The 144,179-nt window shown below is 40.5% G+C and overlaps 4 protein-coding genes and 2 pseudogenes across 4 annotated transcripts in view; 1 reads left to right on the top strand and 5 right to left on the bottom strand.

Moving 5' to 3' along the window:
- Positions 1-1,666: 1,666 nt before the first annotated feature.
- Positions 1,667-26,633, top strand: LOC133367989 (vomeronasal type-2 receptor 26-like). Its single transcript, XM_061592075.1, has 6 exons — positions 1,667-1,812; positions 4,192-4,483; positions 10,059-10,916; positions 19,621-19,848; positions 24,024-24,150; positions 25,729-26,633. Exons 1-6 carry the CDS (start codon positions 1,667-1,669, stop codon positions 26,631-26,633), a joined length of 2,556 nt encoding a protein of 851 aa, XP_061448059.1.
- Positions 26,634-40,618: 13,985 nt separating this feature from the next.
- Positions 40,619-61,494, bottom strand: LOC133367990 (vomeronasal type-2 receptor 26-like). Its single transcript, XM_061592076.1, has 6 exons — positions 60,887-61,494; positions 53,423-53,714; positions 48,853-49,710; positions 44,095-44,322; positions 43,340-43,466; positions 40,619-41,523 (listed from the first exon to the last, which is right to left on the bottom strand). The coding sequence occupies exons 1-6, from the start codon at positions 61,492-61,494 to the stop codon at positions 40,619-40,621; spliced, it is 3,018 nt and encodes a 1,005-aa protein (XP_061448060.1).
- An 8,062-nt stretch (positions 61,495-69,556) lies between these two features.
- Positions 69,557-87,808, bottom strand: LOC133367991 (vomeronasal type-2 receptor 26-like; the record flags this gene model as incomplete). Its single annotated transcript, XM_061592077.1, has 7 exons — positions 69,557-70,461; positions 71,600-71,726; positions 73,311-73,538; positions 76,778-77,629; positions 83,779-84,070; positions 85,548-85,662; positions 87,784-87,808. Coding segments are annotated over 7 exons (2,544 nt in total), but the record flags the coding sequence as incomplete, so codon positions are not given.
- Positions 87,809-96,987: 9,179 nt separating this feature from the next.
- On the bottom strand, positions 96,988-98,906 carry LOC133367992 (olfactory receptor 10A2-like; annotated as a pseudogene).
- Positions 98,907-117,078: 18,172 nt separating this feature from the next.
- LOC133368163 (5S ribosomal RNA) lies at positions 117,079-117,197 on the bottom strand (annotated as a pseudogene).
- An 18,734-nt stretch (positions 117,198-135,931) lies between these two features.
- Positions 135,932-144,179, bottom strand: part of LOC133367994 (vomeronasal type-2 receptor 26-like) — an 8,781-nt gene continuing 533 nt past the window's right edge. Inside the window, exons 2-5 of the mRNA XM_061592078.1 lie at positions 142,059-142,350; positions 139,798-140,637; positions 139,112-139,324; positions 135,932-136,018 (exon numbers count right to left, since the gene is read on the bottom strand). Coding sequence (XP_061448062.1) covers positions 135,932-136,018; positions 139,112-139,324; positions 139,798-140,637; positions 142,059-142,350 — 1,432 coding nt within the window. The remainder of the gene's footprint in view (positions 136,019-139,111; positions 139,325-139,797; positions 140,638-142,058; positions 142,351-144,179) is intronic.

A 144,179-nucleotide genomic window follows, 5' to 3' on the forward strand; every position in this document is an offset into this window, starting at 1 on the left:
TTTTAAAAAGGAGATAAGTGTACTTGTTAAGAGGTTTGTTTAAAAAACCTTGTTCTTCAGAAAGACATGGTTCCTCTTTGTGATCACAGCATCTACCCTTCCAATTCTCACAGACTACTTAATTATATATTCTAGAATTTTTCTAGATATCAATATCAGGCTAACCTGCCATAAGTTGCCTGGATCCTGCACCCCGTTTTGAAGCTGTTAACATTTGCTCACCTCCCACATATGCTGCACTTCATTTGTTCTCATTTTTTTAAAAAAAATATGCAGACTCTGTGATTTAAAGTGGCTAGATGGTCCCATATCACCTCATAACATAAAATGGAAATGGACTGCCCTCAAGTCCCAACTTATGGCAATCCTATGCATAGGGTTTTCATGGTAAGCGGTATTCAGAGGGGGTTTACTATTGCCTCCCTCTGAGGCTGAGAGGCAATGACTGGCCCATGGTTACCCAGTGAGCTTCATGGCTGTGTGAGGATTCGAACCCTGGTCTCCCAGGTCCTAGTCCAGCACCTTAACCACTACACCATATTGCACTGAAAACCTTTTCCTTTACCATTTCCACCATTTTTGCCAGGTTGAGGACCACTTTCCAATCTTTAGTACAATTCTGTAGCCAGGGTGGGGCAAATGGGTGCACTGTCCCCTGAGCTGTATCCACCCAGGAGTTATTCTGAAAATTGTCTGTTTAATTTGTGGCATGACAGACAATGCCAGCCTCCATTTAAAGAATGACAGCTTATTTTAAGAACAAGAACAATTTAAGAATAGGATCCTCTGAAAAATTTGGTGAAGGAGAGGAGTGCATAACAAAAATCACATTTAGAAGAGCCCCCAAAAGTCTGCTAATTCAAGACTTTTCCTGACAGAGGGTAGATTATTCTTTATCACAATCACCCCATAGTTACTTAAAAGATCATGAAAAAAATAGCCTGCATTGTAACATGACCCTTAAAGAGTTAAATATTAGAACTTTGTATTATGGGCTACAGTTAGACTCCACCCCTTGGACTTTCCTTTGCTCTGCTTTTCAGTTTCAGTTGTGGTGTCTATCCAGCTAGCAATAAAGAAGCATGTTTGCCTGCAGTAAGAAGTGAATGTTTGTTTATTGTGCAATTATTATAATGAGTAAAGCAGGATTGGGTGCTTATTGCTAAAAGTGTGAAATAAAGAGATAAAGAGATCCAGAAAAATGGCTACCATTTACTCTTTTAAAACACTCACTATACCCACAATCATAGCGGCTAATTTTTTATTCTTTTTTCTTGATTACTAGATGGCAAAGGATGAAAACAGCTCTGGAGGAATACAATCATCGCTGTGTATGCTACAGTTAGCTAGCTGGCTGGCTGGATACCTAAGCTATAATTCAGGCCTAATTTCTTAGGCAGCTCAGCATGAGACCTTTTCATGGTTTCTGGACAGAAAAATCAACGCGGCAACCAGTAAAAAAAAACATTCTAATTACATTCCACAATTAGTTTCCAATTGCTTAGTTTGTCCTTTTTATAGCAGCCAGTAAAATGTTTCCCTTAATTGTCAAAAAGGAAGGAAAATCAAAAAGCCTGGAACATGAGTAGAAAGAGGGGCTCTCAAGGAGGAGATAATAAAAGCACCCTAGAGTATTTATTTTCTCTCTGCCCTTCCCTAAACATATATGGACACATTTGTTTTTCAGGTGCAATCTAAAACTGACATACCTAATGCAGTTCAAAGTCAAGCTCAGGAGCTCACTGTCTTTACCAAAGTAGTTCAGCTCATGAAGAATCAGATTCAGGGACAGAACACAGGTGAAAGGGGACCGTAGCTATAGATACAATCGAGCTTTTGAGTCTGGTAATCCTAGGGATCTCTCAAAAAAGGGTGAGACAATTCAACAGATTAAATTTCATTCATGTAAGTTTACACACTTTCTGGATGGGGAAGGTCACTGCCTTTACTTTCCCCTGCCTTGCCCTGACATCCTTTCTACTAGTGCAGGGGCTGGGGCTGGCTGGCACTATGCACCTCCTCCTGCTCTCATGCCCCACTGATAAATGTGTCTGCCCCACCTAACAAGGAAGGCTGGCTACCAGGCTGCATCCAACTCATGGGGAGATAATAATTCCCTTCAGACATGACAAGATGCATTCTTCAAGAACTGCTCAGAGAATATAAAAGTATGAGTAGAGTGCCTTGCAATTACAAGGAGGACTGTAATTAATTCTGCTGCTTGCAAAATTCTCCCAGGAATTCCAATAAGAAAAGAAATAACACTTTGTGAAGGATGGTATAAATATACCCTCATACTTCCAGTACCAGGACTAGGGACTAGGGAGCAACAAGGCTGTGTCAGACTGATTTCTGTTAATTCACGTTTTCTATTGTTGGCTTTGAGGCCATCTGCAAATTGAATGGTCATTCAAGTCAGGCAGTTGCAGTCATGGAGATCCTAAACACAGAGCAGTAGATACAAATAGGGGAAATATGCGTTCCAAGCATAGATTTGTACTCAGAATAGTGACATTACTAATATTGTTGTTGCTGCTGCTGCCCCACCTAGCATGCCAGACTCAGATTGTTCAGTATGGGATGTGGCATTCCAGGCCTACTCATCCCAGGTATTATCAGTCAGGGGATTTTATCTATGGAGCCATTATTTACCAGACGGGTATTAATTTGGTTCCATTTACCTTCAACAGACATCCTGACTGGCAAGAAGAACTGCCTAAAATGTGTGTATAAGCGATCATTTCCCCCTTACTACTGTTTAGATCGTATTCTGTAGCAGAAAAGAAAGATTTTGATCTGTGGATCTTTGCAACCCTGATTCTAGCTCTGTAAAATAATTGCAGATGGAACACGCTGAATTAGGAAGAGAGGGTGGAAACTGCACAGCAATATTGTGCACTGTACGTGAACAGAAGGATGAGAAGGATTGCAGCTTATGAGGTTGTGATATAGGAAACACTAATTAATTAAAAATAATTCAAAGAAGAATGTCTCCCCTTGTACAAAAAGCCACTTAATATGTATTGGGGCTTTGAAATATCATCTGACATCCATGGTGTTGTCTTGTTGACTTCTTTGCATTTCCATCCTCTTCCCATTTTTAGCTCTCTCCCACCCATCCTCCTCAACATTGTTTTTTCCAATACTGAATTCTCTCATACTTTTAAATAGAGATGGGTCAAATTTCCACCTGTAGGTCAGATATTTAATTGGACTCCACAAACCAAGCTATTCCCTCACTAAAAATATTGGTATGAACAACTCACTTTATTTCATATCATTTTTACAAATCAAATGCCAGCCCCCTTTGTTTAGCCAGGAGCTCAGGAGTCCCATCCTCAGGTCTCCAAACTTTAATATATCTCGGTGTGCATGTATGTAACAATGCACAATATACATTGGGAATGGAATGCATTTTAGCAAAATTAGAAGACCTTTCATTTGTGTTTGTTTATGTTAATCTTATTGTCAACATGTATCATATTTCAATAGTAGAGCATGTTTCACATTATGTAGATTGATATAGATGTATGCCCTGGTATGGTCTGTTTGCCTTATTCTTGCTCATCTAACCCATTTAGGAAGAAATATTTTTATATTTATATTTTATTTCACAAAATTTATATGCTGCTTGATGGCAATAGAACAAGAAATATTAAATTATCAATAAAAGCAGTTTAAAACCAGCAATTAAAAACATTTCAAAGAAAGTAAACGGAGAGATGAAAACACATCAGCATCTATGCATATGGATAGGCTTTCCTAAGCAAAAATGTTTTAAGCAGGTGTCAAAAAACTAAAGCAAAGGTGGCTCCCTGACGTTAATAGGCAAGAGCATTCAAAAATGTAGGTGCTGCTGTTGCAACACTATAAGACTGATTTCTTACAAGTGCAGAATGAGTGTTATGTTGCAGCTTTAACAGTGCCAGTTCTGCAAACTGGAGCAGTCAAGTGGCTGCATTTCTGGTGAAGTGATCTTGCACGTAAGCTGAACTCAAGCTGTTAAGGGCTTTATACACCAATAGTAACACCTTGAACTTGGCCAAGAATCAAATTGACAACCAGAACTCTGATCGCCTCCTGAAGCACACTATACATAGCAAAATAATAATAATTTAAAAGACTGTGAATACAATGACAATTTTAGAGTGCAAAACATGCTTGTGACACAAAATGCACATCTCTTTTTAGCATAGTGACTGAGAACTACCAACACATCCTGGCTTTGGCATTTGCTGTAAATGAGATCAATAAAAATCCCCAGATTTTACCCAATATCACACTGGGATTCAATATATATAACAACTATTTGCATCCAAGGTGGACCTATCCTGCTGCAATGCAGTTTCTTTCTCCAAAAAACAGACTTCTTCCCAATTTCATGTGTGGCATCCAGGAACATTTACTGGCCATCACTGAGGATATTACCACTGACACCTTCCACCACATAACAAACGTTTTTGGTATCTACAAGATCCCTCAGGTAGGAGTACATGTGTGTGAATGTACAGAACAAATATTTACTGTTTGGTTGTCCTTTTCCATTCCAGATGTGGCTTTGTGGTAAGCATATAGTGACTAGTACAAATCAAGCTAACTGTGAGATATTTGCTTTAGTTTTAACACATTTGTTTATCCAAGATGAACACAAGGAAAAAAATCTAACCCATTGAATAATTAAAATGACCAAAATATCAGCATAATGAAATACTATCATAAAAATAATATGATCAACAGCAGCACTAAAAACATATCAAAAGTTCCACCAGAATAACACAGCTTTATGACTCCATTGAAGATCAGAGAAAGACAGTGCTATTGATGGACCTCTCTTGGGAGCATCTTCCATGGGAACAATGAGTATTCTGTTTCAGAAACATGGTTGGGCTGCCACAGAAAGCTGAGCCACTGCTTGAAGTAGTGTTAGGTCCAAAAACTAGAAAGAAAACACTCAACCACCTAATATAAAGAAGACCTGTCCCAAAAACGTCTTAGAATTTCCTCCCACTCCCAAAAGTCTGTAAATGATTATGTGAAAGTGGAGGAAGGGAAGATTGACCCCAGCTTTAGAAATAATTATGTTTGCCATTTGACAGTAGAGGCTGCTCAAACACACACATGTATACACATATAACTATCAGTTGCAGAGATTATGGATATTTCCACTATTAGCATTTCTTGCATAAACCATAAACAAAGCATTAAGGCTCAGCACAAGCAATATATTTTCATATACTTCAAGGAGTATCATTGGGGCCTATTGAGCGGCAGCACCAATACTGTAGAACAATTTGCCTAATAAAGAACAGATGACTCCCCCTCTGCCTCTAGCTGTTTATTCAGGCTGGTAAGAACTTTTTTGTTATCATTCAGGAAGGTTTCTGCCTGCTAAGATCATTTTAACTTGTGATCTATGCTGTTGTTCCTTTTAAATATGCACTTTTATGGCTGTATTTTGTATTTTAATATATTTTTATTGTGTGAAGTGCAAGAATCCTAGAAGTGTGAGATATATTTTTTTATAGAAATAAAATATGTATGCGTGTGTGTATATATATATAAATGCTGTTACCAAGGTGGCAGTTATCGAGCTTTGAGGATGGAATGCTTAGAGGGGCTTCATTGGCAGAAGCTAAGTGGTGGTGGTACTGTCCTCCAGGTTCAGGCCATGTGGTGCCAATGTGTCCAGAGAGTAAATCCAAAAGTTATCCCGTTTGGTCAATGCTGCTGGATCTGCTGGCATCTCTATCGCTGTCATGGAAAAGTCCAACAGGCTGTGACCCTCGATGTTAAAATGCTTTGCAACTGGTTGCTCCACTTTTTTTGTCAAAATTGCCAACTTGTGGTTCCTGAAGCTCGTGCGTAGGTCAGTTGTGGTCTTTCCTACATATTGGATATGACATCCTGGTCTTTTGCAAACCATTGATCTATGTTTATAGGTTTGGTTTTCTCCCCATGCAACACAAGAACAGTGCCTTCTTCATTACGTTGGAGCATTTACAGGATAGCATTGGTGAATGGTAGCTAACAGCACAATGGTAGTAAAGAAGAAGTTCCTTCTGTTGCTCTAAAGAAATGTCAAAGATTAAATTAAATTGCTACTGCAATTTGAACAGCAGTGTCAAAGTGTTTAATTGTAGTTCTACACAGAGCTTGAAAGTAACTCGTTACCAATGAGTTACTTGTAATTTATTACTTTTTTGAGTTACGAGTGGGTAACTTTGTTACATTTTGCTGGTAATAGAACGAGTGGTCATTTCCTTACTTTTGAGCTGCAACTGTAACGTTTCCAGCATTACTTTTGAGCGTTACTTGGGGGGGGAGCAGGGGAAGTCTTCTGCTCCTCTGATTGGTGGATGAAAGACATGTGTCTCACACTGGGCTTCTGCACAGCGTTGCTCTTCCCTCATGCTCTGTGTTAGGAGGCCATGAGGGAGGAGGTGGAGAGCCAGATGGTCATGGAGAGGAGAGAGGGGAAAAGAAATTTCTTCAAAAATGGATGGTGATGGAGAAGAAAGGAGTGGGGGGAGAAAGCTGGAGGGCAAAGATGAAGGAGGAGAAGAAGGCAGCAGCAGAATGGAGGTGAAGAGCTGTGGAGGTGAGTGATGATGATGATGATGTGTGTGTGTGTTTGTGTGAATTAGGGTTACCCTTTCCGACATTCAGGGTAATTTCCGGACTCACTCTGGATGGTGGATCTCTGCTCACCTGCCCTCTCCCCCACCCACCCGCCTGCCCTCTCGCTTACTCACTCACCCTACTGCCCCACCCCCTGCTGTCTTGCCCCACCTGCCTGCTCCCTGCTTACTCCCTCCCTCCCTCCCCCTACTGCCTGCCACCCCTGCTCTCTTGCTCCCTGCCTACTTGCTCACCCCCACCTGCTCGCTTGCCCCTGCCTGACCCTGCTCACACACTTGCTGTACCACCCCCTATCTCCCGCTCTCTCACCCCCACCGGCCCCACCACTCCCTCACTCCCTCACTCGCCCTACTGCTCCCACCCTGCTCTCTCACTCCCTGCTTGCTCACTCCCTCACTCGCCTTACCACCCCACCCCCACTCTGTCACCCCTGCCTGCTCGCTCACCCCTGCCTGCCTCCTCTTGCTCACTCACCCTATCACCCCCAGCCCCCGCTTGCTTGCCCCCACCCACCCCCACTCACTCACTCCATCATTCACCCTATCACCCCACCCCCACTCTCTCACCCCCTGTTCACTCCCTCCCTCCCTCACCCTACCACCCCCACTCTCTCACCCCCTCACTTGCTCACTTGTCCCTGCCTGTCCCCCCGCTTGCTCACTTGCCCTACTGCCCCCCTCACCCACCCCCACTCACTCACTCACTTGCCCTACGCACCCCCACCCCCCACTCTCTCGCCCCCACCTGCTCGCCTATGAAAGCTTATACCGTTATAACAGGAAAATGGTTGTGACCTACCTTCTGAAGCAGGGATTCTCAATCTGTGCTGTGTGGACCACCAGTGGTTCATGAGCTTAATTCTGGTGGTGCACGGCATGTCTGTAAAAATACAATTTAAAACCATGCAACATCTAGCACAGTGCATTACGATTGCTACAACAGACAGAAAAATCATGAAGTGGTCTGCTAAGACCATCAGCGATTTTCAAGTGATCCATGAGGAAAAGGTTTGTGAACCACTTCCTAGAGATGACGTGAGGGTGATGGAAAGGTCATAAAAAGTGCTCTGTAATTCTGATAAATTCTCTTTACATAAATGTTAATACTGTTGAGTTAAAAATGAAACATTAGTTGAAATAAAATTGATTTCGGTTTATTTGCCCCTCACCTAACTTTCCCAGGTAGTTTTGCAAGAGGAATGTGATTCAATCTACAAGCAGAATCCACACCTCCATGTTTATTGAGCCTTAACAGAGATATGTCAAAGGATGAAAGCCTTTGCCCCCAAAGAATGTACTCTGTACGAGCTTGAGATATTTGCCTTTTGTCTATTTGTTTTGATGTTCCCTGTTAGTTGTTTTTAAGCATCCTGGCACCAGCCCCCATATCTCAAGGCTGTATAATATGCACGGGTGATCTCCAAAGGGGGCAACCTGCCCCTGGCAAATCTGTCACCTCCCCCTCCTTACTCCTTCCCCTCCTTTGCACTCTGTACTGACATGTAGTTTTTTCTTTATGTTTTATGATGTTTTACTCCCTTTCCTGCAACCTCTCTGAGGGTATATATTCTGACCCCTTTCAATAAACAGGGTTCCCATCTCTGGAAAGCATCTTGCTGGATGGATTGGGTCCTCTTTGCAAAGGTATTTGTTGTCGTGTTTTCCTGGCCTCTGGTAGTGGGGGAAAAGTCACTCAACTCTGCACTCTTGCCGGGGTGAATGAGAGGTGAGTAAGGTTGTGGACAGCTAATAGTTGTGTTTCGACCTAACAACTTGGGGGCTCGTCCAGGATCTCCTGTGCGGCCCTCTTGCTGCCAGCAGCTCCTCTCTGATTCAGGCAACAGGCGCCACAAGAGATTTCTCTCGGTTGCTCTGGATAGAGATCTTTTGCTGACAGCTTGCAGGATAAGCAGTAGTTGAGAAACCTCTGCCAGACGCCATGGGACTAAAAGGGAGCATTCCTGTTGAGGGTAGCCCTTTAGGGATCATGTGTAAGTTGTGGGATGATGAGAAATTGCCGGTTCAGAAAGGCATGAAGAAGAAAAGGATGATTGAGCTCTACGCGGAACGGTAGACGCGCTTAACTGCAGTTTCAGCCCCGGGTGAAAGGTGGCTGAGAGGTGGTTCCTTTGAAGCTGCCACCTTGAGAGGAGTAAGGAGGCAGATTGAGGTTAACCACCCAGGACAAATGCATGGCTGATTTTTAATTAATTTAAGAAATTTAACATCGAAGTCTATTATAGCATCGGGCATGCTCAGTAATAATCAGCTGTCAGTGTTCTAAAAGCCAAACTCACCGCTGTTTGGCTTGATTAATCACGTGGCCACACCCACATTAGACTTTTTTTCCACTTTAAACAGCCATGGCTTCCTCCAAAGAATCCTGCAAAGTGTAGTTTGTAAAGGGTGAGAGTTGCTAGGAGCTCCTAACAAAGGCATATGTTACCAAATTTTTCCAAGGTACGCAGGAAGTGGATTGGACTGTGAAAGACCAGCCCAAACTGTGTCTGCATTTTTACAAATATGTGGGGCAGTACAATGTCTCAGAGAGGAGATGAGGTCTCCTGATCCCCTGGTGCATTCATTATAGCTGACCAATTTCCCTGCTCTTAAAATTTGATAGAAATATCTGTTGGCTGTAGGTATGCTCTTAAACCGCAAGGTTTTTTGCCAATTAATGAATTACTACTACTACCACTAATACTAACACTTAATTGTCGATGTGGATTCAAAACAGTTTATATTTTATATTATGTCAATGGTACAGTAGGGCCCCTCTTTATGGTGCTTCGCTTTACAGAGATTCACTAATACAGCAGTCTCAATTAGATGCAATTAGACTAAAGCCCCACTCATATGGCGCTTGTTCCGCTCTTATGGTGGTTTTTGGGCATCGCGCGCCATTCTATTCAATGAGTTCTGCTTTACAGCAGTTTTCGCTTTACAGTGGGGGTCTGGAACGTAACCTGCCATATGAGTGGGGCCCTACTGTATAAAATAAGAACTACTGGATAACACTAGTCACTTAACATTGGCCAATTTGATGTAACATTTTAGGATTAAGGATGGAATCAAAATGAAAGATCCATTGAAATGAGGAAGTTACGATCTGGTGAATCTCCAGCTAAGCCAGCTCGCCTCTGGCTCACCTGGGCTATGCCAGAGTAAGTTGCTCATCCCAGGTCAGCCGGAGATACAACATCTTAACTTGCTCAACCCAGCTGAGCTGGGGCTCAGCCAGTTGAGCTGAGACTAGTGTAACTTATGTGGGCATAGGCCCTACAAACTGGGCGACATATGATTAAAAAATACACCATTATTCCAATGTGTGTGTATGTATGTGTGTGTGTGCGTGCATTCTCTCTCTCTCTCTGTCTCTCTGAAATAAACTTCTTTTCTATACCCACCATATATCTTTAGCTCATATATGATCCTGCTTCAGTGATAACAGATAACACAGAAGTCCCTTTCTTTTACCACATGGTTCCAAATAGATTCCATCAGTTCATAGGGATTCTCAAATTACTTGAACATTTCCAGTGGAGATGGATTGGATATTTTGCTGCAAATGGGATGAGTTTATCATGGTTCATACAGAACATGGTTCCATTCTTTTCAAAGAGTGACATTTGCTTTGCTTTCTTGGAATCTTTCACCAGTTTTGAATATGATATTGGCAAACGAAACTTTGTCAAAAGTGCAATATATTTGTCTGGTAAGATCATGAAGAGCACAGCCAATGTCTTGGTCTTCCATGGAGATGCTCTGACTCTGATCTTTTTGAGAATTTTTCTAAGTAAAGGAATCATGCCCACAGTACAAAATCCAAATGCTAAAGTCTGGATTCTAACAGTTGGACTGGAGTTAAAAACCTACCTCAGCCAACGTGACTGGGATATAAAAGATTTCTCTGGTGCTTTATCATTTACACTTCATTCCAATGAACTTCATGGATTCCAACAATTTGTTCAGAGGCGAAACCCTTCTAATGCCAAAGGAGACACTTTTATCACAGACTTCTGGTCTGAAGATTTTGGCTGTACATTCTATGATTCCCTTCTGGGCAATGTGAGTGGGGATATCTGCACTGGAAAGGAGAATCTGGAGAGCCTTCCTGAGCATATCTTCCTGATGAGTGTAAAAGGTCAGAGCTATAGCATCTACAATAGTGTATATCTTGTGGCCTATGCTTTATATGCTATGCACTCATCCACTTCCAAAAGCAAGGCAATGATGAAGGGAGAAAGAAGGAAGCTTCATAATCAGCAGCCGTGGCAGGTAACCAACTCCATATTTTAATCTGGGACTGCTTCATGTATTTCCTGCTTCTCACCTCCAGGAAGTGGGTTTATGACCCTTTTGTAGATGGTTTAGTTTTACGTTACTATTTTTCCCAATAACATTTTGCAGTGCATCTTGTTACCGGCTAGAATCTTTTTAGTGGAGGCACAAAAATGAGAGTTTTACACATTCTTTCCAGGCTCATATCTCTCCAGAGCCTTATATGTCAAACTTCAATATCAGCTAAGTGAGTCCTGTTATTGAGAGCTGACAACTGGCCAGGTAAACATAGAAAACGAAATCCTACCCAAGATCCTTCTCGGGGCTAAGGATTTAGTAGGAAATATAGTGTTCTACAGCAGAAAATACAAATGTATTTCTATTTCTATATTAAGGTGTAGAACTACAAGTAGATGGCCTCAGCCATTACAGAAACTGTGTACACATAAGTATGGAACTGGTTTGGCCCTAGCCTGTAGTTAAATAGTTAAATATAATAATAAATATTTAAGCAGCCACAATTCACGGGCCGTAGTAGGGATATACAATGCTAACAAGCATATAGCTAGCATTATAATGATTAAAGCAGCCCATGGCTGGTTTTAACATGTTGATAACAATTCAATAATTAACACTTATGAGTGTGAGGCAACTACTCACCTTCATGTGGCTGGCAAGTAACAATTTCATGTGCCTGGTAAATAATATTGTATGCAATAACATACAATCAGCTTTACAAACAGTTTTATACAAAGTCTTATATATTTCTTATTTGTACAAACAGCTCCTTCTTAGTTGTACAGACAATATTTGACCTTAGTCACAAGGTTTTAAACTTCATATAACACTCTTTTTATTTCAGAAAAAGAATCTGACAAGTTTACTTAATGTTCCCTCTTTAGTCTCAAATGAAGGGTTTGAAAAAAATTTAATACCTGGCAAAGTACACTACAATACAAACGTTTCACTTCAGGATAAGAACACTCTCTCCCTTGTGTGGAGAGCTATAACATGGTGAAGGATGCTGAGCTTCAGCATTGGGCTCCATCTTTTCCTTTAATCTCAAGGACAGGCTTCAAACTAGTATCTTTAGTTGTCATTGGTAGGCTTGCTTCTGTAGCCTTCACTTCATTAATTTTCTTCAGCAGCTTCTGTGGCTTTGCAATCTTACCTTTTTACTTTTAACCCAGCTGGCTTGTAACTTGTCCTGTTTTCTGGGAATAAATGCCATGACCATATCCCCCACTTCATATGTATGCTCTCTTGCTGTTCTGTCATACCAGTAACTCTGTTTTTATTGAGCTTGGCTCATATTTTCTTGTACCATCATCATGGATTCTAATTTGTTACAGAAGTCCATCACATAATCTACCATAGATGTTTTATATTCCACCAAGGACCCTTCCCGAGAATTCTGTATTAATTCTAAAGGATCCCTAGCTTTCCTAGCATACATTAGTTCAAAAGGTGAAAACCTGGTCAATTCTTGTGGCACCTCCCAGTAGTCAAACAAGAAACACCCCAAGTGTTCATCCCAATCCTGTGGGTGATCCTGTATATAGCTTTTTATCATCCCTTTCAGTACCCCATCAAATCTTTCAGTCAAACCATTAGTAGCTGGATGATAAGTGGCTGTTTTCAGATGGTTCAACCCACAGCGCTTCCACATGCACTGTATAACTTCCCCCATAAATACACTGCCTTGATCTGTCAATACTTCATGGGGAAAACCGAGTCTCATAAAAATCTTCAGTAAAACTTCTGCCACCACAGAAGCTTCTACTGATCTCAATGCCTCAGCATCTGGGTACCTTGTGGCATAGTCCACCACCACTAAGATGTACCTCCAGCCATGCCTTGAGGGTTTAGAAAAAGGACCCACTATGTCAATTCCCACTCTGTAAGCTTGCCCTATTATAGGAAAGGGTTTCAGTGGAGCCTTTGTTTTTACCCCACTTTTACACACTCTCAGGAACACTAGGGGGGATAAATAGAATTGGTTGACATCTTTGGCAATGTTTGGCCGATAGTAATGTGCCTATAGTCTCTTTTCTGGGGGGTTTACTCCTAGGTGACCTGTGCAAGGTATATCATGTGCCATCTCTAGCAACCTAGTTCTATACCTGCTGGGCACTATTAACTGTCTGGCAGGTTCACAGTTAATCTCTCTTTTGGCATCCACATGCTATACAGCTCCCCATTTTCTCACACTGGGCAGCTATAGTGAATGCACCAGGGGAGCAGGAGACCTGATCACCTCTCTGAGATATTGTACTGCCCTACAAATTTGTAAAAATGCAAACACAATTTGGGTTGGTCTTTTGCTGTCCAGTCCACTTCCTGTGTAGCTTGGAAGAATTTGGTAACGTGCTTCTGAGCAAATAGTGAGTGGTGGCAATACCTGCAATCAGGACTACATCTCCAAAGATGGAGAATTACATTTTGTGTGTGTTTTGTTGGTATTTTTCTTACTTTGCTCTTTTCCTGTGTTACTACTGCTTCTAAAGAGAAACTAAGCTATAGATTCTATAATATAAAATTATATTTCTCTCATTATACATCCTGGAAATCTGTGTCAAATTTAATCCTCTCACAGAGTTATAATTCCCAGAAAAGGGGCTGACTGTTAAACGGCTCTGGCCACTGGAGCTCTGTCAGAGGAATGGAAGTTGCCTATCAATTTTCAGCACCCTTCACAAACTACACTTCACAGGTTTTGTTGGGAGAAGCCATGACTGTCTAAAGTGAAATAAATGACTGGCATGGGTATGCCCTCCTGATTAGCCAAGTCCAACAACCAAGTCTGATTTTTAGAACACTAACAGTTGGTTCTTACTGAGCATGCCCATGCTTATCATTGACTCCAATGTTAATTTTTTTAAATTAATTAAAAATCAGCCATGCATTTTTTTTTAGAAAAGAAACATTTAAACTGCAGAAGATGAAGGTCGGAGTATTGGGCAAGGTCTATAATAGGATTACAGGTACTCTGTGAACATGGCTGATTTTTCATTAATTATCAACCAATTATTAGGCCACTGACAAAAAGAAAGTCCAAGAGGGATCTGGAATTTTTTTCTCTTGTTTTACACTTTGAACTCTCGATTCTGTCTGAGTGTTTTGTGTATCGCCATGAAAACACAGAGGGTTGTTAATAAAGCATTTCTGAGTTCAGGACTATAAGTTTTGTAAGGTTTTGTTTTGAAATGTGCTTATGGGAAGCAACAGAATGGCATGGAGGGTTATTTTCAATTTAACATTGCTGAATGAGAAAATCCAGGCTGATTATGGTATATAGCTCCTCTTGTGGCTTTATAATGTAATCTGCCTCAGAACCTGCATTCTGGGTGAGAGGCAGATTACAAAAAATAAATTTATTATTATTATTATTATTATTATTATTATTATTATTATTATTATTATTATTATTTGTAAAGTGTCAGAGACAATGTGGTTGATCCAGGGTTGTGTGAGCATCAATCTGCTTGCACATTGGGGCTTTCCCTTCCTCTTTTATCTACTGTAGCCATCTGTACTCTGAAATCATCAGAAAACATCATGGGATGTGGTACAGATGACTGTAATAGGGCGTGGAAATTAGTGACAATCAAGCAGAGAAGTGTTTTTGTTGGTGCAAGGAAATGCAGTTTGCAGAAGAGGTGCTTTAGATTTGTGCTCATGCAGCTGTAGATTCAGCTTAGTGGATTGATAAAATGAATACAAACCCTTCCACAGTTGTCCCTAAATGTAATTTATAGTCTAGAATAAAAGAAAAACCTGCAGTTGAAGAAAAAAACATTAAGTGTGCTTTACTCATTTATCAAAACACAAGGGGAATTGGCATGTTTTATTACAAGAGTTCCATTTTTCCTTAAAGAATTTTCAAATGAAAATCAGAAAAATAACCATACAGTGTCAAAATATAGAAGCCAGAAATATTCAAATTAACTCAGCATGAAACAAAAATAAGAATGAAGAAATAGGTTTTCTGTGTTAAATATATATCTATATCTATCTATCTATCTATCTATATATATGTATGTATGTATGTATATATGTATGTGTGAATATATATATATATATATTGTCCCAGAAGAACATCCTAGATGACATCAGGTAAGCCTTTTTGCCAAGGACAATCTATAATCACCTTACCACAAGTGAAAAATTCCTATCCCCGGTTATCATCCCTTTCAACTCAGATAAACACCTCTAGCGAGGACTTCAAGACTGATTTGTATAAGTTTCTATGAGAGAAGGTAGTCAGGAATCAGGATCCCATATCCTTCAGACCTTTAAAACCAAGAATCGCAACTTTGATTTGTATTTGAAATAGATCAGTAACCATTGTAATTGTTTCGGAAGAGTGAGATCTGTTCTCATCATCCTGTTCCTGTTAATCATTTGGCCACAGGATTCTGCACTGTCATGTTCATAGGGCTTTGTCTCTGGCCAAAATGGAACAAAGAGCCTTATTGTTAGGCTGGGGATGCTGGGATTCATAGTCCCAGTGTCCTCCTGATGAGAATAAATGCTATGTAGAGGATCTAGAATATGTACTTTCAGTATATTCCCCTTCTCCTGCCCCATGAAAGTATTGTGGATCCTGTAGGTGGGGGTAGGAGAAGCAGGAGGCACCAAGTAGATTAAGATGAATTCAATATCAACAACTTAAGTGTGCCACTTTGGATAGGTTCACTTTCTATTCCATTTGAGCCTAAGTGGGAAGTTTCCTGAGATCCTGGTGTGACCTCCAAAGCACGTTTAACATAATGAGAGTCACTTTGGTGTAATGGTTAAAGTGTTAGACTAGGACCTGGGAGGCCAGAGTTGAATTCCTTACTCAGGCATACTGTTTAGTGGGTGACCTTGGGCCAGTAGCTATCTCTTAGCTTAACCTATCTCACAGGGTTGTTGTGAGGATAAAATGAGGAGGGAGAGAATCATGTACACAAACTTGGGATCCTTGGAGGAAATCTGAATATAAATATAATAAATACATTGGGGGTGATCTGGAAATTCAGAAAAAGACATTAAAACTCCAAATCACAGAAATCCTACACTAAATCTCATTCGGCCCATAAGGTGAGTATTTTCTTTCTGTGAAATGATGGCATATTTTATATATGTTATGTTTATTTTTAATAGGCTTCTAATTGTGCTTGTTCTAGATAAAATAAATATGTGGTGGGAAACAGAGCATAATGTTTTTAGGCTAAAGATCCAGAAAATTACTATCCTACAAGTCTTTTAGAAGTTACTTCCCAATTTTATTGCCAACATTTTTGAACCAATTGAAGAATGGGAGGGAGCTAATCATATCATATTTCCTGAACATGTGGGTTTCAGAAAAGGCCAAAGTACAAGTCCAGCCTGCTAGCAGGGGATGGGTGGGGTGTGGGGCGTAGCTTTGCACCCAATCCTGCACCTTAGCAAGTGATTGGGAAGCGTTCTCATGCATATCGTTTGTGCATAGCATAGGAAGTGTCCCCCCCCCCTTTGTACTGCATCTGGGAAGTTGACTGAGAAAACTGGCTCAGATGGTGTCAGCTAAATAAGCTTGGTCATGATGGTGAGTGGGAGAGTGCAAAGAAAGGTAGTACACTGAGGTACCTTTATGATGACAGGGGATTCCTCAAACTGGCTCCTTAGGGATAAGGGGTCCGAGGGTGGGGGAAAAGATCCCATTTATCTTTTATAGGCTCATATACCTAAAGCTCTGAGTGGTTAGTGAATTGGGTGGGACTCTGTCAGACCACCTCTCCTGGTCTGGTCCTGGCATGGATCTCTCTCGATCCCACTACTAGGCATTATTGCCCGACACAATGTAAAGCAATGTTGCCCTGAGACTTAGCCTTAGTCTCCTTCTTTAACAGCTTGCTATTAAGTGTCTAAGTTGATTCAGGCCACAATCTCTCTATATCTTTCTGACTTCAAAGACTACAACCCTGGGTTGCCTTTGGATACCTGCTGCTGATACACTATCCATTCACCGCTGCCACCATAGATACTGTTTCCAGCTTTGGTTTCTGCTCTGCCCATCCTTCCCTTCTGTATGTATCCAGCCAAGGATCAGGCGTGTTGTTAAACCAAAGGAATTTATTAGTTAACCCAGGGAATAAACAAGATTACTTTAGGTTCAGTAGATATGCACATGGTTGTATTTAAATGGCTTTCAACATGTCATAGTTTATCTTACATAAATCCCTTAGTCCTAAAACCTGCCTCACTACCCGCCTAAATACACATCCACCCCTCACCCTCTTCAACTCAAACCCCAGAACTGTACTCCTCCCATACCAACAGTCATTCTCACATATATACCTTCAACCATGGAGACGCTCAACCGATCACAACACAGCATTCCTCAACATTCCATCACATGTACTCTCCCTCCCAACTCTCTGTACTTACCATATTTACACTACAAAACCCGCACTTACCATTAATACTGTACAAATATAACAGGGGCCTCACAGACTCCCTCCTCATCTAATGGTGTGGCCTGTGAGAAGCAGGCATGTGACACTGTTTAGAACAGTAGTGCATGGCATGGTGGGGCACATGGTGTGCTGGAGAGGTAGAGGGAGAGGGGTGAGGCAATGGCAAGGTCTGTACACTGCAAACATATTGGCAGAGCAGATTCAGTGCTCCTGCTTCCCGGTATACAGTAGCATCAATGTAACTGAATGACCACCACATGGCAGGTGAGCACCACTCCCCCACCACACTGTTCACTACTGGTTGGTTCACACAGACTGAAAATAATTAGAGGGCGAGGGTGGCAACTATCTCTTATCTCAGCTATAGTTTCCACATAGTTAATTATTCCAGATCTCTTTTGTTACATGTTAAATATCCAGCTACCGTGTCTTGCCTATTTCTTCCATGTGTGGTCACAATTGAGCATTGTGTGTTCTCTACTGTCTTCCCCATCAATGTATAAAGGACCTTATTATCTTCATGTGGCTTTTGTGGATATTATTTTGTGGATATTATTGATAAATGCCTTCAATGAGTTAAACAAGAGTATATTTTAGATCATCTTCTCTTCCACCTTTTTTGCCTCAATGACACCATTCCAAAGTTGTCCAGAACAGAATTATCCACCCCCTTCAACTGGTTCTCATAAAACATTTGTACTTTTATATCCAGGTGATACGATTCCTCTGTCTCTTACACATGCAGGTCTAAAAAGACCATTGTGTAGACTTGGTGAATAATGTAAAGAGGAAATGTAAACATTAATTGTTCAAAAAACAAGGTTATGGTGTTTGGGAAGAAACATCAGGGACTGCAATAGTTAATAAATGAGGGTACTCAAATTTAAACATACACTTTAAATATACACTTTCTAGGAAGAATCATGTAGATGAGCCTTTCCCAACCTTCGGGTCCCCAGATATTGCTGGACTGCAGCTCCCATCATTCCTGGCCATTGCTGGCTGGCACTGATGGGAGTTTTAATCCAGCAACATCTGGAGACCGAAAGGTTGGGAAAGGCTGATGTAGATATTTTTTAAAAAAGCTTTCAGTCTTTAACATCCCAAGAGATATGTTTAAACGTTATTGAACAAAAGATGGATTTCTTATTGAAACTTCTTTAAAACTGTTGCACAGATTTTATATGTAGGTAGTTACATATTTTTTGTATGGGCCAGGGGTATGGGGTTGGAATGATTCTTAAATGGTGAAAGTGGATACTATACAGACAAGTATTTTTTTTTAAAAAAAGTTCTGTATTCAATTACCTCTTATTAGTGTGGCACTTGCTTCGATTGTGGCCTGAGTCTATAACGCTTAATTAACCAAGGACTGGATTGTCAGATATCATAACATACTAAGATTTATTCTGTCTCTACATGCTTTCTGGTTCCTTCCCCCCCCCATTCACCCCAAAACAGGTGTTAAATTTGAAAAACAGGATTTAAAATAACACGAAGGGTATTATCTGACAAAGTAATTTTTTAAGTTGCAAAATTACCAGGTGGTTTTCACTGTATAAAAATGACCACTTTAGAGCTTCCTATTTGGTTCATCTTATGTTTCTGAAGCTCAGGCAAGTATTATGGCTATCCATTTTCAGACTATGGCATTGACCATGATTAACAACTAATGTCATCAGACTCCTTTGGCTTTGTGAAACTGCTGAAATGGAAATTCTTCCACATCACATCTTATTTTGTCTTTTGTACTTGGAGACCTGTTTTAAGTTTCTGAATACTATTTTATAAGAATTAAATTAAAAAACCACATACAGAGAAGATATGTGTTATCTATTGTCAATGACATTGTTGTGATTCATACAGTGCTGCCTGCTATATGGATCTATACAGAAGTGTTTTGGTACAGAAAAAGTGATGAATTGCCATGATGATAATAGTTTTATGTGCTTTTCTACTTTGTTTAATCTTAGCTTTATGGCTTTTTTTCTTATCCCTTCTGTTGTTTTTAAATCACTGATTCTAGCTTTTATTTCTATATATAGCTTTTTTAGTATTTGTGTTTGAAAATGTCATTTATGTTATACCTTTTAGCAAAACCTTTTGCCCATAAGTAATAAAAGTTGGACCTAGATCTAGATAAAATAAACAATACCTCCACCAAGGGGGCATTTTCTATTTCTTTGGATATTGGAGTTTGGGTTGTCCAGTTGCAAATTTTTTGTATTAAACACCCTTCTTTCCCTTTTTTAATCTAGCTCTATCACTTTCTGAAATCTGTATCATTTAATAACAGTGCTGGGGAGAAGGTTTTCTTTGACCAGAATGGGGAGCTCGTTCAAGGATTTGACATTTTAAATTTGGTGACGTTTCCAAATAAATCCTTCATTAAAGTGAAAATTGGAAGGATGGATCCTCGGGCTCCTCCTGATCAAGCACTGAGCATCAATGAGAGTGCCATAGTATGGCACAACTGGTTTAATCAGGTAGGACTTGAATGCAGACATTTTGAGAAGTGTCCAAGCTGTTAATGAGGGTAAGTGTTGGGAGAAGCCTAGGTCTCAGCATCATATTGTGTGCTCCCTCACCTCATGCTCAGTTTCCAACCGTTATTTAAGCAGATTGCATGCATAGTCCCCAATCAGATGGTGTTCTACTGTCATTGAAGTAATATGTATAGAAGTCCCCAGGAGACCTTCACCACACAGCATGTGGAAGGCTGGGAACTGAGTGAGCACATACAATGCATCAAGAATGTTGGAGAGGGCATTGGTATGTGCTCCTACCCCCTGCACAGTTTTGTGTCAATGTGTTGAGGTCACCTCATAGAAACCCCTCAATCCCTAATGTATATTAGTCACTGGATTTAGTGTGAAGGCAATTGTCCAACACAGATACATTTAGGTAAATGTCTCAGTTACACTTTTTATCAGTCTTCACATTAACATTAAATTCAGTCTTCTTTAAACTGCTTACACACTAGAAATAACCCTATCCTTTTTCTGTGAGGAGAGGAAGACTATGAACACACCTGTTACTCTTGAAATGGCAAAGGGTGAATTGTCTTTACTTTAAACTCCACTCAAGAGCCACCACACACATTACGTTATTAATATCTGTAGCATATACACATTTAATCCTCCATTTTTTCTGGAGATGTGGTGTCTGTGTGGGAGTTCAGATCACCCTCCTTGTAACTTAAATGAACATGTGAAGAAACTGTGGGACTATGAAGAAGGCAATGCCTTGTGCCACCAATTCATATACACTTGTGTGAGAGAAGGGGTCCTATTTGTGTACTAATGTAGGTATCCTGCATGAACTATGTGTATTTATGTGAAAGGCATATGCAACTGATGGGGAAGGTTACTGGCCAAGAAGTTTTTCTTTGCTATCCCCCTCCCACATTGCGATGTGTGAGCTGCATGTTCCACAACAATACATGAACTGAAACACAGCTGACCTGTGCAATGAATTTACAATGCACTTCTCTAGCCACGTAATGCTGACATATATGCACATATAACAAGAAAGTGTAACATATACAGTATTTGTTACAAGAAAGTGAAATTACATATCTTAGTGAAAATAACACACACAGTGTTTTATATAAGGGAAGATTGATTTGCAAAACTTTGTATTTTATGCAAAATTGTATACAAACATGTGCATGGCCCCATCTGCACTATGCATTTAAAGCAGTATCATACCACTTTGAACAGTCATGGCTTCCCCCAAAGAATCTTTGAAACTAGAGAGAGGTACAGTTCTCAGAGTAGTTTACCAATCAATCCCTCTCCCAAGACTCTGAAAATTATAGCCCTGTGAAGGGAATAGGTGTCTCCCAACAATTCTCAGCAACCTAAAGTTTCCTGGATTCTTTGCGGAAGCCATTACTGTTTTTTTTTTCAATTAATTTTTATTCAAATTTTCAAAATCAAGACAATACAAAAAGAAAAACACAAATTAAAACTAATACAACAAAAAGAAAAAAAAAGAAAAAAAACTATTGACTTCCGATTTGTCGTAGTTCAGTTATAGGTCTATAATATATAACAAACCTGTCTCTTGATAAGTTATAAAATCACCTTCCTCCAGCAGTTATCTTAGTTGGTATCAAATCTCATTAACATCATATCATTTTATTCTTCTACAAAAAGTCAAAGAGAAGTTTCCAATCCTTGAGATATATGTCCATCAGTTTTTTTTCTAGATAAACATGTCAATTAATCCAACTCTTCAAGTCTATTAAATCCAGTAATTTCAAATCGCTCTTCTTCCTTTATCTGTGTTGATTCCATCTTCCATCTTTACGCACCCGATAATCTTGCTGTCATAGTCATATAATAAGAGTCTGATAGGGATTTCTTTCATCACAAATATTTTCTTGCCATCATTTCCGAACGTATCACTGAAGTATTGTTGCAGAACCGCATCTCTGTTCCTCTTTTTTACAGAATGCACTAGCACATCTCTTGAAGGGTTTTTCATTGTCACAAAAGAGGAATTAATTCTGTAAACTTTCTCCATTTCAAGTTCCATCAAATCCTTCCAGTCCATGAATTTGTTTGAACCGATGATATCTTTATCTCCAATCTCTTCACCAATTCCTTCAGGGACAGCGCTGAATTCCAAACAGTAATATTTGTCTCCAGGATCCATCACAGCCAGGAAATCCAAATCTTTTTCCAAGACCATATTTAATCCAATCTCCAGGGCTTGAACCTTCCCTTTAATTTTTCTTTCATCCTTTTTTAATTTTCCAAATTTATCTTTGTTCTCCTTTCTCATAGAATCCTGAATTTCTTTCAGCTCCTGTCTCATTTCGCCAAATTCACTTATCATCACTTGTCTGTTATGTCTGAGTTCTTGATTTGTTAGCTTAATCTCATTCATTATTTTCTGAAACATATCTAAAGAGAAAGTCCCTTCTTGTACATCCCTGATGTCAACCACCTTCTTGATTGTCATTCTTAAAACCAAAAAAACACACAATCCCTTCAATTTCCAATGTCCCAAGCAAAGAACAGTTTATTTCTTTATCCAATTACAAAGGAGTTAATCTTTCAAGCCAGCTGACGTCACCCTCTAGACAAGACGAACTGCCTTATCTCTTGTATGTCCAAAAGTGCCAAAACAACTTTAATTCACAGCATCCAAATAATTAGTAGCAGGAAGAATGAGCAGATTCGTCAAAAAAAAAAAAGTAAACCGTAAAAATAGTCCCAGACATATATTACTCAAAAGTCTTATAAATAAATAAATAAAAATTCTCTTTAAATTAGAAACCCCTCAGCCTTTTGCAATCTTTATAATGCTGAATTCCATGCCAGCTTTTTGCAATAAAAATAAAGATAAACTATTTATATTTTCTTCCCCTTAGCTCCGTGAATAAAAGAGAAAGCTATGACTCACCCAGGGTTTCTTAATTGCTGGTTCTTTGACAAATCTCTTTAGCTGTATTGATAACAAAATAATGAGAAAAGACAGGAGAATGCTTGCCTGTTAATCCGTTTTTCTTTGAAGAAAAAAAAAACGGCTCACTTAATCAGTTGAGCTGGTTGGAAATCCTAGCTCCGTCCGAGCTGCTGGAAGACCTTCTTTCACAGAATTCCAGCCTCCAACAAACACAACAAAGCTCTGTGGAAAATCTCTACATTTCTTCCTTATCCGGAAGAAATTTTCCCCAGTCAAAAAGCCCTTCTGACTGTTTTTAAAACTGAAAAAATTCCCACCAAGACGGGAGCCCGTCCCAGAGGCAGCACAGGCGGAGCGATCCTCCTGGGAAGTCTGCAGAAGCCATTACTGTTGAAAATGGTATGATACTGCTTTGAATGTAAAGTGCCGATGGGACCTATATTCAGAGATATGCATACTAAAAGACTGATGAAATTTTCCTGAGGATTTAAAAAAATCGCAGACTGATATGCAAATGTGGAGAACATAATTCAAGACTGAAAAAATGAGAAACCTAAATTGAAAAAATTGCTCATTGTTAAGGTATACTAAAGAACTGTGGTGTAGAAAAACAGAGGTAGGGAAGCTGCAGTTTCTGATTTATAACCAGCAGAGAAAGTAGAGGAAAGGACACAGAAGGAGGAAGGAATGAAGAGAGGAAGGTTCTATGGAAGGAACAAGAGCAGAAAGACTATTTGGTGTGATATATATCAGAGGGAGTGGCTGTCCTCAGACCTACCCTATGATGAATTTGGGATCATAGGTGCAAGAGTAGAAACCCAAAGCAGGTCTGAGTCCTATCCACTGATGAAAGAAAGGTCTGAACCAGAGCTTGGAAAAGTTACTTTTTTGAACTACAACTCCCATCAGCCCCAGCCAGCATGGCCACTGGATTGGGCTGATGGGCGTTATAGTTCAAAAAAGTAACTTTTCCAAGCTCTGGGTCTGACAACGCTCTAAGGGCCTGTGATCTTGAGAAGAATACCACCTCCCTCCATGTGTAATGGTGTCCTACTCACTAGATTAAATCTCAAGAGATTTGTCACATTTTCCTTCCATATTTATCACACAGATAAAAGGCTCAAAATGTTGCTCGCTATGCTCAGGAAACTAGAAAACTACATAACATGTATTCACCTGAAATGTAATGATTTCAAGACCATTCTTCTGAAAATTCACATTCTCCTCTTTCCTTGGTTGATAGACACAGCCCCTTGCTTTGTGCAATGCCAAGTGCCAACCTGGTTATAGGAAGAAAGGGAAGGAGGGGAAGCCCTTCTGCTGCTATGATTGCATTGCATGTCCAAAAGGGTGGATATCTAGCCATGAGGGTGAGTGTTGTAGTGTACTGATATATTAAAAAATTGGCTACAATTCACAAGGTCGTGTACACAAGATAAATGTGTGCATTGAAGGTATGCACCCAATATGATCTATGTGAGGAATGGAATTTGATGCATCCATGTTCTCCAATGTTACGTGTCTTCCATATGTCGTGGAAAACCACCATAGAATTTTTGGAGGTCAGGTCAAGCAAGTAACTTTATTGAAGAATAACAGGCTCATGCATGCAAGGAGAGAACGGAAGTGACTGATAAAAATCAAACTTTCACCACCAGAAGCATTGCCTGCTCAAGGAGAGAGCACACATTATTTGATTCTATAGAAGCAAGCATATTCCCATTGTAGTAGGCACTGGAAAATTGCAAAAACATGTTTTTTCAGAACTTTGTGGTTATAGCAGTTAAATGTCACAATATAGGTCACAGAACATTTGAGGCTTTTTTAACTTTTTGCTTTTGCACATTGGCACCTGCTTTATGTAGGTCACAGCACCTACATGTCAGAGCACAGCAAGAATGGAAATTCTGCAGCATGGGGTCAGGTCAATGCATAGGTCAGTGAAAATTAATTCTACACATATTTGAAATGAGATTTGAGACTGTGTAAAAATTGGTGTGCCTGTGCACTTGTAGATTTGTGCATGAATTGGGTGTGTGTGTTAGTGCACCTGTTTGCACAATACCTGAATTTCAAAGACATTTCTCCAGGATAGAGTTAAGTGTCTTACTGCTGGACCTCACAGCTTTATCGATAGTTCCCAAATTAGTTTCACTGGGATTTCTTTCCAGATGTTAAACTTCCACCATGACTATCTGCAGTGGGCCTGGCATGTTATGGACTCTTTTCTGTCTCATATTTATTTCCAATTTTTGAACACAGGAAGCTTACCACCTCCATTAATGCCTTTGCAGTTCTATAGAGAGGCTTCAATTCCAGATGTGTGTATTGTTTTTATTCTACAAACCCCTTAAAATCTTGAGGGTTTTATTTAAAACAATAATAAACAACCTTTTGCTTCACACAATGCAATATTACTAATAAAAATTAATTTTGCTCCCCCTCCAGCCCCACATTAACCATCTATAATGTTTAGTACAACTGCTTGTTAGCCTGACATAATTTTAATGTGAAATTCATGCAATGTGGATTTAATTTCATTATTGAATGCTGCTGGACAGGACATGAAAATGCAGTAATACCAAGACAAAAAAAGTATACAAGACACTGTAGAGAGAAAGATAATGTTGATAAAATTTCCATTTTCAGTAGAATCCCCTTGTTCTTTTTATGGTATTTTCAATCCTGGGTGTTTTAGATATGGTGCTTCTTACCGTACCCTCTTTCACAGAACATCACATTTCACATAATCAACACAGAACAAGATACCTGAGCAACAATAACATTTACAATATGTTTGTCAGATTTATTAATTACAGTATTGTAGGATAGATGACTGGAGGTAAGTTTTATAGCAAGTTTCTTTTATTTATTCATTATTAAGCAAATTTTAAAAAAAATTCTGAAGTGGCACTTGAGTGTTTTGACAAAAGTAATTTCTTTTTCAGATATGCCTATCTGTTCCAAATGCCCAGATGATCAATATGCAAACATGGACCATAATTCATGCATTCCCAAAACTTTAAATTTCTTATCTTATGAAGAACCTTTGGGTGCCAGCTTAGCCATGGGTGCTCTTTCATTTTCTTTCATCACCACTCTGGTACTACGAACATTTATGAAGCATCACAACACTCCCATAGTCAAAGCCAATAACCGGGACCTTACCTACACTCTTCTTATCTCCCTTCTGTTCTGCTTCCTTTCTGCACTGCTCTTCATTGGGCAACCTGAGAAAGTGACATGTTTCCTCCGCCAAACTGCCGTTGGTATTGTCTTCACAATGGCTGTGTCTTCTGTGTTGGCAAAAACCATCACTGTGGTTGTAGCTTTCATGGCCACCCAACCAGGATCCAGGATCAGAAAGTGGGTTGGAAAAAGTCTGGCTAGCTCCATTGTTCTTTCTTGCTCCATTCTTCAAGCTGGCATTTGCCTTGTGTGGCTGGCAACCTTTCCCCCATTCCCAGATGCTGACACACATTCAATGACTGAAGAAATTGTCCTGCAGTGTAATGAGTCATTCCCCATAATGTTATACTGTGTCCTGGGCTACATGGGCTTGCTGGCCTTTCTCAGCTTTGCTGTGGCTTTTGTTGCCCGCAAGTTGCCGGACAGTTTCAATGAAGCCAAATCTATCACTTTCAGCATGTTGGTGTTTTGTAGTGTGTGGTTGTCTTTTGTTCCAACCTACTTGAGCACCAAAGGAAAATACATGGTAGCTGTGGAGATCTTCTCCATCTTAGCATCCAGTGCTGGGTTGCTGAGTTGTATCTTTTCCCCCAAATGCTATATTATCTTGTTGAGGCCTGAGCTGAATAACAGGGAACATTTAGTTAGGAGGGGGAAACACTGAAGAGCACTGTTCCTCACAACAACTGCCTTCCAAAGCTCATTCAAATCTTTTTCAATTTAAATATACAGTGGGAGTGATATGCACAAAGAATAATTGAAAATGATATAATGAATGTTCATATTCAGTTTTCTTTTCATTGTTAATATTTATATCTGCTCCTTTCATCCAAGCAAACCAAAGCAGCATTTATTGTTCTTCTCTCTATATTATCCTCACAGCAACAATTTCAGGTAGGCTAGGCTGAGTGGTAGCAAAGGATTGTCTCAGCTGAGGGTAAAATTTAAGGTGGGTCTCTTTGGGCCAGGTACAACACTCTAAACATTGTACCACACTGACTCTCAAGAGGTTTTGGAATCAAACAAAACAAAGGGAAACATTCTTTTAGAACGCATAGTAATTTAGAACACAAAAAATTGTTCTTTCCATAAAGCTTCCATGAGTGAGGCTCACAGATAAATAGCAATGAATGTGTGATGTCCCCCCTTGATTTATGATACTACATGGCAGTGTTACTCTCATTGGGTAATTTATGTATGATATATGGTTGTTTGTGTGTAGCTCTTGTTGTGGAATTTACGATGGGTTCTGTTTTGTGGGAGACTCAATCAGAAGCCAAAAACTTGTTTTAAAGTTGTTTATTCAGTGGAGTATGTGATGTTCCTGTATGTGAATGTAATGTAAATATGATAAGTGCAGGTTTAATATAGGAAATATGGTACGTGGAGTGAGTGAGAAGGGGGAGTACATGGGCTGTAGAATGCTGGATGATGATTGGCTGTGTGTTTGAATGGCTGAAGGTATAAATGAGAGGATGACAGTTGAGTCAGAGTGGGTGTTGGACAGGGTGGTTGTGGACAGGGAGGTTGATGTGGAGAGTAAGAGGTGGCTGTTGAGAGATTGGATTGGGAGTTCTGAGGCAAATATTAGGAATTAGGAACATAAGAGAAACATATATGAAACCATATGCTTGTCAATGAAATCTATAAGTAATCTTGTTATTCTTAGTGTTATCAATAAATATTTTCTTGGTTTACTTAAAGCCTGATTCCTCAGCTGGGGTACACAGACCAGGGGGGAGGCAGAGTAACCAAGGCTGAAGAAGAAATAGTATCGAATGGTGGCAGCGGTGAAGGAAGAGATATTGTATCAACATCCAATACCACAGAGCTACTCAGAGCTGTGAGCTTCATAGGCAAGAGGCTTCAGGGGGGTTGGGAATTACCTATACACACAGACACAAGGTATCAAAATAACCAGGAAGAGATTAAGGCACAGTCTAGAGGTTATATTGGATACACAGAGTGTTGGGTAGTGTGGCCTAGCAGGGGGATCTTTTGAAATCTGTGCTAGAGTGGAGAGAGGTAAAAATAAACACGACGATCCTGACTGCTGGTAGCCACAAGTGAGAGTGACACAGGTGGTGCCAGGGAAGGATGTCACAGAGTACTTCACTGGAGTAGAGATCACACCCTAACTGCCACCCAGCTGTTAGGTCAAGCCTTTTATTGTCCTTCATATGACATAGCCCTAGCAACAGCAGGAGAGCCAATCAGATACAGCCAACCCCTCAGACCATATAAGTGAATACATCAGCTCTTTCCGGTAAACAACCTAAACTGCAACTTTTTACATATTCTCTGTCCTTCAGAACGGCCACTGCCAGAGATTACAGCAGCATAGGTTGAATGTGTGCCTCAGCTTTGCTCTAATGGTAGCTTAGGCCACATCACTCTTTATTAAGTGGAGGTATAATGTCAATGCACTCCCCTTCAGAGAGTTCCGGATTGGGCCATGCAAATTATCATTTTCTATGGATCAATTTTACTATAAATGAATAAAAATTCTCACTTTAAAAGCAGGCTGAAAATTATCAGAAAAAAACTGGTTTTTTGGGAGGTCCTCCTTGGAGATTTATTAACTACCCTTTGGAAAATTCCCCAGCAAAAGCTACTCCCCTGAAATTCTCTGCCTTTGAGCAATGTGGAGATTTGAGGGAGAATGTTGATTCAAATCAATGCATTTCAATATTGTTGAGAGAAGCATAGCTTTAGTCCCTTCTCCTTCTAGTCTTCCTCTCTTAGCTCAACAGAATGGAACAACAAAATATGTTCATGCTGTACTAGAGATTGCTGAGCAGCACATTTCTCCTGTGGTTTTTTATCATCATTCTCCATCAATTTATGAGAAAAGAAATTGCATTTGAAAATTATCATAGGAGATAGAAAATGTTGGAATTCCCAAGGGTGGGGTGCAGGATTTATGTTGTGCTTACCTTAATTTCAAGGTGCCCAAGTGGTGTTTGCAAGTGTCCTTTTTTCATTCTATAAATCATCTCTGCAATGCTCTGCACTCTGTAGCCTTCCTGAAAACCCCAGGATGTCCTGAGCTGGGCTTTTCTGTAGGGATGGGAATGTGGTGAGGATGCCTTATATGTGCCTGACATCTGTTCATTGGTCTTCTTTTAAAATTGAGTTTTATTTATTTTTTAAAAAATCAATGTGAATTTTGTTTTTTAAAAAATACATAAATAGTTAGGTCTCATTAAGACCTAGGGGAGTGGTGGTTTTTAATCTTAGATTCCACCTAGTTTCATTCTCCAACAGTACACTGTTTCTTGGTTCTCAGCTTTTTCCTGTAGCCCAAATGGAGAGATTCGTTGCTGTGTGGGATTTTTCTTTCCAACATTGCATCAATGGTGCCCCCATGTTATGATGGTTAATATTATTTATATAGTCTATTCTAATTTTAAGTTGTATTGATGTTTTGCACAGGACAAAGTAATGCATATACCACAAACTTACTAATGGATACCATCCCCACAATCCCAAATCTGGGAAAAATAGATTGTTGGTCAGAAGAGACCACCTGTAGTGCCAATCTCTGCAGGAACCTCAATCTACAAGAATGCTTAGGATGGCATGTGCATGACCCTGTCCCATAATTCATGCCTGATACCTCAGAGTGTAGTAAATACAGAGTCAGGATAGATAAACAAAAGTAGAACCCAGCAACCTTGGTGCTGGAAAGATAATGGTCTCATAGGTATAAGGTGTCCCCTCCCAGAGGGTCTTTTGGGTATAAGTAAAGGACCCCTAGATCAAGGAGATTAAGGCTCAGCACCATCTTGCAAGTGTGTGCAGCTTGGTGTAAAACTGAGCCAGAAGGGATCACCTTCACCTGTTGCAGATAATGAGGTTTCCAGCAGGGAGAAAAGGAGGCAAATGTAAGATCAAAGCTGTCATCATCAGCTGCTGAGTGTAAGAGATTAGGGCCTGCTTGTTAGTCACAGCTTGTTAGACTATACAGCTTGCTTCAATAAAATCACTACATTTTCCTTCCTCATCAGTGTGTTTCATGGTCATTCAGATCTCAGACTTCCTTGCCTTAGGGAAGGGAAAAACCTTGGCAATATATCACTCTCATACCAAGGGCATTATCAAGACATCAGTTATGCTCTTGAATCTTTAAGGTCTCTATTTTATTAACTACTACTACTACAACTACTACTACTACTACTAGACATTATGGTTATTAAAACACCACATAGGTTACCCTCTCTGTAAAAATCCCACTGTTTGCCAAAATTAAAAGAAGAAGAAAACTTTGTTACATGAACTTTGTTACATGAGGCATGCAGGCAAACTCATATAGTCACAGACCCTCTCACTCCCTTCCTTGACATCCCATTTTTTCCCTCTATAAAAGCCAACTTGCCTCCTGTATTTTAATAACCATCTAGTCTTTCATTATTTCTCTGCTGGAATACAAACCTTTGTTACAGTTAAGTTTCTGTTCTCAGATTCATCACTCTTAGCAGGCCATACCAATGTGTGTTCGATGAATCTGGCTGAATCTTGCCATGAAAGTGTGTGATGATGAAAGTGAATACACTGTCTGTGGACTATCACAGCATTTCCCCCACTTCCACTGGAGCAAAACAGATTTTTAACAGCTGTATTCAGTGAGGAGCACAACAAAAATGGCCCTAGTTTAACGAACCTTATGGTGGTTCCCCTCTTTATTACTGACCCCAGCCTTCAGTTCAAATCCTTGAGTGATTCCATTTGTTATGTTCTTTCCTCCATTGTAGGAATTTTTCACTGTACAATCATGCTTAGGATAGGTGAAACTGAAATGAGGGAGGAGCAGAGAAATGGGAGGAGTGGGAAGGAGGGGAGAGCGGAGGGGAAAGGAAGGAGAGGAGGGGAGGGGCGATGAAAAGCAGGTCTGATCATCTGCATGCTTATTGGGATTTACTGCTGTGCAATCATGCTCAAGATAGGTAAAACTGACCATGCAGGAGAGGGAGAAGGGGAGAAAGGGAAGGGAAGGGAGAAGGGAGGGGAAGGGAGAAGGGAGGGGAACTGACTGAGGGGGAAAACCCAACAGGAGCTGAGGAAGGTCCTGTCGGAATAAACATCCCCCCTGGGATAAAAACCAAAGAAATGATGAAATTTTAAAAGGAGTAGGCCTAGAAGTAGGCATTGTGAGAGCAGGGGCACAGGATATCAATTCAGAACAGCAAAATTACCACAGGCCAAACCAAAAGTGCCAAAGACACTTGAAGAGAGACACTGCTTACAAGTGCCTGTACGCTAATGCTAGGAGACTCCGAACCAAGATGGGAGAACTGGAGTGCTTGGTCTTAGAGGAGAGCATTGATATAGTGAGTATAACTGAGACCTGGTGGAATGGAGAAAACCAGTGGGATACGGTTATCCCTGGATATAAACAATATTGGAAGGACAGGGAAGGACGTATTGGTGGCAGTGTTGCTCTATACATGAAAGAAGGCATTGAATCCAGCAAGCTTAAAATCCCAAAAGATGCGGACTCCTCCACAGAATTATTGTGGGTGGTGATACCATGCCCCAGGAGGTATTTAATACTGGGAACGATCTATCGTCCCCCTGATCAAAATGCTCAGGGAGACCTTGAGATGAGATATGAAATTGAGGAAGCATCCAAACTAGGAAATGTGGTAGTAATGGGTGACTTCAACTACCCAGACATAGACTGGCTGCATATGTATTCCAGTCATGACAAAGAAGCAAAATTTCTAGATATTCTAAATGACTATGCCCTAGACCAGTTGGTCATGGAACCAACCAGAGGGACGGCAACCCTGGGCTTAATCCTCAGTGGGGACCGGGACCTGGTGCGAGATGTAAGTGTTGTTGAACCGATTGGGAGCAGTGACCATAGTGCTATTAAACTAAACATACATGTAAATGGCCAATTGCCAAGAAAATCCAACACGGTCACATTTGACTTCAAAAAAGGAAACTTCACAAAAATGAGGGGATTGGTAAAAAGAAAGCTGAAAAACAAAGTCCAGAGGGTCACATCATTCGAAAATGCTTGGAAGTTGTTTAAAAACACTATATTAGAAGTTCAACTGGAGTGCATACCGCAGATCAGAAAAGGTACCGCCAGGGCCAAGAAGATGCCAGCATGGTTAACGAGCAAAGTCAAGGAAGCTCTTAGAGGCAAAAAGTCTTCCTTCAGAAAATGGAAGTATTGTCCAAATGCAGAAAATAAAAAAACACAAACTCTGGCAAAAGAAATGCAAGAAGACAATAAGGGATGCTAAAAAAGAATTTGAGGAGCACATTGCTAAGGACATAAAAACCAACAACAAAAAATTCTATAAATACATTCAAAGCAGGAGACCATGTAGGGAAGTGATTGGACCCTTGGATGATAAGGGAGTCAAAGGTGTACTAAAGAACGATATGGAGATTGCAGAGAAGCTAAATGAATTCTTTGCATCTGTCTTCACAGTGGAAGATATAGGGCAGATCCCTGAACCTGAACTAACATTTGCAGGAAGGGATCCTGAGGAACTGAGACAAATAGTGGTAACGAGAGAGGAAGTTCTAGGCTTAATGGACAATATAAAAACTGACAAATCACCAGGCCCAGATGGCATCCACCCGAGAGTTCTCAAAGAACTCAAATGTGAAATTGCTGATCTGCTAACTAAAATATGTAACTTGTCCCTCGGGTCCTCCTCCATGCGTAAGGACTGGAAAGTGGCAAATGTGATGCCAATCTTCAAAAAGGGATCCAGGGGTGAGCCCGGAAATTACAGGCCAGTTAGCTTAACTTCCGTCCCTGGAAAACTGGTAGAAAGTATTATTAACTAAGCACATAGAAGAACAAGCCTTGCTGAAGCAGAGCCAGCATGGCTTCTGCAAGGGAAAGTCCTGTCTCAGTAACCTATTAGAATTCTTTGAGAGTGTCAACAAGCATATAGATAGAGGTGATCCAGTGGACATAGTGTACTTAGACTTTCAAAAAGCGTTTGACAAGGTACCTCACCAAAGGCTTCTGAGGAAGCTTAGCAGTCATGGAATAAGAGGAGAGGTCCTCTTGTGGATAAGGAATTGGTTAAGAAGCAGAAAGCAGAGAGTAGGAATAAATTGACAGTTCTGTAGAAATGGAGTCCCTCAAGGATCGGTATTGGGCAGTGGAGGACTGGCCAGGGTGTCAGCTTGCCCGATGGCAAGTGGGCCCTGTGGGCCCCTGATGAAGTGGGCCCCCTTAAACATTAGACAATATGTTAAAAATGTTAATGACCTTTTAGTAGCTTGAAAATATAATAGAAGTTCCAATATTATTACTGTATGCAACTAAAATTTACATTGTATTACTATTTTAATAATTTTTTTTTAATAAAATCATTTTTCGAGGATACTTTATATTTAAGAATATAATAAATAACTCTGAAAAAATAATTCTGATTCGGGTTATGTGAGGCCGACACATACATTATATAGGCTCGGATCTTTACTATTGCGACTGCGCAATGAAGCTTAGCTGGGAATCCCAGCCTGGGATCGTGACGTGCAGCCGGAGTCAACTTTGTGTTGAGCTATTGCATACATTGCAAAGACAGCAAATATTTTCATTGCGTTGGCCTCAGTTTGAGTGTGCTTCGTCAGCTCTTCACCTCGTGCTTGCTGTGTTTTATGTGTTTTATAAAAGGTACGTATTTAATTAATATTTTTATATACTGTGGCCCTATGCCCTTTAACTTAAATATAATGTATTTTATTTCATTGTATAAAATTAGTATAAAAATACTAAGTAGTAAATATATTTAAGCTGCAGTCTCAAATAATAATATATACGCATAATGCAAGTTCAATAAATAATAATACCTTTTATGTACTCTACAGTTAAAATTACTTATATTGTTCATACTGCTTGGACTTGGAGTCTCCCAACACTTGTAATCCATCACCCTTTGTACGTGGCTTTAGTGACTACAGGCGTATTAGCCAGAGCTTGGCTTTACATGAATCGACAACAACACATGTCAGAAATGTTCAGCAATTTATCAGTGTGATTAATGATAGCACCTTATATAATTTTTTTTGCATCTTCACTAATTAAAAAGAAAGAAGAAGAGGAGTATTGTCATGAGGTTTACAGACATCATAAAGATGTTAGGCAAGCAAGCACTTCCTTTTCGAGGTCACAGAAATGAATCGGCCTACACTCTGGATAATGAGGTTCTGAATCATGGCAATTTTTTAGCTACAGTGCAGTTGATGGCAAAATATGACCCCATTATGGCAGCTCACGTTTCTGCAGTACAAAACAAGTCTACACAAAGAATCAAATGATTAGAACATCAAGGAAAGGCTCAAAGTAAAGGCCGTGGTGGACTTGTTACATACCTGAGTAAAACAACTATTAACATGTTAATCCAAATTATGAAGAATATGATACAAGAAAGAATTAGTCATGAAGTTTCTCAAGCAAAATATTATTCTATTCAAGTTGATTCAACACAAGATAATTCATCCATCAATCAGTTTAGCATTATTATTTGGTATGTGCTTAAAGGTGTTATCTGTGAGCGACTACTTTCAGTTGTGCCAAGTAATGATGGTACAGGACAGGGACTTTTTGATCTATTGACTGAAACATTACAGCATCTTAAAATTTATCCCAAAAAATGTTTATCTGATAGTACAGATGGAGCTGCAAGCTACCATGGCCAGTATAATGGTTTACAAAGTAAAATTACTGATGTGGCTGATCAACATGTTCATATATGGTGCTATGCCCATGTCTTGAATTTGGTGATAACTGAAACAACAAAATGTTGCGTGTCTGCAGTTTCTTTTTTCAATTTGCTCCAGAATTTAGCAACGTTTGTGAAAACATTATACAAGAGAATGGCTGTATGGATAGAAGTTGTTGGAAAACATCTAGGACAAGAAAAAATGAAACAATTAAAGCTAATTGGTGAGACAAGATGGTCAGGAAAATCCAATGCAGCAACAACTATATTTGGACGTTTTGATGATGCCGCTGTCGGTACTTTTGTAAATCTATTGACATGCTTATCAATGATACAAGATTCAGACAAGTTTGATGCAAAAACAAAACAAGAAGCAAATGTTTTACTTCAAAGTCTTCTAAAGTTTGAAACAATATTGACAGCATTTACTTGCTTGTATATATTTGAAACTACAGCCCCTTTATCAAGTTATTTACAGACAAGTGGTTTAGATATGTTTACTGCATGGAATTTAGTAGCTTCAGCTACAACAAAGTTGAAGGAACAGACAAGAACATTTGATAACGTTCACAGCAAGGCATTGGAATTTGTAAATAAATGTAATGACAAGATTTCACAGTTGAATATGGATGAAAATCAAACATTGGAAATTGACTTTTTGGAAACAGCATTGCCAGTTAAGCGGCAGAGGAAGAAGAAAAGAATGGCAGATGAGCTTATAGATGATGAAGGAAATTCCTCAGATTCTCTAGCTGATTTTCGAGTAAATGTTTTTAACCTAATAATGGACTGCAGTGTCCAGTCACAAGATTCGCGCTTTGTACAACACAAAAAGTTGTATAAAGATTTATCCTGCTTGGACCTAGCAAAGTTTAAAACTATTGCAGAGAAGGGCCTTGAAGACGAAGCATTGGAAGGTATTATTAAGCTGTCTCCACAAATCAGCAAAGATCAAGTAATATTGGAATTGTTTTCTTTTGCTTCGAACTTTGATGTATTAAAGCTATTGCTTAATGATGGTGAGATATGGATTCCAGTTGCAACAAGTGTAAAATTTGTAGCATTTGCCCATCGTGTGTACTAAAAATTCTGGCATCCAACAGACTTCATGACAAGGCGTATGATAACCTTTATGAACTTTATAAAGTCATCTGCACACTATCAGTTACTCAAGTCCAATGTGAAAGGACATTTTCAAAGCTAAAGATCATAAAGAGAAGGCTAAGAAATTCACTGTCTGAGGAGAACTTGGAATCATACATGTTGCTATCCAGCGAAAAGGAATTATTAGATGAATTGGATGCAGAAGCAATTATTGACAGATTCGCACAATCATCTAGTGAATTCAAATGTTTGCTCTTAATATAGTGGAGTGCATGAAATATGCTTTTGAACTACCTGTTAATGTGTAAAATGTTCAGTACAAGCAAACTATTTAAAAATATCCACCATTTATTTAAAATTAAAAAAAAATTCAATTATAACAATCTGTATTTACATTTAGTATCTACTGTATACTGCCAGTAATATGTACAATATATGTACACTGTAATTACTAAAAATATACATTTATTTCACAAAAAAAATTAATTGTACCTTTTTTCCACTTATGTATTTTTTGAAAAAATTATTTATTTCTTATAAAAATTAAATGATAGCCTTATAGTTGTTGATGGGCCCCCTTTATCTCCTGGCAACCAATATTTTTAGACCCAGTCCGCCACTGGTATTGGGACCTGTACTTTTCAACTTGTTCATTAATGACCTAGGATTAGGAGTAAGCAGTGAAGTGGCCACGTTTGCTGACGATACTAAATTGTTCAGGGTTGTTAAAACAAAAAGGGATTGCGAAGAGCTCCAAAAGGACCTCTCCAAACTGAGTGAATGGGCAGAAAAATGGCAAATGCAATTCAATATAAACAAGTGTAAAATCATGCATATTGGAGCAAAAAATCTTCATTTCACATATACGCTCATGGGGTCTGAACTGGCGGTGACCGACCAGGAGAGAGACCTCGGGGTTGTAGTGGACAGCAAGATGAAAATGTCGACCCAGTGTGCGGCAGCTGTGAAAAAGGCAAATTCCATGCTAGGGATAATTAGGAAAGGTAATTGAAAATAAAACAGCCGATATCATAATGCCGTTGTATAAATCTATGGTGTGACTGCATTTGGAATACTGTGTGCAGTTCTGGTCCCCTCATCGCAAAAAGGATATTATAGAGTTGGAAAAGGTTCAGAAGAGGGCAACCAGAATGATCAAGGGGATGGAGCGACTCCCTTACGAGGAAAGGTTGCAGCATTTGGGGCTTTTTAGTTTAGAGAAAAGGCGGGTCAGAGGAGACATGATAGAAGTGTATAAAATTACGGATAGCATTGAGAAAGTGGATAGAGAAAAGTTTTTTTCTCTCTCTCATAATACTAGAACTCGTGGACATTCAAAGAAGCTGAATGTTGGAAGATTCAGGACAGACAAAAGGAAGTACTTCTTTACTCAGCGCATAGTTAAACTATGGAATTTGCTCCCACAAGATGCAGTAATGACCACCAGCTTGGATGGCTTTAAAAGAAGATTAGACAAATTCATGGAGGACAGGGCTATCAATGGCTACTAGCCATGATGGCTGTGCTGTGCCATCCTAGTCAGAGGCAGCATGCTTCTGAAAACCAGTTGCCAGAAGCCTCAGGAGGGGAGAGTGTTCTTGCACTTGGGTCCTGCTTGCGGGCTTCCCCCAGGCACCTGGTTGGCCACTGTGAGAACAGGATGCTGGACTAGATGGGCCACTGGCATGATCCAGCAGGCTCTTCTTATGTTCTTATGTTCTTATGTTAAACTCCTCTGGCCACTGGAGCTCTGTCAGGGGAATAATCTCAGCATCCTTCAGAAACTACACTTCCCAGGATTCTTTAGGTGACGCCATGACTGTTTAAAGTGGAATAAAGGTCTGGTGAGGGTTTGGCCCCCTGATTAGCCAAGCCAAACAACTGTGAGTCTGACTTTTAGAACGCTGACAGTTGGTTCTTACTGAGTATGCCAACCCTTATCATAGGCTGCCAGCCAAAATTTCTTAAATTAATTAAAAATCAGCCAGGTATTTTTTTTTTAACTTTTAAACTGCAGAAGATGAAGGTCAGGGTATGGGGCAAGGTCAGTAACATGATTACAGGTACTCTGTGAACATGGCTAATTTTTAATGGATTTCAACAGATTATGAGAACTCTGACAGAAAAAAGTCCAAAAGGGCTCTGGGGTGTTTTTCTCTCTTTTTACACTTTGAACTCTCTATTCTCTCTGACTGTTTCGTGTATCACCATGAAAATTGAGAGGGTTGTTAAGCAAGCGTTTCTGAGTTCAGGACTATAAGTTTTGTAAGGTTTTGTTTTGAAATGAGCTTATGGGAAGCATCAGAATGGGAAGGGGGTATTTTCAATTTATCATTGCGGAATGTTAAAAATCCATGCTGGCTGTAGTATACAGCCATTCTCATGGCTGTATAATGAATGTGAGCATGCAAAGCCTAGGTTAAGAGAAGTAATGCTATAAAAACTAGCCAGCCGTAGAGATTGGTGTCAGTTGTCTCTGACGCTGACTGAAGACAGACAAAAACATCTGCTCTAGGTGCTGAGATCCACACACACCATAGGTGAGGATACTCCTTTACTGAAGTGAAGTGATGTATGCTATACCATGAAATGTAACATATCCCCAATATCTGTGCTGCGGATTCTTATATATGGTTGTTCTCTTATAGCTGCAAATATGTAAGTTGTATGTTTATAATAAATAGAAATCAATATGAGTTTCCATTGTTGATCTTTCCGTTTATTACCTGAGAAATCCCTAGACTTGAGAAGGCTCTCAGGTGCGATCTCTGCCTACTTGGTATGCCTATTCAGACCTAACTGCTGGCAAAAACCATGGGAGCTTAGGTGACCACAACATTTGTCATGCAAATTCTCTGAGTAGATATAGACCAAGGGGAGACAAAAGAATCCTCAATCTAGTGCACAGCTTCACAAATAGAGATTTGTTGAGGCCATGGAAATGTTCTACATCCAATGTTAGAGGTAGTGTGCCTCTGAAAACAAGTCGCTACAAATCACATTTTGCACTCAGGTCCCACTAGTAGGTTTCCTATAGACATCAGGCTGGCTACTGTGAGAATGTGATACTGGATGAGATAGAACTTTGGCCTGATCCAGCAAGTCTCTTCTTATATTCTTAGACAGTATCAGTTCCCACCCCCAGCATTACATTTCCATCCACCTTTTTTTCTTTTTCGTCATGTGCCCCGATACTCCTCCAATACTTTTTGTTCCATTCCAGGATTTTCTCATGTTGTTGAATATTGAAGCTGAATATTGAATACTGAAGCCCAGATGTATATTTGAGTACAAAAACAAAGTCATTTCCTCCCCACATCACACACTCATTTATATTGCCAGGTGTTCAGTGGGATTCCCCTAAATTGTCACAGCTTTAATATATATTCACTAATAGGCAAAACCCTTGCTGTCTAAGAAAGTTGGAAGAATTTGGTAACATGTGCCTCTGAGCATACTGTGAGTGGTAAATTAGTGAATTCATTTGCTTTTTAATCTGGGAGGTAAGAAACGGAATCCTGTGCAAGTTTACTGAGAATGAATTGATCATGTGCATGCTTATTGAGTTCAATAGGTTTACTTCCCTAGAATCATACATAGGATAGGTGAAACTGACCATGGGGAGAGGGAGGGGAGGATGAGGGATGGCAGGAGTAGGGAAGGAGGAAGGGCAGAGGGGAGGAGTGGGAGGGGAGAAGGTGGGAGGGGGAGGAGAGGAGGAGGGCAGATTTGATCATTTGCCTGTTTATTGAGTTCAGTGGGATTTACTCCCATGCAATCATACTTAGGATAGGTGAAATTGACCATGGGGAAGGAGGAGGAGAGGGAAGGAGAGAGGAGTGGAATGGGCAGGGGAGGAGGAAGAAAGAATAAGGGGAGAGGAGAGGGGAAGGTGGGGAGGGAGGAAGGGAGGGAGGGAGGAGGGGAGAGGGAAGTGGAAGGAGGGGAGGGGAAGGAGAGAGGAGGAGGGGAGATGAAAAGCAGGTCTGATCATTTGCATGATTATTGGGATTTACTGCTGTGCAATCATGCTTAAGATAGGTGAAACTGACCATGGGGAATAAGGAGAAGTGGGAATGGGAGAGGAAAGGGAAGGGGAAGGGAGGGGAGAGGGGAGGGGAAGAAGGGGGAGGGGAAAGGGGTGAGAGAGGGGCAAGAGGGAGGGGATAGGAGGGAGGAGGAGGGAGAGCAGGTTTGATCATTTGTATGTTTTTTGAGGTCAGTGGGATTTATTCCTGTACAATGATGCTTAGGATAGGTGAAACTGAAATGGGGGAGGGGAAAGGAAGGGGGAGGAGTGGGAACGGGGATAGAAGGGGAGGAAGAGTAGGTGTAGGGAGGAATGTGGAGGGGTGAGAGAAGGGAGGAGGTTGGGTGGGAGGCACCAGGAAGAGGGAAAGCCCTTTTCCTTTCCAAAAGGAAAACATTGTGAACAGCATCATTGCTTATCAGGGTTTCCCCACCAATTTATTCTACAGCAGGCACATGTAATCTCTCACCCACATTTAAACCAAAGATGTCCCTGGCCACATCCACACCAGACCTTTATTTCATGTCATGACATCCCCCAGAGAATCCTGGGAAGTGTAGTTTGTGACGGGTGCTGAGAGTTGCTAGGTGATGCTCACTTCCCCTCACAGAGCTACAATCCCAGAAGAGGGGCTGACTGTTAAACACATCTGGCCATTGCAGCTCTGTCAGGAGAATACTCTCAGCACCATTCACAAACTATTCTTCCCAGGATTCTTTGGGAGAAGCCATGACTCCCACTCCCACTGTATATTTTAATTGAAAAAGATTTGAATGAGCTTTGGAAGGCAGTTGTTGTGAGGAACAGTGCTCTTCAGTGTTTTCCCCTCCTAATTAAATGTTCCCTGTTATTCAGCTCAGGCCTCAACAAGATAATATAGCATTTGGGGAAAAAGATACAACTCAGCAACCCAGCACTGGATGCCAAGATGGAGAAGATCTCCACAGCTACCATGTATTTTCCTTTGGTGCTCAAGTAGGTTGGAACAAAAGACAACCACACATCACAAAACACCAACATGCTGAATGCAATAAATTTGGCTTCATTAAAACTGTCCGGCAACTTGCGGGCAACAAAAGCCACAGCAAAGCTGAGAAAGGCCAGCAAGCCCATGTAGCCCAGGACACAGTAAAACATTATAGGGGATGACTCATTACACTGCAGGACAATTTCTTCAGTCATTGAATGTGTGTCAGCATCTGGGAATGGGGGAGAGGTTGCCAGCCACACAAGGCAAATGCCAGCTTGAAGAATGGAGCAAGAAAGAACAATGGAGCTAGCCAGACTTTTTCCAACCCACTTTCTGATCCTGGATCCTGGTTGGGTGGCCATGAAAGCTACAACCACAGTGATGGTTTTTGCCAACACAGAAGACACAGCCATTGTGAAGACAATACCAAAGGCAGTTTGGCGGAGGAAACATGTCACTTTCTCAGGTTGCCCAATGAAGAGCAGTGCAGAAAGGAAGCAGAACAGAAGGGAGATAAGAAGAGTGTAGGTAAGGTCCCGGTTATTGGCTTTGACTATGGGAGTGTTGTGATGCTTCATAAATGTTCGTAGTACCAGAGTGGTGATGAAAGAAAATGAAAGAGCACCCATGGCTAAGCTGGCACCCAAAGGTTCTTCATAGGACAAGAAGGTGACAGTCTTGGGAATGCATGAATTCTGGTCCATGCTTGCATATTGTTCATCTGGGCATTTGGAACACATAGGCATATCTGAAAAAGAAAAGTTCTGTTGTCAAAACACACAAGTGCCACTTCAGAATTATTTTTTAAAATTTGCTTAATAATGAATAAATAAGACAAACTTGCTATAACTGTTACCCTCAGGCATCTACACTGCAATAATTAATGAATCTGACAAACATACTGTATCATCATTCTCTCTGCGGATTCTTGTACAATGTATTTTTTTCTTGATATTACTGCATTCTCATGCCCTGTCCAGCAGCATTTAATAATGAAATTAAATTCACATTGCACACATTTCACATTATGTCAGGTTAACATGCTGTTGCCTAGACATTATGGATGGTTAATGTGGAGCGGGTGGAGGGGAATTCATTTTTATTACTAATATGAATCAAATGATTGTTTATTGTTTTAAATAAAACCCTCAAGATTGTAAGAAGAAAACCCTCAGGATTAAATAAAACCCTCAAGATGACAGAAGAAAAATAGTAAATGCATCTGTAATTGAAGCAACTGTAGAGAACTGCAAAAGCATTAATGCAGGTAGTAAAAGTCCTATGTTCAAAAATTGGAAATAAATATAAGACAGAGAAGAGTTCATAATACGAAAGTCCCACTGCAGATAATCATTCAATGTGGAAGTCTAATATCTGGAAAGAAATTCCAATGACACTAATTTGGGAACTATCGATAAATAATAATAATAATAAACTTTAATTTATAAGCCGCCTATCTGGCCGATGGCCACTCTAGGCGGCGAACAATAAAACACGATAAAATACAATAATAAATATAGTCAGTACAGTACAATACAAAGTTTACAGTATGATAGATTTATCAACATTTTAGTTCAAGGCTGATTCACCTTAGAGGTCTCAAAGGTTGCAAAGGCCTGATTAAAAAGCCAAGTCTTCAGGCCCCGGCGAAATATATCCAGGGAAGGGGCATGATGAAGATCTATTGGGAGGGAGTTCCAGATCGAGGGGGCTGCCACAGAAAGAGCTCTCTCTCGAGTCCTCACCAACCTAGCCACTTTAGTTGGTGGGACTGAGAGAAGGTCCTGCGTGGCAGATCTTGTAGGGCGGCTCAATTTGTGACGGTGGAGGCGCTCCATCAGATATACTGGGCCGACACCGTACAGGGCTTTAAAGGTTAATACCAACACCTTGAATTGAGCCCGGAAAGCAACTGGAAGCCAGTGTAGATTGTAGAGCACTGGAGTAATATGATCATAACGGCGGCTATTTGTAAGTAAACGAGCCGCCGTATTTTGTACCAGCTGTAATTTCCGGACTGTTTTCAAGGGTAACCCCACGTAGAGCGCATTGCAGTAATCTAAACAAGAGGTGACCAGAGCGTGTACTACGAGTGGGAGCTGATGTACAGGAAGGTAGGGTTGCAGCCTTCGTATGAGATGCAATTGACCCCAAGCTGCTCGGCACACCGATGAAACCTGGGCCTCCATAGTCAGCACGGAGTCAAGGATCACCCCAAGACTGCGGACCTGGTCCTTTAGGGGTAATCTTACCCCATTAAGTATCAGGTCGATGTCCAACAGTAAGACGCTTAACTCTATCCTGTCATCCAAATTCAGGTATTGTGCACTAAAGCCCCTCCCCATCCATGCACACACCTACAAGTGCACAACACACCAATTTGTACACAGTCCGAAATCTCTTTTCAAATAAGGAAGCCATGTAACATTGGAGAACATGGATGCATCAAAGACCATTCCTCACATAGATCATGTTGGGTGCATGCCTTCATTGCATGCACTTATCTTGCATACATGACCTTGTGTAGCCAATCTTTTAATATATCAGTACACTACAACACTCACCTTCATGGCCAGATATCCACCCTTTTGGACATGGAATGCAATCATAGCAGCAGAAGGGATTCCCCTCCCTCCCTTTCTTCCTGTAACCAGGTTGGCACTTGGCATTGCACAAAGCAACAGGTTGTGTCTATCAACCAAGGAAAGAGGAGAATATGAATTTTCAGAAGAATGGTCTTGAAATCATTACATTTCAGGTGAATACATTTTAGACAGTTTTCTAGTTTCTTGAGCACAGTGAGCAGAATTTTGAGCCTTTCATCTATGTGATAAATACAACTCTCTTGACATTTAATCTAGTGAGTAGCACACTGAATATGAACTCTTATTACACATGGAGGGAGGTGGCATTCTCTGCAAGAGCACAGGCCCTTAGAGTGTTGTCAGACCTCTGTTTCATCAGACGACAGGACTCAGACCTACTCTTGCACCTATGATCCCAAATTCATCATAGGGTAGATCTGAAGAAAGCCACTCCCTCTGATATATATCACACGAAATAGCCTTTCTGCTTCTTTTCCACCCATAGAATTTCCTCTCTTCAGTCCTTCCTCCTGCATCCTCTCCTCCACTTTCTCTGCTGGTTATAAATCAGAAACTGCAGCTTCCCTACCTCTGTTTTTCCACACCACGGTTCTTTAGTATACCTTAACAATGACCAATTTTTTCCATTTTGGTTTCTCATTTTTCCAGTCTTAAATTCTGTTCCCTCATTAACAACTTGGACAATTTCCAAAATGTTTGCATTTAACTCCTACCTGATTAAACCAGTTGTGCCATACTATGGCACTCTCATTGATGCTCAGTGCTTCATTAGGAGGAGCCCGAGGATCCATCCTTCCAACTTTCACTTTAATGAAGGATTTATTTGGAAATGTCACCAAATTTAAAATGTCAAATCCTTGAACAAGCTCCCCATTCTGGTCAAAGAAAACCTTCTCCCCAGCACTGTTGTTAAATGATACAGATTTCAGAAAGTGGTAGAACTAGATTAAAAAGGGAAAAGAAGGGTGTTTAATACAAAAAAGATGCAACTGGACAACCCAAACTCCAATATCCAAAGAAACAGAAAATGCCCCCTTGGTGGAGGTATTGTTTATTTTATCTAGATCTAGGTCCAACTTTTATTATTTATGGGCAAAAGGCTTTGCTTGAAGGTATAACATAAATGACATTTTTAAATACAAATACTAAAAATGCTATGTATAGAAATAAAAGCTAGAATCAATTATTTTAAAAACAACAACCCAGAAGGGATAAGAAAAAACCCCAAGCAATTAAGCAAAGATTAAACAAAGTAAAAAGCATATAATAAAACTATCCTTCAAGCAGGGTATTATCTTGGTAATTCATCACTTTTTCTGTAACAAAACACTTTTGTATAGATCTGTGTAGCAGCCAGCACAAAAGGAGACACTGTATAAATCACAACAATGTCAGTGAAAATAGAGAACACATATTTCTGGTGGTTTTTTTTTAATGTGATTCTTATAAAATAGTATGCAGAAACTTAAAACAGGTCCCAAAGTACAAAGGACAAAACAAGATGTGATGTGGAAGAATTTCCGTTTCCGTGGTTCCACAAAGACATCTATGTTGAGCCAAAAGAGTCTGATGATATCAGTCATTAATCATGGTCAATGCCATCCTCTGAAAATGGATAATTATAATACTTGCATGAGCTTCAGAAACATAAGATTAACCAAACAGAAACTCTAAAGTGGGCATTTTTATACAGTGAAAACCACCTGGGAATTTTTCAACTTAAAATAATTAACTCTGTCAAATAATGCACTTGGTGTTTTTTTAAATCCTGTTTTCCAAGTTTATCACCTTTTGGGGAGTGAATGGGGGGGGGAACCAGAAAATGTGTAGAGACAGAATAAAATCTTAGTATATTATGATATCTGACAACCCAGTCCTTGGTTAGTTAAGCATTATACTATAGACTCAGGCCACAACTGAAGGGAGTTCTACACTAATAAGAGCTAACTGAATACAGAACTAACAATGTTTTTTTCTGTATAGTATCCACTTTCACTTTCACCATTTGAGAATCATCCCAGCCCCATACTTCTGGCCCATACAAAAGATATGCAACTACCCATGTATAAAATCTGTGCAATAGTTTAAAGCAGGTTCAATTACAAATCTATCTTTTGTTCAATAACATTTAAATACAGCTCATGGGATTTTAAAGACGGAAAGCTTTTTAAAAAATATCTACATCAGCCTTTCCCAACCTTTGGGTCTCCAGATGTTGTTGGATTACAACTCCCATTAGCCCCAGCCAGCATGGCCAATGGTTAGGAATGACAGGGACTACTGTCTAGCAATATATGGGGACCCAAAGGTTGAGAAAGTCTGATCTACATGATTCTTCCTAAAAAGTGTATATGAATTTCTAGATATTTCTAGATATTTAAAATTGAGTAACCTCATTTATTAACTGTTGTAGTCCCTGATGTTTCTTCCCAAACACCATAACCTTGGTTTTTGAACAATTAATGTTTACATTTTCCTCTTTACATTATTCACCAAGCCTAGACAATGGTCTTTTTAGACCTACATGTGTAAGAGACAGAGGAATTGTATCACCTGGATATAAAAGACCAGAAGTTTTATGGGAACCAGTTGAAGGGGGAGGGGAGAATTCTGGGCTGGACAACTTTGGAATGGTGTCTTTGAGGCAAAAAAGGTGGAAGAGATCTAAAATACACCCTTGTTTAACGCATTGAAAGAATTTATCAATAGCAATGTTAGTTAGCTTGCACCATAAACAGTTTCTATCAACTGAATCAAATGTCACAGCTAAGTCCACAAAAGCCACATAAAGATGTTTAGTAAGGTCGTTTATACATTGATGGGCAAGACAGTAAAGAATCACACAATGGTCAATTGCGACCACACATGGAAGAAACAGGCAAGACCTGGTAGCTGGATAAAGTAGGACCACAACTAGATTTAACACGTAACAAAAGAGATCTGCAATAATCTAAGTGTGTGGAAACTACAGCAGAGGCAGAACTATAGCAGAAGCCTGTGTGAATCAACCCATTTTCAACCAGCAGAGAACAGTGTGGTGGGGGAGTGGTGCTCACCTGCCCTGTGCTGGTCATTCAGCTATATTGCTGCTGCATACTGGAAAGTGGGAGCACTGGATCTGCTCTGCCAATGTGTTTGCACTATACAGACCTTGCCGTTGCCTCATCCCTTCACCTCTATCTCCCGGTAAACAGCAACAATGTGGCAGCCCAAGCAGAGGTCAAGTGAATACCAGCACCCCACCACACCATCAACTACTGTTTTAAATAGTGTCGACTGGCCACTCTTTTCAATGTGGAGGAAGTCCCACCAAACTCACTAACCACTCACTAACCGCTGCATAGCTTAGTGAATGTCTACTAACTTTCTTTGTGCTCTCCCACTGACCATCATGACCCAGCCTATTTAGCTGACACCATCTGAGCCAGTTTTCTCAGTTAACCTCCAAGATGCAGTAAAAAGTATGGGGGGAAAACCACTTCTCAAAAAAAAAAGTTCCACTCAGTACCCTAAGTGAATCCAGATATTGAGAGAAAAAAAGGCTGTTTTGGCCTGAAGTGATGGGAGGGTTGGACCTGTGCTTTAAGGATGAGAGCGCTCTTATCCTGAAGTGAAAAGTTTGTATTGTAGAGCCTTTTAGAAGGTATTATAAAAGTTTTGAAACTCTTTCTTTCAGACTAAACAGGGAATATTAAGTAACATTTTCAGACTCTTTCTAAAATAAAAAGAGTGTAATTGTATGAAATTTAAAACCTTTTGGCTAAGGTCAAATATTGCTTGTACAACTAAGAAGGGGCTGTTTGTACAAATATGAAATATATAAGATGGTATGCATAAAGCTGTTTGTATGTTATTAGATAAAATATCATTTTCCACCAAGTGAAAATGTTATTTGCCAGCCACATGAGGCCTCATACTCATAAGTGATAATTGTTTAATGGGCAAAAAAACCCTGCGGTTTAAGAATGTATGTATAGCCAACAGATATTCTATCAAACTTTAAAAAGCAGGGAAATTGGGCAGCTATAGTGAATGCACCAGGAGCACAGGAGACCTGACTTCCTCTCAGAGATATTGTACTGCCCTACAAATTAGTAAAAATGCAAACACAATTTGGTTTGGTCTTTCACAATCCACTTCTGTGTAGCTTGGAAGTATTTGGTAACATGTGACTCTGAGCATATGGTGAGTGGTGGCAACACCTGCAGTCAGCCCAAATAACAGAAATCCCCAGAAGAGGGGCTGACTGTTAAACCACTCTGGCCTCTGGAGCTCTCTCAGGGGAATAGGAGTCTCCTAACAACTCTCAGCACCCTCTACAAATTACACTTCCCAGGATTGTTTGGAGGAAGCCATGACTATCTAAACTAAAATAAATGTCTGACATGGGTTTGGCCACCTGATTAGCCAAGCCAAACAGCTGTGTGTCTGGCTTTGAAAACACTGACAATTGGTTCTAACTCAGCATGCCTGATGTTATGATAGACTTCAATGTTAAATTTCTGAAATTAATTAAAAATCAGCCATGAATTTTTTTAACTTTTAAACTGCAGAAGATGAAGGTCAGAGTATGGGGCAAGGTCAGTAACAGGATTACAGTACTCTGTGGACATGGCTGATTTTTATTTAATTTCAACAAATTATGAGACCACAGAGGAAAAAAAGTCCAACAGGTGTCTGGATTTTTTGCTCTTGTTTTACACTTGGAGCTCTTGATTCTCTCCAACTGTTTTGTGTATCACCATGAAAACTGAGAGGGTTGTTAAGCAAGTGTTTCTGAGTTCAGGACTAAATGCTTGGTAAGGTTTTGTTTTGAAATGTGCTTATGAGAGCAGCAGAATGGCATGGGGGATATTTTCAATTTAAAATTGCAGAATGCGAAAAATCCATCCTGGCTATAGTATACAGCCACCTTTGTGGTTGTATAATGTTAAGTTTAAGCTTGTTAGCACTGCATATCCCGGTTACAGCCAGCAAATTGTAGGTGTTTAAATATTTAACCATTTAGTTACTGTCTAAGGCCAAACCCATTCCACAATTATGTATACACAATTTCTGTAGTGGCAAAGGCCATCTACTTGTGTTTCTAGACTTTAATATAGAAATGCTGTAAACACTACCTTTATATTTCCTACAAAATCCTTAGCTCCAATAAGTGTCTTGGGTAGGATTTTGTTTTCTAGGTTGACCTGGCCAGTTGTCAGCTCTCAATAACAGGACTCACTTAGGTGAGAACAATGTTTGACATATAAGGCTCTGGAGATATATGAACCTAGAAAGAACAACCCTCATTTTTGTGCCTCCACTAAAAACAGCCTAACCGGTAAAAAGATGCACTGCAAAATTTTATTGGAAAAAATAGTAAAATGAAACTAAACAATCTACAAAAGGGCCATCAACCCATTGCCTGGAGGTGAGAAGCAGCAGGAAATACATGCAGTAGTCCCAGATTAAACTGTGGAGTCAGTTACCTGCCACGGCTTGTGATTATAAAGCTTCCTTCTTTCTCCCTTCATCATTGCCTTGCTTTTGGAAGCAGATGAGTGCATGGCATATAAAGCATAGGCCACAAGATAGACACTATTGTAGATGCTGTAGCTCTGACCTTTTACACTCATTGGGAAGACATGCTCAGGAAGGCTCTCCAGATTCTCCTTTCCAGTGCAGATATCCCCACTCCCATTGCCCAGAAGGGAATCATGGAATGTACAACCAAATTGTCCAGACCAGAAGTCTGTGATAAAAGTGTCTCCTTTGGCATTAGAAGGGTTTCGCCTCTGAACAAATTGTTGGAATCCTTGAAGTTCACTGGAGTGAAGTGCAAATGATAAAGCACCAGAGAAATCTTGTATATCCCAGTCATTTTGGCTGAAGTAGGTTTTTAACTCCATTCCAACTGTTAGAATCCAGACTTTACCATTAGGATTTTGTATTGCAGGCTTGATTCTTTCACTTAGAATAAATCTCAAAAATAACATGGTCCGAGCTTCTCCATGGAAGACCAAGACATTGGCCGTGCTGTTCAGGATCTTACCAGACAAATACATTCCACTTCTGTCAAAGTTTTCCTTCTTATCATCATATTCAAAACTGGTGAAAGATTCCAAGAAAGCAAAACAAATGTCACTCTTTGTAAATAATGGAACCATTTTCTGTATGAACCATGATAAACTCATCCCATTTGCAGCAAAGAATCCAATCCATCTCCACTGGAAATGTTCAAGTAATCTGAGAATCCCCATGAACTGGTGGAATCTATTTGGAACCATGTGGTAAAAGAAAGGGACTTCCGTGTTATCTGTTATCACTGAAGCAGCATCATATATGAGCTAAAAATATACGGTGGATGTAGAAAGGAAGGGGTTTTTTTTAGAGAGAGAGAGAGAGAGAGAGAGAGAGAGAGAGAGAGAATGCATGCACACACACACACACATTTGAACAACGGTGCATTTTTTAATCATATGTCATACATATACTTACCAACCATAATGATTGTTTCTATGTTGTAATGATTTTATTCTTGAGGTTCTTCATTGTTCACTTAAAGTGAAGGTGTAATAAAAAATGATATATTCTGAAAAATATGCAAAAATAAATAGTGTAAAATATGGTTTATGGCTACTAGCCAACAGAATGCACAATAATGACCAATTTCTATTCACTCCCACAGATTGTGATGTAAACTGCTTGCTGTGCTGACAAGATGCACATGCACTCCCAATGACAACATAGTAATTTATTGCAAAGGTATTGTAATGTAGAAGTATAAAATGTGATGATAAAATACACCACATATCTCAAATAATTTGCCTGACACGTTTCAACTTGAAATAGTCTTCTTCAGTGGCATCTATTTGGAAAGACTTTGGAAAGATGGCAATACATATAAAACTAAGTTGCTGATGAATATGCATGCAGAAAAGGAGCAAAAACAAGAGAAAGAAGTAGAACATTTGGACCTGTATCTTCCTGCATTATGGAAGAATTTTACAGTATTTTTCATAGATGATCTCTGCAGCAGCAACTTAGTTTTATATGTATTTTACATGGATGTTATATTTTATCTTTGCATTTTATAGTTCTGTATTAGAATACCTTTGCAATTTATTACTCTGTTTTCATTGGGACTGCATGTACATCTTGTCAGCACAGCAAGCAGTTTACATCACAATTTGTGGGAGTAAATTGAATGTACATTAGAAATTGGTCATTATTGTGCATTCTGTTGGCTAGCAGCCATAGACAATATTTTCCACTATTTATTTTTGCATATTTTTGTAGAATACATCATGTTTTATTAGACCTTGCCTTTACATGCTCATTTGTCTTTGGTTATTGATCAAGGAAAAGGTTCTCCATGTTAGATATTTCTTCTTTGTTCACTAACAGTGCAGTCCTGAATCATGGAAGTCAGCATAATTTACCCCAATTTAAATTAAGGGATCATAAAGTATGCCTGATCCAAATCCCATTCAGGATCAAGGCTACTTCCAGCTAAGCAGGCTCAAGCCTAGAAAAGGAAAATAAGCCTGTAAAATAGAGTTTGACCTATATCACTCTTTTTGCCCATGCAAATCATCCAGGTTGCCAGGTCACTTGACAAAGTTGAACAAAGTTAGAATCCAGTGTAAGTCTCGTATTTAGTCCTCCACCACCACTCCCCCAAGACACCCATTTTCAAGGGCTTATGCCAGCCTAAATTACACCAGTCTCAGATCACCTGGCTGAGTTTAACTCAGCTGGGATGAGAAAGTTAAGCCGTTGTATCTCTGGCTAGCCCGGGATGAACAAGTTACACTGGAATAGCCCAGGTGAGCCAGAGGTGAGCTGGCTTAGCTGGAGATTCACCATATCCTAATGCCCTCATCTCAATGGATCTTTGGTTTCGATGCCACCCTTAATCCTAAAATGCTACACCAAATTGGCCAATGTTATGTGACCAGTGTTATCCAACAGTTCTCACTTCATACTATTCACATCATGTGTTATAAAATATAAGCTGCTTAGAAGCCACATTGGCAATTAAGTATCAGTAGTAGTGTTAGTAGTAGTAGTAATAATAGAAGTAGTAATGTACATACATACATGCAAATATACATAGATATATACAGTTATTATCTGGGTTATCTGGGGTGTGGGTGGGATATTGTTTTTAGTTGTAAAATTTGCTCTTGCAAAGTCAAATAAGCCAAAATCATAGTCAAGTCTAAGGTTTCAGTCAGAAATTCATGCTACCTGATTATATTGTAGAACTACAATTAATCACTTTGACATTGCTGTTCAAATTGCAGTAGCAATTTCATTTAGGTGCAACAGAAGGAACTTTTTCATTGTGATGTTAGCCATCCTGCAGCAATGCTATCCTGTAAATGCTTCAACATAATGAAGAAGGCATTGTGCTTCTTTTGCACTGGTGGAAAAGTAAGCCTATAAACATAGAGCAATCATTTATGTATACATATGAATATTTATTTTAGTTCCAAAAAAATCTTTCTCACACTTCTAGGATCCTTGCACCACTCAGGTGCACTTAATACAGTAAAAATATTAAAATACATAATTCAACCATAAAAGTACACATTTAAAAGGAGCAACAGCAGAGGTCACAACTAAAAATGATCTTAGCAGGCAGATACCTTCTGGAATAATAATTTTAAAATGTCATTACCAGCCTGAAAAACTAAAGGCTTTATCGGCAAGTTGTTCTAAAGCATTGATGCTGCCCATGAAAAGGCCCCAATGATACTCCTTCAAGTATATGAAAATATATTGCTTGTGCTGAGCCTTAATATTTTGTTTATGGCTTATGCAAGAAATGCTAATAATGGAAATATCCATATTCTCTGCAGTTGATAGCTCTCTCTCTCTCTCTGTGTGTGTGTGTGTGTGTGTCTGTGTGTTTGAGCAGCTCTACTGTCTAATGAAAAATGTAATTATATCTAAAGCTGGGCTGAATCGCCCTTCCTCCACTTTCACAGAATCATTTAGAGACTTTTGGGACTGGGAGGAAATTCTAAGAACTTTTTGGGACAGTTCTTCTTTATATTAGGTGGTTGAGGGTTTTCTTTCTATCTTTTAGGCTTAATACTACTTTAAGCAGTGGCTCAGCTTTCTGTGGCAGCCCAGCCATGTTTCTGAGACAGAATACTCATTGTTCCCATGGAAGATACTCACAAGAGAGGTCCATCAATAGCACTGTCTTTCCCTGATCTTAAATGGAGTCATAAAGGTGTGTTATTCTAGTGGAACTTTTGATATGTTTTTAGAGATGCTGCTGTTCATATGATTCAGCGCATAGTTAAACTATGGAATTTGCTCCCACAAGATGCAGTAATGGCCACCAGCTTGGATGGCTTTAAAAGAAGATTAGACAAATTCATGCAGGACAGGGCTATCAATGGCTACTAGCCGTGATGGCTGTGCTCTGCCACCCTAGTCAGAGGCAGCATGCTTCTGAAAACCAGTTGCCGGAAGCCTCAGGAGGGGAGAGTGTTCTTGCACTCAGGTCCTGCTTGCAGGCTTCCCCCAGGCACCTGGTTGGCCACTGTGAGAACAGGATGCTGGACTAGATGGGCCACTGGCCTGATCCAGCAGGCTCTTCTTATGTTCTTATGTTCTTATGTTAAACTCCTCTGGCCACTGGAGCTCTGTCAGGGGAATAATCTCAGCATCCTTCAGAAACTACACTTCCCAGGATTCTTTAGGTGACGCCATGACTGTTTAAAGTGGAATAAAGGTCTGGTGAGGGTGTTATTCTGGTGGAACTTTTGATATGTTTTTAGTGTTGCTGTTGATCATATTATTTTTATGATAGTATTTCATTATGCTGATATTTTGGTCATTTTAATTGTTCAATGGGTTAGATTTTTTTTCTTGTGTTCATCTTGGATAAACAAATGTGTTAAAACTAAAGCAAATATCTCACAGTTAGCTTGATTTGTACTAGTCACTATATGCTTACCACAAAGCCACATCTGGAATGGAAAAGGACAACCAAACAGTAAATATTTGTTCTGTACATTCACACACATGTACTCCTACCTGAGGGATCTTGTAGATACCAAAAACGTTTGTTATGTGGTGGAAGGTGTCAGTGGTAATATCCTCAGTGATGGCCAGTAAATGTTCCTGGATGCCACACATGAAATTGGGAAGAAGTCTGTTTTTTGGAGAAAGAAACTGCATTGCAGCAGGATAGGTCCACCTTGGATGCAAATAGTTGTTATATATATTGAATCCCAGTGTGATATTGGGTAAAATCTGGGGATTTTTATTGATCTCATTTACAGCAAATGCCAAAGCCAGGATGTGTTGGTAGTTCTCAGTCACTATGCTAAAAAGAGATGTGCATTTTGTGTCACAAGCATGTTTTGCACTCTAAAATTGTCATTGTATTCACAGTCTTTTAAATTATTATTATTTTGCTATGTATAGTGTGCTTCAGGAGGCGATCAGAGTTTTGGTTGCCAATTTGATTCTTGGCCAAGTTCAAGGTGTTACTATTGGTGTATAAAGCCCTTAACAGCTTGAGTTCAGCTTACGTGCAAGATCACTTCACCAGAAATGCAGCCACTTGACTGCTCCAGTTTGCAGAACTGGCACTGTTAAAGCTGCAACATAACACTCATTCTGCACTTGTAAGAAATCAGTCTTATAGTGTTGCAACAGCAGCACCTACATTTTTGAATGCTCTTGCCTATTAACGTCAGGGAGCCACCTTTGCTTTAGTTTTTTGACACCTGCTTAAAACATTTTTGCTTAGGAAAGCCTATCCATATGCATAGATGCTGATGTGTTTTCATCTCTCAGTTTACTTTCTTTGAAATGTTTTTAATTGCTGGTTTTAAACTGCTTTTATTGATAATTTAATATTTCTTGTTCTATTGCCATCAAGCAGCATATAAATTTTGTGAAATAAAATATAAATATAAAAATATTTCTATGCTAAAAAGATATGTGCATTTTGCAGCCCATACCCGGGAAATGAAGAGGCAAGACAAGATGAAGTGTGGGTAAAACAAGGACCACATTTATTTAAATAAAGCCTGAAGTGTTTGATTATATCATAAATGATCTGCAGAGAAAAGTGCAGGACCGAACTCTTACCCAATCAAGCGAGGACAGCCTGTCATGGGAAAGAGGGTGGTCCAAGCCCAAGCCCCTTCTCCCGGCCCCATCCCTGCAGGGTGGTTAGGGAGGTCTTCCTGTTCCACCCCCCTAGGGCCACACAACTCTGAGTGGGTGTTACAGGTTAGCCCCAAAGGTGAATGTTATGCTGCCAATAGGCCTGACAACCCAGACAGCAAGCCTCAGATCGCACCTTTCACCATAAAATGTGCCTCAGGGTGGAACTAAGGGTGGAATTAAGTGGGAACAAGCAAATAGGGATGAGCCAGTCAGCCAAATTAGATGAACAGAACAGGGTAGGCAAAAAACGTGTCAGCAAATGAAAGCTAACAAGCTAAAAATTCCTACCTGGTCCTGAAGCGACCAGTTAAACTTGTACTGCCCTAACAGAGGGTGAGTGAGTGTCACGAAAGGCCCGAAAGAAGCTGGGGGAGGGCAGAGCAGGACTTAAATAGCCACCCTGCCCCATCCCCTGCATGCCACGGCATGCGTGGCCACACTACCATTGGGGGCGGGGCTTGGAAGCCATGCCAGGTCTTCCCTGACATGGCTTTAAAGGCCCTCCATCGACAGAGCCCTTTTCTGCTCCAGAAAATGATTTAAACAACCAGTATGATCAAGGGGATGGAGCGACTCCCTTACGAGGAAAGGTTGCAGCATTTGGGGCTTTTTAGTTTAGAGAAAAGGTGGGTCAGAGGAGACATGATAGAAGTGTATAAAATTATGCATGGCATTGAGAAAGTGGATAGAGACTTCCGGGAAGGGTGACTTCGCTTGTGCCTGCTTTTGAGACGGGCTCCCGCCGCAGAAGAAGCTTATTCAGATATAAATCAGTCAGAACATTTTTTTTTTGACTGATGAAATTTCTCCCAGGCAGGGAGAAACGTAGAGATCAACCTCAAAAGCCTGTTTTTGTTGGGAGGACTGGATTTCATTAATTTATGAGAAAAGGTCCAGCCAGCAATGCCAGACGGACTTCCGAACAAGCTCTATCTGATTAATGCGATACGTTTATCTTTTCTTCAAAGAGAAAACGGACTAACAGGCAAGCACCCTTCTTTCTATTATTTTTTTTACTTGGTTTAAATTGTTGCAGCAAAAAGAGATTTGTCAAATGAATCAGCTTTAAAGAACTTCTGGGTGAGCTATAACTCTTCTCTGTTATTCATGAAATTAACAGCTTATCTCTGTTTCTATTGCAAAAAGCTGTCCTGGAAGTGCATTCTAAAGATATAAACAGAAGAGGGATTTCTATTCCGAGGAACATTATATTGTCTGGGACTATTCTCTTTTTGGTCTATTTTATTTTGACGAATCTGCTTCTTCACGACGCCACTAACTGTTTTGATGCTGGGAACTAAATTTGTTTTGTATTCTTGAACATAGAGAGATAAGGCAGGCTGCTCTGTTTATACTGTGATGTCATCAAGCCTGGAATATTAACCCAATTGTTGCTGAAATAAGAAGTGGTTCTTCTTTATTTTTGTTTTGTTTTGTTTTCGTGGTTTTAAAAATGGCAATCAAGAAAGTGGCTGAGAATCTGGAAGTAATTATGTTTCAGAAAATAATGGATGAGATTGAGATAACGAAACAAACCCTGCGACAGGGCAGTAAGGAGCTGAAAATGGAACTGAGCAAAATGACGCAGGAGCTTAAAGAAATAGGGGATCCTGTGAGAGAGGAGAATGAGATCAGAGATGAGAAAAGAAAAAATAAAGGGAAGATACAAGCTCTGGAGATTGGAACAAATGTGGAATTGGAAAAAGATCTGGAGTTTATGGATATTAGAAATAAAATCTACTGTTTGGAATTTAACGTTATCTCTGAAGAAATTAATGAAGATATTAGAGATAAAGTTATCAATGGCTTGGATAATCTTCTGGACTGGAATGATGTGATGGAGCTTGATATAGAGAAAATCTATGGAATTAACTGCAGCCATGTGATAATGGAAAAACTCTCAAGAGATGAGCCAAGTGCATTCTGTAAAAAAGAAGAACAGAGATATGACTTTACAACAATATTTCAGCAACTTATTCAGAATTGATGGCAAGAAAATATTTGGGATAGAGGAAATTCCCATCAGACTCTTATTATATGACTATGGCTATGACAGCAAGATTATTATGGAATACTGATAATGGAAGATTGGACACTGAAATTACTGGACTTAACAGGACTATTGAAGATGGAAGATGGAATTAATAGGGATAATGGAATAATGGCTATTGAAATTATTGGACCTAACAGATTTTGATGAGATGGATTAATCGATATGTTTATTTGGACTATGGTTATGACAATAAGATTATTATTATTATTAACGAGATGGATTAATCGACATGTTTATTTGGAGAAAAATTGATAGATATATTTCTTAAAGAATTGAAACCTCTCTTTGACTTTTTGTGGAAAGAATAAAGTAATGTTTATGAGATTTGATGATTAATTAAGATAACTACTGGAGGAAAGTGATTTTATAATATAATTTAAGAGACAGGATTGTTATATATTGTAGACCTATAACTGATTTGATCTGTGACATATGGGAAGTCAACATTTTATTTTTTTGTTTAATCATTTTTGTTTTGTTTTGTTTTTTGTCTTTGAATGTTTTATGATTTTGTTTTGTATGTTTTATGAAAATTTGAATAAAAATTATTGTAAAAATAGAGAAAGTGGATAGAGAAAAGTTTTTCTCCCTCTCTCATAATACTAGAACTAATGGACATTCAAAGAAACTGAATGTTGGAAGATTCAGGACAGACAAAAGGAAGTACTTCTTTACTTAGCGCATAGTTAAACTATGGAATTTGCTCCCACAAGATGCAGTAATGGCCACCAGCTTGGATGGCTTTAAAAGAAGATTAGACAAATTCATGCAGGACAGGGCTATCAATGGCTACTGGCCGTGATGGCTGTGCTCTGCCAGCCTAGTCAGAGGCAGCATGCTTCTGAAAACCAGTTGCCGGAAGCCTCAGGAGGGGAGAGTGTTCTTGCACTCGGGTCCTGCTTGCAGGCTTCCCCCAGGCACCTGGTTGGCCACTGTGAGAACAGGATGCTGGACTAGATGGGCCACTGGCCTGATCCAGCAGGCTCTTCTTATGTTCTTATGTTCTTATGTTAAACTCCTCTGGCCACTGGAGCTCTGTCAGGGGAATAATCTCAGCATCCTTCAGAAACTACACTTCCCAGGATTCTTTAGGTGACGCCATGACTGTTTAAAGTGGAATAAAGGTCTGGTGAGGGTGTTATTCTGGTGGAACTTTTGATATGTTTTTAGTGCTGCTGTTGATCATATTATTTTTATGATAGTATTTCATTATGCTGATATTTTGGTCATTTTAATTGTTCAATGGGTTAGATTTTTTTTCTTGTGTTCATCTTGGATAAACAAATGTGTTAAAACTAAAGCAAATATCTCACAGTTAGCTTGATTTGTACTAGTCACTATATGCTTACCACAAAGCCACATCTGGAATGGAAAAGGACAACCAAACAGTAAATATTTGTTCTGTACATTCACACACATGTACTCCTACCTGAGGGATCTTGTAGATACCAAAAACGTTTGTTATGTGGTGGAAGGTGTCAGTGGTAATATCCTCAGTGATGGCCAGTAAATGTTCCTGGATGCCACACATGAAATTGGGAAGAAGTCTGTTTTTTGGAGAAAGAAACTGCATTGCAGCAGGATAGGTCCACCTTGGATGCAAATAGTTGTTATATATATTGAATCCCAGTGTGATATTGGGTAAAATCTGGGGATTTTTATTGATCTCATTTACAGCAAATGCCAAAGCCAGGATGTGTTGGTAGTTCTCAGTCACTATGCTAAAAAGAGATGTGCATTTTGTGTCACAAGCATGTTTTGCACTCTAAAATTGTCATTGTATTCACAGTCTTTTAAATTATTATTATTTTGCTATGTATAGTGTGCTTCAGGAGGCGATCAGAGTTTTGGTTGCCAATTTGATTCTTGGCCAAGTTCAAGGTGTTACTATTGGTGTATAAAGCCCTTAACAGCTTGAGTTCAGCTTACGTGCAAGATCACTTCACCAGAAATGCAGCCGCTTGACTGCTCCAGTTTGCAGAACTGGCACTGTTAAAGCTGCAACATAACACTCATTCTGCACTTGTAAGAAATCAGTCTTACAGTGTTGCAACAGCAGCACCTACATTTTTGAATGCTCTTGCCTATTAATATCAGGGAGCCACCTTTGCTTTAGTTTTTTGACACCTGCTTAAAACATTTTTGCTTAGGAAAGCCTATCCATATGCATAGATGCTGATGTGTTTTCATCTCTCCGTTTACTTTCTTTGAAATGTTTTTAATTGCTGGTTTTAAACTGCTTTTATTGATAATTTAATATTTCTTGTTCTATTGCCATCAAGCAGCATATAAATTTTGTGAAATAAAATATAAATATAAAAATATTTCTTCCTAAATGGGTTAGATGAGCAAGAATAAGGCAAACAGACCATACCAGGGCATACATCTATATCAATCTACATAATGTGAAACATGCTCTACTATTGAAATATGATACATGTTGACAATAAGATTAACATAAACAAACACAAATGAAAGGTCTTCTAATTTTGCTAAAATGCATTCCATTCCCAATGTATATTGTGCATTGTTACATACATGCACACCGAGATATATTAAAGTTTGGAGACCTGAGGATGGGACTCCTGAGCTCCTGGCTAAACAAAGGGGGCTGGCATTTGATTTGTAAAAATGATATGAAATAAAGTGAGTTGTTCATACCAATATTTTTAGTGAGGGAATAGCTTGGTTTGTGGAGTCCAATTAAATATCTGACCTACAGGTGGAAATTTGACCCATCTCTATTTAAAAGTATGAGAGAATTCAGTATTGGAAAAAACAATGTTGAGGAGGATGGGTGGGAGAGAGCTAAAAATGGGAAGAGGATGGAAATGCAAAGAAGTCAACAAGACAACACCATGGATGTCAGATGATATTTCAAAGCCCCAATACATATTAAGTGGCTTTTTGTACAAGGGGAGACATTCTTCTTTGAATTATTTTTAATTAATTAGTGTTTCCTATATCACAACCTCATAAGCTGCAATCCTTCTCATCCTTCTGTTCATGTACAGTGCACAATATTGCTGTGCAGTTTCCACCCTCTCTTCCTAATTCAGCGTGTTCCATCTGCAATTATTTTACAGAGCTAGAATCAGGGTTGCAAAGATCCACAGATCAAAATCTTTCTTTTCTGCTACAGAATACGATCTAAACAGTAGTAAGGGGGAAATGATCGCTTATACACACATTTTAGGCAGTTCTTCTTGCCAGTCAGGATGTCTGTTGAAGGTAAATGGAACCAAATTAATACATGTCTGGTAAATAATGGCTCCATAGATAAAATCCCCTGACTGATAATACCTGGGATGAGTAGGCCTGGAATGCAACATCCCACACTGAACAATCTGAGTCTGGCATGCTAGGTGGGGCAGCAGCAGCAACAACAATATTAGTAATGTCACTATTCTGAGTACAAATCTATGCTTGGAACACATATTTCCCCTATTTGTATCTACTGCTCTGTGTTTAAGATCTCCATGACTGCAACTGCCTGACTTGAATGACCATTCAATTTGCAGATAGCCTCCAAGCCAACAATAGAAAACCTGAATTAACAGAAATCAGTCTGACACAACCTCCCTACTCTCTAGTCCTGGTACTGGAGAGTATGAGGGCATATTTATATCCTCCTTCACAAAGTGTGTTATTTCTTTTGTTATTGGAATTCCTGAGAGAATTTTGCAAGCAGCAGAATTAATTACAGTCCTCCTTGTAATTGCAAGGCACTCTACTCATAGTTTTATATTCTCTGAGCAGTTCTTGAAGAATACATCTTGTCATGTCTGAAGGGAAGTATTATCTCCCCATGAGTTGGATGCAGCCTGGTAGCCAGCCTTCCTTGTTAGGTGGGGCAGACACATTTCTCAGTGGGGCATGGGGGGCAGGAGGAGGCACATGGTGCCAGCCAAACCCCGCTCCCACCGGTGGAGAGGATGTCAGGACAGGACAGGGGAAAGTGAAGGCAGTGACCTTCCCCATCCAGAAAGTGTGTTAATTTACATGAATGAAATTTAATCTGTTGATTTGTCACACCCTTTTTTGAGAGATCCCCAGGATTACCAGACTCAAAAGCTTGATTGTGCCTATAGCTACAGTCCCCTTTCACCTGTGGTCTGTCTCTGATTCTGATTCTTCATGAGCTGGTTGTGCATGAGTGTGCTGCCCCGCATATTGAACACTCATGCCAGAAGCAGCATGGATTGTGGGCACAAGATCTCCGAGAACTGAATTCCCAGCACAGCAGCCGTTGTTGAACCCCTTGCCCCTCATTCCCGCGGGGCAAGGTTGCAGTCGACTGCCTGCTTAGTAAGTGCCCACTGTCGGTCCTGTCCCCAGTCATGGCACGGGCTGCTGCTATGAACTGCAGCCAAAACTCCGGCTTCTTTCTGTCCCGTGGGAGTGCCTTGTCAAATGCCACCCGCATACAAAAGACCTCATCATAAGACAGCCATGCCAGGACAGAAAACTTGATATAGGCCCTGTATATTATATCTAAGTATTTCACCAGAAGGGGCCCCTTTAGTGGCTGCTTCTCCATCACCACGCCCACGTAGATCAGGTAAGCTGGCAACCAATTGTGCCATGTCTGGTCAACCTTCTTACGCTTAGGCTTTTCAGGCTCTACTTCTCCATCTTTCTCCCTATCTTTTTTAGGCTGCTCCCAATAAAGGAGGGTAAACAAATCTACATATTCTCCGCACCAAATCCTGTCTTTGGTCACCAGGAGCAGGTGGAAGCCCAAGGAAACAGATACCTCCCCAAAAGAAATAGCACCCACAGCAATTGACCCAAATGGATCCATTGCCACTGCAGAAGCCGCACCTGCGGTCTGCAGCTCAATGGCAGGCATAGCAGGCTGAATTGTCCCCATGGTGGATGCGGCTTCTGCAGAAGCCTGGTCACCTCCAGTGTGCTACCACACTTGGTGGCAAACCCCCTGAAGCGAAGGGTGATGACCTGCCTAAGCCACTGCCATTCCTTGCCTAACTTGGGATGCAGGGCTTGTGTTGGTCCTTGATGGAGTGGAGAATTGCCCACCTTGTCCTGAGGCCCCAAGGGGGCCACCCCCAGCCCAGCCACCCACTCACCTGAGTGGGTCCAGCTGACTCACTTGTCCCTGTCAATGGTCATGGCACCTCCGCAGCCCTGCCCTCTTCAGCCAGCGACTATGACATTCCGGAAACCTGTGCCTCAGTTGCTCCAGCCATTCCTGATGTTACCAGAGGGGATGGGGAAGCCTCTGGACCCCTGGCCGCCAGCAAGGCTGAGCTAGGGCCAGCTTCCAGAGCGTCCAGCCTGGCTACGATTAAAGCAACCACATTATATTTAGTGCCTGCCTGCTGCCCGGCTGATCTGCTGCCCCTCCCCATGGCTTTAGCTTGCTGAGACCCGGCTGCTGCCCCTGCCGGAATCCCATGGCCAGCAGGTACCTCGGCTGTAGGAGTGGGATTCATGGTATCCTGCTCTGGTGACCCCATCGCCCTCCTCTCCAGTGCCTCGAGACGTGCTAAAATAGCCACCCATGGTGGTACCTCATCCTCATCTGAGGATCCCAAAACCAGGGGAGGGCACTTAGGTGGTGGCCCACTGGCCCTCCCTTTCCCCTTTGCCCCCCTTTTCCTTCTTGGGTGGCACTGTTTTATTTTATTTTATTTATTTATTTGCTGTAAACTGCCCAGAGAGCTTCCACTATGGGGCAGTATATAAATACAATAAATAAATAAATAAATTTATTTTAACCCCTGTATGTTTGGTTATTTCTCTGTGTGTGCTCTTGCTTCACTATAGTTACCCTCCCCCACTCAGTGGGGGGGCAGCTGAGAAGGCCTTTGCCCAGCCCAGCCACCTGAACCAGGCCACTCGCTGCAGCACCCAGCAGTTGGCGCCATCCACAAGGCCGTTAACAGGCCCTACCCAGCCTTACACTGGCCGCTCGCAGAACGCACTGCAGTTTGGCCGTGCCAAGAATTGGCACTGCCCACATGGCCTCTAACAGGCCTTAATCCAGCCTTAAACAGGCCACTCACCACAGAGCTAACATCCTCCCTTCACTGCCATGGGGGGGGAGGCTCGAACCAGGCCAACTTAGCCCACAAACGCGGCCTTCCCTCGGCCACCTCTACACAGGCAGCACCAACAAAATGGCACCAACCACGTGGCCATACAAAATGGCCACTGCTGCTCCCTGTCCCACGTTGCTCAGTCTATCCTCTTTTATGTCACAAGCCAAGGAGCAGGAGCAAAGGGACAGCGTGGGCTTAAATAAGCCCCAGGCACTCTGCCCCCTTATGTAATGCAAGCGCTCTGCCCCCTTATGTAATGCAACATGCGCACACATTATGTGCAACGCGCAACGCTGCCCTCTCCCAAAATGGCAGCTGCGGCTTTGCCCTCTAGCTACAACTGCGCTCCCCCCACCCAGGCTTCATGCGGGCGAGTGGAGCGGAATTTCATAATCATTGTTTGATGTATTCAGAACTGTAGCCATCTCATCAAGTGTAAGGATATGATTTTAATAGGTCCCCACAGGACCTTATTTAAAATGAAAGTATTTTTAAATTGCACCAAAATGTAAACCTGAACTAGTCACCGGGAGACTTGTTAAAAATGCAAAAGACTCTAATGGCCACTGCATCAGAGTCAACTGTCTTCACCTGCATGATATTTGGTCCATATCATCAGGGAACTGAAGACAGCATGGATGTCTTTCTCAGAGATAGTTTAGACTATCTGAAAAAGTGTGCTTAATCATAACCATTAAATTTAGGGTTGCCAGGTCAGAAGCATCCCAAAACCTGAGATTTTAGTGGCGGGCCTGAGTGATGTCACAGGGTAGGCCCGAGTGATGTCACGGGGTGGGCCCAAGTGATGCTATTAAGCATGATACATTAAGCATCAACAACAGTTGCTTGGAGCGTACAATTAAAAAAAATATCTGACTGGAAATTAAGTTAGACATCTTAGCTAAAAGATGGAGCCTCGGTAGGGAACATTTAATCTAGCCTACTTGCTTTCGGCAAGAAGGGTTTAAGTGCCTTCAGGCCAGGCCAGTCACCAGAAGGCCACTGTAGGAAGAAAGGAGCCTAGTGTTGTGGAGATGTTAGATGGGAGCATTCGGGAGTAAAGATGGATGACCCTGAAGGCTGCAATTCTAAACACACGTACTAAGGGACTAAGCCCCCATAGAACTCAACAGGACTTACTTCTGAGTAGATATAGTTTGGATTGTGCTGTTGGTACAGCTTGACTAGGGATCCTCTGCAAAGACATCCATATCCAAGCAGGGTTGGCAACCCCCTGCCTGGAATGCCCTGCCCTTATCTTTTAATGTGGCTGCTCCAAACTTCTTTACAGATTTGACCCATCACTTCAGAAAGAGGTCTGAGAAATGAGTAAGAGTAAGAAGATTCTCTACCCTTTCTGTCTGCATAGATGCCCTCATCCTTCCCCTGCACCCAGCAGAAGCTCTGGGCCAGGCAGGACTCAGTGGCATCTCACAGAGGACACCCTCCCCTTTCATGGGGCGTTTGATTTGTCCTGACCCAGAGCAGATTTTGGGGTGGGCACTCCCAATTACTTATTTTTCCTGTATGTCTTTTTCTGCTTTGATTTTGTATAGATGCCCTCTTCTGTCCCCTGCACCCAGCAGAAGCTCTGGGCCAGGCAGGACGCAGTGGCATCTCATAGAGAACACCCTCCCCTTTCCTGGGGTATATGATTTGTGCTGTCCCAGAACAGATTTCGGGGTGGGTACCCCCAGTTACTTATTTTTTTCTATGTGTTTTTGTCCATTTTGATTTGGCATTGATGCACCCATGCGTGCCTGGTGCCCAGCAGAAGCACTGGGCCAGATGGGATGCACTGGCATCTGATAGAGGACACCCTCCCCTTTCCTGGGGTATATGATTTGTCCTGGCCAAGATCAGATTTTGGGGTGGGTACCCCCAGTTACTTATTTTTTCCTGTATGTTTTGGTCTGCTTTGATTTTGCATAGATGCCCTCATCCTTCTCCTACACCCAGCAGAAGCTCTGGGCCAGGCGGTACACAGTGGCATCTCGTAGAGGACACCCTCCCCTTTCCTGGGGTATATGATTTGTGCTGTCCCAGAGCAGATTTTGGGGTGGGCACCCCCAGTTACTTATTTTTTCCTGTATGTTTTGGTCTGCTTTGATTTTGCATAGATGACCTTCTCCGTGCCCTGCGCCCAGCAGAAGCTCTGGGCCAGGCGGGACGCAGTGACATCTCGTAGAGGACACCTTCCCCTTTCCTGGGGTATATGATTTCTCCTGTCCCAGAGCAGAGTTTGGGGTGGGCACCCCCAGTTACTTATTTGTTTATGATTTTATGACATCATTATGTATTTATGATAATATCAGAAGCCTGATCATTTTGATTGCATAAATGTATTGTTATTCGTGATGGGGAGAGTCCCCCGATCACAGTGATATATCATACAGCATATATTTTGGGGTTCAGAGACATGTTAAGTTTGGTTTGAAGTTGCTGTAGTTGTCAACTCTTCTTTTGTAATGTTTTGAACTTTCAAGCAAATAAGGAACTGGGAACTAGGAACCAACTTCAGCAGGCTCTTCTTATGTTCTTATGTTCTTCTTAACAAAGAGATAAAACACTAAAATTACAAACGCTAAACACATGGGGAGGACATTACTAGAAATACTGAAATACACATTCCAGTGTGGGTGTAAATTTTCCCTAAAATTCATTAGTATAGATTATATCTCTTTAAATATTATGATTATTAATCTATGTCAGATTATATTTATTCATCATGGGTGCAAAAAAATCAGCTACAGCTAGTACATAATATAATGCCGCTCTGGGCTCATACTGGGAGGAAGGATGGGATATAAATCTAATAAATAAATAAATAAAAAATATAATCACTGTTATCCTCTCAAAGATGAGACAATGATCTTGATTCCAAGAAAGGGTCATGGTGTCTGAAAACAATGGTCAGTTATGTGAGGCAAACAAGTTTATCCAAGACATCAATCACATCTCTTTCAACCACAAGAACAGGGTAATATATGGTGTAAATCACTTCATCCATTTATTTATTTGCAATATTTCATAACCACCATCCATCAAACATTTACAAAAGTGGCATGCAAAAGCATGACTAATGCTCATTCATACAACATATAAGTACAGCTGAAAATCAATCAACAAATGCATCAAAATGCCACAAGATAAGAGGCAAATAAAAGTATAAAAAAATAAAGAGCAGAATAGGTTTTTCTTCTAAAAAAACCTAACTAAAATTCCTGGAAAAAACAAGAAGTATGGTATTCCTGTTCTCTATGTATGAATGTGAAAGTTGGACAGTGAAAAAAGTGGACAAGAGAAAAACCAACTCATTTGAAATGTGGTGGTAGAGGAGAGCTTTGCACATACCATGGACTACAAAAAAGACAAATAATTGGGTGCTAGAACAAATTAAAGCAGAATTATCACTAGAAGCTAAAATGATGAAATCGAGGTTATCATACTTTGGACATGATTCACTAGAAAAGACAATAATGCTGGGAAAAACAGAAGGGAGTAGAACAAGAGGAAGACCAAACAAGAGATGGATGGATTCCATAAAGGAAACCACAGACCTGAGTGTACAAGATCTGAACAGGGTGGTATGTAACAGAAGCTATTGGAGGTCACTGATTCATAGGGTCACCATAAGTCAAAATCAACTCAAAGGCACATAACAAAAACAATTTATTTGTTTGTTTATTTATTAGTCACTTGTAATCTGAAGGTCTCCAAGTGGCTTACAACATATTTAAAAACCAAAATAATATATTATACATTAAACAAAACAAAAATAAAACAATCACTACCCACACACAGCCACAGAAAGGTTTGGCAGAGCACTTATCCTGACTGCCACAACAAAACAAAACAATTCCTTACCCACCCTCCAGCAGTTAAAACATAAAACACAAACATAAACACCGCCCAGCCCAAGGTCAGGTGTGTTATTCTGGGAATCTTCCACCCCCCCCCGGAGTCTTGGCCTCGAAGCCAACGGCTGTAAATCAGGGGGAAGTCGGTCTTCCTCCAGAGATGAGCTCTCCTCTCTTTTCAGAGAGAGCAGTAGCAAAAAGCAGAGCGGTACCAGGTGGCAAGAAGTTTGCTCTGCTATTTTTGTTGTCTCGATAACACTCATTGAAACTCGCAGATTTAAGTCAGTCTTGTCCATTGATTTCAGTGAGTCTGTTCTGAGCATTACTTAGCAGGCTACAACCAATGAATTTTAAATGCCTATTTACAATCAAAGAGTTGGTTTCTGGAGAAACATCCACCATTCTGACAAGCCAGTATTGAGGATCAGGCAATGGTGGTGCTATTGTACTGTTGCAGAGTTAGGGATGCTATATTAGTGCTAGGAGCTGACCAATGACAGGACAGCACTGCCATAGTGGGTATAATGGAAACCTGGTGGAATGGAGAGAATCAGTGGGATCTGGTTATCTCTAAATATAAGAAAGACAGGGGAGGAGGTACTGGTGATTCTGGAAGTGGTGTAACTCTGAATGTCAAACAATATTGTGTACAGGAAGCTAGATAACCCCAAAGGAGCACACTCCTCCACAGAATCATTGTGAGTTGTGTACATCAATGTGATGTAATTTCTCCCATGAAAGCATTTGCATGGAAAACCATAAATATTGTGGTAATAGAAAAGGTGTAACCGCATGACAGAGAGATTTGTCACTAGGAAGCCGCAGAGCTTGGAAAAGTTACTTTTTTGAACTACAACTCCCATCAGCCCAATCCAGTGGCCATGCTGGCTGGGGCTGATGGGAGTTGTAGTTCAAAAAAGTAACTTTTCCAAGCTCTGCCGAAGCTATATCTGGGCACAATTTCATTCACACAGAAGGGGTCTCCATGCAAATGCATCCAAGGGACATTCGGGGTGTGTCATAAAGCCTTTTATCATGTGGGAAATGTTTCATTATACAATCTATATTTCCTCTTTCTTTTACCCTTTCAGCTACAGTTATAATGAAGGTTATGGAAGAAGACAACCAGACCATTTTGCCTCAGGAGTTTATCTTGACAAGACTCTCAGACAACCCTGAGAAACATGCAGTGTTTTTTGTGACCTTTGACAATTGTCTATACAGCAGCCATGTTGGGTAATTGTTTATTGTTTCAGTGTTCCTCGCTGACTCTCTCAGCATGGATAAAAGAAAGAGGTAGATTTTTACAACAAGAGTATATTGCTGTTGAAAAATAAAGCTGTACAAAATATACATAATTTTTATTATTTGGCTGTTCAAGTAAATATTTGCATTCCAGCTGGATTGTAGCAGTGAAGATACAAATAATTGCACTTCGGGGTTTTTTTTAATGAAACTCTGGAACAAACTGAGCATACTCGGTTGCCAAGGTAACCAGAGGAAGTGAAATGTTGACCTTAAGAGGGTGTCGTCATTAGGAAGCTGCATGATTGTTCCTTTCCCTTCAGTGTGAATGAAAAGCACCATTTTTGTAGCTGGCTCTGAGCCTCCTATGTGGACTGTGCAAACAGAAAACAGAGGTAAAAGAAGTGCTTTTAATATGTTTTGCTCCCATGTGGATAAGCCCAATTATTTATGTATTTTTTTTAAAAAAATCCACATTGATTTCTTTAAAAATTTTTAAAAAACACCCTCGACTTTAAAAGAAAAATACCAATGAACAGATGTCAGGCACATATAAGGCACCCTCACCACATTCCCATCCCTACAGAAAAGCCCAGATGAGGACATCCTGGGGTTTTCAGGAAGGCTACAGAGTGTAGAGCATTGCAGAGATGATTTATAGAATGAAAGAAAGAAGGACACTCACAAACACCACTTGGGCACCTTGAAATTAAGGTAAGCACAACAAAAATCCTGTGCCCCACCCTTGAGAATTCCAACATTTTCTCTCTCCTATGATAATTTTCAAATGCAATTTCTTTTCTCATAAATTGATGGAGAAGCACAGGAGAAATGTGCTGCTCAGCAACAGCTGATACAGCATGAACATTGTTGTTGCATGCTGTTGGGCTAAGAGTGGAAGACTGGAAGGAGAAGGGACTAAAGCTATGCATCCTTCAACAATATTGAAATGCATTGATTTGAATCAAATTTCTCCCTCAAATCTCCACATTTTTCACAGGCAGAACATTTCAGAACATTTCAAATCTCCAAGGAGAATCCCCCCAAAAACCCATTTTTTCTGATAATTTCCAGCCTAGTTTTAAAGCGAGAAAAATTTTAATTTATACTTAAATGGATCCATAGAAAACAATAATTTGCATGGCCCAGTCCGGAACACTCTGAAGTGGAGTGCATTGACATACTTCCACTTAATGAAGAGCTACACACAAACAACCATATCAACATACATAAATTACCCAATGAGAGTAACACTGCCATGTAGTATCATAAATCAAGGGGGATAATTGCATATCCATTGCTATTTACCTGTGAGCGTCACTCTTGGAAGCTTTCTAGAAAGAACAAAGTTTTTGTTCTAAATTATTATGCATTCTAAAAGAATGTTTCCCCTTGTTTTGCTTGATTCCAAAAACACTTGGGAGTAAGTGTGGTACAGTGTTTAAAGAGTGTTGTACCTGGCCCAAAGAGACACACCTTAAGTTTTACCCTCAGCTGAGACAATCACTTGCTATCACTCAGCCTAGCCTAACTGAAAGTGTTGCTGTGAGGATAGCAGAGAGAAGAACAATGAATGCTGCTTTGGCTTCCTTGGATGAAAGGGGCAGATATAGATATTAACAATGAAAATAAAACTACAAAACATTCATTATTATATCATTTTCAGTTATAACTTGTGCATGCCACTCCCACTCCCACTGCATATTTAAATTGAAAAAGATTTGAATGAGCTTTGGAAGGCAGTTGTTGTGAGGAACAGTGCTCTTCAGTGTTTTCCCCTCCTAATTAAATGTTCCCTGTTGTTCAGCTCAGGCCTCAACAAGATAATATAGCATTTGGGGGAAAAGATACAACTCAGCAACCCAGCACTGGATGCTAAGATGGAGAAGATCTCCACAGCTACCATGTATTTTCCTTTGGTGCTCAAGTAGGTTGGAACAAAAGACAACCACACACTACAAAACACCAACATGCTGAATGCAATAAATTTGGCTTCATTGAAACTGTCCGGCAACTTGCGGGCAACAAAAGCCACAGCAAAGCTGAGAAAGGCCAGCAAGCCCATGTAGCCCAGGACACAGTAAAACATTATAGGGGATGACTCATTACACTGCAGGACAATTTCTTCAGTCATTGAATGTGTGTCAGCATCTGGGAATGGGGGAGAGGTTGCCAGCCACACAAGGCAAATGCCAGCTTGAAGAATGGAGCAAGAAAGAACAATGGAGCTAGCCAGACTTTTTCCAACCCACTTTCTGATCCTGGATCCTGGTTGGGTGGCCATGAAAGCTACAACCACAGTGATGGTTTTTGCCAACACAGAAGACACAGCCATTGTGAAGACAATACCAAAGGCAGTTTGGCGGAGGAAACATGTCATTTTCTCAGGTTGCCCAATGAAGAGCAGTGCAGAAAGGAAGCAGAACAGAAGGGAGATAAGAAGAGTGTAGGTAAGGTCCCGGTTATTGGCTTTGACTATGGGAGTGTTGTGATGCTTCATAAATGTTCGTAGTACCAGAGTGGTGATGAAAGAAAATGAAAGAGCACCCATGGCTAAGCTGGCACCCAAAGGTTCTTCATAGGACAAGAAGGTGACAGTCTTGGGAATGCATGAATTCTGGTCCATGCTTGCATACTGTTCATCTGGGCATTTGGAACACATAGGCATATCTGAAAAAGAAAAGTTTTGTTGTCAAAACACACAAGTGCCACTTCAGAATTATTTTTAAAGATTTGCTTAATAGTGAATAAATAAAACAAACTTGCCATAACTGTTCTTCTCAGTCATCTATCCTACAATAATTAATGAATCTGACAAACATATTGTACATGTTATTGTTGCTCCGGTATCTTGTTCTGTGTTGATTATGTGAAATGTGATGTTCTGTGCAAGGGGGTATGGTAAGAAGCACCATATCTAAAACACCCAGGATTGATAACACCATAAAAAGAACAAGGGAATTTTACTGAAAACGGAAATTTTATCAACATTATATTTCTCTCTGCAATGTCTTGTACAATGTATTTTGTGTCATGTTATTAGCACACTGCGTCTTCATGCCCTGTCCAGGAGCATTCGATAATGAAATGAAATTAACATTACACGAATTTTACATTATAATTATGTCAGGCTAACATGCAGTTGTACTAGACATTATGGATGCTTAATGTGGGCTGGGGGGGCAAAATAATTTTTATTATTAATATTGCATTTTGTGAAGCAATTGGTTGTTTATTATTCTTTTAAATAAAACCCTCAAGATTGTAAGGGGTCTGTAGAAGAAGAACAATAAACGCATCTGTAATTGAAGCCACTCTAGAGAACTGCAAAAGCTTTAACAGAGGTTGTAAACTACCTGTGTTCAAAAACTGGAAATAAATATCAGACTGATAAGAGTTCATAATTAGCAAGTCCCATTGCAGACAGTCATTCAATGTGGAGTTTAACATCTGGAAAGAAATTCCAGTGACACTAATTTGGATACTATTCATAAAGCTGCGAGGTCCAGCAATAAGACGCTTAACTCTGGCCTGGAGAAATGTCTTCCAAATTTAGCTATTGTGAACTAAAGCCCCTCCCCATTCATGCACACATCTACAAGTGCACAGGCACACCAGTTTGTACACAGTCCCAACTCTCATTTCAAATAAGGAAGCCATGTAACACTGAAGAACATGGATGCATCAAAGACCATTCCCCACATAGATCATATTGGGTGCATGCCTTCAATGCACACATTTATTTTCCTTATGTTACCTTTTGAATTGTAGCCATTTTTTAAATATATCAGTACACTACAACACTCACCCTCATGGCTAGATATCCACCCTTTTGGACATGCAATGCAATCATAGCAGCAGAAGGGCTTCCCCTCCTTCCCTTTCTTCCTATAACCAGGTTGGCACTTGGCATTGCACAAAGCAAGGGGCTGTGTCTATCAACCAAGGAAAGAGGAGAATGTGAATTTTCAGAAGAATGGTCTTGAAATCATTACATTTCAGGTGAATACATTTTATGCAGTTTTCTACTGTCCTGAACACAGTGAGCAGCATTTTGAGCCTTTTATCTGTGTGATAAATATGGAAGGAAATATGGCAATTCTCTTGACATTTAATCCAGTGAGTAGCACACTGAATATGAACTCTCATTACACATGGAGGGAGGTGGCATTCTCCGCAAGAGCACAGCCCCTTAGAGTGTTGTCAGACCTCTGTTTCATCAGACGATAGGACTCAGACCTACTCTTGCACCTATGATCCCAAATTCATCATAGGGTAGATCTGAAGAAAGCCACTCCCTCTGATATATATCACAACAAATAGCTTTTCTGCTCCTTTTCAACCCATACAACCTTCCTCTCTTCAGTCCTTCCTCCTTCTGTGTCCTCTCCTCCACTTTCTCTGCTGGTTATAAATCAGAAACTGCAGCTTCCCTACCTCTGTTTTTCCACACCACAGTTCTTTAGTATAACTTAACAATGAGCAGTTCTGTCAATTTTGGTTCCTCATTTTTTCAGTCTTAAATTCTGTTCTCCATATTTGCATATCAGTCTGTGTATTTTTAAGTCCTCATGAAAATCATCAGCCTTTTACTATGCATATCTCTGAATATAGGTCCCATCGATACTTTACATTTAAAGCAGTATCATTCTGTTTCAACACTAATGGCTTCCCCCAAAGAATCCTGGAAACTTTAGGTTGCTGACAATTGTTAGGAGATACCTATTCCCCTCACAGAGCTATAATTTTCAGAGTCCTGGAAGAGGGATTGATTGGTAAACTACTCTGGGAACTGTACCTCTCTCTAGTTTCCAGGATTCTTCGGCGGAAGCCATGATGGTTCAAAGTGGTCTGATACTGTTTTCATTGCGTAGTGCAGATGGGGCCATGCACATGTTTGTATGCAATTTTGCATAAAATACAAATGTTTGCAAATCAATATTCCCTAATATAAAGCATTGTGTGTTATTTTCACTAATATATGTATTTTCACTTTATACACACACACACATATACATACACACACACACACACACACACACATATACATATACATATACATATAAAATGTTAACTTGAAGACTGATAAAAAGTGATATTGAGTTATTTACCTAAAAGTATCAGTGTTGGACAATTGCCTTCAGACTAAATCCAGTGACTAACATATATTAAGGACTGAGGGGTTCATATGAGGTGATCTCAACACATTGACACAAACCTGTGCAGGGGGTAGGAACACACACATTCTCTCCAACATTGTTGATGCATTGTGTATACTCCCTCAGTTCCCAACCTTGTGGGGAAGGTTTTCTGGGGACTTCTAGGCATTTTACTTGAATGAGAGTAAAACTCTCCATGCAATTGAGGACTATGCATGCAATCTGCTTAAATGAAGGTTGGGGACTGAGCATAGGGCGAGGGAGTGAGGGGAGGTATGATGTTGAGACCTGGGGTTCTCCCAACACTTACCCTCATTAACAACTTGGACAATTTCCAAAAAGTTTGCATTTAACTCCTACCTGATTAAACCAGTTGTGCCATACTATGGCACTCTCATTGATGCTCAGTGCTTCATCAGGAGGAGCCCAAGGTTCCATCTTTCCAATTTTCACTTTAATGAAGGATTTATTTGGAAATGTCACCAAATTTAAAATGTCAAATCCTTGAACGAGCTCCCCATTTTGGTCAAAGAAAACCTTCTCCCCAGCACTGTTGTTAAATGATACAGATTTCAGAAAGTGGTAGAGCTAGATTAAAAAGGGAGAAGGGTTTTTAACAGAAAAAAGATGCAACTGGACAATTCCAACTCCAATATCCAAAGAGAAAGAAAATGCCCCCTTGATGGAGATAGTGTTTATTTTATCTAGATCTAGGTCCAACTTTTATTATTTATGGGCAAAATGTTTTGCTTGAAGGTATAACATAAATGACATTTTTAAATACAAATACTAAAAATGCTATGTATAGAAATAAAAGCTAGAATCAGTGATTTTGAAATAACAACAACAGAAGGGATAAGAAAAAAGCCAGCAATAAAGCAAAGGTTAAACAAAGTAAAAAGCAAATAATAAAACTATCCTCCAGTTAGGATATCATCTTGGCAATTCATCGCTATTTCTGTATCAAAACACTTGACAAAACACTTGACAATAAATAACACATATTTTCTCTGTGTTTTTTTATGTGATTCTTCTAAAATAGTATCCAGAAACTTAAAACAGGTCTCCAAGTACAAAGGACAAAATAAGATGTGATGTGGAAGAATTTCCATTTCAGCGGTTCCACATCTATGTTGAGCCAAAGGAATCTGATGATATCAGTCATTAATCATGGTGAATGGCATAATCTGAAAATGGATAGCCATAATACTTGCCTGAGCAGAAAAGTAAGATTAACCAAATAGAAACTCTAAAGTGGGCATTTTTATACAGTGAAAACCACCTGGGAATTTTTCAGCTTAAAAAAATTACTGTGACAGATAATGCACTGTCAGTATTCTAAAAGCCAGACTCATAGCTTCCCCCAAAGAATCCTGGGAAATGTAGTTTGTTTATGGTGCTGAGAGTTGTTAGGAGTTGTCATTCCCCTGACAGAGCTCTAGTAGCCAGAGTGGTTTAACAGGCAGCTGCTCTGACTGAAGCTCTGTGAGGCGAACAGGGTGTATCCTAACAGGGTGTATCCTAAAGGTTCGGGAAATGCTGAAAAGCAATGATACTGTTCACAATGGTTTCCTTTTGGAAAGGAAAGGGGCTTTCCCTCTGCCTAGTGCTCACCCACCCAATCTCTTCCCCTCCCCCCTCCCTCCCCCTTCCTCCCTCTCCCTCTCCTTCCTCCCCTCCTCCCCCTCTGTCAGGCCCAGGATGAGACTCAGGAACCAGACCAGAGGTTGTAAGTAATTCGTGTTTTATTAGGGTAATGTCCAAGCATAGACTGCGTCTTCTCATGAAGCAATACAGGGATGCAGGTCCTGCGGCATTGGGAGAAAGTTGACAGAGCAAGGGGCTGCTTCCCGCCTTTTCTTTAAGAAGGGGCCAAACGGACATGCAATCTTTCACTCCTCCTTAACTGCCCCTCAGGTACTGCCCGCCTTCCCCCTCTTCTCTCCTGTCTTTTCAGTTGTCTACGTGTGCGCGGTGAGGGGGGAAGCATGGCCCCCTCCTCTTCTGAAGTTTCCAATTCCAGTATGGGGGATAAGGGAGGAGCTGATGGTAAACTGCCTCGCCGCTTTTCTGCTGTGGGCAGCCCTGCCTCTTCCCCCTCTTGCTCTGAGCTTCGAAGAAGGGGGGCGTGAGAATGTCTAGGGAGGATTCTGAAACTTCATAGCTCTCAGGCTCCCCATTGCTAGGCGACCCTATCACTGGCATTTCCTCTGTTTTGTCTTCACTCCAAAGGGGGGAAGTTCCTCCCCCTCCCCTCTGCCATCCATCTGAATCCTCTTCTGCCAACTCTTCTGCCAACTCCCCGGGACCCCAGCTCTGCCTCCGGACACCCTCCCTCTACCCCCTTCCCTGCCTTTAACTCAGGTCAGTTTCACCTATCATTAACATGATTGCACAGGGGTAAATCCACTGTATTCAAAAAGCATGGAAATGATCAAACTTGCCCTATCCTCCTCCCCCTCCCTCCTATCCCCTCCCTCTTGTCCTTTTCCTCCCCCTTCCTTTGTCCTCCCTCCCCATCCCCATCCCCTTCCAACTCACTCGATCCACCACCACCTCCTTCCCCTCCACTCTCCCCTCCCTTCCTCCTTCTCTCTCCTCACCCCTCTGCCTCCCCCATGGTCAGTTTTACCTATCCTAACCATGATAGCATGGGAGTAAATCCTATGGGACTCAGTAAGCATGCAAATGATCAGACCTGCCTTTCCTCTCTTTGTCCTCTCCCCTCCCTTCCTCCTTTTAGCTTTCTTCCCTCCCCTCTTCCTTTTTTCTCCTCCCCTGCCCACTCCAGCTTGCCCTCCCTCTCTCCCATCTTCTCTCCCTCCTCAATGGTCAGCTTTACATATCTTAAATATGATTGCACGGGATTAAATCTCACTGAATTTAGTAAGCATGCAAATGATCAAACCTGCTCTCCTCCTCCCCTCCTCCTCCTGTCTGCTCCCATCCCCTCCTCCCCTTTGCTCTTCCTCCCCTCTGTCCTCCTCCTCTATCCCTGCCCTTCCTTCTCCTCCCCTACTCATCCCCTGTGGTCCATTTCACCTTTCCTAAGCATGATTGCAAGGGAGTAAATCCGATTGAACTCAAAAAGCATGCAAATGATCAATACATTCTCAGCAAACTTGCACAGGATCCCATTTCACGAATAGGCAAAAAAACCCCACCTTGCGGATTAAGAATGTGCCTATAGTCCATATATATTTCTATCACTTTAAAAAGCAGGGAAATTGGGCAGCTATAGTGAATGTGCTAGGGGAGCAGGAGACCTGACTTCCTCTCTGAAATATTGTACTGCCCTACAAATGTGTAAAAATGCAAACACCATTTGGGTTGGTCTTTCACAGCCCAATCCACTTGCTGTGTAGCTTGCAAGAATTTGGTAACATCTGCCTTTCAGCATACGGGGAGCGGTGGCAACACCTGCAATCAGCCCAAACGAGAGAAACAAGACATGTGCTATGCTGATCTTGGAGATCAAGCAGCAATATTGAAACAGTTGATATCGTTCAGATATTCACTTTAAATATGTTTGATTTACTTTGCAATTTTAATGAAGCTTGATAACAGGACTCACTTAGCTGAGATTGAAGTTTGACATATAAGGCTCTGGAGAGATATGAGCCTGGAAAGAATGTGTAAAACTCTCATTTTTGTGCCTCGACTAAAAAGATTCTAGCCGGTAACAAGATGCACTGCAAAATGTTATTGGAAAAAATAGTAACATAAAACTAAACCATCTACAAAAGGGTCATCAACTCATTGCCTGGAGGTGAGAAGCAGCAGGAAATACATGCAGCAGTCCCAAATTAAAATATGGAGTTGGTTACCTGCCACGGCTGCTGATTATGAAGCTTCCTTCTTTCTCCCTTCATCATTGCCTTGCTTTTGGAAGCGGATGACTGCATGGCATATAAAGCATAGGCCACAAGATAGACACTATTGTAGATGCTGTAGCTCTGACCTTTTACACTCATTGGGAAGATATGCTCAGGAAGGCTCTCCAGATTCTCCTTTCCAGTGCAGATATCCCCACTCCCATTGCCCAGAAGGGAATCATGGAATGTACAACCAAATTGTCCAGACCAGAAGTCTGTGATAAAAGTGTCCCCTTCGGCATTAGAAGGGTTTCGCCTCTGAACAAATTGTTGGAATCCTTGAAGTTCACTGGAGTGAAGTGCAAATGATAAAGCACCAGAGAAATCTTGTATATCCCAGTCGCTTTGGGTGAGGTAGGTTTTTAACTCCATTCCAACTGTTAGAATCCAGACTTTACCATTTGGTATTGCAGGCCTGATTCCTTTACTTAGAAAACGTCTCAAAAAGATAAGGTTCCGAGCATCTCCATGGAAGACCAAGACATTGGCAGTGTTGTTCATGATCTTACCAGACAAATATATTGCACTTCTGACAAAGTTTCCCTTGTTGATATCATATTCAAAGCTGGAAAAAGATTCCAAGAAAGCAAAGCAAATGCCACTGTTTGAAAATAATGGAACCATGTTCTGTATGAACCATGATAAACTCATCCCATCTGCAGCAAATAATCCAATCCATCTCCACTGGAAATGTTCAAGTAATTTTAGAATCCCCTTGAACTGGTGGAATCTATTTGGAACCATGTGGTAAAAGAAAGGGACTTCTGTGTTATCTGTTGTCATTGAAGCAGGATCATATATGAGCTAAAGGTACATGGTGAGTGTAGAAAGGAAGTATTTTTAAGAGAGAGAGAGAATGCACACATGCACACACACACACACATTTGAACAATGGTGTATTTTTTAATCATATGCCATGCATATACATAGCCACTATAATGATTGTTTCTACATTGTAATTAATTTTTTCTTGAGGTTCTTCTTTGTTCACTAACAGAGCAACCCTGAATCATAGAAGTCAGCATAATTTACCCCAATTTAAGTTAAGGCAGCATAGAGTACGCCTGATCTAAACCCCATTCAGGATCAAAGCTACTGCCGGCTAAACTAAGTCTGGCAGAATCCCTGAAAATAGAGTTTGACCTACATAATCCTTTTTTGCCCATGCAGATCATTCAGGTTGTCAGGTCACATAACTGAGTTGAACAGAGTTAGAATCCAGTGTAAGTCTCCTCTTTGGTCCACCAGCACCACTCCCCCTCAGAACAACCATTTTGAAGGGCTTATGCCAGCATAAATTACAGTAGTCTCAGCTGGACTGTCTCAGCCCCAACTCAGCCAGGATGAGCAAATTAAGCCAGCTGACCTGGGATGAGCAAATTACACTGGCATAGCCCAGATGAGCCAGAGGTGAGATGGCTTAGCTGGAGATTCACCTCATCCTAACTCCCTCATCCCAATGGATCTTTGGTTTCGATTCCACCCTTAATCCTAAAATGCTACACCAAATTGGCCAATGTTATGTGACCAGTGTTATCCAATAGTTCTTACTTCATACCATTGACATCATATGTTATAAAATATAAACTGCTTAGAAGCCACATTGGAAATTAAGTGTAAGTAGTAGTGATAGTAGTAATAATAATAATAGTAGTAGTAACACATGTATACATACACACAGTTATTATCTGGGTTATTTGTGTGTGTGGGGATTTTTTTTTAGTCGCAGACTTTGGTCTTGCAAAATCGAATCAGCTAAAACCAGAGTCAAGTCTGTAAAATTTTAGTGACAAATTGATGCTACTTTATTATATTGTGGAACTACAATTAAACACTTTGACATTGCTATTCAAATTGCAGTAGCCATTTCATTTAGGCTTCTAATTTTTTTTAGAACAACATAAGGAACTTTTTCCTTACTTCCATTGTGATGTTAGCCATCCTCCAGCAATGCTATCCTGTAAATGCTCCAATGTAATGAAGAAGACATTGTGCTTTTTTTGCATGGGTGGAAAAGTAAGCCTATGAACATAGAGCAACCACTTATGTATGCATTATATCCTGAACATAGAAGCACTTGCTTAACAATCCCCTTAATTTTCATAGTGATACCCAAAACAGTCAGAAAGAACCAAGAGTTCAAAGTGTAAAACAAGAGGGGAAAAAACCCAGACCCCTTTTGAATTTTTTTGTCAGTGGTCTTATAATTTGTTGAAATTAATTAAAAAAACAGCCATGTTCACAGAGTACCTGTAATCCTATTACTGACCTTGTCCCATATTCTGACCTTCATCTGCAGTTTAAAAGTTTTAAAAAATGCATGGTGATCTTTAATTAATTTAAGAAATTTTACATTGAACTCAATGATAACATTGGACATGCTCAGTAAGAACCAACTGTCAGTCTTCTAAAAGCCAGACTCACAGCTGCTGGGCTTGCCTAATCATGTGGCCACACCCATGCCAGACCATTATCCCACTTTACACAATCATGGCTTCCCCAAAAGAATACTGGGAAGTTTGTGAAGGGTGCTGAGAGTTGTTGAATTGGACTGCCTTCAAGTCGATCTTGAATAGGGTTTTCATAGTAAGTGGTATTCAGAGGTGGTTTACCATTGCCTTCCTCTGAGGCTGAGAGGCAGTGACTGGCCCAGCGTCATCCAGTGAGCTTCCTGGCTGTGTGGGGAGTCCTATTTCTCTGACAGGGGCCAGAGTGGGTGAACAATCACCCCATCTTCAGGGGATTGCAGCTCTGTGAGGAGAATAGAGCATCTCCTAACAATCTCAGCACCCTTCACAAACTACATTTCCCAGGTTTCTTTGGGGAAGCCATGACTGTCTATAGTGAAATAAAGGTGAGATGTGGCCAGGGACATCTTTGGTTTAATTTTGGGTGGGAGACTACATGTGCCTGCTATAGAATAAAAAGATTGGGAAAACCCTGGAAAACAATGATACCATGCACAATGTTTTCCTTTTTGAAAGCAAAAGGGCTTCCTCTCTGCCCAGTGCCAACCCACCCCCTCTTAACCTCCCCACTCCCTCCTCCTTCTTCCCTCCCCCTCCTGTTCCTGCCCTCCTCCTCCCCCCTCCCTCCCTCTACCCCTTTCCCTGCCCATCACCCAGGTCAGTTTCACCTATCCTAAGCATGATTATACAGGAGGAAATCCCACTGAACTCAAAAAGCATGCAAATGATCAAACCTGCCCTACCCTCCTCTTCCCTCCTCTTCCCTTCCTCTTGCCCCTTCCCTCCCTCTTCCAATCCCCTTCTTCCCCCTCCTCCTCCTTCCCCTCCCCTCTACCCTCCCTTCCTCCTTTCCTCTTCTCTCACTTCCCCTCCTCCCCCCCCCATGGTCAGTTTTACCTATTGTATCCATGAATGTACAGGAATAAATCTCATTGAAATCAAGAAGCATGCAAATGATCAGACTTGACTTTCCCCTCCTTCCCTTTTCCTCTTCCTTCCTTCTTCCTCCCATCCCCTCTTCCTTCACCTCTGCCCACTCCAGCCCTCCCTTCCTGCTTCTTCTCCTCCTCTCCCATAGTCAGTTTTACCTATCCTAAGCATGATTGCATGGGAGTAAATGCCACTAAACTCAATAACCATGCAAATGTTCAATCCTGCCCTTCTCCTCCCCTCAGCCCTTCCTCCAGGAAGAATACCAACAAACATGCAAAAATGTAATTCTCCATCTTTGGAGATAGCAGGTGTTGCTAACACTCACCATATGCTCAGAGGCACATGATACCAAATTCTTTCAAGCTACACAGGGAGTGGATTGGACTGTGAAAGACCATCCCAAAGTGTGTTTGCCTTTTTACAAATTTGTAGGGCAGTCCAGTATCTCAGAGAGAAGGTCAGGTCTCCTGCTGCCCTGGTGCATTCAGTATAACTGCCCAATTTCCCTGCTTTTTAAAATTTGATAGGAACATCATTGGCTATAGGCATGTTCTAAAACCCTAAGGTGTTTCTTTGCTTATTAGTGAATACAGATATTCATTTTATTTCTGTCTCACATTTCTAGGATCCTTGCACCACTTAGCCAAACTTAATACAATAAAATATATTAAAATAAAACATACAACCACAAAAGTGCACATCTAAAAGGAACAACAGTAGAGATCACATGTAAAAATGATCTTAGCAGGCAGAAACCTTCCAGAATAATAATAAAAAAATGACCTTACTAGCTTGGAAAAAACAGCTATAAGCGGAAGGGGAGTCATCTGTGTTTTATCAGGCAAGTTGTTCTACAGTATTGATGCTGCCACTGAAAAGGTCCCAGTAATACTCCTTCAAGTATATGAAAATATATTGCTTGTGTTGAGACTTTATGTTTTGTTTATGGTTTATGCAAGAAACACTAGTAGTGGAAATATCCATATTCTCTGCAGTTGATAGCTGCATGTGTATACATGTGTTTGTGTGTGTGTTTGTGTTTGCCGCTTTGCAACAAGGCAGAATTCCATCGTGCCTAAAAGAGGCAGTTGTACAGCCTTTGTTGAAAAAGCCCTCCCTGGATCCCTCCATAATGGGAAATTATCGGCCAGTCTCCAACATTTCATTTTTGGGCAAGGTAATAGAGCATGTGGTGGCCGCCCAGCTCCAGAGATTCTTGGATGAAACAGATTATCTGGATCCATTTCAGTCTGGTTTCAGGCCTGGTTATGGGACAGAGACAGCTTTGGTTGCCTTGGTGGATGACCTTCGCAGAGAGCTGGACAGGGGGAGTGTGTCCCTGTTAGTTCTACTGGACCTCTCAGAAGCTTTCGATACCATCGACCATGGTATCCTTCTGGACCGCCTTGCTGGGATGGGACTTGGGGGCACCGTGTTATGATGGCTCCATTCCTTTCTGGAGCGACGAACTCAGAAGGTGGTGCTGGTGGACTCCTGTTCGACTCCTTGGTCATTGACCTATGGGGTCCCTCAGGGTTCAGTTTTGTCCCCCATGTTATTTAACATCTATATGAAACCGCTGGGAGAGGTTGTCCGGGGGTTTGGGGTTCGGTGCCATCAGTATGCGGATGACACCCAACTCTATTTCTCCTTTCCACCTAAACCAAGGAAGCTGTCCTGGTCCTGAACCAGTGCCTGGCATCAGTGATGGACTGGATGAGGGTGAACAAATTGAAACTTAATCCAGACAAGACAGAGGTGCTCCTGGTCAGTCGAAGGGCAGATCAGGGAATAGGGATTCAGCCTGTGCTGGATGAGGTTACACTCTCCCTGAAGACACAGGTTCACAGTTTGGGTGTGCTCCTGGACTCTGCTCTGAACTTGGAGGCCCAGGTCTTGGCCGTGGCCAGGAGTGCCTTTGCCCATTTAAGACTAGTGCGCCAGCTGCACCCATTCCTGGAAATGCCTGATTTGACTATGGTGATGCATGCCTTAGTTACATCCTGTTTAGACTACTGTAACACGCTCTACATGGGGCTGCCTTTGAAGACTGTTCGGAAACTTAAACTGGTACAAAGAGCTGCAGCCAGAGTACTAACAGCTCCACTGGCTGCCAATTTGTTTCCGGTCACAATTCAAAGTGCTGGTTTTGACCTTTAAAGCCCAGATCCAGGCTATCTGTCAGACCGTATCTCCCTATACGAGCCTACCCAGGCCCTGAGATCTTCAGGAGAGGCCCTTCTCTCAGTCCCAACACCCTCGCAAGTGCGATTGGTGGGGACGCGAGATAGGGCCTTCTCGGTGGCTGCTCCTAGGTTCTGGAACTCCCTTCCTAGGGAGGCACGGATGGCCCCCTCCTTGCCATCCTTCCGTCGGCAAGTAAAGACTTTCTTATTCTGACAGGCTTTTGGGATAGAAGGTGTTTAGGATTGGGCTTTACAAGGCTTGTTTTGTTGTTTTATATTATTATCTGTATTATTTTAAATTGTTTTTAGATTTTTAAGTGCCCTTTACGGTTTTAAGGTTGTGCATAGTTTAATTTTATTTTAATTGTATGTTTTTCTATCTTTTTAACTACATGTAGTTTTATTTGTAAGCCGCCCTGAGTTCCAGTTTTGAAAAAGGGCGGGGTAAAAATAAAGTTTCAATTCAATTCAATTCAATTTGAGCAGCCTCTACTGTCAAATGAAAAATGTGATTCTTTCCAAAGCTGGGGTGAATTGCCCCTTCCTCCACTTTCACAGAATCATTTAGAGACTTTGTGGAGTGGGAGGAAATTATAAGACCTTTTTGGGTCAGGTCTTCTTTATATTAGGTGGTTGAGGGTTTTTTGGTCTTTTTGGCTTCACACTACTTCAAGCAGTGGCTCAGCGTTCTGTGGCACCCCAGCCATGTACCTGAGACAGAATACTGATTGTTGCCATGGAAGATACTCCCAAGAGAGGTCCATCAACACTCTCTTTCCCTGATCTTAAATGGAGCCATAAAGCGGTGTTATTCTAGTGGAACATTTGATATGTTTTTAGTGCTGCTGTTGTTCATATGACTTTATGATAGTATTTCATTATGCTGATATTTTGGTCATTTTAGTGAAGACATGATTCACTAGAAAAGACAATAATGCTGGGGAAAAACAGAAGGGAGTAGAAAAAGAGGAAGGCCAAACAAGAGATGGATTGATTCCATAAAGGAAGCCACAGACCTGAACTTACAAGATCTGAACAGGGTGGTTCATGACAGATGCTATTGGAGGTCACTGGTTCATAAAGTTGCCATAAGTCATAGTCGACTTGAAGGCACATAACAACAACAAGATTTATTTTTATTTTTTCTTGTGATCTGTTTTTTTTCATCTTAAGCTATCACGGGTATGATTTTCTCTAAATGACCCATAAATGAATAAGCAAACATGTTGAAACAAAAGCAAATGTCTCACAGTTGACTTGATATGTATCAAGCCTTGTCTGCTTGCCACAAAGCCACATCTGGAATTGAAAAGGACAACCAAACGGTAAATATTTGTTCTGTACACTCACACACATGTACTCCTACCTGAGGGATCTTGTACATACCAAAAACATTTGTTATGTGGTAGAAGGGGTCAGTGGTAATATCCTCAGTGATTGTGAGTAAATTTTCATGGATGCCACACACAAAATTGGGAAGAAGTCTGTTCTTCGGAGAAACAAATTGCATTGCAGCAGGATAGGTCCACCTTGGATGCAAATAGTTGTTATATATATTCAATCCCAATGTGATATTGGGTAAAATCTGGGGATTTTTATTGATCTCCTTTATGGCAAATGCTAAAGCCAGGATGTGTTGGTAGTTCTCAGTCACTGTGCTAAAAAGAGATGTGCATTTTGTGTCACAAGCATGTTTTGCACTTTCTAAAATTGTCATTGTAATCACAGTCTTTTAAATTATGTTATTTTTTGCTATATATAGTGTCCTTCAGGAGGCAATCGGAGATCTGCACTGATTGCCAATTTGATTCTTGGCAAAGTTCAAGGTGTTACTATTGGCGTATAAAGCCCTTAACAGTTTGAGAACAGTTTATATTCAGGATTGCCTCACCATAAATGCACACTCTTGACTAATTCAGTTTGTAGAACTTGCACTCTTAAAGGTGTAACATAATACACATTCTGCATTTGTAAGAAATCAGTCTTTTAATGTGGCAACAGCAGCACCTACATTTTGGAACTCTCTGCCTATTAACATCAGGCAGGCACCTTCACTTTAGTTAAGCAGTTCACACCTGCTTAAAACATTTTTGTTTAGGAAAACCTATCCATATACATAGACACTTATGTGTTTTAATCTCTTAGTTTACTGATGATTTTAATGATCTTTTAAATGTTTTAATTGCTGGTTTTAATCGTTTTTATTGATAGTTTAATATTTCTTGTTCTATTGCCATCAAGCAGTATATAAAGTTTGTGAAATAAGATATAAATATAAAAATATTTCTTTCTAAATGGGTAAGATAGCGATAATAAGGCAAACAGACCATATCAGGGCATAGACCTATATTAGTCTGCATAATGTGAAACATTGCTATTGAAATATGATACATATTGACAATAAAGAGTATTAACATGAACAAACACAAATGAAAGGGCTTCTCATTTTGCTAAAATGCATTGTTACACACATGCACAATGAGATGTATTCAGGTTGTGAGAGCTGAGGAGGGGACCCCCTGAGCTCCTGGCTAAACAAAAGGGGCTGACATTTGATTTGTAAAAGTGATTTGAAGTAAAATGAGTTGTTCATACCAATTTCGGGGTGGGAATAGCTTGGTATGTGCAGTCCAATTAAATATATGACCCTGAGATGGAAGTTTGACCCATCACTATTTAACAGCATGAGAGAATCCAGGATTTGAAAAAGCAGTGTTGAGGAGGGTGGGTGGGGGACAGCTAGAAATGGGAAGAGGATGGAAATGCAAAGAAGTCAACAAGACAACATCATGGATGTCAGATGATATTTCAAAGCCCCAATACATATTAAGTGGCTTTTTGTATGAGGGGAATTACTCTTCCTTGAAGTCCCCCTTTTTAATTAATTTGTGTTTCCTATATCACAGCCTCATAAGCTGCAATCCTTACTACTCATCCTTCTGTTCACATACAATGCACAATATTCCTGTGCAGTTTCCACCCTCTCTTCCTAATCCAGTGTGTTCCATCTGCAATTAATTTACAGAGCTAGATTCAGGGTTGCAAAGATCCACAGATCAAAATCTTCCTTTTCTGCTCCAGAATATGATCTAAACAGTAGTAGAGTATAAGGAGAAAATTATTCCTTATACACACATTTTAGGTAGTTCTTCTTGCCAGTCAGGATATCTGTTGAAGGTAACTGGGACCAAATGAATACCCGTCTGGTGAATAATGGCTCCATAGATAAAATCCCCTGACTGATAATACCTGGGATGAGTAGGCCTGGAATGCCACATCCCACACTGAACAATCTGAGTCTGGCATGCTAGGTGGGGCAGCAGCAGCAACAACAATATTAGTAATGTCACTATTCTGAGTACAAATCTACGCTTGGAACACATATTTCCCCTATTTGTATCTACTGCTCTGTGTTTAGGATCTCCATGACTGCAACTGCCTGACTTGAATGACCATTCAATTTGCAGATAGCCTCAAAGCCAACAATAGAAAATTTGAATTAACAGAAATCAGTCTGATACAGCTTTGTTGCTCCCTAGTCCCTAATCCTGGTACTGCAAAGTATGAGGGTACATTTATACCATCCTTCACAAAGTGTGGATTTCTTTTTGTTATTGGAATTCCTGAGAGAATTTTGCAAGCAGCAGAATTAATTACAGTCCTCCTTGTAATTGCAGGGCACTCAGAGTTTTGTATTCTCTGAGCAGTTCTTGAAGAACACATATTTGTCATGTCTGAAGGGAATTATTATCTCCCCATGAGTTGGATGCAGCCTGGTAGCCAGCCTTCATTGCTAGATGGGCCAGACACATTTCTCAGTGGGGCATGGGGGGCAGGAGGGACACATAGTGTAGGGTTGCCATATTGCCCGGTTAGCCGGGTTTTACCCGGATTCTATGCATGCCACCCAGCGCCCGGCTAGCCCTTTAGGTGGCCCGGATTCTCAGCTTTAATTTAAAAAAAAAATTAAGTTTCTAGGTGGTCCGGTTCTCGAGATATACATAAAAACATCAGCCGCCCCCCCCGACTGTTAAATCTTTCTTTAAACAGTACTGTATAGCACTTCGTAGCTTTAACCCCGCCCGTTCAGGATTGCAGCCAATCAGGGATTGTGTTTCAGTTTCACTGACCTTAGGCAGTGTCTAGAAAACAAAATGGTGGTTTCACCCCCTATTTATCTGAAAAACTCATAAATTGGGTAAGTATATACATGTTTTATAATTGTATGCTGTAATCCACACTTGTTTGTATTTTAAATGTGGTTTTATCTTGTTGTAAACCGCCCTGAGAGCTTGTTGCTGTAGGGCGGTTTAAAAGTGTAATTAAATAAATAAATAAATAAATTTCAGTTTTTTTTCCTCTTGTGTGCAGGAGTCAGATCTTGGGCAGTGTTTTGAAAACCTTCCCAATACTTGCTTTTTGTAAAAGCAATGCTAATCCCATATGCCCAAAGTAAATCCCATTTAATTCAATAGGACTTACTTTTGAGTAGACATGGTTATGAATGTGCTGAAAATCAATGGGACTTTGGAGTGAATGTAAAAAAGAATTGTGTTTGTGCCCTCCAGTCCTATTTTAAAGCAAGTAGGCAGGGCTTACTTAGGTATTACAGTTTTTATTCTGTAGGAAAGTAATACTGATTTTTTTTAAACTAATACTGATTTTTCTGCAATGACCAACTGGTTTGACAATAAACTTTTATATGGGCTGTATGTATTTATACATCTGCAGTGTGTGCGTGTGCGTGTATGGAGTCTTTCCAACACCCCTGTGAGGTAGGGTTGGAAACCAAGGCAGCTCACAAGAAGAAATAAAGCCATTTAAAATCCAATAACCATAAAAACAAGTATAAACAGTTGCAAAACAGCGTAAAGTGGCATGATTCGGAATTTTGGGTTGTGTGAATGAAGTTGCTTATTACTTGAAGTTGCATTTCTGTCCCTGTTTGAGTAAGCCCCACTGAATACGCTGGGACTTGCTTCTGAATAAATAAACCTAGGATTGCACTATAAATATCTTTACAGTTTGTGTAAATAATAAATGTATTTGATAGTCATGCTTTTATATAAATATTTCTTCATTTATCATATTTTTGGTTTTTGGTTAGGAATCCTGACTGGTTGTGAGATGCTTAGTTTTCTGCCTTACTCATAGGAATCTTGTTGTGGTTGGTATGGTATTACATTTAGGAAAGTGTTACTGCCTTTTGTGTTGTTTTTTTCCTATTTGCATTTCACTTATCTTTAACCTCACTCCGTTACAGCCATAGAAGCAACAGCAGCATATGCAAGATAATTAACTCCCATTAGTGACAAGAACAAGAATTTATAATTATTATTTCAATTAAAACAAGAGGCTTATGAGTACTTTGAAGAGGACCAGATATTTATTTTCTTTCTGAGCCCAGGACTGGGTCTTTCATGATGCCCGGTGGAGGGGGGGGGAGCAGGAGAGTAGTCGATAAGACAGACATCCTGGCATTGGTAATCTAATTAGCAAGGTATGTGTGGGGTTGTTGCACACTTCAAGGCCCAGTTTCATTTTGAGTATGGAGGTGGAACCTGTGTAGATGTGGTTGAGAAATTTTGAGTTAAGCAAAGCTCTACTTTTATAAAACCTAAGAAACATACAGATACTTTGAATGTCTGAGTGCCTGCACCAGTGGAATACTGGAGGAACTTGTAAAACTAACTGCAACAGTATTTAGAACTGAGCATGTGGTGTGAAAGACTCCTTTTCCTAACATTTTGGCTTGTTTTTCTCCACTCACCACATCTCTGAAATATATTGTATATGTTATGGTTAACCATGCTGCTGCCCTGACTTACTTTATGTTTGTTGCTATTTTGTGTTTTTATTATGTTTTTATATTGATTGTGTATTTTTATTGTTTTTATTATATTTGTAAGCTGTGCTGAGCTCTGTTTTTAACAGCAAAAGGGCAGGATATAAATTCTCTTAATCAATCAATAAATACTCCATAGTGTTGGAAACTAGAGTCTAGGCATTTAAGGCTGAAAATGTTGCTTTTAAAAAAAAGATTTCTCCCATCTTTCCCCAGTTTTTGGTGGTAATTCCTAGGCACAAAAACAAAACAACTGGACAATCCAAATATTAATATGCAAATATTTGTTTAATATGCAAATAATATGCAAATAATTTGCATAATATGCAAATACTTTACATAATATGCAAATTAACCTGCCCGGATTTGTGGAACTGGAATATGGCAACCCTAACATAGTGCCAGCCAAACCCTGCTCCCACTGCTGGAGAGGATGTCAGGGCAGGCCAGGGGAAAGTGAAGGCAGTGACCTTCCCCATCCAGAATATGTGTTAATTTACATGAATGAAGTTTAATCTGTTGAATTGTCTCACCCTTTTTTTGAGAGATCCCCAGGATTACCAGACTCAAAAGCTTGATTGTGCCTATAGCTACAGTTCCGTTTCACCTGTGGTCTGTCCCTGATTCTGATTCTTCATGAGCTGAACTAGTCTGGTAAAGTCAGTGAGCTCCTGAGCTTGCTTTGATACTGCATTAGCTATGTCAGTTTTAGATTGCACCTGAAAAACAAATGTGTCCATACTATAAGTTTAGGGAAGGGCAGAGAGAAAATAAATACTCTAGGGTGTGTTTATTATCTCCTCCTTGAGAGCCCCTCTTTCTAGTCATGTTCCTGGCTTTTTGATTTTCCTTCCTGTTTGACAATTAAGGGAAAACTTTTTACTGCCTGCTATATAAAGGACAGACTAAGCAATTGGAAGCGATTTGTGGAATATAATTAGAATGTATTTTATGGGTTGCTGGGTTGATTTTTCTGTCCAGAAACCCTGAAAAGGTCTCATGCTGAGCAGCACTCACTGGGAAAATCAGAAATTAGGCCTGAATTACAGCTTAGGTTGCCAGCCAGGCAACTAACTGTAGCATACATAGTAATATTTCTATTCCTCTAGAGCTGTTTTCATCCTTTGCCATCAAGTACTCAGGAAAAGAAGAAAAAATTAGCCAGTATGATTGTGGGTATAGTGAGTGTTTTAAAAGAGTAAAAGGCACCCATTTTTCCAAATTTCTTCATATCTTTATTTCACATTTTTAGCAATAGGCACCCAATCCTGCTTTACTCATTATAATAACTATAAAATAAACAAACCTTCACTTCTTACTGCAGGCAAACATGCTTCTTTATTGCTAGTTGGATAGATAGCACAACTGAAACTGAAAAGCAGAGCAAAGGAAAGTCCAAGGGGTGGAGTCTAACTGTAGCTTACAAAACGTATAGTCCTGAACTCAGAAACGCTTGCTTAACAACCCTCTCAATTTTCATGGTGATACACAAAACAGTCAGAGAGAATCGCGAGTTCAAATTCTAAAAAGAGAGAAAAACACCCTACAGCCCTTTGGGACTTTTTTCTGTCAGAGTTCTCATAATCTGTTGAAATTCATTAAAAATCAGCCATGTTCACAGAGTACCTGTAATCCTGTTACTGACCTTGCCCCATACTCTGACTTTCATCTTCTGCAGTTTAAATGTTAAAAAATGCCTAACTGATTTCTAATTAATTTAATAAATTTTGGCTTGAACTCAAAGATAGTGTCAGGCATGCTCAGTAAGAACCAACTGTTAGTGTTTTAAAAGCCAGGCTCCCAGCCCAAAAGGGTGAGGATGTAGAAAGAAAACAGCATTGTAAAAAGAAATTGGTGGAGCCTGGGAACATCAGGAAAAACCAATAGTATGAAGTGACTCACATCAATGTGGTTTTAAACAATTTCCTGCTCAATAGTCTTGTTTCCTTCCACTCTGCAGATACATCATTGTTTGCCATTTATCTAGTCTTTATTATTTATTTTTTAATTATTTGTTAAGTATGTATGCTGCTTTTCATCACCAAGTGACCTCAAATTGGCTTCTATTGCAAGAATAAAACAATATAATAAAAACAATTCAGAACACAATTATAAATAACTTCAACAGGATCAATAAAGAACACCACAAAATACCACAAAACAGGCTCATATCTCAAATTAATCTAGTCTGCAAAATCTAGAGAAAACAAATATACAGTAGAGCCCCATCACTTCATGACCATCCATGTCTCTAAGAAGCATCCCCTACCATGTTCCATTTAAAAATGAGATGGACTGCCTTCAAAACAATTCTGACTTATGGCGACCCTATGAATAGAGTTTTCATGGTAAGCGGTATTCAGAGGGGGTTTATCATTGCCTCCCTCTGAGGCTGAGAGGCAGGACTGACCCAAGGTCACCCAGTGAGCTTCATGGCCGTGTGGGGATTCGAACCCTGGTCTCCCAGGTCATAGTCCAACAACTTAACCACTACGCCACACTGGCTCTTATGTTCTATTATATAATCTGAAAACATAAGGCATGCACTCTGAGGGCAATAATACAAAATTTAAAAAATGCAAGGGGGAAAAGACTGCATCATGCTGAATGTCATATACAAGAGCAGCAACAGAAAGCCAAATACTCCAAACCACCCAGTAGAGACAAATGGATCCTGTAAATAGTGGGTTGGATCCAGATAAGTTTCCTTCAAGAGGAGAAAGCTTTCTACCTTCTTCCATCGGAGGAAGCTTCTCTAACTCCAATCCAGTGTGTGAGCTGCGATATCTAGACTAGATATGTCCCAAACGGCAAGCCACAAATCCACAAATCTGTTAGTGTATAAGAAAGAGATAGCTACAGTTTTGTCCAGATAACAGTAATACTGCAGTTTGATACCCACTTAGGAGTAAGTTTCTTTGTGCAAAATGGTAATTGCTTCTCAGTAGACATGTGTATGACTGGACTGTAAAGTTGTTAATGATTTTTCTTCTTTTTTGCTCCAGGTGATCTTAGGCCCCATCTTATACATTTAAAGCAGTATCATACCAGTCATGGCTTCCCCCAAAGAATCTTGGCAACAATTGTTTGCTACGAGTGCTAAGAGTTGTTAGGAGATCCCTATGCCCCTCACAGAGCTACAATTCAATGAAGAAGAGGCATGTGGTAGGGGTGCTCCCACCTTTCTACTACAACTGCACACACAGAGTGACACACACACACACACAGAGAGAGAGAGAGAGAGAGAGAGAGAGAGAGAGAGAGAGTTTCAGATGTGTTTTTACCCTTATGCAAGCATGTAGGAGGAGAAGCTTGGGAGACTTCTAATGGGAAACTAGTAGATGGGAAGTGTTAATTCTCCTCTTCAACACTACTTTTCTTCTCTAAATTCCTCCCTCCCAAAGGTGCATTCCTGGGAGGAGGTGGGAGCTGCTTTAGGCCCCTGCTTTCTGTACCCAAAAGGTGAAGTACTATAACAAGGCAAGACACATTTATTAGCTACTGTGCGTGATTTTTTTCTGGTCTTTTTCCCCCCACTGTGGAATTCTTAATCCTCATCTGTCAGCAGCAGCATACCTGAGCATACCAGTTGCCAGGAATCACAGGAGGGACCAGTGTTGTTGTGCCTTGCTTTTGTTTGCAGGCTTCTCATGGGCATCTGGTGAGCCACTGTGAGAACAGAATGCTGGACTAGATGGGCCACTGGCCTGATCCAGCAGCCTCTTCATATGGTCTTATGCAACTGTTTGCTGTTGAAAAAGATCTAATGCTAGCAACTGGGATCACAAAAATAAAGCATTACACTAAGTGTCCACTTTTTCAAGTGGCTCATGCACTTCTGTATATGTCCTAACTAATTATATGTTTTCATAAAATATGTATATTATACATATAATATATGAAAGACTCCTCATGCTGTACTATATTTCTCTAGCATAATTTTATATTAATGCATATGTAGTTTTATACAGATATATATTCATTTTATATTTATCTGTCTACATGCTGGTTGCTTTAGAAAACCTGTATAGTATTTGATGTATAATAATGCCTACTGTTTATTATTATTTATTATTTATTTGTTAATTTATATCCTGCCCTTTGTCCCAGTAGGAGCCCACGGCGGCAAACAAAAGCACTAAAAACACTTAGCACATCATAAAAACAGACTTTAAAATATATAGTATTAAAACAAAACAAACATTAAAAACATATTAAAATAAAACATTTTAAAAATATTGTATTTTATATTATTATTATTGTACGTCGCCTAGAGTGTCCGTTGACCCGGACAGATAGGCGACTAACAAATAAAAGTTTATTATTATTATTAAAAAAATCTATTTTAAAAAAGGTTTAAAAACATATTAAATAGCAATTCCAACACAGTCACACTCTGGGATAAGGTCTCTACTTAAAAGGCTTGTTGAAAGAGGAAGGCCTTCAGTAGGTGCCAAAAAGATAACAGAAATGGCGCCTGTCTAACATTTAAGGGGAGGGAATTCCAAAGGGTAGGTGCCACTACACTAAAGGTCAATTTCCTATATTGTGCAGGATAATAGAGTGTATAATATGCAGGAATTGAATGTAATTTTAGTAGAAATGGGAAATTTGTTTCTTGTTGAAATTAAGGAGCAAGATGGGAATTAGAAAAAAATCTGCATGAATAAACTTAACATTGAAATTTTCAGAAAATTCCATATTTAGCACCCTTAGCTAAAAGGCCTCAAGCTGTGTTGTGACAGGGAAGACCTCTGCTTGAGACTTCCACAAAGTTTGGATTGCACCGCCAGTAGTTGAGGTGACATTTGGCCTGAATTTCTATAAATTAGCTTCTGGCATTGAATCTCTTCATATTTGTGACATACATTGATGGAGGAGAATGAGCAGGTGATGGAACTCCACTGACACTACGAACTAAAGCTGCACACAAACAGAATGGCATAATTCTGATGATACTCATACCACAAGAAAGTGGTGAAAAAAAGAGAGTCCTGTCTTCAAGTAATGATCTCATCTGCCCTCAGATTGCTTACTGGAATGGAGTTATTGTATGCTGTTCCTCCACACTGAAGGAGTATTTAACTCTTCATTGTGGCCTTGGAGGAATATTCTCCAAAGTTAACTTTATTGTTTGAACATATCCTGAATTTTACACATGAGGAAGTAGCCTGTGTATGTTGAGTTGAAAGGTTTATTATTATTATTATTATTATTATTATTATTTAGTTCAGTGAAGTTGTCTCTAGCTATAACAAAGAACAATGTTCTGGAATTTTGCTGTTGTGACATTTAAAATAGTGTCTATCTGTTGTTTTCTGTGTTTTTAACTGTTTTAAGTAGTTTTTAATTGTACATCAGCTTGAGATGCACGTATGGGAGGTGACAAATAAATAAATTCATAAATAAAATAGCTGCCCCTTTTTACCTGGGCCTGTTCCTGTGTCCTGATGAAATTACTGACCGATCAGTTTCATAATCATTGTTTGATGCATTTAGAACTGCATCCACTTCATCAAGCATAAGTATGATGATTTTAATAGGTCCCCAAATGAAAGAATTTTTAATTGCACCAAAATGTAAACCTCAACTAGTTGCCAAGAGACTTGTTAAAAATGTAGAAGACTTTATTGGTATCACTTCATCAAAGCCGACTGTCTTTACTTGCACAATATTTGGTCCATACAATGAGGGAACTGAAGACAGCATGGATGTCTTTCTCAGATATAATTTAAACTAACTGAAAAAGTGTGCTTAATCATAACCATTAAATTATGTCTTTTGGGATATGTGGGGAAATTAAATTTTCAGAGCCGTAGCCTTCGAGATGCAAAGTAGCTCTGACCAGCTTATGTCTATAACTAACAATATTCATTTATACTGTAATTATATACCTAATTAGATTCATACATGGCAGGTGATGTTCTAATGACCAGAGTGTAGCAGAATTGGAACAGACCATTGTGCAAAGGGACAGAGACCAAGTGTGTTGAATCTTTGCTACTGTGGGGAAGGGCTGTAGCTCAGTGTTAGAATATATGCTCTACATGCAGAAGATGCCAATTCAGTCCCTGGCATCCTCAGGTAAGGCTGGGAATGTCCCCTGCCTGAAACCCTGGAGAGCAACTGCTTGTCAGTGTAGACAATACTGAGCTGGATGGACCAATAGCCTGACTCAGTATAAAGCAGCTTCCTGTGTTCCTTACTAGCATTCTTGGGTCTAAACTCAGACAATCTTCATTCATCCTCACAATTATTTAGACTTACCACTTCCATATGTGAAAAACTGCACAATGGATCAGTGTTGGAAGCGAGCCCCACTGGAATTGACTGCACTAGGGAGTTCCCCATCAGTTGACTGGTGGTGTCAGTAATCCCCTTTGAAAGCACAGTTTCATTGACACTGTGTCATCAAAGGGGTTTGCCACAAGCCCCACTCCATTTGTAAGCATGATCTGAATCCAAACCATACCTGTAAATGGAGTTCAAAGGGATTTACTGTAACCACTGTTCAGCTGATTGGTGTTTATAGTGAGCCCCTTTGGAGTTGCCACCTGACATCATGATAATATCAGGTAACTGACAGGTGGGAAGCCCCACCCACCTGTCAAATTTGCCCTGTGTCGGTGGAGGAGGAAAGGATCTGGCCTGCTGGCTAGATCCAGTTCTACACCCTGTTGTAACATTACTAAGTCTTCTCCTTCCTTTTGGGAGGAAGGGTGGGATATAAATAAATAAATAAATAAAATAAGTCACTGGGGGATCAAGCCACATAGTAGCAGCAACCCCATTCCTATTGTTGTAAACCACCCAGAGCTTCGGCTGTGGGGTGGTATACAAATGTAATAAATAAATAAATATTGTGTAAACTGGCCCTCTACAGCACAATTCTCTACTCCTGGGTTTATGGAGCTTACTCCCAAATAACTGTATAAGATTGCACTGCAAGTTTATTCATACTGCCTCCAACCCAGGATTGGGAAGGGGCAATTGCATGTTGATTCATGCATTATGGCAAAGTCCTACAAAAACAAATATTTCATTGCAGTGTGATTTTAAATTTTAAATTAAGTTGTGGTCCTAGATTTCAACAATGCAAGTATCATCTTTCTTATTTATGAACAGATGTAGTATATTGGGTGAAATAAAGGCTACAATGACCATAACAATTATCAAGTTGCAGAACAAAGAACTACTAAAATTATGAATACTAAACACCTGTGGAGGACGTTACTAGAAATACTGAAATATTCATTCCAGTGTGGATGTAAAGTTTTCCCAAAGTTTATTAGTATAGATGATATCTCTTTAAATGTTATGATTATTAATCTATTTTCTTTATTCATCATGGGTACAGAAAAGTCTGTTACTGCTCTGGTATATAATCACTGTTGCCGTCTCAAAGATGAGGCAATGAACTTGATTCCAAGAACAGGTCTGTTATGGTGAGGCAAACAAGTTCATCCAATATATCAGAGTCACATAAACCTCTTTCAACCACAAGAACAGGGTGATATAGGGTGTATATCACTTCATACATTTATTTATTTGAAATATTTCATAACCACCATCCATCAAATGTTTGCAAAGGTAGCATACAAAAGCATGACTAATGATCATTCACACAATATATAAATACAACTTAAAATCAATCAATAAACATATCAAAATGCAACAAGAGGCAAAAGTATAAAAACTAAAGAGCAGAATAGGCTTTTTTTAAAAAAACAACACTAAAATTCCTGGAAAAAACAAGAAGTTGCAAAAAAGTGAGCTTCAAGTGTTTCTCCTTGTTGTGGTCCTAGTTAATTAAGTTAACTCTGTTAATGAATTAAGTTAATAATTAATTGTGGCCCTAGTTAATTCTAATGCTGGAATTAGCCTTGTGTTAGTGAGTGTATGTGTACATGTATATGTATATGTATTCCATGCATTGGCTGTTCCCAGAAAAGAATCTGCAGGCAGAAACCAGTTCCTTCATGGAAAATACATGTGCTAGAATGAGGCAAGACCTTTGAAAATATGCTGTTATAATTATACTTCCTTACCCCCAATTACACATTAAATTTCCCTAAGGAATATTTTCTGATGGCTCCTGTTTAAATCAAATGGGAGGGTCGATGAAGCCCCACTTTCATACGGAGATAGAACATAGGAAGCTGCCTTATACTGCATCAGTCCATTGGCTCATCTAGCTCAGAATTGTCCTTACTGACTGGCAGCTGGTCTCCAGGAAATGTGGGGTTGAACCTGGGACCTCAGTGTTGCAAGGCAGAAACGGTAACACTGAGCTACCTTCCATCAATAGTTGGTATTCAGAAGTAAAATTAAGATCAAGGAGCTTTCTCAATTGCTCCATGTGAAATTTTGTTCTCTCTGAGCTTTCCTTAGGATGCCTTAAGTCTTTTGCTCCAGTCAAACGCTTCACCTGACATTATCTGACCCACAGCAGATTGTGAGCCCCTTATGTTAAATACGAAGTACAGGAAACAAGAATATCCGAAGGACCAGGAAGCAAAGGAAGGCAGAACTACGGGAGAACAGGCTGGGCAGGTAGAACACACTTTGAAAAAGAGCGGATGTGTTCCCATGACTAGAGATAGGATCTTCAAGAGTTTCACCCTTTGAACTGGAAGTCGGCATACAAATTCTGGAAATCCCTATTGTAAATAATAGAGAAAAGGGACTCTATTTTTTTTTCAGAGAAACTAAAGCAAAATAAAACATGAACTATTCATTTTCTAAAGCTCCTTCTCCCACAAATGTATTAGCCCGGTTCACAAAAAAAATGTTCTTCCCTCTAAGCCTCCAGAGAGCATCTTTCACCTCATTGTTTCTCAAACTATAGATCATGGGATTCAGCATGGGCATAATAATGGAGTAGAATAGGGCAAGCAGCCTGTCTATGTTCTCAATGTGGCTGGATTTGGGGCGCAGGTACATGGCACTGTCATAGCCGTAGAACAAGGTAAACACTATGAGATGTGATGTGGAGAAGGCTTTGTGCCTACCTTCAGGTAATGGCATGTTCAATTACAGTGTAGAGTATATGAATGTAGGAAACTAGCACTAACAGGAAGGGAGACAACGTGATTAGCACACTTAGACTGCTTTCACACATGGAGCTTATTGCGCTAGTTTAACAGATTAAAAAGCACTTCTGTCCCGATTTCTAAAATCCCTTTCACACTGCAGTACCTGTTGTGCTAAGGAACAGTGATTTTTTAACTGATATACCGGCATTTTGCACAAATGTATTTCACATGGCTGCAATGAACAGAGCCTCATTTTCATCCCTCTCCCATTATACACGTGTGCACTGCAGTTCCTCTGGTAGCAGCACATGTGCAGTGTAGTTCCTTCATGGAAGCTGATTATAATATAGACATGTCATCCACTGATGCCCAGACAATGAATTGTGGGCAGCCACCTTTTTAAAGTCAAGCCTCATACATTTGGTTTTTGATCTACAGTGAACAGCAGATCTATTATGGCCCCATTTCTACATTGTTTTTGAAATGTCCTTGAAAATATCTATATTTCTGTGACTGCTCTTTAATTGGAACTGGATTTTTTCTTCACCCCATAGGTTTAGGACAGCCTTTCCCAACTAGTGGGCCACCAGGTGTTGTTGGACCACAACTCCCATCAGCCTCAGCCAGCATTGCCAATGGTCAGAAAAGATGGGAATTGTGGTCCAACAACATTTGGTGGCCCACTAGCTGGAAAAGGCTGGTTTAGGAGGTCTAATATCTCATCCCGTCACCATGCGACCCCTCTCCCTTTAGCATCTGACACGATAGTTGTATTGACACAGGGCTCTGTGAGGGTAATGCTGCTGCTATCTGCACCAATGCTGGAATAGTGGTAAAAAAAAATAACAGGAAAAAAATAACATAAAAGGGCAGGAAAGCACTGCATGCTAGGATGCCTGTATGTGAGCGGCTGCAGCTAGTGAAAAACCCCCGCTATCTTCCAGATTCCAAGCCTTGCTAATGGATTATTTCTGGTATCATTTATCACGGAAATTTGTGCTAAACTTCCACTAAATTCTACCAGAATTCCGGAGCTACCTGGTATCTTGTGTGAAAGGTCAAGAAACTGTCAGAATAATGGAATAAAGTGCAATGTGAAAGCACCCTTAATGCCAGAATGGACATATCATTCCTTCTAGTATCAGCACAAGCTAATTTCAGCACTGGTGGCACATCACAGAAGAAGTGGTTAATCTCGTTGAGACCACAGTAGGGCAAGGTGAAGATCCAAACCACATTGCCGAGGGGCATCACACTGCCACGGAGCCAAGAAGCAATTGTCATCTGAGTGCAAGCTTTTGGGGTCATAATCAGTGCATAATGCAATGGAGAACAGATGGCCATATAGCGGTCATACAGCATGGCAGCCAAAAGATAGCATTCAACCATTCCAAGCGAAATAAGAAAATACGTCTGAGCAGCACTGCCAGCAAAGGAGATGGTCTTGGATTTAGACAGAAAATTGACCAGCATCTTGGGGAGGGTCACTGAAGTGTAGCAGATCTCCAAAAAGGACAAGTTCCTCAAAAAGAAATACATGGGTGTGTGAAGGGCCGAGTCAACTAGGGTCAGGATGATAATGAGGCCATTTCCCAAAAGTGTCAGGGTGTACATAGCAACAAACCCAAGACAGAGTAACACTTGGATTCTCCAACAATTCTAAAACACAAGGAAAATGAATGCAGGTGTCAGGGTATGATTTACCAGTTTATATCCCCTGATATAAATCATCTGAAAAAAGGAAATGGAAAAACAAAAATTATTATCCTAAAAAAAAATGAAAGATTATATGCCAATCAATCTTTATTGATACAGTCATAGACCAAAAGACATTTATAAATAAAACTACATACATTTATAACAAAAGGTTACAAAGTTGCAGTCATGTTAAAACAGTAAAACAATAGAACAACAAGAAAAACAGTTACAGTAGGGTGGCGGAAGCTTCTGAAGGGATAGATGCCTTCTGAATTGATTGAGCCGCGAAAATGTATTTAGCAACTGGCAAGATAGTATCCTTATTAGCCGCTGACAAAAGATGGAAAAATAAACAGTTAAGCGGTTTGTAGGGGTATTTATTTATGATGGGGGTTATGAATTTGGAGCAAATATCGTCATATAGGGCGCACTCAAAGATGACATGAGAGAGAGTTTCTATGGCGCTGACACCACAAAGGCATAATCGGTTTGCATACGGGATACGTTAAAATCTCCCTTCAAGTAAGGCAGAGATAAGACAGTTAAATCTAGCCTTTGTAAAGGCTAGACGATATTTGGGGATCGTAAGAGTTTCCAGATAAGGGGCACTGAGCATAGGCGCAAAGCTCACACCAAAGTGAATAGGAGAACAGGTCAAGGTGGCTGCAGTTATGGAGCGTTGGAAGTCCATATCACTAATACGAGTCCGGATAGAATGTTTAACTGTCTCTGGAGCGAGGGACATCAGATGTTCAATTGAGAGGCCAATACTTGCAAGGTAATTTGTAAACGTTCGGGCCCATTTCGAGGTAAAAGAGTCTTCCCAGAGTAAAGGGAGATAGCCAGTAGATTTTTCATAAGACATTTTAAACCAGAAATTTAGGGCGGCCAACCACGCTTGAGACTCAAGTGAGACTAGGCCAGATTCTAACCTAAGGACCGCCGCAGGAACGCACCTGGGAACGCCAAAAATTTGTCTGAGAAACAAGGAGAGAACTGCCTCCGCAGAAGAGTTGAAGGCGCCAATCCATAAAGGTACCCCGTAGAGAAGTTGAGAAATAGTTTTGGATCTAAAAACCTTTAGGGCTGCCGGAATGTATTGTCCTCCTTTAGTGAAGAAGAACCTTTGAATACCACTGGCTGAGTTGCGAGCAGTAGAAATAGCCCCACGGATATGGGGAGTCCAGGGCAGAGAGGAATGAAGAAGTATACCAAGGTATTTGAAATGAGAAACCTGTTCTATTTTATGGGTATTAATTGTCCATGCGTGAGCAGGAGAGTGCTTGGCAAAAGCTAAGATCTTAGTTTTGGAAAAGTTTATAGATAGTTTGTTATCATGACAGAAACTCATAAAAGCTTTAGTTAGGCTTTTGAGTCCTACTTTAGAAACAGAAAGGAGAACAGCGTCATCTGCATACAATAACAAGGGACAATGCAGGTTCGCTAACTTAGGGGAGTGGAAGTCCGGGGATTGACAATAAAGGGACAAATCATTCATGAAAAAAGTAAATAAAAGTGGGGCTAGTATGCAGCCTTGTCTAACTCCTTTTGTTGTAGTAATGGGGTTTGTAAGATGTCCTTCACGACTACATCTAACACGAAAGGATGTGTGGTGGTGCAGACGGCTAATTAAGAAGAGGAGTCTCTTGTCAATCGTAGATTTTGCGAGTTTCGCCCATAGTATCTCCCTAGGGATGGAATCAAAAGCCGATTTCAAGTCGACAAAGGCAACAAACAGCCCGTTACCACAGCGGTTCTTGTACTTTTCAGCTAAGTGATTTAAAATCACACAGTGTTCTATCCCAGACCTACCTTTCCGGAAAGCTGCCTGCTCCCTCCCAAGGATATTATTCTCCTCCAACCAAGATGAGAGTCTCTCTTTTAAGTAGCAGGCATATAGTTTGCCAATAATGGAAAGGAGGCTAATTGGGCGGTAATTTGCTGGGTCCTCTTTGTTCCCTTTTTTAAATATAGGGATAACTATGGATTCGAGCCAAGACTCAGGAAAGCATCCAGAGTTATTGATCAGAGTAAAGAAATTTGCTAGAAGAGGGGCCCACCAAGCTTGGTGCGCCTTCAACATTTCAGAAAGTATATTATCAGGTCCAGGAGCTTTGCCGGATTTCAAGCTAGCAATCAAATCAATAATTTCTTTTTGGGTTACAGGTGGCCAAGTGGGAAGATTTGTTAAATTATCAATAAAGGAAACGGCATTTACAGTCTCGTTGTTTGCAGAAAAATATTTCTCCCAGAGGATTGGGGAAATGTAGCAAGGGGCCGGATTTAGTGGGCTCATAGAACCAGAGACCAGCTCCCAGAAACACTTCGAATTATTTGATCTGGAAGCTTGAATTAAGGCTTCCCAGTCTTCATGCATCACCTGCCTTTTTTTGATGACTATCATATGCTTGTAGTATTTTTTGATAATAAAATACTCAGGGGGGAGTGCGGTTAAATTTTGGTGTCGATATTGATGGTATAGCCGTCTCAGCTGTTTCTTAGCATCAAGACAGTCTTTATCAAACCATCTGGGAAAACCAGTGGTAGGAGGAGCCCTGAAGGAAGAAGATGACGGGATAATAGAGGCTTTAAGGTTTGTAGTTAAGGAGTTATACGCTATTGACGCTAAATATGAATCAGTAGCATGCATGATCTCCCTCTGTAAGGACAGGGCAGAGGGGGAAGTGAGAAATAAGGCCACATTAGAGGCTACTGTGGGAGTCCAAAAGGTCCTTTTATGGGTGGGGTGGATTGGATTTACCATTGGTTTATGGGTAAGGGGCAAGCGACCACGTTCTGGTAGATAAAAGGAAAAGGTAAGGGGAAGGTGATCACTATCCTGTCTGGAGCCGACAGAAAAGTCCAAAATAAAACTGAACAGAGAATGCGAGATCAAGGCGTAATCAATGACACTGCACCCGAGGCCAGAAATGTAGGTAAATTCTGCACATGAATCTATCTGCTTATGACCATTCAACATTATTAGGCTGTGGCTAGCAAGGAATCGATATAAACATATTCCACCATAATTTATCTTGGGGTCCTTGGAAGTCCTAGCATAGCCTGGGAAGTATGGGGCGGTGTCCTCGCCCCCCCAAAGGTTTGAAGCAAATAGTGCATCATTGTGGGGGCCAGACCTGGCGTTGAAATCACCCATAACAATGAGAGGCGCTTTGGGGAATTTAGCCTCGAGTGATGTTAGATAAATGGTAAGAACATCCCAGTCACGGTCAATTTGTGCCCGAGAGGCATGAGGGGGAATATAAACATTTACTAACAGAAGAGAAAATGTGCTAAAAGATAATAAAACAGCCTGTGCAATGCTTTTACAAGGGGTTAAACTTATAGAGCGAGCTGTTACAGAAGTAGAAATGAGTATGGCTAGGCCTCCTTTGGGTCTGCCTTTGGAACTGGGTTGGGAATAGGTCGCTGGTAAACATGAACAAGAGAAACCATCCACTATTAATTTAAGGGTACACCACGTCTCCTGTAAGAAAATTAAGTCAAATTTGTTCAGAAAAGTAATAAAGTCAGGATTTTTTTGTTTGGCATTCCACCCGGCAATGTTCCAGGAGAGAAGGTGGAATGTAAAATTAGGTGAGAGAACAGAAACCTGGCATGTATTAATAATTGAATTCGTAGGATTAGAAATTTCCTTTGCTGTATAAGATTTGCAGAGTGAGTGCTGTGATGTCCTGAAATGAGGGTTTACCATTTTTTCAGGAGATTCACAGGTTAGAATCGAGTTTTTAGAATTTAATAAGGGTTGTCAAGTCAGTTCAGGAACCTCATGTACTATCACATCACATATTGTGCTAGGTCTACAAACATTAGAGTAACAATGTGGCAGTACCTTTAAGGGAACTTTCAGAGGAGAAACTTGAATGCTGGATGGTGAGTTCAGTTCATAGTCATCCAAATATCTGGAGCATGTCCTTTTTGCCCTTAGATTGTTTAACAGTTTCTGCATTTTGTTTATGACCTCGCTTTGTTCACTCTCAGTGAATGTATGGAAACTATTTAATAGTTCCTACTCTCCCTCACAAGCAAAGTCAAACGCAAGATCTTGATTTTCCTTACTGTTTACCAGAGAAGAAGGTGACGGTATCAGAACGAAAATGGGAGCTGGTAGTGGGGAGGAGCTTACTTCATCCAAAATAATAAGATCAGAGTTTATGGAGTTAAGTGTTTCAAAGTTTAATGTTTCTTGTGCTGGGGGAGTCAAAGGGGATAAATTCTTTTCCAGCATAGTTGATCCTAATGATAGAGAAGAGCAGTTCATGTTTAATGTGCTTTTAAGAGGAAGCTGTTCCAGGAATGGACCCCAGTTTCCAGAGTTTGATATATTTTTGCTGCTGTTCGAGGAAAACTCCCTCCTCTCTTGTGAAGAGATAAGGTTTGTTGTTGGAGTTCTCTTTGTGAAGAAGGAAATTGGACTAGCCAGGTTTGTGAAATGTCTCTGAACGGATATTCCATGGTAGCTGAGAAGGGATTTATTTGCAATTATCCGTCCTGTTGTCTCAGCCGATTTAAAGGTAAATAAAGCAGACGTTTTTGTTGAGGGAGTGTAAAGGAATTCCACATACGAGATATCGTCAGGCCGTAAATCCATTACACCTAACGACTGGAGGGCGTAACACACTCTTTGCTTCCTGATGTTTACTTTTTCTTTGATGTTAAGAAGAAGAAGATTCAGTAGTGCAAGTTTGTTTGAATTATATTTGAGAAGCCAATTCCCATTTGTATTCTCTCGTGGTGAAATCTTGTTATTGGTAGAGCATTTTCCGCTATAGGGCCTCGGGTTGGGGTGAGTAGGTAGCTCTGGGAGATTTGAACTTTTTCTTTCTGGTAAGGCTTTGCAATAAGATCTAGGGGGTGTTCTCGCTATAGATGAAGCAGATAAATTCTTTGTTTGCGAAGCTGTTTGCTGTTGAGCTTTAAGTACTTTAAAAAGTTTCTGAAAGTTCATCTTCTTGCTCCTTGGCAGTTTATAATTTTTTATGTTTTTGGATTTTTTCCCTTTAGGTGCAATACGAGGTTTCTTTATGGTTGCACACTTCAGTGTTGTTGTTTTGTGGGGGGGAAGAGGGTAGTTTAAACTCAAATATAGTTTGGATAGTTCTTCCACAAATGATTTTAGTAGGTTGTTTGTTTCTTCCAAAAAGGTTTTGATGTTTTCAGTCTCTTTTGCCACGATGGCTAATTGTAACTGCACGCATTTTTGGCCAGTAAGAAGTAGTTTTTGGCCAACTTGTGCCAGTTCCGTGGTTTCGGTAACTTCTGTAGAGCAGGCAGAAGATGGCTGTGATTGAGTAAAAACGGGAGTCTGGCTGTCGATGTCTGTAGCGTGCACAGTAGACAGAATGTCTGAGGGGGAATGTAAGTCAGTGTCCTTGTACAGAGAGGAAGATGGCGTCTCCTTGCTTTCAGGTACCTGCAGCAGAGAGTTGGTCAGACTAGGTGTATGCGTCTGCCCAAAAAGAGGATCTGTGGATGTTCCATACACCAGGCTTTGTATAATTTCTGGGTCATCCATTGCCTGGAATTCCTCACTCAAGCAGGTGCAGAATAGTTCTGTTTCGATTTGGGAAGGGGTTTTCTCAATAGATCGTGACACATTTCTCTTTGTCTTGTCTGCTTTAGTTGGTAAAAAGAAGTTTGTAATTTTAAGCTGTTGATCCCCATTCCCAGATTCTTCCAAATCCTGGTCTGATTTATGATCTTGTTCATAACATCTTTTTCTTGTTTGAACCATTTTAAAAACTATAAGGTTTGCCTTTTAAACTCTAAGATGAACGGAGGTATAATTATAAATTGTCGACTCCAAGGCTAAGTAGTTTTATCTTTAGATTTTGTTATGGTAAATTATATTCCTTGAGTTAGTAGTGCGAAGCAGAGTTGTGACTCACCGGCTGATAAAGAGTCTGTTTTCTTGCTAATAAAATAGTCCCATAGCCTTCAAAAATAGGTGTTGTTGATGCTGTTAGGTTCCAAAATAAAAATTTCCAAAGAATATCTCTAAAGATAGCAAAAAGAGGCAAGACGGGTATGAGCTCCAGAGCTCGCTAGCGGACCTGCCTGCCAGCAGCCATCTTCTACATTCCTTGAAGATTATATGCAACCCTTTAGCCCAGAGATGGGGAATTTGTGGCCCTCCAGATTTTTTTGGGCTAAAACTCCCACCATTGTTCTCTGCTGCCAGCTCTGGGGTATTTATGCTCAGCAGCTCCAGGAGAACTTCATTAGCCTCAGACATTCTCAGTTACTTGCTGCACTACCCATCACCTGGCTTGGCTGATGGAGAGGCTGCTCTGACCCCTTCAGGGGCCTTCTTAAAGGAGCCAGGCTGCTAAGAGCTCTTTGGCCCAAAGTGATCCCCTGTGGACCTTTATCATCATCATCATCATCATCATCATCATCATTATTATTATTATTATTATTATCCCACTCTTTTCCCAAGGACTGGAACTCAAAGCGGCTTCCAAATATAAAAGTACATATAATTACAAGCAAACAAAAAATCTACATTAAAATACAATTAAACTATGTGCAATAATAAAACCATTTAAATATACAATTGGAGTAATTCAAACTCAATTTAAAATAGTATAGATAAAACAGTAAAACAATACAACACCCTCTTCAAACCCCATCCTTAGGAACCAACAGTTGCAAAAGCCTTCACACTCCCCTCACAATGAAACATGGCTTGTATAGTTTAATTTATTTTAATCTCATATATGTGATTGATTTCTGAAAGTTGGAACCTGAACTGTTGCTGGCTGAGTTAAAATGTAAACTAGTTGCACTTTAAGCAGTGCAACAGGCAGAAGGAGAGAGAGACTTTGCAAGTGGAGCTGCACTGACTGACAGTGACCGTATAAATGACTGCTGTGCTCCCTGTGAGTTGAAAAAAAAAGAAAAGGAAATAAACAAATATGATAGGTTATGAATAAAACAATAAATGTTAATGGCTACCATCAACAGCTACTGGTTTGACTGCATCCTTCTTAAAGTGTGGTGTCAAAAACAGGATGCAGTACTCAAAATGAGGCCTAATCAGTGTCAAATAGAGGAGAACCAATACTTCACATGATTTAGAAACTATACGTCTGTTAATGCAGCCTAAAATAGCATTTCCCTTTTTTGCAGCCACATCACACTGTTGGCTCATATTGAGTTTGTGATCAACAACAATCCCAAGATCCTTCTTGCATGTAGTATTGCTGAGCCAAATATCCCCCACAGCATTTGGTTTCTTTTTCCTAGGTGTAGAACTTTGCACTTAAATTTCATTCTGTTGTTTTCAGCCCAATGCTCCAACCTATTAAGATCCCTTTCAATTTTGTTTCTGTCTTCCAAGGTATTAGCTATCCCACCCAATTTTTATCATCTGCAAATCTGATAATTCCCTGCATTTGCTCATCCAAGTCATTAACAACAATATTGAAGAGCACTGGGCTCAAGACTGTGTCCTGCAGTACCCTGCTCCTTATCTCCCCCCAGTTTGAGAAGGAACCATTGATAAGCACTCTTTGAGAATGATTCTGTAGCCAGCTGTGGATCCACCTGATAGTTGTTCCATCCAACTCAGAACATCATGGGGCACTTTGTCAAAAGCTTTGCTGAAGTCTAGATATACTATGTCCACAGCATTCCCACAATCTACCAAGAAGGTTACCAGATCAAAAAATGAGATAATATTAGTCTGGCAGGATTTGTCCATGTCGGCTTCTAGTAATCATTGCATTATTTTCAGGGTGCTTACAGACTGACCACTTTAAAATCTACTCCAGAATTTTCCCAGGGATATGAGGCTGACTGGTCTACAGTTCCCAGGTTCCTCCTTTTTGCCCTTTTTGAAGAAAGGGAAGATATGCTTATTTATTTATTTATTTATTTAATAAATTCATACCCTGGGATATGGATTTATTAAATATATAAATACAATGCAATGAAGATTGTTGGGTGTGAAGCAAAGGCAAATATATTAATATTTGATTTGGTGAGACAAATACTTTTATTAAATCCTTTGCAAAGCCACAACAATTTGAGCAAATACTATTAGCATTTTAGTAATTCAAGTAGGGTTGTATGCAAGTTTTGATTCTGGTTTTGGTAAAAATGAGGTGCTAGTACTCATACTTTGATAAAAGTGTTGTGGGTGCCAGCACAAAATGGTTGCCATGGGCAGCAAAAATGACATGCCAGTACTTTGTAGCGGTGAGTTCTATCACAAAAAAAGCACTAGTTGTATGGAAATTTATAGGCTATGGAGCAATTTATGGAGACAGAACACTCAGACTGCAATCCTATGCACACTTCCCTGGAGTGAAGTTCCCCTGATCATAAGGCCCATAAGGAGATTAATCCAAATGGAGGATAAGGCTGTTAATGGCTACTAGCCATGATGGCTATGTTCTCTCTCCACTGTCTGAATATGTTGGTACGAATCATAATCAAAGAGAGTACTGTTGTACTCAGGTCCTGCTTGCAGGCTTCCCATTGGTATTGGGTTGGTCAGTATTGTGAGAACAAGATGCTGTACTAGATAGGCTGTTGGCATGTCCAAGCAGGCTCTTCTTATGTTTTTTAATAGCTTTGTCAGAGCTACGCCCCTATCTGGACAGGGATGACCTCGCCTCAGTTGTTCATGCTCTGGTAACTTCTAGGTTGGATTACTGTAATGCGCTCTATGTAGGGCTGCCCTTGAAGACAGTTCGGAAGCTTCAGCTAGTGCAAAACGCAGCAGCCAGACTGCTGACGAGGACCAGCCGGTCAGCACATATAACACCTGTTCTGGCCCGTTTGCACTGGCTACCCATTTGCTTCCGAGCCAGATTCAAGGTGCTGGTTTTGACCTATAAAGCCTTACACGGCGTGGGACCACAGTATCTTGTGGAACGCCTCTCCCGCTATGAACCGACCCGGTCACTTCGCTCAGCATCTAAGGCCCTCCTCTGGGTACCAACCCATCAGGAAGCCCAGAGGACAGTTACTCGATCTAGAGCCTTTTCTGTAGTGGCCCCTGAACTGGGAACAGCCTCCCCGAAGAAGTACGCCTGGCGCCGACACTTCTATCTTTTCGGCGCCAGGTTAAGACCTGGCTATGCTCCCAGGCATTTTAAGCGTTTAATGTTATAATTTTAACTCTTTTTTTGTTTGCTGTTTATTTCTTGTGATATTCTGTATTTTAATCCTTTTGTACACCACCCAGAGAGCTACTCGCTATGGGCGGTTTAAAAATGAAATAAATAAATAAATAAATAAATAAATAAATAAATAAATAATTTGATTTGGGGGTCTGGCCAGCAGCGTCACTAGCCAGGTGCAGGGAGTGCGGACCGCACCAGGGTGACACCATGAGAGGGGGTGTCACCCAGAGCCGCCCCGCCCCGAGGCACCAGGAAGCAGGGCAGGCAGATGGCAGAGAGCTGCCCTGCCTGTGCAGCGTGCACACAGCTCAACACATGAGAGCCGTGAGGGAAGGGTGCCGGGCTGGATCTCCTGTGGGGCAGGGCCTCAACACCAGTGCCGTTGACTGTTACCAGGCATGTGAGGGAGGCGTGAGGGAAGGGCACCGGGCTGGATCTCCCACAGGACGGAACCTGATCCGACATCTAGTCGGAAATAAATCCACCCCCTCCAAAACAAACAACCCCAGATGCAACTCCCAAGTAAACGCACCCAGCCCAGGGCTGCAGTTTAGAAACACAAGTGTTTCCGCTTGGCAAGGTTCAGGGCTCAAGCCCTTTACATGCCTTAAGCAGAGGTAAAAGTCCCGGGAGGAGAAGAGAGGAGGCAGGCGCTGGGGTGGGAAGGGATTCCCCCCCTAAAAAAATCCAGAGTCCTATGCATCTCAGGAGAGCTTTCTAGGGAGATTTCTGGGCCATACAGGAATTGGGAGACTGCAACATGGGAGGAGAAGAGGTTTGGGTTTGGGGGGGCTCTCAAATTAGTGGCCTCTGCTGAATTTTCTTTGCAGGGACATGCAGTAGTTGCTGCGGCCTGAAAGAGAAGGTTGCACGTGGGCATCTGTTTGCTTTCTTGTCTCTCTGTCTCTCCTCGCGCCCCCCCCCGCAATCATCCGCTTGGCATTTAATAACATTAAGACTTATTAGCGGCTGTAATGAAAACAGTGATGCTTCAATACAGCGCTGTGTTGGAGCTGGGTGTAATAGCTCCGAGGCATGTTAAGAAAATGTATTTATCCCCAATCAGGGACTCACTCTTTGGGTTCCCAGCACAAACACTAAATTGAAGGGGTTTAAGACAGATTAAATTGAGTCTTTATTTCCTTCGCACTTTCATCTTTAAATGGCTCGCTTCGCTCGGCCCTCGGTGGATATTCTTGAGGGGCTCTGCTGTGTGCGCTCGTGGGGGGGTTACACTCCTCCTGCTGCTTGTCTCTCTCTCTCTCTCTTTTCCCCCTCTTCAAAACCTTGGCTGTTTTCATTTCGCCCTACTTGCCGTTTGTTTATGATGGGGAAGAAATGGGCTGGCAGCTGGCTAGTGGCCCCTCAGCAAGCCCTGGTGGCCCGCAACACCCACACCCCACCGCCTTTCGAGATGTGTCTGATGGGCTAGCTGTTCCCTAGCCCAGGAAAGCTGATGCCACGATAAGTGGACTAGCTAGGTTCCAATCCTACCTACACCTTCAGAAATGCACAGTGGGCAGAAATAAGCCATCCCTGGACTTAATCCACGCTTAATGGAGCCACGCTGTTTAACTGGGAAGGGGTGGCCCAGCCTTGGATCAAGGGGGAGCTCTTGTGTTGTGATTTGGATTCTTGATCATCTCCAAGAGAGAGTTGGAGGGGTTCAACAAACTGGCTCTCCCCCCCGTCTGTAAATGTATGTGTTTTTAACTAGTATATGTGTGATAGTGTTAATCTAGGAGCAAGACCCACTAAGAGTTGGAGGGTGCATATGTTTGGGTTTTTTTTTAATTTGCAGATCATAATAATTTGGTATTAAGTTGGGGGAGAGGGAGCCGCGAAGAGAGAAATCGACCAGCATGTGTGTAGTAAATGTCATTATTTATGCTTGACTCTTCTTTAGCGCCTGTTTTTACTCGTGAGAAAGCTGTAGAAGCTCCCCCAGATTATCAACCCACTGGATCATAGCTGATCATGCGACCCACTGAACGTAATAGATATGGCTATTATTTGGGCCGTTATTGATTATGCAAACCTAATCCATTAATGTATCTCATGTAACAGTAAAGTTTAATGTTAAAATGAACATAATTTTGATGTAGTTCTTAAATGTTTTTACTTTGAATTCTATTGTTTTCTTACTGAATTTTCACTTGAACCACATGAAACTATGTATAAAAGTAAATACATTTAGGCTGTGCATATGATATTGTAATTTAAAGGTGTAATTTTAATTTTGCTAGTTGTTTATGTCACTGCTATTGCTATTACATTCAGTGATATGCGGGAATTACGATTTACGAGTAACATTAGTACAAAAAATATTACTAAGGATTCTGTATGGTCTGGTACAGGAGGAGGTCCATGGGGGGTGACACCATGAGTTACCTCACCGGGTGACACCAACCCTAGTGACGCCACTGGGTCTGGCCCATCACCATCAGCTGTAGCAGGTTGCAGCAGAAAGAGAGAAGGGAGGAAGGGTCCCTCCATTAGCTTTGTTGAAAGACTAAACTATCTCTGACTCTTCTTCTCCCTCAAGTGTCACCTAGCAGCAGTCATTGTGTCACTGCAGAAGAGGGAGAGTTGGGAAGCAGAGGCACCACATCAGCATTGATGAGAGACCAGCTCCTTTTGGCCCCACCTCCCCCTAAACAGTTTCCAATCCAGCAGGTCATTATAAGGAACTGGTATCTTTAAGAACTGACAACTGAGTTTCGTTTTCTTTTTTACTTTGTCCTCCCCATTTCCTCTTTTGTATTGTGTGTTTTAGATTATAAGCCTGGTGGTAGGTGCTGTCTTGGGGTGGTTCCCCTTCCCCCCCCCCCAGTTATTAGTATTGATTTGTAAGCTGCTCTGGGATCCTTTCTGGCTGAAGAGTTGGATGGATGGATGGATGGATGGATGGATGGATGGATGGAAACATCAGCAAAATTGTGTTAATTATGAAAGTTTCTGAAAAAGCCAGGGCTTCTTCCATGGATCAAGACTCCAAAGCCCTAGTTGGGAATTAACTGGAATGGTTCAAAATGATTTGCCATTCATATAAACATGCTGTTTCTTCCAGTTCTTTCCTTTCTTTCTTTTCTATATAGCTGGAAACATTGCAGCCTGATTACACTCTATTCATAGCTATCTAAATAGCTGCAGCTTCCAGAACTCCTACACCACATTGGGAACATGTTTGGTTTTCCACAGGTGAGTGTGGAATTATTATTTTTAAAATAGCAGCCTGTTACCTAGAGATACACACCTGTTATTTCATGTATTACAATTGATATAATATTTGGATGTAGGGATGCATTTTGGTTTACATATTGGGTGAACTGCGTAGGTTTGCATTAACCTTAGAGCTGTGCCAGATTTCTTCTCCACTGTTTTGGATGTTTGAAATGATAATTTTCTGATTACATAATAGTTTTGGCCAGGCAAAATATTTGCTTGTAATTCTAAGGTCAAAACTGTAAACGTGATTTTTGCAGATCAAACAGCTATTAAAGACTGTAATAGGCACAGGAACAAGCCAGGCCTGGACAGCTGGCAACCCTATCAGTCTTTTACATGTTACAATATATTGCTTTGAACAATATAGCCTTCACATCTGTCTAGCTCTGCCACTGTGTTCAACTATTTACTCTCTGTTCTTAGATACATGCTTTAAGAAAGATGACAAAGCAGATTTTCTTTCAAAAAGTTTTAATTCTGTATGAATGTAGGAACCTGTCTTCTACCAGGACAGATTTGTCCATCTACCTAGTATTGTACATTCTGACCGGCAGCAGCTTTCCTGGGTCTCAGACAGAGGTCCGTTTCCTGTCACTTGTTACCTAATCCTTTTAACTGCAAGGAATGGGCATGGGACCTTGTATTAGGGCTAGCACAGTGCACTAGGTACAATTCATAAAATATAATAGGATGCCATACAAATAGTTTAATGCTTTTTAAAACAAACCAAAGGGTGGTATCCAACTAATGTGCCCGATCAGCAAACACAAAAAATATGCTTGTGCAATGGTACTTTCCCCTCTCTCTTCCCCCCACATGCCCATTGAATATGTTCTAGAGGACTTTCTAGAGGAAATCCTGTTGCACTGAGAAGACACAAGCTGCCTTACAGCAAGTCAGAGCAGTGGTTCATCTAGCTCAATATTGTCTACACCGACTGGCAGCAGTTCTCCAGGCTTTCAGACTGGGATCTCTCCCGGTCCTACCTGGAGATGCCAGGGACTGAACCTGGGACCTTCTGCATGCAAAACAGGTGATCTGCCACTGAGCTACAGCCCTGCTAAAATCAAGTTCCATTGATTTTAATGAGAAATATATCCAGTGCAAGCCTGTGTATGTTCATTTGGAAGTACATCTAACTACAGTATATTTGCAGCCATATAGTGCAACCATCTGCATGTCTACTCAGAAATAAATTTAAGGACTTATTCACAGGTCCCATTTTCCAGTGCAATCATCTGCATGTCCACTCAGAAATAAATTTAAGGACTTATTCACAGGTCTAAGAATTGCCTGACTACTAGACTTACACTTACATCTCTTACTAAGCTTAGTGACAATTTCTTAGCTTACCTGTTCCCAGGTTTTTTAAATTAATAACTTTATACAGTTGAGTTAGAACTGGACTAAAACACCAGACTATATAATGCATGGAAAGGAATGTGCTCCTTATCTCTCTCTCATAAATACATAAAATATTATTATTGTTACATCTGTGGCTTTCAGAGAATGGGAATAGGCAGTAGAAAATAGGAATGGATAGTATTTTTTTCTATTCACATCCTACGTTTATAGATGAATGGATCAGTCTGTTTCTAGTCTGTGTCAGTTTCACACCTGTTCATAAGTAGGGGTGGGGGAGAAATTTGGTTCAGTTCTCGTATGCTAAGCTACTTCATTGGCACTTTGCAGAACAGTAACAAACCAATGTGCAGCTGTCCTTTGAAGCCTGCATTTCTCTGAATTTTGAGATCCAATTTTGCACCCCAAAATGTGTACAAAAATGTATATATTGGGGAAAGTGTGCACAAAAATGCATATATTAGTGGAAATGCAATAAAATGCACTGGAGTAATTACTTGCAAAAATGTGTATATTAGTAGAAAAGTGTCCTAAAATGCTGACTTTTTAAAAAAGAACACTGATGAAGAAATATAGCAAACATTTTTTGTTGATGTATTGTTATGTTTTTTTGACTTTGTTTTGTTTGTTTTTGGAAAAATTTGAATAAAAATTATTAAAAAAAAAAAAGAAATATAGCAAACTGAACTTAAAATTGGGGAGGAGAATGAGAAAGTGAGTGAAACCAAAATCAACAGATGCATCCATTTCCAACAGAAATCCTCTGTGTCCCATTTCAACATTCATCTATGATTTTTGTATGTTTTAAAAAAGTATGAAAAGTTATATTTAAAAATTTATTTTATCTCAATTTATGCATTTCTAAATATATTTTATTCTATGCATTCAATGCACTTTGGTAACTGGAACAGAGAACTGTATCACAGTATTTGGAGAAGGGCAAAATCTGATGGATACTTTTATCTCTGTATAGTTGGCTGAATGGACGATTAGTTTGACCCTTAGTCAAAGAGTTATAGACATATCAATGGGGAGAGGGCTGAAAGGGCTATATCCAAGCAAATCATACTCCGAGGAGACTCACTGAGATCAACTGAGGTAGTAGTTATGACTTACTTGGATGCAATCCAGAGAGTATCTATCATTTGGGAAGTCTGAACCTCAAAGTACCTTAAGAGTTCTTTGATTGTCAGACTGTTTCCATTCAGTTTAATGTGCAATGGAATAATGGGCTCAAGTTACAGGAAGCCAGATTTCAACTGAACATCAAGAAAACCTTCTTAACTGTTAGAGCAGTATGACAATGTAACCAATTACCTAGGGAGGTGGTGGGCTCTCCAACACTGAAGGCATTCAACAGGCAGCTGGACAGCCACCTGTTGGATATGCTTTCATTTGGATTCCTGCATTAAGCAGGGGGTTGGACTCGATGGCCTTATAGGCCCCTTCTAACTCTATGATTCTATGATTTTAAACCTGATCCACACAAAGATAATTATTTCTCTCTCTCTCTCTCTCTCTCTCTCTCTCACACACACACACACACACACACACACACACACACACACACACACACACACACTTTCTCTCTCTCTCTCTCTCTCTCTCTCTCACACACACACACACACGAAGATTTACTGTGGCACACTAGGAATGGGCAACTCATGGCCCTCCGGGTGTTGTTGGCCACAGGTTCCCCATTCCTGCTATACACCCTTATTTGGAAGTAAGTTTTTTATTTATATCCCACCCAGAAGGAACCCAAGGTGGCAAGCAAATGTCAAAACACTGAAAACAGCTATAAAACGTCATAAAAAACTCTTACAAAATATTATAAAAACCTTAAAAAAAAAGCAATCTTTTTAAATTCAGAAGTTCTTACTTCTAAGTAGAGAAGTACAGGACTGTAGAGTTATACAGTCTGTTACAGTCTTACTGACATTAGTGGGTTAAACAGTCAAGTGCATCACGCAATGCCTACTATCCTAAAATGTAAGTATACTGGAATTGCTTGAAGTGCAGGTATGCACAACAAATCTTGACAAATATTTTATTGCATTTGCATCCCACCCTTCCTTCAAGTAGTTCAAGGTAGCATGCATGGTTTCTGACCGCCCCTTACAGTAAGTTGGTTTGACAGATAATGATGGACCCAAGTCACCCAGTGAGCTTCAATGACCAAGTCCTAGTCCAACGTTCTAAGCACTACAGCTCTCCCTCTCTCTTTTGGTGTAGGTTTTCCTTTGCACTTCCCAATGTCAGAAATTCACATATTACAGTTGCTTTTTAAAAATCCTTGCAGGAGGATCACATAGGAGAAATCATGAAGATGAACTTAAACACCACCACCACGGTTGAATTTGTGCTCATGGGAATCTCTCACAGGTCCGATATACAAGCTGCACTCTTTGTTGCCTTCCTGCTGATCTACCTTTTCATCCTGTTGGGGAACCTGCTGGTTTTTGTTGCCACCATTTCAAGCCACTCTCTGCACACACCCATGTATTTCTTCCTTAGGCATTTGTCTCTTTTGGATATGTGCTATACATCTGTAACTCTTCCTCACATGCTTGTGAACCTCATGTCAGAGAGGAAAACTATCTCATTCTTAGGTTGTGTCATGCAGCTCTTCTTCTTCATCTTCCTGGGGGCTGCTGTGTGTTACCTTCTGGCTATTATGGCATATGACCGTTACCTGGCGATCTGCCACCCACTGCGCTATATGAGGCTCATGACCAGGAGAGCCTGCTTCCTGCTGGTTTCTGGATGCTGGTTCAGTGGGTTGTCCATATCTCTTGTGCAGACATGGTTAGTATTTTCCCTCCCCTTCTGTGGCCCGGATATCATCAACCACTTCTTCTGTGATATCTCTCCACTTATGAAATTACACTGCCCAAACTCCTACATAAATGATGTGGAGAGATTTCTAACTATATTTCTAGTTCTCATCACACCATTCATATTTATATTGGTTTCCTATATTCTGATAATTGTGGCCATCTTGAAGATTACTGTAGCGGATGGTAGGCACAAGGCTCTTGGCACCTGTTCCTCACATCTGCTCTCTGTGGTCCTTTTCTATGGCACAGCTATGTTCACATACTTGAGGTCCAGTTCTAATTATTCAGCGCCTATAGACAAATTCCTGTCCCTCACCTATGCTCAACCCTATTATCTACAGCCTAAGGAACAGACAAGTAAAAGATGCCCTGAAAAGTATGTTAACCAAAACCAGACATTTTGTAGGCAACTGAAACATTTTGGTGTCTGATTAACTAGATAGTCTTTTGGGAAATGCCCATGCACTTCTTAAGGAACAAATCCCTTGATTACTCTTGTGGCACAGTTGACCTTTCTTCCTTGAGAAGCTGGTGGTGTTAGAGCAAGGTTAGGGTACATTTTGCCCTCCGGTTCTCCCAGCAGCCTCTTCCTGGATGGCTAATTATCAGGGATAATGGGAGCTGTAGTCCAACAACATCTGAAGGGTGACAGGTTCTGAACCCCTGTGCTAGAGTGAGATACGTAGCAGTAATGATGCCACATGAATAACAAAAAGGCCCAAATAAATTAAATTGCACATAAAGTGTATGTCTTTTTTCTCTCTCCCTTTAGAAATATTAGCAGCTGCTATTCACTGCCCTCCAATGCCAGCTTTTCTTCCAGGGTTGATAATAACAATGGGGAGGGCATTGACAGGACCATGGCACGGGGCAAAGGGCAGAACTTTATTATTACTCCTCTCCTGGCTGCTAAAACTAAAGGGGGTGGAGACAGACATGTTAAATGCAACCACATAATTAACTGCTTCTTCCACGCTGGATATTTACTGTGTAATAATAACAATGCTTTGTTAGCTCATTTTTCAGAGAGCACTTGTGACGTAGTGTAAGCAAATCCATGTTTGGATTTCCCTCCATTTTTTCCGGTAGAACTAGATTTTGTTTTTACACAATGAAACAGCTGTGCAATTTCCCAATAGATGACCCATCACACAGCTTTTCGATTGGTTTTGAGATCAGTTCTAGACTACGTAGACCACTCTATATATTTATTTTTCTGTTGTCCAGCTCTCCTCTTGAGGAAACTCTGTTGCTTTAACTTTTCACTTTCTTAAGAATATTTCTGTTATAGGAATTTCCTTTTTCCCCTTCCCTGATGAAGCAGAGGGAATAATTATAACTGGAACTGCAGGGAGTATTACTTAACCTTTCTCTCCACCTTTGTTGTTATATGCCTTCAAGTTGACCCCGACTTATGGCGACCCTAAGAATCTTTTGTGGATATATTCATAGGGTTTTCATGGTAAGAGGTATTCAGAGGTGGTTTACCATTCCCTTCCTCTAAGCCTATGGCACCCGGTATTCCCAGGTGGTCTCCCATCCAAGAACTGACCAGGCCTGACCATGCTTAGCTTCTGAGATCAGATTAGATTGGGTGTGTTCAGGGAAGTATGGCCGTAGACCTGTCCACATTATTTTCCCCATAAAAATGATCCCCCCCCCGCAGTGAAATTTGTGGATGGGAATGGTGGGTTGCCCACCTTGCTCCACAATGTCATTTTGATACTGGTTATTTGGAAGCGGAGTTCCTATTTCACTTGTATCTTAAAACAGAGCAGACCAGAGCCAAAAATGAATGTGAATGTTACCTTTGTATAGCAGACTAATTTCTTCAGACTCACATACAGCCCGGTAGCCATGGAGATGGACCTCCCCCAGAACTGTCCCCCCCTGGAATTATTTTTTAAAAATGTATTTTTAATTTGTGACATGACATACAGTGACAGCCTCCATTTAAAGAATGACAGCTTCTTTTAAGAACAGGAGCCTCTGAAAATCCAGTGAATAACGCATGGCAAGTGCACAACAAAAGCCTCATCTGGAAGAGCCCCCTGACTGATCACAGTCACCTTATAATTACTGAAGTTATCCTTAAAAAAAGCTGGTATAGTAACATGACCCTTGAAGTGTTAAATATCACAACTTTATATCATGGCCTAGAGTTCAGCTCCACCCGTTGGACTTTCCTTTGCTCTGCTTTTCAGTTTCAGTTGTGTTCTCTACCCAGCCAGCAATAAAGAAGCATGTTTGTTTTCCTGAAGTAAGAACTAAGAATTTGTATATTCTGCAGTTATTATGATTAATAGAGCAGGACTGGGTACTTATTGCTTAATGGTGAAATAAGGAGATAATGTAAAGTGATCTGAAAAAATATCTACCCTAAGTTACCCTTTACAATTTTAAAGTATTCACTATACTCATGTGGCTATTTTTCCTTTTTCTTGAGTACTTGATGGCAAAGCATGAGAACATCCCTAGCGAAATAGAAACACAGTTGTGCATGCTACAGTTAGTGGTTGGCTGGCTGGCCACTTAGGCTGTAACTCAGATCTAATGTCTGATTTTTCTAATGTGTACAGCTTAGCATGAGGTCTTATCAGAATGTCTGAAAAAGAAAGGACAGCTAGCCTTAATTCTGATAACTGTTTATATTAGTTTTAAAAAAATAAAAGCTGCAACTGTTCTAAAGTATGACTTTTAGATGCTATGTATTTTCTCTCTCTCTGAAAAGGTATATTGTGAGCCTACTATTCAGAAAGCTTTCTTGCATGTTTATCAATCACATAAAGTTTATGAAAGGAAGTCTATTATGCCGTAAATATTTTGCAAAGTTAAGGACTCAATCTAATTGACTTCAACAAGGAAGTTATGCATAATGTTCTCAGCACCGCTTTCCCTAAATGGTTGGCTATGGTTGCATTGTAATGTGCTCTTACTCTTTTTCTAAACCTGGGTGGTTTGGGTTTTTTTGTATTGGTATTGTCGTGGAACAAGATTAAAAATTTTTTTTTTGAGAAAACAAGCTCCACACTAATTTTTAATGTTTTAGTCATAGCACAAACTATTTCATTTGTTTTACACCTTTTGATATCGCTTTGTTCATCATTTAATTCCAGATATTCATACTAAATTTTCTGGTAACTTGACCCTTACTTAGCCCATTATTTATGTTAACAGAATCTCTGCATGGTGCAGAAGTGAGCCCTTTCCTCCCCCTGGCCTGTCCCTCACATCCTCTCCACCAGTGAATGGGGTGGGGGGAATTGGTTGGTGCTATGTGCCTCCATCCCCCCCCAAAATGGCCCACCTATACATGTGCTACCCCCATCTAACAAGGAAGGCTGGCTACAGGACTGCTCACACATCCCTCTTTATCCTCCATCATGGGAAGAAGTGCTATCAGAGTTCAAGAACTTATTCCAGCCAATCAAAAACACTGAAGGAGAGTGTAAAGCAGGGCTAATGAGGGGTGTGGGTCAGGAGGGTGTGTGGTCAGTTCCACTCTGTTGAGGCCTGCTGTCTCTTCTATTTCCTTGCCCACACAATTTTCACCACTACCAACAAAATGTTTATGAGTGGTGTCAGGTTCACCACTATGTCATCTCCAGCAATATTAAGTATCAACATAGAAGTTAATCTTATCCTGTTTCCCATTATATCCAAGATACTTTGAATTATTTGCCTCCAGTCATTTAAAGTAATTGGACATTCCTACCACATATGTAAGAAATGGGCATTCCTTGCTTGACATTTCCAGCATATAAAGCAATTAGCTGAATGCATTTCATGTAACCTGCAGGTGTTAAACTAGCTTATACTGAGTCTCCCTAATTGACAAACTTAGTGAGGTTTTATCCATCTGACTCCAAAATCTTATTCCATAGTGAAACTGGAATCAGCTATCCCAAATCTCTTTCCCATCTCATTTTGGAGTTTGGTTCTTTCTTCCTCAGATCCATCAAGATCTTATAATTTTCAGAGAGCAGCCCTTTAGATTTACACATAATTCCCCCCCACATAGTCTCTTGCCTTAATGTCATAGTTGGACCCAATATCTCCAACAAAAAAATCCTTATATTAAAATATTGAATCCATTGTGGTTGCCACCCAGTTGTTCTAATAGAAATGTATTGTCATATTAATAACTTCCTGCCCTGTATTAGGTCACAAAGCCTTGCCATTCCCTTCTCCTCCCAATTTATGAAATCTGCTGTTCGGATGCTCTTGCAGAATTTGTAATGTCTTATCACTGATGCTATTTGCAGAATGTCAGGGGCTCACTTTAGATTTATACCTTTCTTAAAAAAAGTGAAAGAAATTTAAATCTCTCCCTTCTTCCTAAAAGAAACCCAGGACTACAGTTTTTATCTGAGTGCTTTTCCTAATGGTGAACTGAATTGCCGGACATTGCTTCTGGTTTTTCTGCAGCAAATTGAACACTAATCTAGTTAGTTAATACCATGTTCTAACCTGGGGGTACCTAACCCACAGACTGTGGGCATGATCCAATCTCCCAAAGCATTTTTTTCCTACAAACTTCACAAGACTCTAACAACAACAACAACAACAATATGTGGCTAGGGTGGGTGGAGAGGTTTAAGCATCTCTGTCCATCCCAGTGCCTGATAAGGAAGCAAATTCCCCCTCTCCCATTATCAGATCAAGCATTTGATGAGCAAGGAGGGGCAATCACCCCCTTTTCTCAATTGATCTGCATAGATCAGCTCGCGAAGGGTGCTGTGCGGGATGTGTGGGGAGCGTGAGTGGCTACATTCACTTTTGGTCACATCCACCATTGACATACTGCCCCGGAGGATTAGCCAAGGATGAATGTATCCAACCCTGTTATATAAACAGCTGTTCATTAATGTTTCAGCATTATACACCCACGAGAGTGGCTGTATACTATAGCCAGTGTGGATTTTTCACATTCCGCAGTATTAATTGAAAATACCTCCATGCCATTCTGATGATTCCCATAAGCTCATTTCAAAACAAAACTTTACAAAAGTTATAGTCCTGAACTCAGAAACGCTTGCTTAACAACCCTGTAAATTTCCATGGCAATACACAAAACAGTCAGAGAGAATCAAGACTTCAAAGTGTAAAAAGAGAGGGGAAAAACCAGACCCTTTTTGGACTTTTTTCTATCAGAGTTCTCATAATTTGCTGAAATTCATTAAAAAATCAGCCATGTTCACAGAGTACCTGTAATACTATCACTGACCTTGCCCCATACTCTGACCTTCATCTTCTGCAGTTTAAAAGTTAAAAAAAATACCTGGCTGATTTTTAATTAATTTAAGAAATTTTGCATTGAACTGATAGCATAGTGGCTCAGTAAGAACCAGCTGTCAGTGTACTAAAAGCCAGACTCACCGCTGCTTGGCTTGGCTAATCAGGGGGCCACACCTATGCCAGAACTTTATTTCAATTTAGTCAGTCATAGCTTCCCCCAAAGAATCCTGGGAACTTTAGTTTGTGAAGGGTGATGAGAGGAGACTCTTATTCCCATGACAGAGCTCCAGTGGCTAGAGTAGTTTAACAGTCAGCTGCTCTGACTGAAGCTCTGTGAAGGAAATAGGGTATCACCTAGCAACTCTTAGCACCTTTCACCAACTACAGTTCCCAGAATTCTTTGGGAGAAGCCATGACTGTCCAAAGTGAAATAAAGGTCTGGTCTGGATGTGCCCAGTGACAGTTTTGGTTTATATTTGGGTGAGAGACTACATGTGCCTGCTGTAAAATAAAAAGGTGGTGGTAACATTGAAAAGCAATGATACTCTTCACAATGTTTTCTTTTTGGAAAGGAAAGGGGCTTACCTACTGCCCAGTGTCCACCCACTAACCCAATCTCTCCCTCCTTTCCCCATTCCTCCCTCCCCCTCCCTGACCTCCTCCCCTCCCTGCCCCTTCTCATTGTCATTTTCACATATCCTAAGCATGATTGCAGAGGAGTAAATCTCAATGAACTCAAAAAGCATGCAAATGAGCAAACCTGCCCTCCTCCCTCCTATCCCCTCCCTCTTGCCCCTCCCCTCCCCTTCCAATCCTCTCCTTCCCTCTCCTTTCCCTCCCCATCCTCCTCCCCCATGGTCAGTTTTACCTATCTTAAGCATGATTGCACAGGAATAAATCCCACTGAACTCAATAAACATGCAAATGATCAAACCTGCCCTCCCCTCCTCCTTCCTCCCATCACATTCCTTTTGCCCCTTCCCTCCCCTTTCCTTCGCCCCTCCCCTCCCCTTCCAATCTCCTCTCTTTCCCCTCCCACTCCTTCTGCTCCCCTCTCCTCCTTCTTCCTTCCCCCTCCTCCGCCCTCCCATTTCTCCTCTCCCATGTTCAGTTTTACCCATCCTAACCATGACTGTATGGAAATAAATCCCATTGGACTCAAAAAGCATGCAAATGATCAGACCTGCCTTTCCCCTCCTTCCCTCTCCTCTCTCTTCCTCCTCCCTTCTTCCTCCCCTCCCCTCTTCTTTCTTCCTCCTTCTCTGCCCATTCCAGCCCTCCCTCCTCCTTCTCCTCTTCCCCCCCAGTCAGTTTTACCTATCCTAAGCATGATTGCACAGGAGTAAATCCCACTGAACTCAATAAGCATGCAAATGATCAAACCTGCCCTACTCCTCCTGCCTGCCAGAGGCGTCACTAGGTGGGTGCGGGAGGTGCGGACCGCACCCAGGTGACACCATGAGAGGGGTGATGCCCAGAGCCACCATGGGGGCTCCCATCTGGCTGGTGCAGAACCCAGGAGTGCGCGAAACCCGCACAAAGGCACCTGGAGCCCAGACCGGAGAGGAAGCGAGGGACGTGTGAAGGGGAAGGGGTCCCAGGAGGAGGAGGAGATCTGTTGGGAGGAGGCTCTGTCCCCGGCAGACGGCTGCCTGCCGGCTCCCTCAGCTCCCCAACGTGGTGGGCCAAAGGCAGGCTCCGGGCGAGTGGGCGGGCGAGCCCCTCGCCGCGGTGGGCTGGGACTGGGCAGGGCTCGGGGGAACATCCTTGCCGGCCTGCCACCAGCTCGGAGCCGCCAATTGGGGCATCCCGGCAGGCAGTCAGTGCGGCCGTCAGTCCCCGCACTGGGTGACACCAACCCTAGTGACGCCACTGCTGCCTGCTCCCCTCCCTCCTCCTCCCCTACCCCTGCTCTTCCTTTTCCTTCCCTCTCCATCCCCTGTAGTCAGTTTCAACTATCCTAAGCATGATTGCAGGGGAGTAAATCCCACTGAACTCTATAAGCATGCAAATGATCAATCCATTCTCAGTAAACTTGCAGAGCATCCCATTTCTTACCTCCTGGATTAAAAAGCAAACAAATTCACTAATAGGCAAAAAACCCCAAAACCTTGCGGTTTAATAATGTACCTATAGCCCACAGATATTTCTATCAAACTTTAAAAAGCAGAGAAATTGGGCAGCTATAGTGAATGCACCAGGGGAGCAGGAGGCCTGACCTCCTCTCTGAGATATTGGACTGCCCTACAAATGTGTCAAAATGCAGATACAATTTGGATTGGTCTTTCACAGTGAAATCCACTTCCTCTGTAGCTGGGAAGAATTTGGTAACATATGCCTCTGAGCATATGGGAAGTGGTGGCAACACCTGCCATCTCCAAAGATGGAGAATTATATTTTTGTATGTTTGTTGGTGGTGTTCTTCCTTTGCTTCATTCCTCTGTTACTATTGTTTCTATAGAGACTCTAACCTAGAAAATTATATTTCTCTCATTATTCATCATAGAAACCTGTGTGAAATTTATTTTTATCAATTTCAAAGCCTTTTTATTGTTCAGTGTCATATGATGGTGAAGACAACCTTTTGTGTTTCAAATTGGAGGTTATGTTCTATTTCTATTTTGGGTTCATTAACAGTTGAATCTGAAACTGCAGTTTGATGTAAAATCAGACTGATTACAATATGTTGCTATTGGAGCAATGCCTCTAACTGTTGGGAAAAATGAGGATGCATGTTTTCAGCCTGCTATGTTTAAACCATTTAAGGCAAGGTGGGCATGGTCAATTAAAAACACAGAGTACACCGAGAAATTTGTTAGAATATCACTGTTTTATCTTGTGCAAACTGAGACACTCCTGATGTCCACTGGAGACTATTCTGCAGAATAGTCAGTGCCATTATTCCACAATTATTGTTGGAATTTTTTTTAGTGTTGCAAATCATTAACTGTACTTCACATATTCACAGAAACAGAAGCAAAAGAAAATTATTTACCATAGGAAACTTCACTAAAATTGCAAAGTAAATCAATCATATTTATAATGACTATATGAACTATATCAACTGTTTAATATTGTTGCTTCCTACCTGCTCAGACAAGATCAGCACAGCACATGTCTTGTTTGTGTTATTTGGGCTGATTGGTGGCTGTTATCCATTGGGACTGGGAGACCAATGGAGCTAAAGCCAGAGCCAACAACAAGCAGAACCATCCCCTAAATGATTGTAAGTCTGAAGGCGGTCAACTTGGGGCTGGCTAATGTCAGACAGAGCTTGATGGGACAGCACCCTATTTGCCCTAATGGATCAGTTTCCACTGGTCTAGACATCAGAGGACCTGACTGCTGACCAATGCAACTAATAACCTTGTGCTCAGAGAACGTTGAAAGCGGGTGGCAGGAATTTCCCTCCCACCACATCATGAACCAGTATCACCCCTGTAACCTGGTATGTGGCAGGTGTGTAAGTCATGTCATTCCCAAGTGGGCTGGAGCCTTGTTGCAAAACTCAAAGATCCCTTTTATTAATTTTAAAGATTCCAATGCTTTAAAAAATGTTTTTTAAAAAATGTTTTTTAAAAAATGTTTAAACATTTCAAAAGACGTGGTAATACAGTGTCAAACAGTGAAAACAATGATCAATGATTCATTATAAGATAAAATGCACAGTAATACAAGAACCAAAGTAGCTGGGCTCATCCACTAACCATTGTTACTAGCTAGGATCACTTAGATCTTAAATATATAGACCTTAAGCTGGCTGATAGGGCAACCAACAAACCTGCGGGTGTGGGGAGGACCGGAACAAGGCACAGTCATTAACTGCCTGGGCTGCATTCCCCTTACCTGGCAAGTCCTCCTCACAACACCATATCTCCCTCTACCCGTCACTACGCTAATTGGGCCCCCCTCAAATCTCCCTATAACAGCAACATGCAGAAAACTAGCAAATGTGTAATGAAATCCTATGCATGCCTATGCAAATGTACTGTATGTCCCATTGAGGACAGGACTGCAGCTTTCGAAGTCTGCTAATATCACCATGGATAATAGACAACATTAAAAAAAGGCTTTCAAATAGCCCCACACTTCACTTTGGTTCCACATACCTGTTCCCAGCAGGGGAACAGGTGTGTGCAGCCAAATTGAGCAGGATTGAATCCTCCACTCATCAGCTAGTGAGCAAAAGGTTCAGTCTTACGAGCTGCAGGAATCTGCAGCACGTTCCCCACAGAGAACACCTTGGTTAAGCAGCATCCAACAGAATTGCAATCTCCGCTCCCCAGCTGGTGAGCAGAGGGCTAAGTCCTCCCGGCTGGAGTAGGATAGGCAGCAGGGAGGAGATGCAGACACAGGTATAAGGGTAGCAGCCGCAACAACAAATGAGAAATGCATCTGTCCACTCATCCAGTTATTCTTTGTGATCTGCTTGGGGCAGAACTCCCAGGGGGGCAATATGGGATAATAAAGCATGGTCACTGTGGCTGATGAAGAAACAAATGCTCTGAAATCATCATAAGATGACTGCCTTCTCTGACTCTGGCTGAGAAATCACTAATGCAACCGAGGAATCAGGAACAGAGAGTTGTGTGTCACCTTCCTGGGCTTCAGTAAGTACTAGGGATGGGGGAGAATATCCACTAAATCAGACTTAGTACCAGATTTTGACTAAATTTGACAGTCCTCTATCTTTTCAGACTGGCACTGATTTCTTGTGGTGGGCTGCAACTGTAATCGGCATGGGTTTCTTTCACATTTTTCCTGATTTTACATAATTAATTTCTCCCCTTCCATCAATAGCGTTTTTAAATAATAATAAAAAAACCTAATGGAGAAACTGTATAATCAAAAATCATAAAGTTGTAAGTGGCCTTTTAGGCCATCTAGTCCAACCCTTCCCTTGATGAAGGTAATCCAGAGCTAGAACATCCAAAACAAATGTCCATCTGCTTGAAGAGTTCCATTATCTAGCTGAAGACTCCCAGCAAAGGAGAGTCCAGCTCCTCCTTCTGGATCTGCTTCTGGATCCTCTTTCATCTATTTATCCCAAAAACTAATGGAACAACATCTCCACTTCAGATCAGGAGTGGAGAACCTTTCGTTCTCCAGTAATTGCTGAACTACAAATCCCATCAGCCGCAGCAAGCTTAGCTAGCAGCCAAGAATGATGGGAGTTGTAGTTCAACAACATCTGGAGGGCCTAAGGTTCCCCACACCTATTTTAGATCCTATGAAGAGGGATAAGAAAGCAGCAAGTGAAAATTCTGGAGTGGGGAGCCCAGCCCCCCATGGAGGATCTTTCTATCCCACCTGTTGGATCCTGTTTCTCATTTGGAAAAGAGGGTGTACTTTGGAGTGGGAGACTTGGACTGTCTTGGGAAACAACCAAGGTTCCTCCCAGCTTGGGAGGGGAGAGGAGGGGGAAACTCAATATGGGAAGAACTGCCCAATCTCTACTTGAGACCTTGAGTCACCTGTGGAATGATTTATCAAACCAAAACTCAAAGTAATTAGCCAAATAAATATGTCACTGGCAGTGCTTGGAACCAATTCAGATTGACTAATTCAGTGAATTAATTCAAAAATATCTGAATTACACCTGAAGATAGTTCCTATAATTTCCAGGTTAACTGAATATGAATTAACTTTTGCTGTGGGGCGTTGGGTGATTTTAATTCAATTCAATTTTAATTTTAGTTCAATCATTTATACAGAGACGTTTCATTGCACTTAACTCTGTTTGTGGCCACCGCATTTACCATGTTTAGCTACCTGAAAAGCGATGCTGCTGTTTAAGCTTAAAGATAAAATAATAATTCTGTGTCTGTTTTGCTTAGTCTTCTTAAGTATGTCTTATAGACTTCCGGTTTAGCTTCTCTTCCGGTAAGACGCATCTCTTACTTGCTCTCGTGTTTTTGGCTTTTCATTTCTTTATCTTAAACCTTTAATTCTTTTTACAACTTTTTGTGAGCCTCTTAAATGACACTAGGTGCTGAGAACATTACAAGTAAAGTAAAGTGACTCTTCCAGCCCTTCTCTGACGCGTCAGACACTGCTAAAAGGGCGCCGCCATTTGTCCCTGAGCTGCTTTTTTTTTTACTGTTTTAGTGTTTTATTGTTTTACAATTTTATTGCCCTAGCACTAGTTTTTATTGTCTTAGTAGCAGCAGTATCCCAATTATCTACGCTGCTGCTTTGCCATTCGCAATATCAGTTAAAACTTTCTCTGGAAACTGCATACCGTCAAATCATACTTACCCGACTGCTGAGCCGTATAAATGGTAATGACAAGGAGAAATCATCAGCAGAAGACCTCCCCCACTCGAGGACGATGTCCCTAGAAGATCTCATCAGCCCAAAATTACAAGTTTCTTTACACCGGTTGTTGACTTAACCCATTCAGACCATCAATCTTCATTAAGTCCGCATCCAACTTTTCTGAGAGCTAATCAACACGAGTGGTCATTAGACCACCAGCTTTCTGCCAAACCTTCCTTGAATCATCTTGTTGCCAAGAATCTTGTGGAGGAGCTCCAGGATGCTGGATTTAACAACTCTTTGAACTCTTTTAATGAAACTTTGCTATCAACTTTTCTAACCATTGACTCTTATCAAACATCCAAGGTCCAGCTATTGCCACCTCCTGTCAGAAGGAAGGAACAGCCTCCAGCAGTTCTGGTTTCTGACTCAGCAGAACATTCTCTACTGCTTGACGAAATAAAACTTGTCAAGGCTTACATTTCAGAAACCAACCAGCTACTTAACACAGTGGTACAGGCGGTCCGGTCCCTCCTACCTCCTTCTCAGGAACCCTCAAATGAGCCTACAAATGGTCCGGGCAAGAACACAAAAAGAACAAAGAGAACTTTGCACCATACTAAGAATGCAAAGAAACCAAAAAACATTAAAAACCCAAAAACCAACTTTTCCAATAAAATGAACTTTAAACCTTTGTTCAAACTTCTTGAACCTCAAAGACCAAAGTTAATTACAAAGCATCTTGATAACATAATCAACAAAAAGTGCTGTGCCTCTGATTTGGGAGATTTTGTATCCATAGCCCCCCCTCGGCCTCTCAACCACTCACGTGAAGCGAATAACCCCTCAACCTCGAGTGACTCCCATTCTCCGCTGACGGCTACCAATCAAAACTTTTTATTCCCCTGGAAACTAGTACTTCAAGTGGATAAGTTGGCAATCTCTTATAAAGGCAAATCTACTGACCGTCGACTATTCTTCCCAAACATTGCATTTTTGGACAACTGTTTCAGTAAAACTATGTCTGCTTCCTGGCAATTGAGTTTTATAAGAACTATGAAAATCTTGTCTCAATTTCCTCATGAATGGCGATCGATTATTACATGTCACTCACGAGCTATGGCGAACCATATTTTCCGAATAAGGAATTCCCTGCACAAATTTGGTCTTACAGTACAGAGATTTTACCTAAATACATCTCCTCCTACCCCACTTGTAATCCCGTCCATACAATCTAGGCACTATATTACTTCCTCGTCAACAGCCAACCCTAGCATTATTGACAGTTCATCGCCCTTGTCTGATTCTTTTTCTATGATAAATGGTCACCAGGAACAGACGGACTCATCACAATTTCCTGCGGTGCCTTTTCAAGAAATGGAACCCAAAGAAAGCCAACTTGCTGAACTGTACCTTACACTTCCTGAGAATGAAAGAGTGTCTCTTATAAATAGGCACCAATTGATTTTTCGGCTCAAGTCCTCGCCGCTGGACAATCTTTCATCAGAAAAGATCGATTTTCCCATAACAGATGCTCCTGCCTCATCTCACCAATGTTCTTTGGTCAGAAGCACTACGGATCACATTGCAAATACTCCTTCTCAGGCCGAGAGATGGGTCAGAGCCAGATTCTTGTCCCCAGAGGAACTTGGATCTCCCACTAGCCAAAGGAACTCCTTACCTCCTCAATCTGACTCCCTCCCAATGCAAAAACACTGTACCGGTAATGGAGCAATTTATAGAGATGACACTGGCTCTCTAAACTTAATTACTGAACTTAATTGACAATGCTACCCCACACCAAATTGTGCTTATCCATTCCTTCCGCTGTCCCTATCTCCTATTGTAACGCCTCCCCTTTTCCTATCTCAACTAAGTATCCCCTACATTTCCTTTCGTGGAATATTGCTGGATGGAATTCAAAGTTAACAGATTATGAGTGGATTTCGTATCTTTATAGATATGATATTATTTTTTTGCAGGAGACTTGGATCACTCACAAACCCTTTCTAAATGGTTTTATTTCTCTAGACCTCCCTGCTACTCCCTCATTGAATGGCAGAGCAAAAGGGGGTTTAGTGATTTTTATTTCGACCTCCTTGAATATTAAAATATCCCCTATCCAGCCTTTGAAATCCCTTGAGATGGCAGCGCTAATGGAAACTGATGCCCTATCTATACTGCTTGTTAATGTTTATATGCCCCCCCTTATGGCTCATGCTTCCATAGAATCAAATTGGGAACTGTTGCCCCAATATGTTTTAGACCTCGAGAACAGCTATCCTAATGCAAAAGCGATAATTATGGGAGATTTTAACGCAAGGATTGGCTCCAATAATGATGTACTGCTCTCTTCAAAACTTTGGCGTGGTGAGGAATGTGACCATTCAGCCTTTCCTTACAATAGGAAATTGAAAGATCTGAAGATTAGCTGTGGAGGAATCTGTTTAGCTCGCTTTGTAGCCTCCCATCATCTGATCATTTTGAATGGTCTTGAGAATGTCGATGACTGTGCAGAGTACACGTATATTTCTAATCTTGGAAGTAGTGCAATTGATTATGTACTAATTTCCCATAATCTAATCAATCTGATAGAAAAATTTGCCATTGGAACAAAATTAAACAGCGATCATCTTCCTCTCAATTTGTCATGTTTCACCCACGAGAAGTTGCGCTTATCCCACAATTACAATTCTTCAGTAAACTTTCCTACTTACCATAAGAGGTCCATCTGGACACCTTCCTTAGCTTCCAAGATGGGAAAATATCTGACTTCTTCAAATACTATGGCTATTCGGTCTCTTTTAATGAATTCGGATTCCTTAGACGAGCTCCATATTTTATATGATTCCTTATCCTCATCTCTAAATACTCTACTATCCACTCGGCCATCCACCCCCAATCCTAGTAAGATCGAGCGTCCCAAATGGTTCGATAAGGACTGTTTAGCCTTAAAACTCCAGCTAAGGTCTATTTATCTAAATTACCGCCAGCAACATTTGAGCCATCTCCCTTCAGCGTACTATTCAACTAAAAGAAAATATAAGGCAACTCTTGCATTTAAAAAGAACCAGGCACTTAAAGAGGAATGGAATAACCTTATTTGTGCATCCAGATCAAAAAACTCGGAGTGTTTTTGGTCTATTATTTTGAAGGCTTTCAGACCACTCTCCTTAGCTACGTATACTATCCCTTCATAGACCTGGGAACGTCACTTCAAGACCTTATACCAGCACGAATGCTCTAACAACTTAATCTCCTTTTTGTCATTCGATCCCCTTATGCTTCCTGTATGGTTCCCTGTTAATCAATCCAAAATAAGGGAATTGATTGCAGGGTTAAAAAAAGGTAAAGTGCCAGGCCCAGACAATATTCCTGCCGAGCTCCTTCAAAATTTCCAAGATTGGTGGGCCCCACTATTAGCCAAGCTGTTTACTAGATTTAATGAATCGGGACATTTCCCGACATCCTGGCAAGAAGCAATAGTTATTCCCATCTTTAAAAAAGGGAACAGACAAGATCCCTCCAACTATCGTCCTATTAGTCTTTTATCAATAATAGGAAAACTCTATGCTTCTTATTTGAAAATAAAACTTCAGTCCTGGATGGATGATCAAAACATCCTTGGCATAGAACAAGCAGAATTTAGAAAAGGTTTTTCGGCTATAGACCACTGTCTTGTTTTACACCACTTAGCTGGAAAATATAGTAAACATAAGGGTATCGGTTTGCATGTCACCTTTATTGATTTAAGGGCCACATTCGACTCTATACCCGTGACAAACTCTGGTTCAAATTATCTAAAACTTCCATTGATAAAAGACTTTTTTTCTGATCTATCAATTACATCAACATACATCTCTTCGAGTCTGCTGTGGTAAGGATGGTGGTTTAACAAACCCCATCCCTACGTTTACAGGGGTGAGACAAGGCTGCATCTTAGCCCCCCTCCTTTTCAATCTATATTTAAATGATCTGAAAGATCACTGTCTCTCTCAAGCGTTTCATATTCCCAAGATTGCCGATGAGCACTGTCCATTGTTGTTATATGCTGACGATGCCGCGCTCCTGTCCTTTTCGAAGATTGGCCTTAAACATATGATAAAGGCGTTCATGACCTATTGTACTGAGAACCAACTATCCATAAACTATGACAAAACTAAAATTATAGTGTTCTCAAACTGAAGAATCTTTCCAGTTTGGACAATTAATGGCCACCAAATTGCCCAAGTTGCTCAATATAAATACCTAGGTATTACTTTCCACTCCTCTTTGAGCTGGGACACTCATATAAGAGAGGCAGTAACGAAAGCAATTTACTCTATAAAGAGTCTGCTCCGATTCTTTTATTATAAAGGGGGTCGATTTGTGCCAGCAATTATCAAACTATTTAAATATAAGATCATACCCTAACTTTTATATGGAGTACCAATTTGGATCCACTCTATGGACTCCACAGTTGAAGCTGTCCTCTCTATTTTGTTACGCCGTCTTCTAGGGGTTCCAAGATGTTCACCTTCAGCGGCACTCAGGCTCGAATGTGGGCTTCCTTCAATGGAATGCCAGGCTTGGTTAATGACTGTCAATTATTGGGTGAAAATATCATCTAACACTCCACCGGGCCTCCTATCTCTGTATTGGAAAGATACCTGCCCCTCCATTTGGAATAAAAAAATAGAATTAAAATTGTTGAGAATGGGTTTGTCCAAAGAATATTTAGTCCTCCACGCCAAGAGAAGCGCTAATCTCAATTTGATCCAGCCTTAAGGATATTGATTACCAGACTTCAATTATCATGGCTATGAAAACATGCTCTCCCCTGCATTTAAAATTAACTTTTGAATTTGGTAAGTTTGCTCCTTACTTGTCTTTCCTTACTATTCCCAAACTACGTCTGGCTTTCTCCAAAGCTAGGTTTAACTCTTTAAACTCTGCGATTCTTGAAGGGAGGTTTAGGGGGGTTCCTTACGAACATCGTATTTGTCCCTGTGGATCGGATAATATTGAAACCCTCCTCCACTGTTTTCTCGATTGTCCCTTATATTCCCAGATTCGAAACAAATTTCTTAAACCCTTATTGATGAATCCGCAATACAAATACAAACCTCCCGATGCCTGCTTGCTTTTATTCTCTCTGGCTCAGATAAAGGAATTACCATTCAAGTTGCCAAGTTTATTTATGTGGCCCAGCTAATACACGCTTCCACCGAAGGTCGACAGTCTGCATTGTTCTACTCAAACTGAGTTCTGTATAATTCTTATGTATCACAGATTTTATTTTTAAACCTGTCTGTAATGTATTTTTATGTGCCTTTGCATTTGGGTCTTTGACCGCAATCAATAAATAGTAGTATATTTTATACTTTAGCAAAGCAGCTTGTAAAATTCTGAAGGCTGGGGGAAAATGTCAAGGACTACCTGAATGAATTGTGCATTGACCTGGAATGGAATTAGTACATTTTTGAAGTAAGTTAATTGAATCTGAAATTAATTCCCTTTTAAAATGAGCTTTCCAGGCACTGGACACTGGCTTCACTACACATGACTATTAAATGATGTTGCTACAATTCAGAGTAGGTCATCTGAAAATGAATTCTCCCATTAGGAACCCTCTCAAGCCTATTGCTGTGTTTCCACTAAATAAAATAAAATAAATAATGTAACTGACTCAGTAATTCAATGGAAATATGGTTTTGTGAAATTGTCCCCCCTACCAGTTTGTTTTCCTGATTCATCAGTACATTAACTTATGAGTAAGGATTAACCTCTGTTTTGCAATCTTTTCAACTTTTGGGTCTATCTTCAATCAAAGTATCTTTTGAGTTTTTAGAATACATTTCAATTTTTTTTAATTAAAAAATCCCCCCAGTATTTCAGATTAAAAACAGGATTCCACAGAATGACACTTTGCATTTATGTATTTATATGTCCACTTCATATTTTAACAAGTTTGCTTCATTCACTGCCTTTTACTTGGAGGGATCTTCAACACTGCACCTCTCAACAGAAAACAATTTCCCAGTGGATATATACATATATAAACAGCAGCCATTTTTTAAGGTGAGGGGGGGATAGTGGCTACTTCAATTAACTTCTCCAAAAAAGAATTTCTCAATTTCCCAAAACAAAACAGCTGATCTGGAAGTGTTTGAAATAGTCGATAATTTTTTCTTATCACTTAGCCCTAGTCTAAAATTTGGAGCTGTCTTTAAAAAGGAAAAAGAAATTATTCAGCCCACCAAGATTCCTTTCTATGCCACATTTTCACTGTACATTCAAAGCGATATCATATCACTTTGAACAGGTATGGCTGTTCCCCCCCCCTTGGAACTGTTGTTGGTTAAGGGTGCTGAGAGTTGTTAGGAGACACCTATTTCCCTCACAGAGCTACAATTCCCAGAGTTCTCTTTGGGATCTATAGCTCTGTGAGGGGAATTACGGTAAGTGCAGATTTCAAAGGATGTGAATTTGTTAGGTTAGGCTTTTGTTAGGAATAAAATTATTCCCGACCCCAAAAGGTTGCCCAGGGTTGTCAGGAGTGGTTTAAAGGAACCTACATTTCTGTCAGAACCAATGTTGCAAAGATTTCTGGAACCCAGAGAAATACAACTCAAAGTTCAGTTTCTTCCCTCATGAGAAACACCCCGAAGGCGCCTCTCTGACCGTAAACATCTCTGTAAAAATGAGATAACATGTTTCCCTTCTGATGTTATTATTTCACTCTGTCTTAAAGCCACTGTACTCTTCCTTCAACATTGTAAGCTAGGTCAGTACAAACAAGACATTTTCTCATATCTTATTACAATGTTTCCTTAAGTTTTGCGCAATATTGCTGACTATGCTAAATTCATAAGCACATTAGAAACATTTTTTATCTCTTTGGTGTCAATCTGCCCCTTTTCCTCGCCTTCTTGTAGCTCTGACCTCACAACAAGTTTCCTTTTGACTGACAAGTGTATAAATACGTTATCACAACTCTCGCCTTTTAGAATCAAAAGCAAATGTAACAATAATGAGCTAACGCGCTTACTTATCTCTGTAAAGATGTAATATTGTATTTCCTTTGGGTATGCCTTTTTTAATAACATTCTGCTTTGTTTTGCTGTAAAACCTTATATAATGGAACCTTTGCCTAATAAACGTTCTCTCTCCTGACAGACTGTGGTCTGTATGGTTAGAGACCCTTTCTTGATCAAGCAAGTAATTGTCTCTGTGTCTGCTTTACTTTTGGTATCTGGCTGGAGCATTAACAGGTAAAAAGAAGCATACTAGGCTTCTAGCTCACCCTTCTGAGGGGAGGAGAGGGGGTATTTTAAATTTGTTCCTAACACTTTCAATATGAATTGAATCGAATTTCTTCCCCATCCCCAACTATTACTAAACTAGCTGTTTTACCTGTTCCTAGAGTTGCAAAATATCTGGGATGTAATGAACAAAAATCATAAAAGGAAAAAGCTGGTTTGTTTAATGCTGATGACAGGGAGATTTGGAATCAGAATGATAGTTATTTATCTATCTATCTATCTATCTATCTATCTATCTATCTATCTATCTATCTATCTATCTATCTATCTATCTATCTATCTATCTATCTATCTACCTATCTATCTATCTATCTATCTATCTATCTATCTATCTATCTATCTATCTATCTATCTATCTATTTATTAGTTTTATATCCCGCCTTTCTCCCAGTAGGAGCCCACATGACAGAGACACAAAATGATTAATGCTGGTTTCTTGCAATGTCACAATAACACAAAAGCTACAACTAGGTAGAGAGCAAACCAATCAAGACATTTTCAGTTGTGGCCTTATTATGTGTGTAATAAGATGTTATTAAGTATATAAACCACAAAGAAATGGACACACTGGCCTACCAAAATATTTAAGTGTGTGGAACAGTTGAAAGCACCCTTCCCTCTTTCTCCATTGGATTGAACATATTTTGATACTATAGAATACACTGGAATTAAGCAATTGTCTCAAATGTACAATATATAACTATTCTTATTTGATATTTCTACTGTCTCCATCTGTCATCTTAATAAATTTAAATATATTTAAATATGCCTGACATTGAGATCAGCTCTTAGAAAAATAACATAACATTTTGGGAAGAAGATGCAAGCCAACAGCCCAGTGTTGGAGGCCAAGATAGCAAAAACCTCCACAGCCACGATATATTTGCCCTTGGTGCTCAGGTAACCAAGGATAAAGGAGATCCAAACACTGCAAAACACCAGCATGCTGAAGGTGATGAACTTGGCTTCATTGAAAGTGTCTGGAAGTTTTCTGGCTAGGAAAGCTACAGTGAAGCTGATGAGGGCCAGAAAGCCCATGTAGCCCAAAGCACTGTAGAATATGGTGATGGAACCTTCATTACACTCCAGTATGATTTGCCCAATCTGTGAGTGCATGTCAACATCTGGGAATGGAGGAGAGGTCAACAGCCATACAATACAAATGCCCACTTGGATGAGTGAGCAGGAGAGGACAATAATATTTGCCACTTTTTGCCCTAGCCATTTCCTCATCCTGCTCCCTGGCTCTGTGGCCAAGAAGGCCAAGACCACAAGCATAGTTTTTGCCAGCACACATGAAACTGCAACAGAGAAAACAATGGCAAAAGCCATTTGCTGGAGAAGGCAGCTGACTTTCCCAGGCTTGCCAATGAAGAGAAGGCAAGAAGGGTAGCAAATGAAGATGGAACTGAGAAGAAGACAGGTGAGGCTCCGGTTGTTAGCTTTGACAATAGGAGTATTCCAATTCTTTATAAAAAGTAACCACACTAAGCCAGTGATCACAGCAAAGGAAGTAGCAAGCGAAACCAAAGTAATCCCCAATTGTTCCTCGTAGCTCAGGAAGGTTTGAAGCTTGGAGATACATTGGTCATGGTTCTTGCTTGGATATTGGTCTTCTGGGCACTTGAGACAATGATCTGCATCTGGAAGACAATAGCACATGATCAATAGCTCTGTGCGTTCACATACATTTTCTTTATCTAAAATAATAGGATGTCACAATACAAAGTTAATACTGAAGAAGAATGTTCACTTTTGCAATTAGATGTCAATATTTTATTAATTCTTCAATTTTCGTATATATTATTTTTCTTCCATCATGGACCTCTATGTTATTCTTGTGTAAGGTGAAGAATATTCTTAGCTTCAGTAAGGTGGTAGTTCCATGTGCCTTCAGACCATACCCAATGCAATTCAGTGCAGAGATATCCTTATAGTGTACTTGATTCTATGATGTACTGTGACTAAAGCTTTTCAAGGCATCTCCCTTGCATATACGTTGGTAGATGGACCCACTCCGGCTAGCAGATGATCCAGAAATACAAGAGTGACATGTTCATAATTCTATTTGTCTACATACAATGCCTCCTATCCAGATAAAATCCGAGATTATTATGTTAGTGGGCCTTTCAAAATTCTCCCTTTGCAAAGTTGTCTATGGGTTCCAAATTATTCTGCCTTATGTCTGTGCCAGCTCTAACAACCTCATCTGAACACATCAAATTTATGCTATCCTTTTTTTTCTTTCAGTTTCTTGCTTCCCTCTGCCCACCATGCTACAATCATGTACTTCCCAGGTACCACTATGGTGTGTATACTTCTAGTATGTACATACAAGCCACCTCTTCTCCATTGAATCTGTCAAGAGAGGGGTGGCTAACCTGAGGACCTCCAGAACTTGTTGGACTACAATTCCATCATGCCTCGCCATTGGCCATACAGGCTGAGGCTGCTGGAACCTGGATTCCATCACAGCAACCTCCTTTCTTCAGCTACCTGTCAGCTTGGATTGTTTCCCCAGACTTCAGTCTCTTCCACTTTTCCTTCAATGTGTGTGTGTGTGTGTGTGTGTGTGTGTGTGTGAGAGAGAGAGAGAGAGAGAGAGAGAGAGAGAGAGTTTGTCTATAAGGCAGCCTTTCCCAACCAGTGTGCCTCCAGATGTTGTTGGACCACAACTCCCATCATCCTCAGCTAGCATTGCCAATGGTCAGGAAGATGGGAGTTGTAGTCCAACAACATCTTGAGGCACACTGGTTGGGAAAGGCTGCTATAAGGTCTTCTTCTTTTTGCTTATTGTCATCACCTCTGTATAGCCCTTTTAAGAAGCCTGGAAAACTGCAATGGAGGAGCTGATAATTTCTCTTTGATAGACAATGTGTGGGTTTTTCTCACAGTTTTTCCTCTGTGTCTTCAACCTGAAGAATTTTCTGCCTTCCATTTCCATGTCTATTCAACTTTCTTTATCCACCTTGACTGTAATGTTTCTCTACTTGGACCACATCCACACTATACATTTATTCCACTCCACTTTAAACGGTCATGGCCTCACCCATAGAATCCTGGGAAGCGTAGTTTGTGAAGGGTGCTAATAATAATTAGGAGACTCCTATTTTCCTCACAGAGCTCCATTTGCCAGAGTGGTTAAACAGTCAGTCCTTCTTCCTCGAGAATTCTGAGAACTGTAGCTCATGAGGGGAACAAGGGCACTTCTAACAATTCTTAACACTCTTCACATTTTCCATGGCTGTTGAAATTGGAATAATGGAATAAATGTATGGTTGTGAATGTGGCCTTGGTTAATATACCACATCCACCATAGACTAAATACCCATGATAGTGAGTGAAAAGATGGTGGCAATGTTCACCTGCCCTTTCATGTTCTTTATTGTGTGAAGAGAACCTGCACTTGTACTATACATGTGTGATCCTGTAATTAGGGATCATGTGGGTGTCCTAACCAATTGGCCCAGCCTAGGATTGATCATTTTCTCCACTTATGTGATGAGTTCATCTAAATTAATTCATGTCATTCAACTCTCAATGCATTTTGAGGTAATAAAATGATAGAAAGAAATATTTTAAAATATGGGACTAAACACTTTAAAAAAAGAAACCCCAGGCAAACCTATGCACTGCTACGTACCCATCTGGTAAGAAACCATGTCGCCTGGGCATGGACTACAGTCATAGCAACAAACAGGTTTTCCATCCTGAATTATCTTGCTATGCCCAAGATGGCAGCTTTCAACACATTTGGAATGGGGCTGCATCTGAATATAATAAATTGGAAGGTAAATAGCATGCATCTCTGAATAATATTTACTCCAGACATATTTTTTTACTTGACAATAATTTGAAATTCTGTACTCTGAATCTTTTTATCTCACACAACACTTAAAAGTAAAGCCAAATGAAATTTCACACAACATCAACAGTGGATGCTTCTTTCAGTAATGACAATGGCATTTCAAACCTTGGTTTTTAGAAATACTTTAAGCAATGGCAGATATGAAGACCGGTATGAAAAACAGTGGTAGGCAAAGCACCTCACGTCTTCATGGGAGGCCGTTTTTTTCTGTCCCACCCACTTCTGAAGCTTGTTTGTGGAGAAATTGTGAAAAGGCCTTTTGGTGGCTGCACTGAAGCCATGGAACTTATTTTCAAGAGAGGTCCATTTAGCTAGGTCTCTGATCAGTTTCGAGTGGAAAACAAATATGCCTTTATCCAGACAGTCCTTACCCATCCCAGTGCACAGATAAACATAGTGACCTCTCAGTGCCATAAAGTCATTAAATTTCAACAGAAGGTTTTTTTAAAAAAACAATGTGAACTAATTTAAAATATTTAAAAGCAAATTTTTGCATAGCCCTAAAATTAAGGCAGTAAGTTCATAGATATATTTCATCTGAATTTTACAAATATTGTGCTGTTTCCGGCTGTTTTGGCAATAGGAGTCATACAACAGGGGACTGCAAAAGAAAAACAAAAACAGAGATGGTCTGTGAGAGGAATGCTATAATGCAAGGAACTTGCATATAATCTTGAGCTAAGTTGGCTGGGGTTGATGGGAGTCTAACAGTATTTAGAAGGTCAAATGTTCTTCATCCCTTCTATAATACCTTGAGAAAGCACTTTTGCATTCAGCTCTGACTTTAACAGTGCAATTCTATGCATATCTAATTAGCCCAATCATGGTAGTATAGGATTGAAGCCTAAAATACGCACTTGTTTCCTACCTGCTTAAATCTGCTGTTCCACAGAATGATATCCCCATTAATGATGCACTCTTCCCTTGGTGATATTTTTCCAACCCAGACTTTGTGGAAGGACTGATTAGAGAAAGTAACCCAGTTGATGATATCATATCCAGCAGATATTTCTCCATTCTGAAAGAAGAATTCATGTCCAGCTCCATTATTAAAGTGGGCATTTTTCAGGAAAGAGTGGAGCTACATTGGGAGAGAATGCAAACACATGTACCACATATGCAATCCATTATTTATGCAGTTCATTCATATACACACATTTAACAGTAGGGTGACAAGTTTATAGAAATAGTTCAGACTTTTCTTATTAATCTTATTATCTTACTGACAAGCAAAAGTGTGAATTAATTATTATTTTAAGTCATACTAGATAGAGAGAGGTTGCCATAAGATTTACAATATGGAGTCAGTTATGTCAGTGTGTTTGCTCTACCATTCAGTCATCTACAAACATTTTATTGTCAATGTGAAGTATAAAGGAAAACAGCAGGACAATTTCCCTCCATCCTCCTGCTAGCTTATCAACATAGTGTATGAGTTCATTGGTGCACATTATATTTATTTATTTATGCACACAAAAGTCTTAAGATAATTTATTGATGACTATTTGAGTTTACAGTTTTGGCTATCATATTTATACCAAGAATTGAATTTACCTGCCATGGCTGAACATTCAAAAAATGGGATCTGCTTCTATCCACCAGTGTTCTTTGTTTGGACAAATGTATTTCCTGTAATGCATGTGCTACAGCATAGACAGCATTGTAGATACTGTAGCTCTGACCAGTCATATCCATCTCAAACCAAGACTCAGGTAGGTTCTCCAGTCTCTCCTCTCCTGTGCATTCTTGAAAATTTTCCAAGTTTCCATTAGGAAGACGGCACTTGAAAGCAAATTGCCAGAACAAACACAGGAAATGCATCAGTGCTTCATTAGACTTTAAGGTCTGAAGAAAGTTCCGGAATCCTGGCACTTCATTTGTGTGCAGTGAAAAAGACAAGGCACCCTGGAATGTTTCTGTACAGAAGCCAGCAAGAGATTTTGCCTGGGTGAAATCCCACTGGGGTGGTGTGATCCAAACCTTCCCTAGTGGTGTCTTTGTCTCAAATTCATTCAATACTAAGACAAATGTTAAAGAAAACAGAGACTGAGAATCCCCGCTGACAATAATCACATTGATTTCAGCTGAGACAATTGTTGCATTTATCTTTGGAACATCTTTCATGTAGTCATTTAAAAAATAATTATTTAGTGATCGAGCTCTGTGCAAGTAGGCAACACAAATGAAATTCTGGACAAGCATGGGTGTCAGGATCTGAACAAATCTTTCTCCATCATCATTGTCTGAAACAATGAGTCCAATCCATCTCCAATTAAAATACAGGAGTAGCTGGACAATCCCCATGTGCAAGGTAGTTTCTTTTGGTGCCATCCGGTACAAAGAAGGAAAAGGTACTTTACTATTGAGAGTGGTCTCATATGCAGTATATGTAAGCTAATGGAAGGAAAGTATTTATTAGAAGTTGAACAAATTACTACAAGTTTCAAAACTTACGCACTTGCCTTCAAAATCACAGCAGCTTTAGTCTACACCTTATCTTGTTATCAAAATAATCTTAACAGCTCAGTGTTGTTGTTTTTCTTTTCAATATGAGATTCCGAATTTGGATTGTTAATGAGTGAACTACATGTTTCAATGCTGATTTATTTGCTTTCAAATATATAGCAACATTAACCAAAACTTAACTTGTAAACATAGTTAAAATATTCTGAACTTGCCATTTTTTTCAGTACGAGGAACAATCTGAATTTTGATACAGTAATACTTCAGTTAACAAATCCTCCAGGAAAGAAGCTCCTTTTAACAAAGTCTTTTTTGGGGGAGGATGGGAGACACACACACACTAACATAGCCAAAATGTGGCTCCTTGTCTACTGGATTGTGGCTACTGCAGGCAGCTCTCTCACACATGTCTGGAATGGTGCTCCTTGTTAGGTGGCATAGACACCTCCTTAGTAAACAGTGCTTTGGGTGCCCTGGAAGCACTGTTTACTGCAGACACATCTGCTTGAGTATAGGGGAGGATGGCAGAGAGAGAAGGAGACCAAGCACAGTGGCGGTGGCTGCCCCTTGCATGCCTACTCAAGTATATGGAGAGGAGAACTATGCTCAAAGGTTTAGATGTCTACAGCAAGATGCTACATGATAAAAGAATAAAGGCAAGGCATGCATCCTGGATGCATTTTTGAAGAAGTCTTCAAGTGGTCTATAGAAAGTCTTACCTGACCTGGTTGTTTCATTTCAGACATGTACATTGTTAGTTTTGAGTAAAAGGTTTGCTGAAATATGTTGAAGTGTTTCATATGTGCCCATTGAACTCTTCTTTTTTGTGGCGTAGGTACCTATCCCTATTCTTTCTATGCTATTCCCACCTCTGGTACCAAAATTTCTGTTAAAGAAGTAATGTCCAGGTATGCAAGTACATAATTGAGTTATTACTCCAGCTATTGAGCAAAAAACTGTCCAGTTATAGTGTCAATCATCCAAGACATTCTTTCCATCCCTTTGTTGTTGTTGTTATGTGCCTTCAACTCAATTACGACTTATGGCGACCCTATAAATCAGTGACCTCCAAGAGCATCTGTCGTGAACTGCCTTGTTCAGATCTTGTAAGTTCAGGTCTGTGGCTTCCTTTATGGAATCAATCCATCTCTTGTTTGGCCTTCCTCTTTTTCTCCTCCCTGCTGTTTTCCCCAGCATTATTGTCTTTTCTAGTGAATCATGTCTTCTCATTATGTGTCCAAAGTATGATAACCTCAGTTTCCCTTTACCCTACTTAAATCAACTGACATTTACTCACAGTGCAACTGAGCATCAAGAGAACTCCATCTGTGTTCAAACACAAAGGCACATACCTGTGGAATCTTGTAAATATTCAAGACATTGGCCATCTGGATGGCATATTCTTCAGTGAGCCCTCCAATGACAGATAAGGCATCTTTTTTGCTAACACTATCATAATTAAATCCATCCCTCTGCCCTGTAAAGAGCAGGTCCGTAATTGTTTCATATGTGCCCATTGAATCAAAAAGATTGTCATAAATTTTATATCCCAGAGTGACATTGGGTAGAAATCTGGCATTCTTATTGACCTCATCAATAGCAAAAATCATGGACAGGGCATGCTGATAATTTTGAACCACTACCCTACAAGGAAATTAATAATGAGACATTTTAATGCATTGTCATTTTAAAAAAGTATATCTGTGATCTGATGGGTGTCAACAGAATCAAAGCCTTTGTATATCACGTAAGTTGAAATGTGAAAACGTCAGGACCTTGAGAGACTGAGTTGAGGATGAAGTCATATGAATAAATATCTTCAGAGCAATTCATTACTTCATAAAAAAAGACACGGATTGATAGTCACAAATGTTCATTGCTCCTTGGTTTATAATGTGAATCTCAGTGATTTATAATATTCAACTACATTAAGTTGAGCGTTAGTGTTATTTGGGCACATTAGGGCTATAAGTCTGAGGTCTCATGGATAATTAGGAGCTCATGGTATGACCCACCCAATTCCTACAATTTCAAAAATGGGTGACAGGGCTTAACCCTGCTTTGTTTGACTTTTTGGTCATACCTTGACCAAATATTCTTACATTTAAGAAAAGTTGGGAAGAGATTCCCCTGGAATTTAAATCCAATTGGGAAAAGGTTTGAAAGTAGAACTAATTGAAATTGGAAATATTGGATTCTTTTCCTTTAACCTCAGCATTACAAGAGAAATGCTACAAAACGCTATCACTGTAGTTCTTCATGGCCTATAACTGGTCCAAGTTTCCCAATCACTTCAGCTCCAGGCTATTAAAATGCTACAGCTCTGAAATTGCTCTACTCATGCAGTTGCTTGTGATCCTTATCATCATTTCACAAGTAGCATTGCTACTACAAAACAATCAAGAAAATCTTACATATAAGTGGGATGATGCCTAACTGGAGGGTTCGTAAATTGTTGCAAACATTTGCGTGATTGTATTAGTGAGAGAATCCCACCAATTCTGGCTTCTCCTGGCTTTTGTAAATTGTCTTTTGTGTTTCTCTGAAGGCTGCATTTTCCAGTTATGGCATCCAAAAGAAGATGGAAGTGCAGTAACAGCAACAGTAAGACCAACAGCCTGGATACTAATCCAGGACTACGAAGCTCCCAGCTGCACAGTTCCATTCTGAATTACACTCCTGACTACAACTATCCCCCAAACACAACCCTGCTCTAGGGGAGGAAATTATCCCAAGGAAACACAGGAACAGAATGTGTGGTGTATTTTCCTATTTGAATAGATGACTAGTTTAGTCCTATTCCTATATTAAGTATGGAGAAATTCTTGCTTTAGCCTTATTTATCTAAGCAGTGCCCTGGCTCTAAGACTTCAGCACAGAAGTAAATTCAGAAGTTAACTGGCTCTTCTTTCAGGATTTTTGTATAGAAGCAAAATTAATAACAGTGATGCTGATAATTGCAGAGTAAAGACGACCTCCCTTGCGGTGTCACAGATTTTCTTTCTGTGCAACAGGGGGGAAAACATGTTTATAACATTTCATTTATTCTAACCTCTTCTCTTCAGTGGAATATACATGTAATGGGAAAGATTCCATTATATTATAGACCAGTGATGAGTACAGCCATGAAGATTTTCAAAATTTAACTGGAATGCTCACCATGTAAAGTTTAATGCTGCTTGATAGGCAACTTTTAGCCTAGTGCAGGGGTAGCCAATGTGATACCATTCAGATGTTGTTGGGCTCCAACTTCCAGCAGCTCCACCCAGAATGGTCAAAGTTCAGGAATGATGGGAGTTGTAGTCCAACAACATCTCAAAGGGACTACTTTGGCTATAGTGGCCTGGAACTCACTTAGGCTTGCTTCTTCTCCTGTGGTAACTATTATCATCATCATTTATTTTTATGCCGCCTTTCCATAGTAAACCATTCTCAAGGTGGCTTACAATATGAAAAAAACACATAATTCACCA

The sequence above is a fragment of the Rhineura floridana genome, chromosome 11, assembly GCF_030035675.1.
Source record: "Rhineura floridana isolate rRhiFlo1 chromosome 11, rRhiFlo1.hap2, whole genome shotgun sequence".
In the NCBI taxonomy this organism is placed as follows: domain Eukaryota; kingdom Metazoa; phylum Chordata; class Lepidosauria; order Squamata; family Rhineuridae; genus Rhineura; species Rhineura floridana.

Coding starts and splice junctions, on each gene's coding strand:
- LOC133367989 (XM_061592075.1), top strand. CDS start 1,667: ATGGACACATTTGTTTTTCAGGTGCAATCTAAAACTGACATACCTAAT. Junction 1,813..4,191: donor AACACAGGTGAAAGGGGACC/GTAGCTATAGAT, acceptor ATCTCTTTTTAG/CATAGTGACTGAGAACTACC. Junction 4,484..10,058: donor GTATCTACAAGATCCCTCAG/GTAGGAGTACAT, acceptor ATATATCTTTAG/CTCATATATGATCCTGCTTC.
- LOC133367990 (XM_061592076.1), bottom strand. CDS start 61,494: ATGGGGACAATTCAGCCTGCTATGCCTGCCATTGAGCTGCAGACCGCA. Junction 43,467..44,094: donor GGCACAACTGGTTTAATCAG/GTAGGAGTTAAA, acceptor CTTGGTTGATAG/ACACAACCTGTTGCTTTGTG. Junction 41,524..43,339: donor GTGGATATCTGGCCATGAAG/GTGAGTGTTGTA, acceptor TTTCTTTTTCAG/ATATGCCTATGTGTTCCAAA.